Raw genomic sequence first — 112,603 nt, 5'->3', positions numbered from 1 at the left:
ATATGTACAACGTCTGTAAAAGACCTACGTACGTTTCGGAGTCTTTTGATGTGATTTTTTGCTGTTAGACCAGTCGTTGTCTACCATCGAGAAAGATAATTCGTCTGAAACGAGACACACACAATTGGAAACCAAAGTATTTCCAAGGAGAGAAGGATGCATGCATGACCCGTTCGCCCTTACACCGAGCCAACGGACGCCGTCTGTGCCGACTTCTTTACACGTGCCACCAAAATGTGCACCTAAAATATCTTGAAGATCTTCCTTAGGGAATAAAAACTAGGTTAACTGTTTGGTGATGCCTAAGTATCTCGAGTAATTGAGTTGGTGGATTAGATGGTCTTAACTGATGGAGTAAACATCAACTAGCAGGAGTATATACTGGAGTACAGTACTATACTTAGCCAGCACGATGATCTGCTTTAATAGCACGGAACAGTACTCCCACGCAAAAGCGCACGAGATTTCCTTCCAAAACGTCACGGTCGTCTCGATCGGCATTTTAGCTCCCTTCCTTCCCAAGGGTCAAAGAGTACTGCCTGCTAGCTAGCTTTGCTCATTTCAACGCATCTAAGCTAGCTCTATCCTTGTGTCCCCAGCAAGCTCTCCCACACTCGCATAGACCGCATGCACTCCATGTCCGGATCAGCAGCAGGAGGAGGATATCTTGGCGGGCAGCTCGTCTTCGGCCGGCTTAGTGGTGACCAGCCTGCCGCTGGCTTTGGCAGCTCCTTTGACGACACGGGCGGCATCTTTGTGTCGTCCCAGAGCTCGGCGCCCGGCGCCGGAGGGGATGGTGGTGGTCTCACGACGCAGCCGGCCTACGATTGCTCGAGCGTCACGGAGTACTATCTGCAGGGCTTCCTGGAGCACAACTACCCCTTGGACGCGGGCGATGCTGCTGCCGACGCCGTGAAGCAGCCAGGATCATCGGCGGCCGAAGAGGAGGATGAAGGGGATGTCGACGAGGCGGCGGCGTCGGCCGATCATCAGAAATGCAGGTACGTTTGCGATCCAAATCCAAGCAGTATGATCGATCCGCGTGTAGAATTTCTCGCCCCGACGGGTTATGCACGATTAGTTGGATCTTCTTCAAATGATTCGATCAAACGAGACAAGACAAGTGTTGCATATGCACGCGCGCATCCATCAGCTGCACCCTTGTTCTTGCTCTCTTGATCGGTGTTTGGCCCCTGCTTTCCGGACGGTCTGAACGCGTACGTGTACCGCGTGGAGTGTGAACATTCGGATTTGCCACTTGCCGCCTACCTTTTACCAACTCATCCAATATTCTATGCCCGATTTTCTACAGTAACAAAAAACAAGACAGACAGAAAGTGTCGGTTTCATTGCAGTGTAAAACTGCGGGGCACTCTTACTAGATCTTGTTTAGATTCGACCGACTTAGCTCCAATTGTCCATTTCTATTGGTACCCGGCTAAATTCGCGTCGGCACGCAGGGGCAACGGGTTGAAGAAGAAGCAGAAGAAAAAGGAGGAGGAGGAGAAGAAAGGTGCGAGGCGGGCTCGTGGGAGCCGGCTGGCGTTCGCGACCAAGAGCGAGGTGGACCACCTGGACGACGGCTACCGCTGGCGCAAGTACGGCCAGAAAGCCGTCAAGAACAGCTCCTATCCAAGGTATATATATATATATACACACACACACATTTAATCAGTGATCTCTCACACATTTCTCACTTGATCAATTGGGATTCAGCTGAAACACGCACGTGCCATATATGTACGAATGCAGGAGCTACTACCGGTGCACGGCGGCGCGGTGCGGGGTGAAGAAGCAGGTGGAGCGGTCGCAGCAGGACCCGGCAACGGTGATCACCACCTACGAGGGACAACACCAGCACCCCAGCCCCATCACCTGCCGCCTCCCGCCGCCGCTCGTCGGAGCCGGAGCAACCATGCTTGCCGCTTACCACTCCTCCCTCATCGCCGCCGCGGCGCATTCGCAGGGGCAGCTTCTTCACCATGACATCTACACGCCGAGCGACGTCCCTGCTGCCCCGCCACTCGCTCTGCTGCCTCAGGCGGCGGCCGAGTACTACGACGGTCCGCAAGCCCTTCTTCCCGGTTTCGTCGTGGACAACCGTCGGCACGGCCAGACATAGTTAAAATCCTTCAACCGGTTACTTTACATACTTGTATATGAGCAGTTTTCAGTTTAGACGTACTTACTGATCGATTGATATGGGTATATGGATGTGCAGCTATTGGTTTGAATTTGCCATAAATTTTGAAATTAGATTTGATGTTACAATTACAGCAAAGGACGGCTAGTGTTCTCCGGGTAAATTCTGCAATCGCACAGCTAAGATGCGTATGCTGCCACCTCCTTTTCTTGCACCCTGGAGTTTGCTCAGAACAATCTCCTCTGTCATCTTCAACAGTTACCGTTTGGATGCTAAAGACAATACTACTGTAGGACAGTACTCCCTCCATTTCTCGAGCTTGACGTGTAGGACAGTACTCCCTCCATTTCTCGAGCTTGACGTATTTTGTTTCATTAAATTAAACAAGGTTTTGATCAATGAAAATTCTATTGATACGTGTTTTTTCATACATGAAATTTATATCGATGGATTCATCTTTAAAAGTTCTTACTAATGATCATGGTTTGGTATCATATAACTTATATATTAATAGAGTAATTTTTGGTCAAAAGCTTGTCTTAACGAAACGAAATACGCCAAAGGGAGGGAGTAGTTACTAAATGCACTATACAGAAACTCAGAAACACTTTTCGTCCCAAGAATTTTGAGCAAGAAATTCCGTTCATTGTCAATAAACTTCATGAAACGGGGTATATAACGTGTACATGCCACAGATACAGGAACAAAACTTCAGCAAAACTTAAGGCCAAGTATTCTTGCTCTCTTGGATGCATGCAGCAAAGCTAAGGTAATCTAGTAACAAATCTTCTCCTGCTTCCAAGAAACATCAACCATCCAGCTTCCCTCCATTTCCCCCCATTGAAATTCAGCCCCACAGCCATCCACCCACCCACCAAGATCGCCTTTCTTTGGCCTCAAAGAGGGAGTACACCACCACCTAAGATTGTGCTTTTCTATTCATCATCAGAGAAGTTGTCCAAAGGGACCTCAGTTTGTTTAGCCACATCAGAATCCTGCCCGTTAAACAAAATACCAGTTAGTTCTACAGGCAGAGCAGGTAAGCAAATTTTCTGCTGTTGCATGGACACAAACAATGCTAAATCAGGAGAATTTTACCTGTACTTTGTCCCAGTCCTTCAGTTTGGATCCAAGCATGTATGTGTCACGTAGAGGTGCCCACCCTGGCTCATCTTCATCTTTGCCAATATGCTAAAAAGTTGGAAAAAAAACAGAGAATTAAGAGAAATTCCATGCTCAGATATCCAGGGGTTAAGTTTCAGTTATACTTATAGGCAAACTGTATAAAATACTCCCTCCGTTCCTAAATACTTGTCGCTGTTTTAGTGCAAACTTGGACTAAAACAGCGACAAGTATTTAGAAACGAAGGGAGTATATTGCAGAGTATCTAGAAACCGTCACTTCAGCTAGTTAACTACACCCACCAGTGAACTTAGCAACTTAGTTGGCTCAATCAACATTCCAGCTTTTAAGACTACAGTTAGGATCACCTGTTGATTCTCTGATCAGTAGGATACATATACTGGTATTATCAGTCACCTATGTCACATCACCTACAACTCTTACTGTCATATGGCTCATGACAAATCCTCATTGCCAAAAACGACAACTTCAACAAAGGAAAGACATAATGTGTCCAGTGTACTAAAGGCTCAGATTCATACACGAAAGAATATTTTGCACTATGGACTGCTTTATTTTTCTTGTAATATGCCAATTTATTCCAGCTATTAGCTTACATATGCCTGGAAGTTAACATCCAATTTTCACGTTCCTGTTTGCCATGAGCTACTGTCATGCGATTTTTACTTCTCCAGTTATTATGCAAACTAGCTTCAAAACTGAAGCCCATAAACTGATTTAAATAATGATACGCAGTGTTCACTAACTTGAATCAGAAGACACAAAATTAATACTTAGCAACAGCAGAAGCCCATAAACTGAAGAGAGGCTTTTAGTATAGAAAGAACTGAGAGTAACTACCTTAGAGAAACTGGAAGATGCCTGGCCCTTTTGTCCTTGGTTAGATGGTACAGACAATGTTTTTTCTCTTCCCAATGCTGCTAAAATGAATCGGAAACTGATCAGTCCATTTGGATCAGCAGAGAAATGGTTGTATGTGTCAAAGTGAGTGCACAGAATAAGCATGATGTGCACGATATGGTGGTACTGCGCTGCATTAAAATACGGTATCATGTGATATATCCAGCTGTTTTCGGTTCTGCTTGAGTTCCAAGTTCTTATGCAAAATATCAAATAAAATGTGCGTCTAATATTTATATATTCAATGAACATCAAGTTATCAAACACTCAAACCCTCCCAAGATGCTTATCAGTCTTTCCAATGATTTGTTCACTCAGGGGACAATCAAATGCTATGCTTTTAAGGGTAGCTAGCAGAGTCATATCCTGCTCCACTGCAACTCCAAGGAACGCCAAACTGAACTTAAGATCCAGACCGCACCAAATTAGCTTAAGCCTTGACAAACTCGGCAAATTCCAGTGTAGTCACATGTTAAGCTGAAATTTTTTCATCGAGATATTTAAAAATGAGATTTCGTATACGAATTTTCAAGCTTGAATAAAATAGCAACTATCATTACAAGATTTTAGAAACAATAAGACCCACATCGCGAGGTTATATATGTCATAATTGTCATGACAAGTGTGCATGCAGAAAGTAGAAAAAAAGGTTCCATGGGATTTACCTGTGAGTTACAAGTTGTTCTATTTACCTAACAAGCACAAGCATTTGTACAGGCAGCTCACATGTTCAGCATAAGGCTAAAAGAAATGTTTACTAACTGGCATTTCAGACAGTAAATGTATTTTAGGCTTACTGTTATGTCTTGCTTACTGTTATGTCTTACTTACTGTTCTGTCTCTAACGAATAACAAAAATGTATTATCATCCCGTCAACAAATTATTTTTTGTTGTCCAAAACCCATTAGTCTTATATTTTTGCAGATAAATAATAGAAAATTTATTATAAAAAGTTTAACCATCAACAAATTAGAAGTTCCAGAAAACAGACAAAAGAGCTAAGGGAATCTGAAAATATTAGAGGAAGTCTATAGCATGGAAAGCAAATAACACCTTTAGTTCTCGACGGGTTCAAACCTTTCCGAGTCTGTCGCTTGCTGACCTGGAAAGAAGAAAAGTTCAGAACTTATCAATTTGTTAAGTAACTTTGCAAAAGAATAGACATCATTTTCCATTGTTATTCAGTACACGTATATTTTTTTTTTCTAAATGCAAAACAACTAAGGGAACAATAAAGTTCCAGTAGAAAAGTGTCCATTGAAGCAGACAAGAATAAATAACCATAATGTGCAAAGCTAAATGTATGTCTAACAGACTAACAGTCAAGAAATTAAGTGTGGTTACCTCATTGAACAACCTCACCACTGAATCATCAACAGCCAGGAAGATCATGAAATGATATTGGATTGCAAGGCGTAAGTTAGTGACGTTTGATACCACACTATGCAAAATGACATCATAGCGTAAAACAGAACATTACCCCCCTGGGTTGCAACTTTGATGAGCATCTTCTCTTTGTTGTTTATATGATTTTCGGGTATGACATGGCCCTTCTCTGCAGCCTACATTTGCCATAAAACATGAACACAAAATACATTTTACAGCATGCCGAATTAGCGAGCAAGCGAAGGAGGTGTGGCATACTATGCGTTTTTCCTTGCGGGCCTCTCCCTTGGACTTGTGCTCATCCGCCTCCTCGGCCAGCTTGGCGGCAACCAATTTCTTGTGCGCTGACAGAATTGGACCCTGATAAGAACAAGGACGTGTTAGATTCCCCTTAATTTTGTGCTATACGTCGAGAGAAACGTATAAGAGCAGTCAATGTAAAATTGATAAGAATTTGGGGGAGGCACCAGTGGGTCGTCGGGGAGCTTCTTGGACATGATCTTGGTGAAGGCGACTCGGAAAGCCCTGCAGCCTTGCTCGAACCTCGTGACTGCCGCCTTTTCCTCCTCGCCGGACTCGTCGCCGGAGCTGGAGGCCTCCTCCTCCGACGAGGGAGCCTCCTGATCGTCGTTGTCGTCGCCATCGACAGCAGCGTCACCGCCCTCGGCATGCTGCCTCCGCGGTGGCGGATGGTCTACTTCTTCGTCGTCGTCCGAGTTATAGTCGCGGGCGCGCTTCTCGAGCAGCTTGATGAACTTGCTGCTGGGCTTGCGGCGGCGGCGGACGGCATCATCGGGGCCCTTGAGCTTCTTGTTCTTGCCGGTGTTGCCCCTTCCCTTCCCCTTGGGCTGCTTCTTGCGCTTGTGAGGGTTTCCGGGGGCGGCCGCCATGGCCGCGGGTGGAGGAGCTGCTACCGTGGCCGCCATGGACGATGGATGGGGATGGAGCTCGTTAGGGTTGGGGTTTTGGTTCGGTTTCCCTTGCTCTGCAAAGTAGCGACGCTGGGGAAACTGGAAAACCCCGTGATGGCCAGAAGTCCCGGCCCGATACTCACTTCAGCCCAGCCCAGCCCAACTTTACGTTGTCGTGTTTTTTTTTTTTGAGAAGTACGTTGTCGTATTTGATGGGCCATGTACTAGTAAAATTTACCAATTGCTAGCGAATTTACCCTCTGATCGGCTGTAAATCACAATTAACATATCTTTCCATGTGTTTTATGCGCTTTTATGTCTGTTTCTGTGTGGAAAAGTAAACGATATGTTCGGCCATAATTCAGTACAGTATAAATTTTAGATTGGATGGAGTATCCATGTTGCAGTTTGTACATAGACCAAGACATGAAATTAAATTAGTCGAATGATTCTCTCTGGTCACAAGTGAACGGCTCTTTGGATTCATTTCATACATTGTTCTGCGTACGAGCAAATTGCTGAGATCGAACTTTGAGTAAGATCAAATCAGAAGAACTTCTTTTCCTTTCTTTTTTTTGAGGGAAAGAACTTCTTTTCCTGGGAGATCAGATCGGACGAACCGATGGCTTCAGTTACTTTTTATAGTCTCCTCTGTGAACGATACGTTTAGAAACTTGCCAGGATTGAAGAGGCCAGCGTTTCCCTCCGTAAACAACAACAATCCTTTTCAAATCACACAGGACAAAAACTTCCCTTATTATTACAAGCAAACTTTCGGACACAGCAAAGGAACTCCGCAGGCTTTGCCAAATCGGCATCGGCACCGGCATTCAGGCCGCGCGCCGGACGCCGTTGCGGGTTCCGGCGAAGACCCCTTTCTGCATCACCCAGCCCTCGATCATCGCCCGCGCCGCGCGGCCGTTGTCCGCCGGCACGAGATGCCCCGCGCCGAACACCACCACGTGCGTCAGCTTGCCCGACCTCTGGACATACCCTCCCAGCTCGTCTTCCCCGTCTCCGGCGCCGGGAATCCGCCACACGGCCCTCTGGGCCTCCTGGAACGCGCGCAGCCCGGCCCAGTCGAGCTCCGCCAGCCACGCCTCCGTCGTCACCACGCCGTCCCTCAGGTCCCGGATCCCCTGGTACAGCAGCACGCGCATCGAGCTCTGAGTCTCCCTCAGCATCGTCTCCACCTCCGGCTTGACGCTCTTCATCACGTCGGCGTGCATCGCCTTCCCCACGGCGCCGTTGCACTCCTCCCAGACAACCCCCGCGCCCGCCCCCAGCACCGCCTTCGTCTCCGCGGCGTTCAGGAACGGCGCCACGGCTGCCGTCGCGTAGGGCTTCTGCTTCGACGCGTCGTACAGGGTCGCGAGCCCCGTGGCGTTCTGCAGCCACGAGAGCACCTTCCCTCTCGCGTCCGACGCCTCGCTCCATCTCCCGGCCACCGCGAGCTCCACCGCGGACTTCTGCAGCGCTTCCAGCTCCCGCCGCTGTTTCCCGTTGATGAGCCCGGAGAAGAAGGCCGAATCGGCGTGCGTGGCGACCTGGGCGACCGGGTGGGTCAGCCCGTTGCCGATGGCGGCGCCCTGGAGATTCACCCGCTGGAGCACCGGGAGGGCTCTGTTTTCCGCGAGGATGTGGGCGGCGGCGGACGGGATGTACTTCCCGGCGTAGCTCTCGCCGGTGAGGAAGAAGGGGCGGGCGCGAAACGAAGGCGGGCTGAGGGCGAAGAAGGACTGCAGCGCGGCGAGGAGTTGCGCGGCGATGGAGGACTGGTTGGTGGGGATGGCGGCGGGGGACGGCGCCGCGCTGAAGCCGGTGCCGAGCGGGTTGTCGATGAAGAGCAGCCCGAAGCGGCGGTTCCAGGCGAAGGGGTTGCGGGACAGGGACGAGGAATTGCCGGTACCGGAGTTGGGGGAGGAGGAGACGAGGAGGTATGGGCCGAGCTCGAAGAAGTTGCCGATGAGGCCCGAGCAGCCCGGCCCGCCTTGCAGCCAGAGGAGCAGCGGCGTGGAAGGGAGCGGGGTTACCGGAGCTGTGGCCTCGTAGTAGGCGTAGAAGAGCGACGCGTTGGTGCCCCCTGCCGCTGCGGTGATTGAGAGGTAGCCGGAGCTCGTCGGCAGCGCTTCCTTGGGGAACACCACGGATGCCGCGAGTGAGGCAGCGGCGCCGGCGAGGAGGAAGAGGGCGGCGGCTGCTAGTGCTAGGAGCTGCAGCGGCGGCGGAGCCGGAGCCATTGTTGGATGGATAGGATGCTTGTCAGTCAGTCGGTCAGCGCGAAGGTGTCAGTGTTTTGTACTGCTCCGTAGGGGCATTATGCCACTGCACTGAAACAGACAATGGCGCTGGGAGGGGAAATGGCGAGAATTTACGCAGTAAAAGGCTCCGATTTTGACGAATGCATAGAGTAAGAAGACTTGGATTGCTTGGTCACTTTGTCTTGTGGTGCTACGTGCGATGCAAGCGATGACTGTGTCGATGGAGACAGACAAAGGATGTCGACGTATGACTCAGCCGATTATGAAGCGTGTCAGGATCGATTGGGAAAGCTAGCTATAGGTAACCTTGACCGATCGTGGCTGGGGATGAATGAATGAAAGAATGAATAAGAAGAACTCGTGAGACGCATGTGCTTATGTTATGTCTCGCAGATCTCACTCTGGGATCTCTCTCAGGCCTAACTAACTAAGCAAGCAAAACTGCTTCCAATCGATCCCAATCCTAATTAACCGGCGCATGCATGGCTGTTATGTTAGGATGGCAGCACGTTACACGTATCCGGTGAGTTAATTCCGGGTCTTAGCGAACCAATTAACCCTGATCCCGTGCGACTGGCGCCTATGAATACTCTCATTCATCTTCTCTCCGGCCCGTTTTCACCTTCGAGATCCCACGCTCCTTCTGCCGCTTCAATTCCCTCTTGCGATCCGGCCAGATCGACCAGGTTCCACGTCGATCCCCATTATCTTTCTTCCTCTCTTTAATTTCCTCTCTTGTGAATCCAGATCGCCGTCTGTTCTCTGCTGGCTGGCGAGAGCGATTATGCATTTCTTCACCGAGTGCTAGCTAGCATAGATCTATCAAAGTTCATTACGACATTACGTGATCCTTCCGAATGATCCGAAAGGAAATTCGTTGTAAGCCGATGCCGGCCCCAAATTGTGTCCATACTAATTGCGGGACCCGTACGTATTGATTCCACCACGGTTATATCTCCAGGGGCGTTTACCTGTTCAACTAGATTATGATTTCAAGATACTACTGTATTACTGTTTTGGAGATCTCTGTCGTTCAATTAATCTGCTTGCGAGACAATATCTCCCTCACAAGGAAACATTATGAGTCTATCAAACTCCAAATTTCGCTTTAGTAAATTTCCCGTAAAGACAAAAAATAATTATATCATGTCTTAATCATGTTATGTACTTTCATTTTTATAAGATGCTCTAGGTTTATCCGAAGTTAAAATTTTCAAACTTTTGCTAAATCTATAGAAAATCTTTCTTCATCTGCGGCTTACTTATCGAAAAGAACCTTTTCTATATACTTTTCATCCCTTAACCATCAAAACGGGACACCACCAGTCTCTCACCCCGTCCAAAGCGGTAGTGATGCGGACATATCATGGCTTTAGCCCTAGAATTGCCATGTCATCCTACCAAGTCTGCATCTTTTTCCTTTTATTGTTCGAGTCAATTTGTTTCCGTAAAAAAAATTTGAGTCGGTGTGTTAACTTTGAGGCCAAAATCATGAAACGTTAGCACTAACACCGCTTCGCATGAGACGAGGAATCATATTGGCGATGAGTACGCGGAAAAGAGTTGTGTGACTGTTTGTGTACTTTTTGATAAATGAAGAGACGAATGATGTACTTTTCTTCTTTAGATACCCTGAAATGACATGATTTATAATGCAGGGAGCGTGACAATTAAGTCACGATGGGGGAGCCGGAGCCGGTTGCCCGTGTTACAAAGAAGATATCCCAACTCTCCGTGTCGTCGAAACCAAAGAAGATATATAGGGCCTGTTTGTTTGAGCCTCTAAAAAATTGGTCAAGGTTTTGCTAGCCCATGAATTGGCCAACTTTGGTAAAAAATGAACTAAATTGGTAAAGTAGTACCGGTAGCTCTCATCCTAAACACACACCAATTATTTGGTCATGACCAAAAATTTGGCTTGGCACACTTTTGAACCAATCCAAACACACCCATAGCAGTGTGTGCGCGTATATATATATTCCTATGTCAGACCACTTGGCTGCTAATCCATTTTAATTACCACTCTGTCTGATCTCTCTTTGGTTGGTGAATCAGGTTCATGGACAAAAGCGCGGCGGGAAGTCATCGGCGAGGCAGATATCAGACACGGAGATGTTCAAGTACCGCGGCTGCTCGTGGCCGGAGATGGTGGGGATGGAGGTGGACGAGGCGGAGCGGATCATCAAGCAAGGTAAGCCGGACCTCTATGTCAGCGTCGTCCCGGAGGGGCAGATGATGACCATGTGCTACTCTTGCTGCCGCGTCCAGCTCGTCATCAACAAGTGCAACCGCGTCCTCCAGGTTCCCCATGTCGGATAATTAAGTTAACCGGAGGAGTCATTAATGACGTACCAGGCTCTTTGTAATGGTACCGAGACTATGCTATGATATTTTTAGCTCTATTAACGTCGGCACACTGTTCGTCAGGATCTTTTCGATTGCGGCCATGGATTCAGGATACCCCATGGTGTATTGGGCAACTCTAGTCTTCGGTACCGCCACCTTTGGTGCACTACTTTGAGATTTTGTTCTTGTTGCACCCATCACCCTCATCGACGTACTGAACTATTTGCAGTGATGTTGGATCGTGTCCTGGATGTATGCATCAATTGATGCAGAGTCCAAAGAGTTTTCCTCCTCCTAAAAAATAAATGCTACACCATCCTGGCGGCAGTCTCTTTATAAGGTGCCGGCTAATTAATTGGGGAAAAAAATTAGAAACTCTACGATCTTGGGAAAACTCACATCCCAAATCACATGGGCCCAGAATTTTTCTAGGCCATACCGACCAATGACCACATTAACCCTGGCAAGAATTTTGAATTTCTTTTTAACCCTAGTAAGTCGGACCCGCTGATTTCTAAGTGCTATAGTAATTTACGAACGGAAATCACCGTTACGATATCCCGGAGATTTTCTTCTTCTTTTTCCCACAGATTTGTAGTCCACGGCAGAGGTAGAATCTGGAAAGAGAGAAAAATTAACTCCCAGGCAGTTAAAGCCGATTTTAGGCTGGTCATAGTGGGGAGTAACTTATAGTAGTAACATGCATATGTTACTAGTCTAAGTTACTATCTCCATCGTGGTTAGTAATTTATGTGTGGTGTCATGTATTGTGTCATTAATTGTATTGTAGACTCATCTTGTGTTGATTTGTGTGATGTTATGGTAACATATCTAGTAGTTACCACCTCTCTCTTTTTCTTCATTTATTGCCATGTCACCAAAATGTCTAGTTGACATTTATGTTACTACCCAAGTTACTTGCACTATGACCAGCCTTAGGGGAATCAGCCATACATACCCGGACGGGACGGAGGTTAAATGGCTAGGATAGATCAGCCCCGATGATAATTACAGTCCTAATGAATCCGTGATTTTGGAGACTATAAATCAACCATCGATCTCGATCTAGCCTTCTTTCGTGTTATCGCCCTTAATTGACTCCTTGAGACGATCGATCTGCCTGGCCACGCGCCTCCAATCAGCCTTTGTTTATCCATGTTCGTTCATAAGTTAATTACAAGCTCTTTCTTGTTCGTTTTGTCTTTGCCTTCTTGCGTGCCTTGGCAACTCGTGGTGCTGGCTGATGGTTCTTTTTATCTTTTGATGAGATCCTACGATCAGGCGCATAACGGCGATTAATTGGCCTAGGGTTTCATAACGGCCGAGCCAGTCGCCAAGGTTATACTAGCTACAAACGACAGACAAGACTTCCGATAAACAGAAATAAGAATGGTATGCATGGCTAATTTGTTTACCATTCTGTTATTTTTTTTGACAAAAACGGCAGCGCCGATTATTAATTAAGAGTTGGGAAATACAATACGCGAACGCACAAATAAAGAGAAAAGAAAGCAACTGAAAAGGCTTACACGACGATCATCGCCACAACAAGGAACACATGCATCGCAAGAGGAACATTCCTAATGCCATCGAAAGGCCACACAATACCGAGACATTGCAACACACACAAACATCCACGCCAACTTAGCTGTCATCCCGTGGCCAAGAGAGCAACAGGCCAACGAGTGTAACGGAAATGTCGAAGGACCTCACTCCGCCGAGACCACTGTCGAAGGGCATTGCAAAGTCGAGACTTCCCCGCACACGAACATTGACCACCGCAGGACAACCCTGAGGATTGCGGTCAGAAGCTGGCCATTCACGCCGTCGAAAAGCACCGAGCAGCCGAGGCAACACTAGGAACACGAAGCTCATCACAAAGCACGAAACATAAGATCGACGATGACCGAGGAGGGAGCCAAAAGAAGCCGCTGCCCGCCATCCACTGGAAGCCAACCGACCTGCAAGGGAAACACAGATCCAAGACAACGTCTCCAAGGAGCATGCGACACAGATGTGCCGCCGTTGTCCGGTCCAAAGGACCTAGGGTTTTCATCTGGATCTGAGCGAGGGGCCACAACAATGCCTCCAAGGAGGGCTACGACACCCACAGGCGTCGTCATTGTCAGAGCCGGCAACCGCCGGCCTGAGCTTTCACCCGTCCCCATCAGACCAGGGCAAGCGGAAGCAAACAGAGACGCCAAGAGAGAAGGCAGCCGAAGCCACACGACGAACACATGCGAGAGAAGAGCAACAAACCACCAGTGGGGGGCGCCGCCCCAGACCCCAAGCCGGCTAGCAAGACGCTTGCCGCCACTCGGGACGCAGCCAACCGCCGGATCCGGGCGCCAGGCCCTAGATCCAGACGACCACAGCCGCCCCGACCAACTGGAACTCCCGCCGAGCATAGGAACCAACGGCACGCCGGACAGCGCCGCTGCGCCACGAAGCTTCCCCGCCCGCCATGGAGGCCGCCACGCCGAACGCCGCACGCCGCGGAGGAGAGAGAAGCTCCCACCCCGACCACCACCTTCGGCAGCAGCAGGGAGGCCGCCGCCACCGCGGCCAGGTCAGCGGCAGCGGCGGCAAAGGGGATCGGGAGGGAAGGGATTTGGTGGCGGCTAGGGTTTGGTTCCCCCGGTCGCCTCGAGGGAGACGAACGGGGGTCGGGTTATTTACGAAATATAAAGATTACTGTTACTCTGGCTTCATTATGTAAATGATGTCTTAACTTTCAACCTGATGCCAAGTCTTACTCCTAATTAAATCGATCTGGTTAGGCAAGGAAGATGGCAAGGGCTTGTATCGTGGGTGGTCATGGCCAGAGGTTGTTGGTCTCAAGGTACAGAAGGCTAAGAGGATCATCAGCAAAGGCAAGCCGGAACTCCACTTCCAAGTTGCCCGGGAAAACCAATTGCTAACCATGTGCGGCGTCATAGGGCGTGTTAGGCTCATAGTGGACAGAAGCAACCGCGTTGTAAGAACTCCAAATGTTGGTTAATTATATTAATCAGCATATGGACTACTCAGTGTGTGCTTTGTGAAAGTTCTTTTTTTTAACCATGGAAGTAGAACTGATGAGCCATGATGCAAATAATTATTGTGATCGAGTTGTAAGAACTCCCCGTGTTGGTTATTTAATAGCATGTGGACTATGGACTCCAGTGCTTGATTAATTTAGGAGTAAAATACACCCACCGTCTTAATATTATTGACGGGTGTCAAGTTAGTCATAAAATTACTAAAACTGCATATTTAGATCTCAATTTTTTGCTAAGTGTGTCACGATAGGTCCTACGCTCGTCCAGGAGCGTTTGACCGGCCTACGTGACGCGTTGACCGAGTACACATCAGCCAAAGAGCCCGCTGGACATCACTGACATGAGGAAAAATGCATCCGCGGTCCTAATATTATTAACGAGATGTAAAGTTAGTCCTAAAATTATGAACTGCATATTTAGGTCCTGATTTTTTGTTAAGTGGGTTACGAGAGGTCCTAAGCTTGTTTAGGAGCGTTTGACCGTCCTACGTGACCGAATACACGTCCCCCAAGGGGCCTGTTGTCATAATTGGCACTATGAAATAGTGTGTTGTCTCACCCATCGCCGCGGTTTTTGCCAGCGAGTCACCGGAGTTGCGGCTAGGGAGAGTAGATAATTGGGGTGGCTTGCTAGGTTTTTGGGCAGCTACTGAGTTGTTGGGGGTGCTTGGCGGCGAACCGAAGGAGGGCTGGCAATGAGCTCGTGTAGCTATGGAGGGCGGTGCTAGACGGTGGAACGCTACACAACACGAGGATGGTTGAAAGTGTATAGCAACGAGGCGAAACTAGTAAGTAAGGAGTCACGGCTCGGGGAGGTCATTGGCCGAGGCGGCGTACAGCGACGGCGCGCAGTGTGCCCGGGACCGCATGCAACGGCGCAAATGTCGTTCATGTTCCTGACGATACAGGGCACAAGCACAGGACTGGCTTGTCGCTCTAACTTCGGTGGAGAAAGACGGTCAAGGCAACGTACTAGCTTAGAGACCGTGGGTGGCCGCGGGGTTGGTCGTAGGTGTCACAGAGACGAGGTTAGGACCTGTCGTGACCCATTTACCAAAAAAATTATGACTTAAATATGCAGTTTTAGTAATTTTAGGACTAACTTGACACTTTGTCAATAATATTAGGACCGAGGGTGCATTTAATTTAATTTTATAGCTTCAGTCATGTCCAGCGAACCCTTTAGCTGACGTGTATTCGGTCAACGCGCCACGCAGGCTGGTCAAACGTTGTTGGACGAGCTTAGGACCTGTCATGACACACTTCCTAAAAAAATAAGATCTAAATATGCAGTTTAGAAATTTTAGAACTAACTTGACACCTCGTCAATAATATTAGGACCGCGGTGTATTTTTAGTGAAAGACATTTTCTTTCTTTCTTTGCTGCCTGCGATGTATTGATGCGAATAATCATAGCACCAACAAAGAAGTTGTATAAGATGCATGCCTCTGTGTTGACCCTGTTGGTTAATTAATCCATCAGCATATATACGTGGAAGCCCCTTGAATCAAGCAATCGGCTGGAGCGCAGTCTTCAAGAACTTAGTACTAAATTGCAAGCGTGTGGACGTGAAGAGTAAACTGCACTTACAACTGGATTGTATTAATTCGTAAACCATTCCCTAATTAGCTTATAATGAAGGTAGAAATGAATAATATGATGATCAATTGACCATCACTTTTTTAGTTACTTGTGCAAGATAGTAGTACAAACTTCGTTTCAATTTGATCTGTTTCCTCCTCGTGCGCCTAAATAACTAAATTGAGCAAACCCTTTTCCTGTGCAGCCAAGAGCACCGCTTCTGTCTTAGTAAACTCTACGTGTTAAAAACACTGCCTGGGATCACCTGTTGCCCTCGTCCTGGTGATCATCATCCATTCATCCTCCACTTATTTCAGGCCAATTTCTCCATTTGGGACTAGTTGTGTATAGAGGGCAGCTTCAGGCAGGGAGCAAGAGGCGAGAGATACGCCTGTCATTTGAGCCGCTAGTACATCCCTGACATACCAAAGGGCACGGCACCAACCTTCCTGTGAGCACCCGTGCCCGCTGATGCCGCGGCAGCGACAATCCCGTTGAGGGATCTCGTGTATATGTCGCTCTCCGCTGCTAGTCTGTTCAACGGGTCATTCTTCGTCCCTGCTGAACGATGGTGATAGGGGGATGCTCTCATGTCCTGAGCAGCAGCAGGGGGAGGAGTGGTCCCTTTGGTGTATCCACAAGCATAGCCCCCCATGGCCTGTGAAGATTGCCCAGCACCAGGCGTTTGATGATGATGATGATAGCCATATGTTTGTGGGATCTTTTGCTGGGGAGGATACCCTGAACTCACCGCTGGCCTGCTTGTTGCATCATAAGGGTATTTGCCGCTTCCACTTTCATAAGGCGGTACTGACCCAACACCAACAGCTCTTCCTGCGCCCACAGGAAAATAGGAGATAATCTTAGAAACGGGCCGATATTCTTTGGTCAGTATCAACAAAACATGTCTAGTAGATGAATGCAAAAGCACCTGCTTGTGCCACGTGTGCTGTCTGAGAAGCACCGGGGACGTTACCAGGAGCCCACGGTTTACAAGGCTCATTGGCAATTGGTCTACCCCTCGATGAGGCTACAAGAGGTTGTTCCTTGGCAGGAATTGGAGTTGAGTGAACAGTAGTGGACCTGCAAAATTGAAATTGTAGGTTAGTAGCAACAAGCATTCCCTAAATAAAATCACAATAATACAGAAAGGCGGAAACACATGGAAGCACAGTGACTGGTCACGAAAATGTAAATAAATAATTAACTTCAAGTACAACCATTCTGAACACATAAATCAACTCTCATTTAGATTTCAGAACATAACCTAGAGTCCATGACTAACAAGTGGTGATGAAGTTCTGGACAGGACCTAACAATTCGACAAACTAAGTATCAATTTTAACCCCCAATCCTATTGAAAAACCCGTGCATTCCAGTTTTGTCTTTAAGTTCAATTGCAAAACGAGGTATGCATTTGGTGTGCAGAGGCTGGGGGTAATAAAGCTTCCGTTTTCTAAAAGAAAATGACTTTGAAATACTCCAGGATTACAATGAGTGTAGATCTTTTAAGATTTGAACTCTTATGGTCACCTAGATCCACTCTCAAGTTTATATAGCACAGTTTACCATCCAGAGAATCAGCTCTTGCCAATTTCAGAAAATGATTCTTCGATCATTTGACAGCCCGACTAGAGGGAAGCATCATCTTAATATGGAGCAAAGGTTTTTGCATCCATGCAGCTAATATGGAAGGGGGGAAATAGACACATGAGCAGAATATGATGCAATATTACCTAGGAAGGGATGCATGTTTTCTCTCTGTTGGAACTACAGGGCCGCTGCCATCGCTTTCTTCAAGATGAGAAAACTGCTTCTTAAATTGATCAACAGCACTGGTAAACATACCCACAAAATATTGCGGTCAGTAAGAGTTGACACGATTAACAGAAAGGAGTGAATAGAAACATAGTAAAACTAAAACCTTGGGTAGAGAAAGGTTGTCTTCTCTGTGCCGTCTATGTAGTTCTTCAGCAATTGCGGATGATATTCCAATATCTCCTGGAATATCAGCTCCCTTATATCATCCTTCGACATTCTTCTATGCTCAAAGTCAAACTCCACTTTTCTGATTGGCTGACAGGATGGTTCTCTATCGGGCTTGGAAAGGCTTTTAAAGTATGGATCAGTCAATGCCTGGCAAAAAAAAAGAAAAAGAAACCACTATTACAATTTACTTCATAGAAGTATAACCAACTAATGCTGCAAGTAGCATCGCAGGGATGATGCAATTGAGAAGAAACCAAGACATCAGAATGATAAATTCCAAAAGACTACCTCTTCTGCAGTTGGACGGTCCTTCGGATCAAAGGCTAATAGCTTTTCCAAGAGTTTCAGTCCCAGAGGATCTGCATTGGGAAACTTCTTAGAAAATGGAACAGGGTCTTTCTTTCTCATACTACTCAAGTACCTTCTTGCCTTCTCATTACGGACCTGGAAAGGAACAAAAACAATAAATTCAAATTTTGGGTTTACTGAAACATTCAACAGATAAAACTAAAAATATGGACTTCCCATGAATTTAGTACCATACCCGCGAAATTGTATCCATCGAAGGTGTGCCTAGAAGATCAGTCATTAAGTCTAACTGATGGACAACATTTTTACCAGGAAACAAAGGCTTTCCTGTCAGCACCTCAGCAAAAATGCAGCCGATGCTCCAAATGTCAATGGCAGGTGTATACTGCATCATTTGAAGAACAATAATCCAAAACAGATTAGTAACATACATACAAGCAATATCCTGGAAATGATTTAAGATGCATTTACTGTTCTTGGAAGTAACAGAAGTTCATGTGTTGTTGTCAAAGTTACTTTCAACAGGATAGTTATCAAGTATTCATGTGGAACAAGGAATGAACAAAATGTTAAGATCCATTTCATGAATGAAAATAGGTCACACAGCAAAAAGTGACACATAGAAATGAACAGATCCAATCTCTAACATAAGTGGAGAAACCATAATAATAAAGCACAGGCAATTTATGGCATTGACAATTTTTATATGGAACCACAATAAAAAGAAACAGTAAAAAGTGCAGTTAAATTTTCATCAGAGAACCCTATTGTCACAACTCAAGACTGAAGCAGATTCATGCTAGGACAATTATAATTTATGAAAATGGTTTTTACAACATTCTAAGACCATCAATAGATTAAGCAGCCTGTTCCTTTTCTTCTTCCTTTTAAATAAGTATGAAATCTAAAGCTCACCTTCGTGAAAAAGGATCCACAGAGCTCTGGAGCTCTATACCATCTTGTTGCGACATAATCCTGCAGAGCGTATGTATATTATGATACTTAATCCAATCTGTTATAAATACGTTAAATTGAGCTTTTACTAACATACCGTCCAGAAGACAGTTGTCGGGGTATCGTTGAATGCAACTCGTGCTAGTCCAAAATCACATATCTTCAGTTTGCAGTTAGAATTAGCTAAAATGTTCTTTGGTTTCAGGTCACGGTGATAAACACTAGCTGCAGTCATATAAACTCAGTATCAGTACCAAAGGAAAAACACTGTTGTGAACTTGACTATATGTATGGTTATTTATCTTCTCTTGGTTGATTACACTTGATGCAAGCCACCTTTTGGTAATTAAAAGTCTCAACTGAGAGTTTGTTGACTACACCGCAGTTTGCAATGCAAATTATCTAGCTCTGCTCAGTGAGTAAACCATAACTGACCCATCACTAGACTTATTTATATTCAAGAACAAGCCAGCCTGGGGAGAGTGTTTGAAAGGCAAGCGAAAAGATATAAGAGGGTGTCTGACCTACAACACATAAGTGTAAACTACAATACACATCATCTTCAGGGTGAAACATTGTTTTCCAAGCAACAATAGACTTGAAGGTAGTGATTTCCTACCAGTATGAATGTATTTGAGGGCTCGGAGTAGTTGGTAGAGAAAGAACTGGTAATGCTCTTTTGTCAAGTCATCATTAGCCTTTATAACTTGGTGGAGATCGGACTCCATAAGCTCAAAAACAACATAAATATCTTTGAAGTCCTTTCTCGAGGGGGGTAACATAATGTGCTTGATCTCGACAACGTCAGGATGTCTTAAGAGCCTCAGAAGCTTGATCTCACGGAGGATCCGTGCGGCATCGGAGACATGATCAAAGATATTGTGTATCTTCTTGATCGCCACTTTCTGCCTAGTCTGCATATCCATGGCAGAGCATACAACCCCATAGCTTCCCTTGCCAATGACTTCTTGGATCCTGTACCGATTCGCATCACCATACTCCGAGAAAAAGTCCACATCTGTACTCTGCAAAATGAAATACGCGCACTGAATCAGCAAGCTACTATTAAACAGATCGCCGACTACAGAGACCTTGAAACACTTAATGTGCGAAACTGAACTGGCATAATGATTGGTGGGGTTAGAAAAATCATTGCAGATCGACAGAGATTTAGAATGTGCACATTGCAACAGAACCAACCATCTGGAAGCTAAAGCACCAGGGCCGCAATAACCAACAGCTTTAACTTTTGCCAATGGAATCGGGTTGCTGGTGGGCACAGAGGAAGAGACCGCAACAAGAAAAGAAAAGAAAAAGAAACAACTTTGCGGCAACAACAGCTTGCGGTGTTGTTTAAGTTTTTCTGGCACGCACACGGTCAACTTTTGCGTGTGAAGCATGAGCTGTTGGTAACTCAGCAACACGGCATTTGACCTTTTCGTCACAGGAAGAGCCAGATCAAGCAGCTCGTCCACAAGAAGGACGCTAGCACTTAAATCTCATCGAAACCAGTCAAAAGATAAGTACCAAAAAAGTTTGAAAATGCAGCAGCGGTGATTCAAAGAAAACACTACCACTAATTTATACTAAAACTGAAATCAGCAGCAAACGGCGACACAATAACAGAACACAAAATCATGGCACAATCTCGAGACAGACGAGAAGGAGAGGGATGGATGGGTCGGAGCGGAGCGGAGCAGAGCCAAACCCACCTTGTTCCGCTGCCCTTGCTGCTGCGGCTGCTGCATTCCCGCTCCCCCGGACGGACGGATCGATCGATCTCCCAACCAACACCCTCTGCAGAAGAAACCCTCCGCCCCCGACCTCCTTCCCGCGGCACCTCGACCAGGTCCCGCGATCGATCACAGCACCGAAACCCTAGGCGCAACCGCACGGCATTCGCAGCAACGTCCCCCCCTCCGCCGCACCCCCAACTCAAAAACCAAATCTACACGCCCGCGGCACGGCAGTCGAGCCCGAAGCTGCTGCAGCAGGCCTGACGCCCCGGCGAGAGGTCGATTGGCCAATCCCTCTCCCTGCACCTGCCGATCTTGCGGCTCGCCGGAGGAGACGAGAGGACCGGGGGGGGGGAAGGAAAGGGGAGGGGAGGGGTAGATTTCTTTCTCTGTGGAGCGCTTTCCTTGCTCGCTGCCTGCCGACTTGCCGTTAGAAATTCACGATGCCTTTGCTTCTTCTTCTTCTTATGCGGTTTTTCCTGGGCCACATGGCATGGACAGCGGCAGGTGCAAGTGGTCTGGTAGGGCGGGTGGCGATGCTCGACGGATGGATGCGCGCCGTCCGATCCGCATCATCCCTACGTTAACCACCGCTCGTTTGATTCCCACCTCTTCTTTGTATACTCCAGCGAGTTACTTTGCGAATTCTTTTTCTTTCATGGTGTTAATTGTTAATCATCACTAGTGTAAGAAAAGGAATGCAAAAGTATCGAATGCAAACAGAAAACAAACGATATTTCTTTGAAGTACCTTTGTTTTTGGTTCGAACATTTTATTTTTCACAATGAGAACTGTACACACCTCTAGGGACCAGGAAAGAAGACTAATTTTCTACTCTAGTAGTTCATCAGACCCATATTACTTGTCTAAGGTTTGCCCAAATATGAATGTATATATGTTTAAAAAGTGTCTAAATATATGTAAAAAAAATATATATAATATTTAGACAAGTAATTCCTGCCGGAGTGAGTAATCAAATTTTGCTACCACTATTAAAAACAGATAGGAGTTTTTTTTTCAGATTACATTTAAAAACTGATCGTACAAGTACATAGTAGGTCGGGGTTGGTCTCGTGTAGCATACTGTAGGGTTTAATTAGGTGGCCGGCCATGTGACGGAATTGAAACGCCAACTAATAACTGGCCTCCCTTCAAGTCACAGCTTCTTATTGGACTCCCCTAAGCAGCTTTTTGCATTGTACAAAGAAGGTGTTAAAATGTTCTTCTTCAACAAGAGGATACGAATCTACCAAAGACCTAATTATGAACTCCCCTTTTCTAATTCATAAAAAATTGGAGTACGTACGATTCGACAGCTCCACGCCACATGTTAGGAGAAGAACTGCAATAATATAGGATTAGATATACTGGTAGATCAATGCAAGCATCTTTTTTATTTTTGGAGATATCTATGGATGCATCATCCAATTTACTGCCTCATGCAAGTATGCTGTTATATTGTTATGATAGGAGTATGATAGGAGTATGCACGCCATTTAGATCTCGCAATCAATCGTTCACAAGCCGTACCAGTAGCACGTACCATCGCTGCTCTTAAAAAATGGTGAATTAATTAATCAATTTTAACGCCACCGACGGAGTCGCATATATTTCCTCCTTATTACCAAAAGATGATCCTCTGGAAAAGTGTTTGTCAAACTTTTATTACTAGAAGCTTTAGCTACTGATTTATTTGAGATATGTAGATTGGGGTACGTACTCTTGGAGATCGTATATGATGATTTTGATTCAAAAGCAGTACTAATATAATAGTGGAGTATATTTTTTCTTGGATTTAAAAAATTATTATACGATGTCCAAAGGCTTTCTGATGAGAGGGAGTATCTTATTTCTTGGATGGAATGCTAAAGAGAGAAGAACATGTTGCCACCGACAAGAACTGATGCCATGTCTCTTCATTTCGGTTCAGTTGGATCCATCCCGGCAGGCTTCTACTTCAGTTCTGCCTAACTCCCCATCGGCATCACAGAAGTAAGTGCAGTAATAGAATAATCAGGAGACTAAACTCACTCAAAGTGAGTGGAGAAACATACATATCATAGCCTCATAGATATGTATCTCTCACCAAACCGGAATGGACAAACTGTTTTACAATGTGCTGGGCTATATAATTAAGCATGTCAATTCATATTCATAGTACTCCAATGGTAAATGAAATTACAAGATTTTCTTTCACCACTGTAAGAAAAGGAAAAAAGCTATATGTATTTACCTTGCAGTTACATGAGCTGCAAAAATAATAGAATGCAATTATACATGTAAGAACAAGGTGGCGGTGGATACACGGCTAAGTCTGTTGCTTGTTATGATGCTCACCGACCATCTCTGAAAATCTGCATGATACTGTCAAGATGGATTTCTATGGAAGCTGGTCTAGAGTAGACCCACATGCATGTGTGTGTCTGATCTGATCTTCAGAGACACCAGGTGTATGGATCCATCTAGTCAATCCTCTCAAGATTATACTTCACCATGTTCTCAAGGGCGCTTCTGAAGTCGCTCCTCGGGAGGCACTGCAGATTTTGGAGAGCCAAATCGCCTTTCTCCTTCGCAAGCTCTTGAGCCCTTCTTATCCCGCCGCTCCTATGGACTAACTCCATCGCCATCGACAAGGAACCGGTGTCAGTGAACTCGGAGTCGATTATCTCCCTTAGCCTTGGTTCAGCCTGGAGAGCAAAAATGACTGGAGCTGTCAGGTTTCCCTTTGCCAGGTCACTTCCTGCTGGCTTGCCAAGTTGCTCAGCTGATTGGGTGAAGTCAAGAATATCATCAACTACTTGGAACGAGAGCCCGAGATTCCTGCCGTATTCATACATTTGTTCACAGATAGCGGTGCTGACACCGCTAAATATGGCAGCAGACCTTGTGCTCGATGCCAGCAGTGAAGCTGTTTTATAATAGCTCTTGAGCAGATAATCGTCGAGGGTGACGTCACAGTCAAAAAGAGTCGATGCTTGTTTTATCTCCCCACTAGCAAAGTCTTTGATCACCTGTGACCACAGTAGCACACTAATTGTTTATAAACAAAATTGTGTATAGTTTTAAAGAAGAGAATGGAGTTTGCTTGAGTCCTTCATTACCTGACTAATGAGTTTTATAACTTCAATGTTTTCTAGGTTTGCAAGAAACCAAGATGACTGTGCAAACATAAAATCGCCAGCAAGCACGGCTATCCGTGTTCCATATAGCTGATGAATGGTTTCTTTCCCTGCAAAAAATCAGATCTAGTTTAGAACGGAATTTTCAATTCATTGATCCCCTCATTGAAACTATTCCATTATGATGAGTAAACAAGGAAAAAATAACGGTTTCTATTGAAAACTAAGTACTCATGACTTCTCTGTACATAGCATCATATGTACCTCTTCGCATCCCACTATCATCTATGACATCATCATGTATCAAACTTGCAGTGTGAATCATCTCTATGATCTCTGCCAAGCGTTGATGTTCTGTAGTTAGCTCCCTGGAATGCAAAACAAGAGGTCTGATCGCATAATTTAAATTTTTTTAAAATAGAAATGGTCAGGCTGAAACAAGAAGAGGAACTTACGACAAACCAGCTAATTCTGCAGTTGCTCTGGACACCAGAAAAACTAATGCTGGTCTTAATCTCTTTCCACCAGCACCAAAAATTTGTTCTGCGGCTGAAACTAAAACTGGATTTTCTGCACCAACAAGCTATCGAGTTATGTCAGCTAGTTAGTAGTTACTGTGGAAAGTAGGAACTTGGCTGTAAATAGTAAGAAGCTTCTGTATTCATGCTTTACATGCTGAAAACTGTTCCCTCCGTTCCATAATTCTTGTCGAAATATTACATGTATCTAGACGCTTTTTAGGAATAGATACATCCATTTTTGGGCAAATTTGAGACAAGAATTATGGAACGGAGGGAGTAGTGTATTTCTCTGCTTGATATGTGTTGCTCTGAAGTTTGTTTTCTTGAATATGCAAACCGGGATCACTGAACCAGAAAATGACATGTGCTCACTCGTGGTGCTGCTAAGCTCCAAGTCATAAAAATACGGGGCCAATACATGAAGAGAATCAGGACGTTTTGAAAAGCGTGCATCAGTAGGCAACTGTCATTGTCACTTCACCGTCCGGTGTATTTATACAGTCCACTTCTGAAGAACACGTCGGAGCACACTTGTGCCTATCAAGTGATGATGGATTATTTTATTTTAGAACTTTGGTACCAGTATATATTTCCCTTGAAATTTCATGAACAGGACAAACCTTGAACAATTCAATGTGATCTCGGAACGCCGTGGCTAATAAAATAGCATGCCAATACAACTCTTGTAGCATGCTTTGGAGGAAGTTACTATGCAAGTAAAACTTTATAACATGATCAATGTGATGTGAGCAATCCAATGTTGTACTTACTTCGAGTAACCATATGCTTCTATCAAGTGATGATGAATTATTTTATTTTAGAACTTTGGTATAAATATTTCCGTTGAAATTTCATGAACAGGACAAACTTTGCACAAGTCAATGCGATCTCGGAACACTGTGGGTCTGTGGCTAATAAATAAGCATGCCAATACAACTGTTGCAGCACGTTTTGGAGGAACTTCCTATGCAAGTGCAACTTTTCATGATCAATCAGTGTGAGTAATCCATAACTGGACTTACTCAGCGTAACCATATGTTTCTATCAAACAGTCATGGAAAGAGAAACTACCCATTCATGCATGAAAGTCTGCATGAATGCATCTTTTACAAAGCAACTTTTTACTGAACTTAACAAAGAAGACGTGGCGTTGAGAAGAAGCTCACCGATTTCAGATTGTTGTTAAGCTTCAGCAAGTCGTCAGACACAACCTCCAACAGTGAAGAGACAGAAACGCGCTCAGGGAGCATCGTTGTTGCCGCACTAGAATTCGTGCCTGGCGGCACATCGATTGCAGCATGTCCTGCACAATCACATTAACCCAGCCCAGCCAATCAAAGTCAAAACTTGCTGTTGGAGGCCGTCCAGCAGAATTTTCTTTCCGAGCAAAACACACCACTAGAAATTAATAAGAAGCGCACAGACCTGTCTGGCTGGGCGCGGCCACGAAGCAAACACATGGCGTGCGCCGCCTGGGCACCTGCCGCGCGCCAACCCGGCCGCCCCAGCTGCACCGGCAGGAGGCCAGCTGGCCCAAATCCAGCGTCTTCCTGCTCATGTACACTCTCGGGGAGCTCAAAGACAACATCTCCCGCGCGCCGGTCAATCCAAGAACCTAGAGACCAACGAAGAAGCAACGCGCTCGGAGCTCCCAAAGAAGCACGGGCGGCAAAGCGAAAATCTCTGGAGCTCTCCCACCCAAGAGCCTCTTCCCGATAGAAGTACTACAGCAGCACAGGCAGCAGCAATCAGCCAGAGGAGAATGGATGGCTCTGGCTCGTGATTGGTTCCGTGTGAGCTAGAATCTTGCTCGATTTGGCGGCGTGGCGATACTGCTTGCTTCCCCCCACTTGCTGCGCTTTGCCTGGAGAAGAAGGAAGGAGAGAGGGAATTGGAGGCTGCTGCTCCGGGCCGGGGAGGATTTAAATATGGAGCATGCGGAGGAGGAGAAAGGGGGATTTGTGGATCCATGAGGGCCGTAGAACGAAGGAAGCTGTTGCTTGCTCAGGAGCGAGACAAGACATATATACTGCTTTTTATCGCTTTGGACTCCACCTCCACTGGGCACTGTTCCAGCCTCTAATCAGAGATTCAGACCGTGGAAAATGTTGGAGCTGCCTTTTGCAGTTGGGTCCTCACAAGAGATGCAATTTCTTAACGAATGACCTTTGTATCAAACGTTTGAACGTCTTTTGCGCCTTTTCGATAGGATGAAAAAGCGGCGGGGAAGGAATAGGGGGAGAGAGGTCTCCCGACCTTGCCGGTGCAGCAACGACCGGCGACAGTGAAGGGACACGGTGTTGGACGCATGATGAACATGGTATCGTTCTTAGTGGAGCACTTAATTAGGACGCAACGATACCTTGACTTGAGGCTGACGCCCAGCAGCCACGATTGGTTGATTAATGAGAGGGACGAAGGAGAGAGAAGACTAAATGAAAAGGTAAGCGAAAGGAGTTAAGAGGGGCGACGACGAAGAAAAAGAGTGGAGGGAGAGGTGGGCAAAAGGAGGTAAGGGGAGCGGTTGCAAAGGAAACGTAGGAAATCGTATGGTAAGGATGGCCGCAGCCACAGAAGCGGATGGAAACATAGACATACACATACACCAAGAAATTAGAGAGGGAGCGTGGCATTTAAACACTAGGACTAGGGCATGATCATCACTGTATAGGTCCTGGGGACTCCTTTTCTAGGAAACAATATGCATCCATTTATCGTTAGTAACGATGGCTGCCAAGTTAAAATTATTGTTCTTCAGGGACCTTCATGCAAAGTACATGATTATGATTTCTGAATGCTGTTTTCACCATCACGTGCCACAACGGAACTAATGGGCTGTGTCCCACGTCTTCTGTACACAGTAACACAGAGATAGATCTTGGGCATCCAAAGAGCTAGCGACCCATAACTAACACCGGCTCCATCTAAAAAGAAAAGACTAACATCGACGGAAAAAGGAGTTCTCTGAAAAGGAGCTTAATTAGCGCACTATAAGCACGTACGTGGCCCGACATTGAGACGCACAGAGAGATCAGGCCAAGGCCGAGGAGAGCTACAGAGAAACCGACGGCGAAGAAGGAACGTGTGCTGTGAGAAGGACCGACGTACGTGGGCGAACGGCGATGACACGATCGACGACAGGAGGATATGCCGCCCAGATTAATTCATCCATCCCTGGCGACAGACTGCAGAGGGGACTTGTATTCCATTCCATTGAAAGTGGATGGCAACCACAAGGCTACCTGGTAGAATAAGTGGAGTAGATTGCAGTGTTCGATTGGAAGTCACACGCAATTCTCCATGGCTAGCTTAGCTAGGCACAATTTGTTCGATTGAAAGTACTTTCTTTTTCCACGGCTAGCCAGTACTGGCTGATCGACCAGCTTCTTCTGTTTGGGCGTTAGAACCGCTTGTCGGTGCATGCCCGTGGCACGGCACGGCTATACGGTGCCGGCCTGGCTGCCATGATTGATCGATGTATGGGCAGCAACGGCATGATTCAGGAAGGAATAATGTGGAGTAACTATTACGGGGCATTGCACATTAATAGTGTGGAGTATAGCTGTATGGGGCATTGCACGTGCACGCGACATTGGCCTTGTTCTCTGGCGGACCCGGAGATTAAAAAAAAAAACTTTAATAGTGTTGTTGTGGGCATCAGATCCGGCAGCGAGATAAATAAGCCGTGGAGATGGATCGATGCTGTCGATCGCACGCGCGCGCAGCACAATTGAGCCTTTTTTTTTAGCTCCGGCGATGCACGTACGCACGTCTGTGCACGGCAGCACGGGCCCGGAAGCTGGAAGAGGAAGCGATCGATGGCCACGTTCAAGTTCCAGGCCCTTAACGGGCTCTCGCGGGCCCAAAAAGGCCGACCGCTCCTAAATGCGCGGACTACCTGACCCACCTGGCCGGAAAAACGTGCAACCTTTAAAAAAAATCAACTGAAAAAACGTGACATTTTCTCTGTCTGCAACCTCACCGGTTAATATCTATCGATCCTCTCCTCGTTCCGGACCAACACCGCAACACGGCAGTACTTGTGTGGATACCAACCGCTATGAAATTAAAATTTGCAACTTTATACCAGAAAAAAAAAACATGCACCACCATGGGTATAGCCTGCCTTTTTTTTTGGCCTTTCGCACTCAAAAATTGAGAAATAAAATGCTCTCCTGGTCCAGAGAGTCAGTGAGTGGCTCGTGCAATCATTCCTCGTAGCAGCAGCACTAGTACTACACCACCAAACACCACGATCAGCAATAATCGAACGGTATCCCACACCTAAAAAAACTATAATTTCCTGCTTTTGGCGCACCGGCCGGCAGTTTAATTGGAGCTCGATTTCTTCCACCTGGCCCCGCCGACAATCCTTGCATCGACATGCATGGATCCAATCAAAGCGCACACGTACCACTACCGCGGGCCTACGCTAATGGCGTCACGACAATCAAAGGAGCTGTTTTCACGAGAATCCGTGTGCCCATGTAACGTATAGATTGACTTGAAATTCTATGCACGGCATTCCCCATCCTTCTCCTTCTCCTTTCTTCTTGTAGGATGCAGCAATGTGCCAACTCAGGCTGAGTGCCAACAGCCGCTCCATAAACTGTTAGAAAAAAAAACAATTATGTGCACTGTTCAACAAAGACCCACATACTAATCAGTTGGAAATACATGGATATATCGACGAAACAATATTGTTGGTTAGGCGCAAAAGTCCTCCCTCCGCGTGCCCACACTCCGTGGATGTATCTTTCACAGGTAAACCGGTTCGTTGGTGTAGTATCCACTGATGAGGCTATCCAATGACATCTTTGATTCCCACACCAAGTCGTACGGACAAGAATTGGTCGCGCAATTGTCCAAGAACATTCATCACTCTTGAATTTTTCTTTCCGAATTACGAAATCCAGCATTACCATTAGTAATCAACATCCCTCCATCATCATCATAAAAAAAAAACGTGCAGAGGAAAAAAATCAAATCAAAGAAGAAGAAGAAAAACGATTAAGCACGAGTAGGCGACAGGGCCCAAAACAAAAACCAAACTAAACGTCAAAGAAAGAAAAAAGGGTAGTATTGTTCAAAAAAAAAGAAAAAAAAGGGTAGTAGGAGGCACCACCAAACGCAAACCACCCACCGTCGACCAACCAACCAACGGCAGGCGGCAGCGCTTCTTCTTCTTCCTCCGTCATTTCCCTTCCCCGTCCGGCCCGACCGCGACCAGCCACCGCCCCCCGCGCTTGCTTCAGATCTCCTCCTCCACCTCCCTCCCTCCCGCCTTTCCTGAGATATATATATATAAATCCTCTCGACCGACCTATCCCCATCACGCTCCTCCCCACCCACCCACCCGTACGCACACACGCGCTTCCCCCTCTTCGTCCCTCCCATGGTCTGCTGATCCACGAGCGCGCGGCTCTTCTTCTGGTGGATCTGGTGCGCGTGGATCGGGATCTCGGCCGACCCGGGGAGATCGATGGAGGTCTTCGGCCCCGTCACGCCCGGCCAGGTTCGTCAGGATCCCCGCAGCTTCATTCGCTTGTCAAACCGCGCGCGCGCGAGGATCCCCCGCTGCTTAATTCGCTTCTCTGCTGCCTAGCTTGTCAAACTTCGTTTCGTTTGGGTTTGCTTGCTTGCCGAGGGTGAAATCAATCTACGAGTTCAGCTGGTTGGTTTTCTGAATTCCGGGTCGTGTAAGCACTAGGACCAGCTTGCGGTTTCCTGCTGAGCAAATTCGGTGAGGAATACTTAGCAGAGTTCGTGCGGTTCGGAAGAGTAGCGGAGTGGCTGTGGTGCTGATGCTGACCAACTCGGATTGCGAGTTTAATGCCATGGTTTAAGGCAGCAGAACTCCAGGGACTCGATGAAGAATTGAATTCTCCGTGCCTGTCACCACCAGCCCCCCCTACCTAACGAGTTTGGTGGGCATTTCTGCTCCCCCTTTGCCCCGGACGTGCAGTTTAGTCTCACGTGACATATGTGATCGAAGCAGAAACTGTCTTCTGGTGCAGTTAAGGTTTTCAGTGGGATCGATTTGATCTTTTCCTGAATTCCGCGTCTATATGTACAATCTCTGTTCATAACTACCACTAGTGTTTCAGCTTGATCACGTATGAATATGATGTAAGAAAATTTACCGAAATGTTTGGAAAACAAACTGTAGAATTGAGTTCTGATTTTGGAAAATGCAATCCATGATGCGTTTTCTGATGTTCTCTGGTGAAAACCATCAGAGCAAACAAGCCACCATGCCAAATCCATCGTGCTGGGATGTAGCAAGAATGTATAGACCAAAAGTTCTGAGGGGCTGGCTTCGAGCTTGAGTGCAACTTGCATCCTCAAAACCAAAATAACGCCGAGTTGTTTTTTCCTCGTTTTATGCTTTTGTTTGGGTGAAGTAATTGCTAGCCAAGGTAACTAGTTGATGCTGGCGTGGACTTATGTAACACGGTGCTTTCCTTTCTTGCAGGTCTCATTTCTGCTTGGCCTTTTCCCAGTCCTCATTGCATGGACCTATGCCGAGATCCTGGAATACCGGAAATCTTTGTCACACGGGAAAGTGTAAGATTTCTTTGTAGAATCTCTAGGTCTAGTACTCTAGTTGGCATTATGAACTTAGATCTGAGTAACTATTGTAAAATATGCAGTATATTCACTGCAAGCTGCATACTGCTTCTTGCCTGCTTTGAATAATTCAACCCTATTACATGAGTTTTCATGTCTACGTATGGCAGATTGCAGCAGCTTTTTTGTTAACAAGTTGAAACAACTAATAGCCTTACTTTTCCCTATTAATCCATTACTGTCATCTGCAGTCACTCAGATGCTACATTGGAGAATGAAACTACGAAGGAAGATGAGAAGGCTATATTAATTGAAGGAGGCCAGTTGAAATCACCATCTGTAAAGTTCCGGAATATGTCTACCAAAGCAAATTTAATACGGTACATTTGAGTAAACAATAACGATACTCAATTTAGGATTATAAGTTCATTACACATGCAAGTGACGATTATTTATGTCATGACGTGGTTCTGTTTTGCAGGTTTATAACAATGGACGAGTCCTTTCTGCTTGAAAACCGTGCTGTACTGAGAGCCATGTAAGACCCTGCCGGATCAATTGCATCACTCTAGATTTTGTGGCTAAGAGACTATCTGTTGACACTTACATGTCCACTAACCATCTTGCAGGGCCGAATTTGGCGTTGTTCTGGTGTACTTTTACATTTGTGACCGGACAAACATATTTCCAGAAAGCAAGAAGGTAATTATGTTGCTCCCATTTCTTACTGTAGGCATTTAGAATGATGTATCATACGTAGATATAAACTGTAGCAGGCATCGATTGGTAATACCAAGATTTTCCGCATCTCTGCTTACAGTCCTTGTTACTTCTGGTTTTGTGATCTACTACTATGACTTATTTCCTCATTGATCTCTCAGCAATTAATTCATGCAAGCTCATGTCCATGTTTCTCTGTTGCTTGTATGGTAATCTTTATCCTTTTTTTTTGTTGTTCACAGAACTACAACCGCGATTTGTTCCTGTTTCTGTACATTCTTCTCATCATAGCATCGGCTCTTACTTCACTTAAGAAGCACCAGGAAAAATCTGCATTTTCTGGAAAGTCCATACTCTATCTTAATCGCCACCAAACTGAGGAATGGAAAGGGTGGATGCAGGTTAGTGATTTCACTTCTCCTCTTCAGTTCTTTTTGTGAATGTGAATGTACTCAAATGTATGCTTGTAGATATCGATAGACTCTGGGTGTAATGTCATTTTCACTTCACTTATCTGCCATTGATCCTTTGAGTTTGCTACATGAAAACCCGTAAGCATGTCTTTTATGTTCATTCAGTGAAGTTTCTGCCATGCGTTATGTAAATAGCACACTCATTTTTGCCTTACTCTGTAGTCTATTTCTCTTACGTTGCAAGAGTACACGAAAAGCAAGCTAATGAGTAGTTTTTTAATTATGCATTAAATATGAAGAGTGTTTGGCCTCTATTATCCATGAGGTACCGTCTGCTACGCTATATCCAAACTGCTCTTGCAATAGCTTTTCTCCGTGCACGTTACAATAAATTTATACCACAGAAATATACAATTATTGCTGCACCATTCTTTTTGCTGTTGGTCTTTCAAGTTTTGTATAGTTGTATTCTGGTTGTAAGTATCTTCTAATTATTCAAGCTGCCTTTCCAGGTTTTGTTTCTGATGTACCACTATTTCGCTGCCTTTGAAATATACAATGCAATTCGTGTGTTCATTGCTTGCTATGTTTGGATGACTGGATTTGGGAACTTCTCGTACTACTATATCAAGAAAGATTTTAGCATTGCCAGATTTGCTCAGGTGCACAGTCTGTCTCAACCTTTATCTCTTCTGCGTATGATAAATTTGACTCTCCTTGATTTATTTTCATCATCTTTTGAACAGTAATGACCAACAAATATACTTTTAATGCAGATGATGTGGAGGCTAAATTTCTTTGTTGCCTTCTGTTGCATTGTCCTTGACAATGATTTTATGCTGTACTATATCTGCCCCATGCATACCCTATTTACGCTTATGGTGTACGGATCACTTGGTCTGTTTAACAAGTATAATGAGGTGCCATCAGTCATGGCTATTAAGATTGCTTGCTGCTTCTTGAGTGTCATTTTGATATGGGAGATTCCTGGGGTCTTTGAAATTTTGTGGGCCCCTTTTACGTTTCTGCTCGGTGAGTTATTCTTTTTCTTCTTCTGTGGAGTTGTTATTCTCATTCATGGATCTGGTCTTTATATCATTGTTTTTCTGTCCAATGTAGGCTATAAAGATCCAGAGCCTTCTAAGTCAAACTTGCCCTTATTGCATGAGTGGCATTTTCGATCTGGCCTTGATCGATACATATGGATTATCGGAATGATTTATGCTTACTTCCACCCTAACGTAAGCTTTTCAGATGTGGATATGCATTTCCCTCCTTTTTATTATGCATACATTACATGATTTGGAGATATTCAAAGTTCTTTCCGTACACTTCTCCCCTTGGGTCTCTCCTTATATGAATAGTAATCACGAGACATCATGATTTCCTGTATTTGTTCCTTTTGTTTACCTTATATTAATGCAGCATATAACCTTCAATACTAAACAGGTGGAAAGATGGATGGAGAAACTGGAAGAATCTGAGACCAAAGTTAGATTGTCGATCAAGGGTACCATTGTGACCCTTTCGGTCATGGTAAGTCTCATGACCATCTCATACAAATGCACTGATTTGCTATTTATTTCAGCTAGCTTGGTTGGTCTACCAACTAGCCAACAGCGATGTGCTAACTTGAAATGCTGTACTAACTAGGACTTCTGTTCTTGTAGGCTGCTTATCTATGGTATGAATATATCTACAAGCTAGACAAAATCACGTACAACAAGTACCACCCCTACACGTCATGGATTCCTATCACGTACGTATTAAAAAAACATGATATCATAATCAATATGGCATGTGGAAGAAATGTGTTTCATGCAATTGACACCTTATCTTGTTTCTTATGCACAGCGCATATATTTGCCTACGCAATTGCACCCAACAGTTGAGGGGCGCATCGTTAGCTCTTTTCGCGTAAGCATCTAAATTTGTAGAACCTCACATGACTGTTCAGGCATTTGCCTTCCTTTCATATTCTTTCCACATTACTAAGACCCTGATCTCCTTTTTTTTTGATATAGTTGGCTTGGCAAGGTCACACTCGAGACTTATATTTCTCAGATCCACATTTGGCTCAGGTATAACTGAGTTATTTCAGCATATGTTAGTTTTTTAATTACTTGGTGTACTTCCATTTCAGTTCAGTAGTCGAGCGACAAGTGTCCTATAACATGTAAAGAAAATACAGTCAGGACTGTAACGAAATGAGTAGTCCATCCAACTCTGTCTATGAGACTTGACCTTTTTTATGTAGCCATCCATTGGTATGCTTGAGTAGATGTCCAGCTGTTGCTATCCCAGCTTTATATCCAATCATTAGTTTATACTTATATTCTGTGGCTCTGGATGAGATTTCCACCAAATACTAGACATAATGGCAACTATCCCAGCTGAGTTTCTATCCCTACTTAATGTAACACGTAATGTCTGAGCTGCCAAAAGAAAGTTTCTTGCTTTCCCAAATACTATTCCACCATCCACATATTAAAACCATCTTCTCTAACTTTGAAGATATTAGAATTCATGAAGCTAGGGGGAGTGAAGATTTCTCGATTGGACTATGTTTATTGTGTCATGTGCTTGTTTCAATTCTTTTTCTTTGCTTCACATTGGAATTTTGTTTTATAGATGTTGAAGCCTGTTTCAATGCCTTTTCTTTTTTCTACAGGTCTAGCATACCAAACGGGCAGCCAAAATGGCTTCTCTCTTTCATACCAGATTATCCGATGCTCAACTTCATGCTTACTACAACAATCTATCTTTTTGTAAGTTTTCCAATCTCAGGTGCATTTCGTTTCACAGAATACTCAGTTATACTCATTTCTTCCTTAATACTGCAGCTATCATACCGGGTATTTGAGCTCACAAACGTGCTGAAGAATGCCTTTGTTCCCAGTAGAGACAACAATCGCCTGTATCAGAATTTTATTGCTGGGATTGCCATCTCTGTATGCCTGTATTGCTGCTCGCTTATTCTTCTGAAAATTCCTGTTGTATAGGTAAACAGCTGGAGACCTGGTGCACTACTCAATAGTTTTCACAAGGCATCTCTATTTTATCTATGTGCATTTGTAACCTACTTCATGTAATTCCAGGTAAACAGTTCCATTTTCGATGGATGTAGAATTGCCAAGTAAATGATGTTGGTGGAAGGCTGCTTCTTCAGAAACATTTGCCTGTAGGATGCTGTTCAGTTTTGGCATCAGTTCCGTTTATACCTGGAGGTAAAAGGCACTCCCTGAAGAAGACGCCTAACTGCATAAGCTGGGAACTGAATGGCCTGTACAATTTTTGATCTTTTTTTTGTTCCCTTCCTCTCAAAAGAACTGTACACAGTTAGCCAACCCATGCATTCTCTGGAAGTTTGTAGCAGCAGCCCCCGGAAGGCTGACACACGACCATGTAAGAGCTGGGAATTTCTCTACGAGCATTGCCAGTGTGATGTAACCATTCATAGAGATCCATTCATGCGAGGAAGGGATTTCCTCTTGTAGAAAAGAAAAGATATGAATGCAAACCCACGCTTTCTTCCAAGCTTTGCTTCTTGATCTCAATCAAAGTTTGAAGTTCGAATTTCGGCAAATACTTGCTTCTGAACCGCTGGTGGTCCAGCTCCTTCAAGTTGCGGGAGCCGCTTCAAACTGCGTCGCAAAGTGACGTGCGACCTGGCCATCTTTGTGCCCACTGGTAGGTTGAGGAACAGACAGATAGGAAGACAGGACCGGACGTGCACGACGGCGCTATCCTCTTGCGAGTACAGGCTGGGGTGCCTTGAATACGAAATACAGTAGTAAGGCAATCATGCTAACTGTATGATATGCAAACAAGCCTTGTTTGCGCCCGCATAAAGAAAAGAAAACTAATGTGCGCGGAACCTTTGTAATGACCGAAGCTTCGGTTGAGGATTGAATGACCAGCATTTGCCAGGAACTCCGTTGAGACGCTGAGGACCAGGCGAAGGTGGTCAGTGGTCACTGGTCAGACTAGTGGCTGAGTTTGTACATGATGCAATGGCCGGTAGTTTCTGTGGTGCTGGTGGTGTACACTACAGGCCCGCCTGTTACTTCAGCCCAGTTTACATTTATAACAAGACCTTTCTTCTTCTTTTCTGCCTTAAGTTTTTTCGCGAAATGAGAAAATTGACAGAACCTGAATTCTGGCATGGACTGGCAGTTGGAAGCACACCCACATAAACAATTCTTCTCCAGATTTTTAACACACCTGACCCCAGATCAAACTAACACAAAACGAACACAAAACAGATCCCAATCAATTATTATTCAAAGCCCATTTGCCTTTAAATAACGCGCGCGGCACTCGCATTATTGTCGCACAGGCCAATAATCCCAAGCTCCCCTTGCTTAAAAAACAAGCTCCACCAAGGCAAGCAACTAGCTGGCTTAGCTTGCTTGCCAGCCATCATCTGCCAAGCTTAGCTCTTGGGTCGATCTCCGGGCAGCAATGGAAGCCCCACTCCTCCTCCCCATCTCCACCGGTGCTTGCTCCTCCTCGAGCTCCATCGCCGTCTTCGATGACGATGACAACATCATCACCACCACCAGCTCCTCGTCGTCCTCCCCTTCCGCCGGGAGCATCGCCGCTCGCTACCTGGCCGTGCTCGCCATCGCGGCCGTGTCTCTGTTCGCGCAGCACGAGGCCTCCAAGGGCTTCCGCATCGACGTCCTCAGCGCCGGCGCCGGCGCTGCGGGCCGGCGCTTCGACCTGCTCTTCGTCTCCAACGGCCGCGCCGAGCGCCTGCTGCTCCGCGCCAGCCGCGCCGTCGAGCAGCAGCTCTTCCCCGACGCCTCGTTCCCGCGCCGCCGCCTCGCGCGCGTCACCGTGCGCCTCATGGCCGCCGCCGTCGGCGACCATAACCTCAGCGCCGCCGACGCCACGGTGGACGCCATTGCCGCCGCCCGCGGAGGAGGAGATCAGTTTGATTACGTAATTTCGCTGAACCCCGGCCTCTTCTCCGGTTACGGCGCCGGGGAAGAAGACGTCAGGGCGGCCGTGGCCAGGGCTTTGCGGCGTGCCGTGGCGCGGATGTGGCTGTGGGACGGCCGCGGCGCAGCCCCGGCGCATGTCACGGAATCCATGGTGGAGTACCTGGCCGCCATGGCCGACGGCGCCGCCATCGAGGTCCCTTGCCTGCCGTCGTCTTCTTCGTCTCCGTCTCCGGCGGAAGAGGAGCACGTGGCCGCTACGCGGCGCACGCATTGCGTGTTCTCGGCGCGGCTCGTGAAGCACCTGGAGGAGCAGCGGCGGGGCGGCGGGTTCGTGGCGCGGCTGAACCGGGCGATGCGGGACCGGTGGAGCGACGCCGCCGTGGACGCCGCGCTCGGGGCGCCAGCGCGGCCCATCTGCGAGGCCTTCCTCGCCGCCGCCGGCCAGCGACGACCGTCCGTTGACTCCACGGTGGCTGCGGCAGCGTGAGCACGACGAGGGCAGTTTGGGGCCAATAATATCTATCTGTCCGTGATGAGTGTGCATGCACGTGTTAGGTATACCACGGGCTCCTTGTGTAATTAATCAGCCATCATTATGGGTTGCTGTTAAGTATGGTTAAGGGCATAACCGCGTCCCCCTAATTGTGGCGCGAGACGAGTTTACAGGTCGCTCTCCGAGTTTAAGGAAGTTGTGAGAGTAGATCCAAATGGCAAATGATAGCAGCGTGTTGATGTCATTGCTAGAGGGAATGCTGCTCCACTGTAGATCTTTTTTCTTGCTTGCGTTGAAGAGTATATACATACATGGTGGTCTCAAATGATTCTTGTTCTACAGATCGTTTTCACCCACGTAGAAGATTCTCGGCCGGAGAGGAAACTATGATGGGATTGGTGAGTTGGGGATTGGTAAAGAATAGTCACATGGTCGTTTGTTAATTGAAATTGGTAAAGGTTCTCACAAAGAAAGATACTACTACTACTGCCAAGCTAGTGTGTTCGAGAAGTGATATGAATGCTTTGGTTAAGCACCAATGCTTAAGGGCTGCTTACACATTTAACTATCACAAATTGTGCTTAGCATACATGGGTTACTTTGGGTGAAGCTTATTGGAAATTTGATAAATAGCAGCCAACTAATTAAGTACTCCGTACTACGTATAATCTCGAGACAACACACAACACAAAACAAGAAAGCACAAAACCATCTCTGAATCCGACGGGCTGCTCTCTGGTGGAGCTCACACGCTTCCATTTGTTTCCCCTCGCTCCTTTGAGCGGCCTAGCACGCACCCAGCGGAGGCGACCAATGGCATACCACAGCTCTTAATTATCGACTCCACGTCACGCGTCGACGGATCCACGGTGGTAATGTAAGGCAGATAACACACCAAGGACAGTTCGGGTAATATCTACGTGTCAAGGTGTGTGACGTGGCTAGTGTATCAAATTCATGATAACGAATGATTAAGCAATGGGTGTGACATAATCTCATAAATCGTATTCACTCCGTTTCATAATTCTTGTCGAAATATTACATATATCTAGACGTTTTTTTAGTAATAGATACATCGATTTTTGAGCAATTAATCTGAGACAAGAATTATGGAACGGAGGAAGTACCTCTAATTAATCGTGATGGAAGTCGAGTTGGGAGTCGTTGTTGACACTTTTATTGTACGATGTGCCATTGTTGGTGCTTGGTACTCGCTCCGTTTTTAAATTATTGTCGAAATATTACATGTATCTATACGTTTTTTAAGAATAGATACGTCTATATTTGAACAAACTTGAGAAAAAAAAATACGTAGTTAAATGCTTGCTTATGTCTGCAAATTGAAATGGATCTTCTTGATGTTACTATTACTCCTTAATATGGATGGAGGATTAGCTAGGGTGGCCGATAACGATTGGGAGAAGAATAACTTCGCGAGGTCCATAATGTGCCACCAAACCAGGAAGAGGGCCCCGCCTGTAGGGGCCCCGTTAAATCGGTCATTTTTCATTCGATCACAGTCCAGTCCTACATTTTCCTTTCCACGAACTCCTGGAACTTTCTGGATCATGGACGAACAGGTTGTAGAGAGATATTTTTTGCAGCTAGCATTGTCTCTTGGGGGAAGAAATGGAGGGTGTACGTGTGATATCTGATAAGACAGTGTACTGAGGGTACTTACTGAGGAGGGTGACACATAATTAATTATTTCAACTGCACCCTTAATCGTGTAGTTTGAGACGGCTCAGCGATCGCTGTCCCGTACAATTTCAGATGCCTGCCACCATGGGTTTTGATTCACGGGGGTCGTCGTTGTTGTTAGTAAAACGACTTGATGCCATCATGACTTGGGAGTTGGGATTTTTCTTGGTCTTATTACGTGGGAGCGGATTTGGTGGAGGAAAACAAATGAGCCGGCCCGGGATCGATGCTTCGAGATGGCTCGTCAATCTGCGACGGAACAAAGAAGCGGCCCCACCTGTTCAGTGACCCGTTCTGTCTTCTGGGTCGCCATCAGGCGTCCACGTAGTACGATCCCTGCCCCCGCGGGCTGCCGGGCCGCCACGAGAATTCTCGTGGCCCGGGGCGTCCCGGGTTTGAAGCCCACCTACCTATCAACCATGGCCCAGACCGAGATCGGCCCGCCCGGACACTCGCTCGCTTCACTGGACGACGACGAGCCTCCATCGGTCGCCACGTCCACTGCTCCATGGACCACATTCGCTGACTGACTGACTGACTGACTGACGGATCATCCGAATGCGACCCGGTTGTTGCAGCCATGATGCATGTTACTTAGCTAAAATCCGACCCGGTTGGTTTTCGGATTCGGATGGCCCGTGATCGTGGCACACGCACGGCGGCCCAACTCTGATGGGCTAAAAGAGAAAGCATCATGAGTCTGTTGTAGTATCCTCAGAACTTTTTGAACAACACGGAGCCGTGGCACCTGAAAGTCCATGGAAGCATTCCACGATGGCCAGTGACTGCATAATCACAAAGTGGCAGCCTATATATTCCTGCCTTTACACAAGCCTAGCCGTGGCAGCACTACAGCCAGTTCCAGTCGTGCCTGCTTGACTGCTCGGGCGTCCAGCAGAAACCGGAGCGGCGAGCACGTTCTTCCAGTATGTAGGCGCCGGGCCTCTCCCATTATCTAATCTACTAACAAATAAAGTTGACAAAAAAGCTATTCTCCCTGGGCTTTTTCTTCGATCCATATATGTAGCTTAGCTGCTCGAGAAGAACCCAAAAGCAGATGCAAAGGTTTGATCATGATCTTGGATAGTTGGATGGATGGATGGAGCATCACGTCCAGGGAGTTTGCTACTTTGCTATCACAACTTTTCTGTTCTCGGTGACATGCAGGGCCTTTCCATTTCTATCAGACTTTGTTTTTCTGCTCCAATGATCGATCGTGAATGCAATTAGCCCGAGTGGGTACAGTGAAAAGAGGGGATGGATTCTGAACTGATCAACTTTACCACCTACTCGATGACCCGAGCAGTTAGAAAACCTCTGTATACGTGCAATCAGGGAAGGGTGTGATGGAATCATACTGCTTCTGTTCGTCTCGAATGACAAAAAAAGATGGAGGAAGAAGGCTGGATTACAAGAGTTTGTGCCATCTTCTGTGAACTGAACAGTTGAGCTCAGAGAGAATCAAATTGTGATCGCACCAGCTAAAGCTGATACTGCCGAAGTGCCGAGACGCGTACATGTTCTTCTAGCAATGCGGCTACTGTGTGTGCTATTATAACGAAGAATTGAAGAAAGAAAGAGAATAAAATACTATGGGACGAATCAAGAACCTGAGAACATATATTCGCTGCAATCCCGGTGTGCCTAACTGCACAAATAAACGAAGGCAAATCCAGGGCTCATCATAGTTGTAGGCCAAGCCATCATGATGAAGGCATCCTCATTCACCACACCAAGAATTCCCCCGGTTTCTTTACATTCTCTTTCACCTCCTTTTCCCACCATCTTTCCATTAATCTATTGCCCATTATCTCGATCGCGCGATGCTGCAAAGCTCTGTGTACTTCTCAGCCTCCCCGCTCAAGTTTCCTCCTATTCCTCGACCCAACGAACTAGGACCAGTCTTCACTCGAGTAAGCGAGGCAGCAGCAGCAGCAGCAGCAGCAGAGTACAGCTAAGCTAGCTAACTTCCCACTTGCTTAGCTGCTTCTCTTTCTCTCTCGAACTCGAAGTGCAAAGCTTGGTGGATCGCGATGGGTCTTGGGGCGATCCAGTGTTTGGCTTCTGTCCTCGCTCTGTTTCTCTTCTGCCACGGTGGTGAGTCTCTGAACTCGGCTGGTTTTTGTTGGTAGTTGAAGCTGACGAGCAGCAGAGTGTCAGTAGTTGGAGCTGACGAACAGACTACAGAGTGTCCTGTCGTGTCCAAGTCATAGCAACAGACAAACGGTTGCTTTTCCGTCAGAGAGATTTTAAACTCTCGAACAAAAGCTCGATTTTGTTTTCTTCCATTCATTCATGGCGTCTTAAAGATCAGACTTCAGAGCATGCCTGGCTCGATTTGGTTCGAGCAAGAACTGAATTTCGTCGATTCAAGTAGGTATAATCACTCTGATTTCAGTTCTGTTAATTCAAGCTGCAGGGAGAGGGATCGAGGTCAAGGACATGCCGGAGCGGGACGTGACGACGCCGCTGGTGACAGTCCCGGTGACGAACTACCCCACGGCGACGCCGGCGGGGACGCCGCTGCCGGCCGCCGTGCCGTCGCTGGCGCACCCGGCCGCGGCGGCCATGGCCGGGAGCTGGTGCGTGGCGAACCCGAGCGCGGGCGCGGCGGTGCTGCAGGTGGCGCTGGACTACGCGTGCGGGCCCCAGGGCGGCGCCGACTGCTCGGCGATCCAGCCCGGCGGCGGCTGCGCCATCCCCGACACCGTCCGCGACCACGCCTCTTACGCCTTCAACAGCTACTACCAGAAGAACCCCGTCCAGACCAGCTGCGACTTCGCCGGCTCCGCCATCCTCACCACCACCGACCCCAGTAAGCAATTTCATCTTCCTCAACAATGATTATCTTTAGTTTCTTCAATCCCGCCATTGCCGCTCGACGAGCTCAGCTTATTAATCCTGAATCTTTCCGATTGTTGCAACAGGCACTTCGTCGTGCAAGTACCCGGCGACGAGGTATATTTGAATCCTAAGCAACTCGATCAAATTAAAGCAAATTGATCTGCGCAAACCGATCGTGCTGACATTAGTTTCATTTCCTAATCAACTCTGGCTTGTAGCACGGGTGCTTCGATTCTCAACACGACGAATCCCTTGACCCCGACCTTCGGATCTCCTCCTGGACCTCCTGGCGGATACTACAACTCTCCCCCGGGCTACGGAAACTCCCCTCCGATCTACGGATCCATGTCGCCTCCGGATTACGGCGGCAGCATCAACGCCGCCGCCACGGCGATGCCGGGGCCGGGCGGCAAGAAGATGACAGCCCTGTTGCCGCTGGCGTGCTTCATCGTCGCCAGGGTGTGCCTCAATCTCAGCCTGTAAATTAAGTTGAGCTGAATTGGTTTTGTGATCCGCAAGGCGAGCGATGCGCTTCGAGGAATACGAAGCGAATCAAAGCGGATTCTGAAGAGTGAAAACAGAGGCGCCGTCGAGGCCAGGGGCAGAAGCAGAGTGGCAGTGGTGCCGGGCAGGGGCTGGTAGTTAATTAGCGTTGCAGGTGTTTATAGTTGTAAATTAGTGTTTGCAGGTTTTCGTGTATGTTTTAGGTGGAATGATTGTGCTTGGGTGACATGGTTGGCGCGTTCCTGACCGAAAAAGTATCATATGTAAAAACCAAAGTCCTGTGCATACTTGGTGTTGGTGTTAGATAGTTATTCATAGAATTTGCATAGATTTAGAGCCTCTTTTATTCCATTCAGAGGATTCGTACGCACGTGGTTTCTTCATGTAGTCCAAGTTGTCAAAGATTACATCCAATCCACCACGTCTCGCTGTGCAGTGTAAATCGAAACTACTTTGTATCCAAAGAGAGCCTAACCCTTTTTTCTAAAGTTCAGCAAAAAAAATCTTGGTATAAATTTTTAACCAAAAGTCTGACATTTTTTGCTTAACACCAATTTCAATACCGTTGAACGTGACTAGACTAACACCATATTGCTTGATGTAAAAAGAACTACTGTAGCAATTTCATGAGCAGTTGTCATTTTGGGGGTTCAACAGAAAAAGAGTGCATGCCTGAGGTCTGAGGGAAGAACAGCAAGTGCTCTGACCTTTCTTTCCTATAATCTGGCGGCTATGACAAAAAAGAAGAAGCAGATTTGCAGGATCTGGTCCTTTTGCACGTGACACGTTCCCGAGTTTAAGCAGTATAATAACTGTTCCTGAATCTAACAAACACCATAGAGTAAATGACACGGGAATTATGACAGTGACTGGTACATGTGTTCTGAACACGATTTAAGCATACATGGTAAAATAATCAGGCAAGATGGTCCTAAAACTTGCCGGTCAGAAACATCAGCAGCATCAGAACAAGCCACACCTACTCCCCCAAGCACAAACTGGTCTTGGGTAGCTGGGTCCAATGGCGCTGCAATGGCAAAGCGCTTGCTTGTGTACTCTACGATCCTCCCAGGAAGTTGCTGGGCTCTTGATCCCCGGAAGACTTTTAAGCACTCTTGACCATTACTCGCATGAATTAGCACTAACAAGTAACAAGTCAGGTCAATTACTCGGCTGGGCTTCATATCCAAAACATAAAGAATTGGCGATGGCTCAATAGCAGTGCCGCGTAGAGCTCAACTGTTCAAGCATAAAAGGCTCGGAGACAGACTGGGGCATGGACATTACCATCCAAACAGAAACTCTGATCAAGAGAGGAAGTTGAGGAACCTGCCGAAAAACTTCGTCAGCGCGTCAGGCGGCCATGGCCGGCGGGAGGAAGCGGGAGTGGATACGGAGGAAGATGGCGACGGTGGCCGGGAGCGGCGGCCGGAGCCGGAGCAGGCGATCGCCGCGGTGGGCGGCGCTCAGGGGAAACTCGTTCTCGACGGCGCTGTGGCAGCGGGCTGGGCTCCTCCGGCTGGTGTACCAGGAGGTGGTCTTCCAGTTGCTGTGGGTGCTCGAGTCGCTCGTCGTCCTCGCCAGGCTCTGCTTCTTCTTCCTGCGTTTCGGCTTCAGGCTGTAACAACGATCAAGCTGTCCTACTACTGTATATTGGTTTATTTGTTCAACGGGAAAAAAGAAAAAGGGGTCATCTTCAAATGATGTACAGTTCAGTGATTTAATCTTCTTCTGGAGTATTAAATCACGTTTTATTTTGCTTGTCTGCTATAGCTGCTTACTTGCTTTTTATTTTGCAGTTCGCAACTTGTGCTGCTTATCTGTCATTATTTCCGTACAAAAAAGTTTTGTACTCCGTAGTAGTTTTGTAGCAGTTGCATTGCCAAACAGAAGAAGGGAGAAACTACTATGAACAATCAATAATTACAAAAGAGAATAACCAAATCCATCTTCAAGAAAAATAGGAGCAACAAACATTGATGATATAATCAATATTTGGCTAACAATCGCTGTGTAAGATCTAGCTAGAAAGGGTAACTTGTACTACATGGTTTCATCCATCCGAGTTCCATAAAAGCATGCAAGCTCAACAGATGGGACGGGCTACATACATTTGCGCGCGCGATCGAACGGAACGGGGACAGAAACAGAAGAAAGAAACTCATCAGAAGGGTTGAATCTGCGGGTCGTCCCCGGCCGGCGTCCGCCGCTCCGCGAGGAACCGGAGGTCGTAGAGCTGGGGGAAGTAGCACCGGGACAGCCTGACGAGCGCCATGCGAGTGGGCGGTCCAGGAAGCAGTCGAGGAGGCTGCAGACGTCCTCGGCGCCATCGCAGGTGACCCAGGTGACGGCCGTGTCCTGGGCCGCGCCGCAGGCCAGGCGGGCCCGGTCGGCGCGGCGGCGGGCCGGGGACTCCAGGCCCAGCCCGGCCAGGAAGAGCTCTTCGTCTCCGGAGCGCGGCGCGGCCAGGTGGAACCGCCAGACGCGGCCCAGGGCGACGGCGCCGTCGCGGGTGAGGAGCGCCAGGACGAGCTGCAGGAAGCGCACGCCTTTGGTCCTGGCGAGGAGGCAATCGAACTTGTACTCCAGGTTGCTGCTGCTGGCTGGTGGCAGCCCGGCGACGTGGTAGACGCCGTCACGGACGGCGAGGTGACCGGGGTGGGAGAGGCGGCGGGCGGGGAGGTCTCTGTACGTGGCCACGACGGCGACCGGGAAGTCCTTGAAGAGGCCTGACAAGCGGGCCAGCTCCGCCTCCTCGTTGTCGGCCCAGACGTCGACGACCCGCGGCGGCATGTTTGTTCTTGTGCTGGGCTAGGCGATCTCTGATTTGGGTCAAAATTACTGGGTTCCCAAACCGGACTTTATAACATAGCAGCAGCGAATCCGACTCAGACTCGAGATCGACATCTAAACTGTGCTATCCGGATCCTGTAAACGTGATCCCAAAGGAAATACGAACGACAATTAATGCAGTTTATGAGAAGATGGTCGGCATCTTAACAGTCCAGATTGCAGAACTTGCACAGACAAGTTGTTCAGAACCTTCTCCAAATGACCAACCAGAAAAAGAACTTTGAGTGACAGTTAACTACGCCACGTAAACCATTTGAACGCACATCTTTTCCTTAAGTATCTCGTTCGCAGCCAGGGTACAGCCGTACTACAGGTTTATACTCTGTTTGGTCGTTTGGAAGGAAAAAAAAAAGAGCAATAGGATATGATCGATTTTCCCAAGTTCTCAGCATATAAGAAACGAGATATTCATTTGTTGTTTCGGCACTCGTGGCAGACGCAATTCTTGAAACTTCCTCCGTTCACAAATAAATGTACATCTAAGTTTTGTCCTAAGTCAAATTTTTCTAAGTTTCACCAACTTGATTGAAAAGGGTAGCAACGTATATGACATCAAATCGGTTTATTGCCGCCGCTCTTCTCGCTGACGTCGTGAGCTTTACAGAAACTAACTTCACGTCAAGGCCCTAATGGTCTGACTACTGGGCCTAGCTTAATGGAACTGGCTTTATGGATATACGGTACGGAAGTCTATCCCTCGTATAAGACGAGGGGTAAAAAGAACGGAAAATGCAAAGCGTCTAAATTCGAATGTTTGGGCTGTGTGCAACGTATTACATCCAAAGCGGTGATTTTGTGCAATAAAATTTCACAGTAGTGGGTTTTCCCAACCTTAGCCCCAGAAGAATAGGTGGTTTTATGCAATTTATTCTAATTTCTTCACCTTGATAACATTAGCATGGTACAAAATCTCGTCCAACACAAGGTGATTTTGCTTTCATGATATTATGAATGGCCTTAATGTTCGTCTTTCTTATGTGATCTAAATTTAGGAGTGTTGATAAATGAAATAATTGACGACGTATCCAGTAAAAACCTTTATTTAGTGCAAGCTTGCAAACCTCTTAGTTCATTGGATAAATTCCCGGTCATAAAACAGAAGATCATTTGATAAAAAAAATGCTCGGCTCAAATCAAAGGTGGAAATCCCATTCGCCACTTAACATATTTTTACACATAACCCTATCATTAAGTTTAAGTGGTTGGTGGGATTCCAACTTCCATCTGGGTGATGTGCTTTTGATCTAGTGGCCCACAATGATAGTTAATTTGCACCAAATAAGGATTTTCATTGGATACGTCCGCAGAATAGTTTTAGTTGATTTACTTGGGTGATTTCAATCTTGGAATGCTATTTGATTTACATCAGCTTCCTCTCCCCTCCGGACGTGCCGGAGCTTCATGCACGCACAAAGTAACGTCGTCACCCTTCAACATATACAAGCTAGTTGCATGAAGGACCGATATGTCGAGAGCGAGTTCTATGTACCTAGTGAGGAACTCGGTGATGGGCTTGCCGGACAGGATCGACGACATGTCGCCATTGGCTATGCGGAGGACTTCAGGGAGGATGTCATCGTACGTGATCAGCGGGGCGAGGTGGCAGACCGCCTGGTCGGCGCCAGCCGCGGCGCCGGAGACGCCCATGCGAAGCAGGTACTCTGCCCCGGCGTTCTGTTCTAGGATGTCGCTCAGAACATCGCGTTGAACCTCATCTGGTATCGATGTCACTCAATGTGCCAAAGTACTTGGCGGTGGGCTTCTGACATGGCGTGAGCTGTGATGGGTGTATGTCGCTTAGAACTCCGTCAGGTGGTTGCGATGGGTGTGAGCCTTCTGGAGTCCAGGGAGAGGGTTTTTATAGGCGGCGCACACATGTGCCAACCACAAGTATTTCGGGCCGGAGGGAGTATTTTTGATGAACAGGGCCTCAGCCTCAGGCATGGCTTAGTTAACTTGTGGCTGCACAAACTCCGTCAGGTGGTCGTCTTGAGCGATGGGTTCGAGCGTTCTGGAGTCCAAGTTTGATTTTTATAGGCGGCACGCACATGTGCCAACCATGAGTATTTTGGGTTGGAGAGAGTATTCTCGACGGTGAATATCTCCGTCTTAGCCAGTTGTCTGAGACCCTGTTTGGTTGGGCTTAAAAGTGCCTTTTGAATTTTGGTTTATAAGTTAGTTAATTGCATTAGTGGTGATATTGTGAAATTGAATGGTAATCAATTGTCCCCTTTGTTAGGTGATTTCATGATTGACATCGAAGGAATGTTTATTTGTGGTATCAGTTCTTGCCTCGTCTTATCAATAGGCGGAGCTATCTGTATGCCTGGGGGGCGCTGCCCTCCCAGTTCAATTTTGCCTAGGGGGTGCCCCCCCCCCCCACTCATTTCAATTTTCCTCGGTACCTTGGTACACTATAATTGATATGCTCAGGCCCATACGGCAACCATGTAACGTTATATGGTCAAATCACTAGACTCCTATGTTGCTTTTATATCTTCTAGACTTTGATTCTATGTTGCTCCTATATCTTTTAGATTTTGATTTCAGTTTGTACTTGTGGTTAGTCTAAGTTAGACATTTATTTTTAAATCATGAACACTACACAAAAGTGAGCACCATCGGCTGGCCTGCGCACGGCGAGATCATCCTCGAGCTCCTGGGAAGAGCACTATGCTAGATCACTATGCCAGATCAAGTTAGAAGCATGTACATAGCGTTCGTTTGATGTCACCATAGGGCAATGATTTGGTATTGGTAGTAAAATAACTTATATAGCGCGTCTTAAAATGGACACATGGCACCATTGTTACCATTGTTTCGGGGAGTGGAGTTGGTTGTGGCAGGTTGGACAATTGGGCTGGAAGTGTTCTGGGTTCTCCAAGTGTCACAATATCCTGAAATTCACTCTATTTTTAGGAATCGATCCCCACGGTGGAACTGCTCACTCTACTGTGCTTTGACATAGAGGTGGGCAGCGTGACACTTGGTTCTGGCCTGAACTTGCCTAGGCGCTGATCAGGCCCAAGCTCAAGTGCAATGCTTGGAGGCTCGACCGGACCACGGTCAATAAATCTTTCATTATTTAAAAACTACAGTGCATGAGTTATTGAAGTGAAACGACGTGGCATCTTCAGTTATTTTCTTCTTCTTTTGTTCCTGCATGCTGCCTCTAGGCATGATAGTACGGCATGATCTACACTTTGAGCTATCTCTTTTTGCCTCCTTTTCAAATCACTTGTGATTGTTTTTGCTGATTTTCCAAATCACGTAAACGTATTGTAAAGGGATATGGAAACATGGTCACAGACCAGGGAAAATAAGTTTGAAGCATGCAGTTATGGTGCTGCTCTTTGAGATTATTACAGATAATGAGGACTCTTTTTTCTACATGGATAAGTTAGTTGAGCTACAGGCCCTGGGAATGCCTACAGATAAATAAGTTGAGCTATGGGCCCTAGAAATGCTACAAGTAAATAAGGTGAGCAAATTATGATAGTGATGGTTGTTTCTACAGCATACTAGTGATAGTAGTAAACGGACATGAAAACATGAACAGACGGTAAGTCGAAGCATGCAAATTATGCACAGTTTATATAAAGCTAGCTCAACTATTGCTTCATGGAAAATCACTGGTGCCGCTTTGTTAGATATTACTGGTTTATTGTCTCATCATTGTAAACAGCAACGAAGAAAGAAGAAACAGAACTGTCTTTTTTTTCTATCTGGATATAATAAATAAGTTGAGCTACAGGCCCTAGAAATGCTACAGGTAGAACACATATACATCTCTCGGGCCTCTCAAAACGCAACTCTGTATCTATTAGGGTGCATTGCATGGCGTCGTCTCTGGCGCTTGCTTCATGATAAGAGTTGAGATGGGGCCGAATCAGTAGCTATTTGGCCACATTTGGTTAGCCTGACCAGCTGCACTTAGATTACTATCACTAGGATTCCGGTGTTCCTGGCCCAGGCCTTGCTGCGACTGCCCAAGTGCAGCACCAAACTGTGAAGGCAGCTGACCCTGCCGAAGGCCGCCCTGATGGCCCTGCTGACCTTGGTAGCCGTACAAGGTGTTGGCAGCAAGAGGCGGCATTCCTCGCGAACCAGCTCCATGCATCCACATTGCAGGGTTCTCGTTCTGTAGAAACAAACAAGTCAAATAAAATTATAATCTGTTATCATGTTTCCTAATTGAACTATCTAGTTTACCGCTTCTTGTGTGGAAAAGTCTTACCTGCTGAAGAGAAATGTAGTGATTTCCATCTTTGTACTGGGAGGGCATTGTTCCATCAAACCCAGGAGCTGCGTTTGCTGGCACACTGCTTTGGTTCAGCGCGTAATTTCCAGGCATGCCGTTTGCAGTCCCAAAACCTCCAACATAGTTTGAGAGCAATGAGGCTTGCTGTGGCATGCTCGCAAGAGGAACATTGCTCTTGTACTGTGGCATAGGATATTTCACATTGGAGTTGGGAGCTGCTGCCGCCGCCGCCGCCGCCGCTGCTTGGTGGAACAGGCCACTGTTCATGTATGGCTGCTGAAAAGCAGCTGGAGGGAGATAATAGCTTTGCGGCAAGGATGGGTAACCCATCATGCTTGTGTATCCGAGAGGAAGCGTGGCTTGAGCATAGGGGTGAAGGGCGAGATGGTGAGGGAGAGGAGCCATGCTGGTGCTAGCCTGGGAGTGGGTCAGCTGAGTATTGGATAACCCACCTGGATTAACATTCTACAAGAGAGAAACATGTCAGAAGAGTGTTATGAAAATAACTAAGAAAAATAAACAATTAACGGAAGCACATCTACCGCTAAGAGTTGACAGCAAATTGCAGCCTTTGGGTAAGAAATAACAACAGGCAAATGTAACTTTAATATGATTTGACCAAACATGATAAAAAATAAAGACGGCTGCACCAAAACCAGCAAGAGTTCATTCCTGGTTACAGGTTGCAACCACTTCCAGACATGCTTTTGATTATTCGAAGACAAAAATTGTATAACCAACCAAGTTCCTCTGCAAACAAATATACTTCACCCTTTTATCATAATAAGCACACCAGTTTACATAAAACATACATTGTAAAATTCATAACACATGGATACTCTAAACAAAAATCTAGTGCAGCTATTGAGTGAACTGTACTAATACCTCTTGTGGCTGTGTAGAAACAGTTGTGTTGCTCATGGACGATGGTGGTGTACCATGAATCATTGTAGCCAATGGAGGGTTAGTGAGCAGCAGCGAGAATGCTGGATCCAATTCACGGAAAGGTGGCATTGCTGGTGGCAGTAGGCCATTTGGGATATTTCCTTGCTGCAGAAACAGAGTAATAGAATCTAAATTAGTTCACAATATCTCATTGAAATGAAAAAGGGAAATCAGACCAGATTTTCCACTGCACTTGAGAATCATTTGCTATCAAGTGAAGACACTAATACAGTTTGTACCAGGGCACCTTATCCTTTAACAGGTCAATGAGTTTATTTATTCATTTAGGAAGTATGAACCAATGGAAAAAAAAAACAATGGTTGATATGATATTCCAAAACAGAAACCATCACTCTGAATTTTAATGTGGACAGTTATATATGTAAACCAACAACATATCAATGTCATTTTGAACAAACCAAGATAAGAAACGAGTACAGTATATACCATGAAGCTAGAGAGGGGAGAAATGTTTTGCATTTGACGATTTTCCTGAAGATAATTCTGCGGGGCAGAATCTGGTTGCACTGTACTTGATGTGGCATAATCTGTTGGTGACAAATTGTATTCAGCGCTATTTGTAACCCCCATTAAACCAGCTCTCCCCACTTCAGACTGCTGTACTGAATTAATACTAGTATTCTCCATGTTACTATTTGTTGCAGGAGCAATGTACTCATTAGCTGCAGGTATTACCGCCTCCTTATTTTCATACTCGTGGATTCTGAAAAACAAGAACTAAAAAGTTACGTCATGCAAAAGGGGAGAACATAATGAAGAAATATAAGTTGCATACCTGACATCGGACTGGTCACTAGAATGGTTTTCAGAAACTGAAGTGACCTCCCCATCACTATTGGCAGGTACTGTTGAGCATGATACATCAAGTGTTCCAGACACAAAGCTACCAAATGTCAGATCCGCAAAGTCGGCATTGGAAACCTGAAGGTGCCCAGGGATTATTACAGCTGGGTTATCTTCAGATGCTTTTGGTCTTTTCTCCTCATGTATAGTCAAATGTTCCAATAGATATGACGTGGTAGACATGTTATCATTTGAATCTGCATCAAGAAGGGTACAACTCATAAGAGAAGAGACTAGAAAAACAGGAAGTTCTTGTCAGTTATACGAGCAAAAAATATGAAAGAAGAAAAGAAACATGCTCTACAACCAAGGAGTCGATGCTAAGATAGAAGGAAGTACTGATGAGAACAGAGTTCTTCAAAGGATTGCAATTTCAGTTGAATGAAGTAAGAAAACAAAAATTAGGTAACCACGGATTATTTATTATATCTATCCAACTTGTGTTGATCCATGCACCAGAAAAATGGTCACATGGGCCAGGATCTTAAATATCAGGCAAGGACGTAACAATCAGGATTTGATGTACCAGATTTGCCCTCAGATTAAGCATGTTTGCTGGTGGTTCCAGTCTTCTCTAAATATACTTTTTTGGCTTTATATTTTGATGTTTCCTTCAATAGTTGGCTTTCATCTGATGACGTCAAATTTATACTTCATAGCAATCTTAGATAACAAGATTTTAATTCCAAGATTTGCAGTAGCAGTGACACCAGATGGTTTAGTGCCAGGAATGGAGCCCTGCTACTATCCATGTTACGCACAACAAAATAGATAGATCAAAGGGGTGTGACAATAGTACGAGAGAAACATGTATCTGCCAGAAATAATAGGCAACAAACTTAGTGTACCGGTGTAGGGTTTTCAGGATTATACATACGCTTATACATACAGGAGAAAGAACGGCATGCAAACTCCCTTATGTTCTAGCATTGCAAATCTCCCTATTTGGTCAAATAAAATAAGCACACATAGGAGGTGAAGGATATATTTGACTTACCTTGGCGGTGCTCAAGTGCGTCTTTGTCAGACTGACAGTTGTCACTTTTCTCAATCAAGTCATTGCTCGAGGGTACATCTTTATCAGACACAGAAAGTGGTCCTGAAGATGTTAGGCCACTGGCATTGCTTGCGCTCATCTCCTTTGTTTCCTCAAAATTGTCGTCATTTCCAAAGTCAACTTCATTGACTTCTGGAATTATTGATCCTGCTGGCTTTGCGTTTGTGGAAACAGCACCAAAAGATTCTGGCACATCTGACCCCTCTCCTGGAGGTAATATATCAACAAACGAGTCATCCGCAGGTACAGAGTGGACCTGAACAGTGCCATTTGGTAATTTATTAGCTGTGACATGGTCCCCTTCTGATGGCAAAACTGTGTTATGAGAGTCCTTGGGGATAGGATTTGATGCATTGGAAACGACTGAACCAGCAACAGTTGGCACACCAGCACTAATTCCAGCCGATCTGCTCCCAGATTTAGCTTGAGGTCTGCCCATCTTCACTATATCAGCCATAGAAGGGCGTCCTGGTACCCCACCCCAACCATGTTGCGCTTGTGATGGAGGCTGGAAAGTGCTAGGCTTCGCATCAGCTAGATTGCTGGAAAATGGAGCCACACAAAAAGTTAGAAATTCTGCCAAGGAGGTCGTCAAGCTAATGTACATGAGCTACCACCAGACAGTAAATATACCACAAACGAGAAGTTGCACATAATTTTTTTTTCCTGTTTGTAATGGTTGCGGTACATAGATAATTTTGCTAAAAAACATAAGAACTTGAAGAATGAAGAAAAAGAAATACAATATGTACAATTCAAAGATAAAGGAAACAAGAAGACAGGAGAAGTCGTAAGCACAAATGGCCAATCACCAACCATCAAACTAAGGTGCCTCAGGGTCCTGCTAAGGCATAAACAGTTCGCAGTTCCTCAAGTCGTATCATCTGATTCCTTTTATTCCTAGGCTGCAAGGTACTGAAACTAGGTAACCAGTCCTTGACAGGTTGCTCACCTTGGAGCGATTATACAGGGTAATCAGCCTTCTACACAGCCACATACATGGTCTCTCCGGTAACCAGTGAGGGTACCTAGTAGGCTAGTACTATACAACCTAATATAGTGTATAGTACACCTAGTTTTGATATGTTGCTAGACTGTATATGTATGCAAAAAATCCTAACTCATGTTCTGTAGCACCTCTTTCTGTTATTAGCCTTCAAGTAAGTGTTACAGCAAGCATCCAGGCATCATTGAATCACTAAGGCGTCATGAGTAGCTAAATAATTCATCCAGACTACTGCACACAATCAGCAAACAAATGCCATTGGCTGTTGGACAACAGCTACTGCTTCATACTAACACGGTAACATCACATAGGAAGAAGATGAGCCATAATTTTGTAGTTGTTGCACTGCCAAACAGAAGAACGGAGAAACTATGAACAATCAACAATTACAAAAGAAAATAACCAAATACATCTTCAAGAAAAATAGGAGCAACAAACATTGATAGTATAATCAATGTTTGGCAAACAATCGCTGTGCAAAATCAAGAACTATTTACATACCCAGCTGCCGACACTGTTTCTGTAGGATTGCTCGCCTTGACAGAATCAGAAGCTGACAAGTTTTCTGGAGGAATTAAGCCTGCCTCTTTCTTGCTAGTACCTTTAACACTACCAGTTGAGTCTGCTGATAAGTTTGTAACATAATCAAAATGAGTGTCAGTAAAAAAATGCAGAATCAAATTTCATCATCATATCATGATGAAAAATTTAGTATGTTACCTCCCAAACCAGAGTAAGACCTCCCACTTCGATCAGAAACTGCTTTAGATCCCCGATACGTAGATTTATAGAATGGCCGAGACCTTGCTTCCTGAGGAGCTTTGACCTGTAGGTGATAAGAGTATGTCAGCATAACAAGCAGGTGCAGTATTATCAGGCAGCATGTAGGGAGAGCAACCCATGTTTCCCTATCAGAACAAGATGGTCTAATCCTAGAGGCATAGACTCGCATGTCAAACGGAACACTCACACAGAATAAAGATGGGAACAAACTTCCTCTAAAATTGCATAGGAAATCCATGGTTCATGTACTAACCTCCTTTTTGTTGTTACGCTTCCTTCTCACTTCATGAAAAGGGTCTGAAACGAAAATGATAATAGAGTTAGATAAAGCAGTTAATTGTTTGTGATAAAAATAATACACATTAGACAGTGCATGAGCATAGGGCAATATGATCCTCAGTGGTACAAAACAGGCTGATTTCCTCAGCTAAAACAAAGAATTATGGCTTCATATACTAGTTTGAAACACACAAAAATAACCATTCAAATATACTAGTAGCTTTGAATAAAATAGATAATGCACCTCCAATGAATGCATAATTAACTCTCAGAATAATAAATGCCAAAATTAATTTCTATATCTAAAAAGGTAAAACAATACAAGCTTCCACGTTATTAAACAAGGTGCAACCTTTTATATATCAACACCATACTCAACCATGGAAAATGATATTAAATGTCAATATATGGAACAACTATCCCATTTCTGCAACATAAGACCTTCACGGTTCACACTAAACTGAACCTGCTGACACCACTTCTGTACCAAAACAAACATCCATAAATACAAAAGTGGTTGGCTTTTTTAACAAAACGCTATGAATTATACGCTGAATCAACCCAACCAATACAAGTCACGTACTCCTAGTTTACACCTTCCAGAATGAACCAGACGTGACTGGATTAAATAGCAACGGTAGTCCACATTTGCAGTCACGAACGCACGGGGACATGACAAAAAATCGCTAAAACAATGCACAGATTAGCAGCGCAGCGCGCAACTCTAGCTCCGAACCAATCGGGGCGCACGGAACCAAACCCTAGCGCGCTGACTTAAGCACAACGTACACTCGTGCGATTCGAATCGGGGACGGAGAGAAGGCAAAGGCGACGCCGGTGCGCGCGAACGCGACGGCATGTTATTACCTTGCGAGATGAGGCGCTCGACGGCGACGTCCGGGTCCATGCCGCAGTCCAGGAGCGTGGCGTAGATCTCGGCCTCGGTGCGGTCGGCCAGGATCCCCTTGAGGCCCTGCACCAGCTTCCTCGAGGCCGGCGGGATCTCCGCCCCCTCCCCCGCCGCGGCCGCCGCCGCGCGAGGCTGCTGCTGCCTCCCGCCCCCGCCGCCTCGGCCGCCGCCGCCGGCCCTCATGGCGCCCTCGCCCTCCCGATCCAACAGCGACGCGCTGCCGCGTCGTCGCCCGCCGCCGCGGGCTGCGCGCACCGCGGGAGAGCAAGCGTAAAAACCCTCGTCGCCGCCTCTGCCGCCGCCGCCTCTTCTCGTGTCGCGTATCGCCGCACCAAACCGCGAGAAGCTAACCCGCTGTTTGGGACGAGCTCAGGTATATATTACCGGAAGAATAATCGTGCGAAGAAATGCGAAGAGAAACTTGTGCCTGTGTCGGAGCAAGAAATAGGGTTTGAAATCTGCAGCCGGACCCGAACCCTCCTCGCTATGGGTCACTGACAAGTTGGTCCTATTCTCTCGCCAAGTCTCCGTTTTTTTTTGCCCTCAGACGTACAAAAGATGTTCTCTATGAAAATTTAGAAGCATATAAGCACCCAAACATTGACAATTTGTGTTTCATTTTGATTTTTTGGCACTTATAATTACAATTTATTTTTATATTTTATGTCGGGGAAAAGCATGTTTCTAGATGCCATTTCGCTGCTCTTCACATTAGAGTTTCCTTCTTTAGAACAAAATGATATGTCATTACCCGGCTGAAAATAAAAACTTATAGCTAAATATCGTGAATAATTATTCGGCATTGATTTGGGAAAATGTATATCCAAATGCCCCGGCGGAAAATGAAAACGTATAGCTAAATATCGTAAATGATTATCAGGCATTAATTCGGGGAATGTATATCCAAACGCAAGCATTACAAGGATTGTACATTGCGTGTTGCAATCCGGACGTCATATATGGATACGTCGTAACTCGCATTGCTTATATGCTAAGTTTTCTCTCCGGATATGTCCAACACGATATACATTTCTATTTTTTTATCTCGCACTTGTTCAAGTTGCTTCACGGGCCGATACTAAAGCACTAGGCCCACAAACGTTCACACGTCTAGTGTATGCCGCGAACCTTTGCACGCCCTTTTGGGCCAAACCAAGCCATACTGCTCAAGTCCCTAAAAAAAGGCCATACACAATGAACTACGCATGCCAGCCATAATCGACATGCTTTTGCCTCCATGCCAGCGGGAGACCTTTTCGGCCTTTGGACTAGCAGAACGTGGGCTTGGTAGCAACTAAGTTAGAGCTGTCTCATTTCGTCTTGCGTGCCTTTCTGCTATGTGATTGGTGTGTCACCAGCTTAGCGGGAAAAAAAAATGTGATGTGGCGTATCGAGGCCATTCTCCTATAAGGCTTTGAGTAAATATTGGTTATTATCTACTACCTCAGTCTGAGTGTGTAAGTCAGATCTCTAAAAAACACGAATTCGCAAATGTAAGCATGCAGAGTCTTTACAGACAAATGCGTCTCTAATCTCGAACTCACAACTTGCCTCTACTCTTATCACAAGGCATACCGTGCATAGAGACAAGTGATGCCTCGAAGACGGGTCCAAACACCAAGCATGATTTTAGTGTCTAGAGCCTGACAAATAGGGTGTGCAACTAGTTTACCTCTGAGAGACTGCCGGCACCTCTGAGTTTAGAGGCAACCCAAAATTGCTGCGGTGCTTGAGGCAATTTTCTCTAAAACCGTGGATGCCCTAAAAGGCCCATATCACATGTCTCTATCTTAACCACATGCATAGTTATCTTGTTTTGCATGGTACCAACATTAATGACTTTGCATGCATTAGGTCATTTTTGCTTTTACACTAGTAGTGTTTTCCAACATTTGAATCAACATTTATTTTATCCTTTTTTTACCAAGCACATTTATTTTCTCCTTGATTATACCATTTTCTTTCAAGAGAGGCTTTTTTTTTTTTTTTGAGGGGAACAAGAGAGGCTTTCTATATTTGGTCATCTCTTTTGTTAATAAATTTTAAATAAAATGGAAATCGGGCTGCTCTCCCACGGCCCATCCGGCTCTCACTCCCGGGGGAAATGGTTCCCTCTCGCGCCGCCGTCGCCTAGCCCATCCGCCACCGCGGCCCACGACGGCTTCTCTCATCGGCCTCAGCCCACCACGCCGTCCGTCGTCGTCGAGATCCATCCCTCCACCGTCGAGACCCGAGGCGCGAACCGCCGCGACGCCAACGTCGAGATCCGGCGGTCCACCGTCAAACGTCGCCCGGTCTGCGTCGCCACCGTCGAGATTCACGCCTCCCAGTATCCATCGCGAACGCCCTCGCCGCCCCGTCACCATCGCCAACCTTCCCCGCCGGCTCCGTCTGCAACTCCACGCCGACTCCCCCCAGCTACCGCGATCGCCGGCGACAAAGGTGAAGAGCTCACCCTCCCCCCCCCCCCCCCCCCCTCAATCCCTGCATAGGTTTATGCATCGTGGAGTAGATTTCTCGCTATACATGAGCAGGCAGCTGAGCACGGAGCTTCCTATGCAAATTTGTGGTCAATGACTACCTTACAAATTCATATCAATTGATGCACCTGTTAGATGTATATATCTGATGTATGTATAGACCTGAAATTCCTCTCAATTGATAGCACCTGTGATTTGTATCTATGGTTTGTGTATATGCATGGTTCTATCTCAATTGATAGATGTCCATTCCTGCTCAATTATTAGTTGCTGCATTATAATGCAAATTTGAGTTTCTGCTCAGTTGATAGGTGTTGTGACATCATGTCATTTTTCTAGCCTGTTTCTAAATTGCAATTTTCTGTGCTCGTTTAATTTGTTTCCTCTATCTTATTATGTAACTTACGCCTTAGCGGACATGGCATCAATTGCATATGCAGCCCTTGCGCTCTGTCAACTTTGGGTTTACAATTCTCGTGTTTATGAGAGAATTGAGAATTGTAAATTTGTTTATTTGATTTTGAGAAAATACTCCTGAATAAGTCCTTTGATGATATTAATAAAACAATTAATTAAGTTCGTGGTGAATCTGCAGGAGAATTATACCAGCGGTTATTAGCCACAGCTTTAGAAGATAACACATCCTTGTGGCCTATTCTTTCTCGACATGTTGCTGGAAAATTGTTGAATTGGAGAGATTTACTGGTTTGATGACATGTCACTCAGACTTCCAATTCCGCAAGGGCTGCCCTTTTTCAGAAGTGTTGGGTGGTTCGAAGACAGTAAGGTTAAGTCAGCTGCGAAGCAGCTGTTTTCCCCGAAATTGAAGCTCCAGACAGATAAGGAGGTGTACAGACCTGGTGATTCAGTTACTGCAACTATAGAAATCTGCAGCTCCACTAGTTTAAAGGATGATGCAGGAACTGGTTTGGATGAAGATGTCCCCTCTCTGTTGGTAGATGGGCTATCGTTTGAACTTAAAGGAATTGAGAAATTGGACAGTCAATGGTTCTCTGTCCCAAAAACCCTACCAGGGTCTAAGCAAAGGAAAGGTACACTACAGCTATCATGTAATTGATCAGTGCATCTTTTATTTTTTCTGTTAATTGTCTTATGTTCTTATTGATAACACAGGTGAGTATTTGTTTTTGGATTGTTTGGCACCCTCATTAGTCTCCAAAGTGATAATTGCTTCAGGACAAACAAAAACATGTAAGTTATCTCTCGTTTTGGAGGAGTGCTCTTGGTTATGCAATGTTCTATTTCTAGATTACTTGAAATATTAGATATTGTTGTTGTGTGTTCCTTCCCTATTATTGTATGACATGTGGTGTGATACTGTAATAGGAATAGCCTTCACTTCTAGTTTGGCTAACCACCCGTCCCACCTTCTATCTGATTCTGATCTTAAATACTCCCTCCGTTCCTAAATACTTGTCGCTGTTTTAGTGCAAATTTGAACTAAAACAGCGACAAGTATTTAGGAACGGAGGGAGTAGTATTTATTGACCTATTTGTGTCTTCATGTTTCACCTTACCTCAAAGTCAAGCATCGAGTAATGAGTATCCATGATTCTGCACGTGAAGTCAATGAGAACACAATACTGGCCATGGCTGTGTTACAGGATCTAGGGATATAAACATGCATGTTTCTCAAACTAAACTCTGCATCATGTGAAATATAATTATCTACACTAATTTAGGAGTTGTAACTCAGTTGAACTAAAAATCTTCTGCAGATATTGTACGTCTGAAGCTCCCGAAGATTTTACCACCATCATATAGGGGCATCAGTATTCGCTATATTTATTATGTTAGGAGTACATTGCTTGGGAGATTGATTGAATTGGGTAATGGAGAACAAAATAAAGGCCATGTAAATAGGGCTGTTCAGTTGGTGAGTTTCTGCTTTCAGTACACATAAAGTCGTACGCCTTAAGTTCCCATGACCTGTGCTAAAATATTGGAAGCTTTGATCTGGTAATCGTAATTTCATTGGTAATTTGTATTATTATTGAAACTGAGTGCTCAAGCCTCTGACTTGTGAAGTATTTCTTTTGGGCATGCTTAATTTTTGTGCTTATTGGATCATTTTGGATCTGAGATTCTAAGTTATAAAACTATTCTAGAAAGAAAATATATAAACAACTGAAGCACGTTTTTGAAATATTTATTACAAGACAGTTATGTTTAAATATTTAATACAGGACAAACAAAACTAAGTAAGTACCTTGCAAAGGGCATGAATATCATAGATGCATCTATACTAGTCTCTTTAAAAAAATCTACATAGGTCCGGGCATTAAACACTGCCAATCTACAAGCGTGGGTGTTGCTCTTAGCCATGCGCGAAGATTCAGATGGCTCCAAGTTTCTGGCATGAAAATGTACCATAACCCTGAACGATAGTTTGAATTGATTTGGTTTCTGTAGGAAGGTCGAGTTCCATTGCAGATATGTGTTTCCCAGAAAAGCAGCAACCTACTTAATGAAGAAGGTCAGTGATGTGAATATACTATGTAATGTTCTTGCACTTCTATCATTTTGTGTGCTAGTGTGTTTCCCCTTATTGGATTTCAGAAGTATGTTGTCATTAAAACTATTTGTCTGTTAAGTTGTAGATTGAAGTGTTCACTGAATGATGCCGAATTGCGGGCTTACATTGTTTGGTGTAATATCTAGTGGACATTCTTCAATTGCAATCAGTAGGAGCAATGTGTTAAAACTGCAAGGGGTCTATCAATATTGGAACTAACCAAATCATATACTCAATGATGTCATTTATTCTTTTGCATGTGCACTGTTTTCTCAATGCATGATCAAGCATACACTCTCCATTTTTCTACAGATCTACCCACTCCTCGCAGCTATTGCTGTGATTCTTAGACATATTGATCCTTCCAAAGTTTTCATGCATCCGTCCTTTAGAAAATATTTGTGTTTTTTGTATTTTTCATGAAGTCTTGTGGAGACTGACACCAGAGTCCGCTTTAAATCCGATGATGCTAAACAACAAAGAAATATTGCAGAGTTGTTAGTGAATGTGCAGTGGATACTTTTTGTAGCACTACTAAACTTTTGCTTATGTCAGGGAGTTTCCCACTCTTAGTCGAGCAACTGAGTATATTTTGGAGGGAAAATTATGAAGGTTCAGAATGGGTGAGTCCTTATTTAGCTTGATACCATCTCCCATACTTCATGACGCTCTATTATTGTTATCTGTTTCTTACACATTGTCTTGCATAAATCTTTCTACAGGAATATCTATGAGTTATCAATAGTTATTTGGATTACTTAAAATGAAGTACATGCCAGTTTCTCAAAAAATCTGCAATTTGTAGTTTTGTCTAGTAATGATCAGTACAAACTGAACTATTTACCAACATATGGTATTTTGCATTTATGTGTAGACGTTAGATTGAATCACGTAAATCAATGGCATCCATGTATTCCCTTGATTTCTCTTTAGACCCATGTTGATATATAATATTTGCAGACCAGAGCGAATGATAATACTGATCTAGAAGAAGGATATGATAGTTCAAAAGACGAAGTTTCGTCGGTTTCCTCATACAACCCTTCTAAATCAAATACAGAGTTTACCCGCAGGGACTCAGTATCAACACAGTCCATCTCATCACGTCTTTCCACAAGTGAGGCATTGCATTCTCAGGGAGAGCATCCCACTTTCCCGTCATATAGTGCAATTCCTCGATTGTCAGTGTCAGAGATTTCAGATGATCATGGTGGAGGTAAAGAGTGAGCCTTTATAGTTACTTTGGTGTTGTGTGAGAGCTGCAATACTCATAAAGAAATAGCTACTTGACAATACTGTTAAATTTTGTATAGAATTCTGTCTGCCTCTTGATGTTTAATGTTGTCTAAATTTTTCTTATTTTGTCATATTTCTTGTATGTGATATATGATACACCTGCTTGGGTGTATTCTAGAAAAGAAAAAAAAATCTTGTATGTGTAAGCTTATCCTTTTCTTTTAATGTACAAGGCAGGACTTCACATATTTGTTTATTGAGTTCTCAGTTTCAAATTGAACTTATTTGTGGCATATCTCCTTAGTACTCGAGTTAAACACAAGTGAATTTATGTTTCATTTGTTATCCTTCCATGAGAATACCACCTATTTGGCTTTTTCTCAGAAGAGTCAGAGTTCTGTATGAACATGCGTAAATGCTTAATGCTAAATGTTCATTTATATCAGATAGCCTTAATACTTCCACGGTGGGTGTTTATAATGTAGTAAATGGCACAAACAGGAATGGTGTCACCTCAAAGGAAGCTAAACCATTTGCTTTCAGATCATAATCCATCAAATGGTCAAAGATTTTCTCTAGATTCTGATCGCCTAAAAGATGATGTTGGACTTCCTCTCACGCCAAAACATGCCGAACCGTCTGGATGTAAGCCATCATGTGTCAGTTATGGAGTTAAATTTCAGCATTGCACCTTGTGTTCTAAATTTACTCCTGATCAAAATTGATTTTCTATGCTTAGTTTCTTTCACTTTTTTTTTGCAGCAGAAGGCTTTATGAGAGGAAGATCATACAATATACGAATAGATGATCAAGTCTTGCTTCGTTTCTCACCAAAGAATTCTGACTCAACTTATTACTTTGGTGATATGGTATTATAATAAGCCTTATTTCAGTTGTTACTTGCTTACTGCTTTATCATTGTTAGAGCCGGTTATCTCAGTTCACCAATTGCAGATTGGTGGAACACTCACTTTTTTTCATGGAACTGGAACACGGAGATGCCTAGAGGTAAAAGACCGAGTTGAGTAAATTATGTACTCTCTCCGTCCAACAAAAGATGTCTCAAGTTTGTCAAAATTTAGATGTATCTAGACATGACTCAGTGTATAGATGCATTCAAATTTAGTCAAAGTTGAGACATCCTTTGTTGGACGGAGGGATATTGAATTTCGATTTTAGCATACAAATGAATAAATCTGTTTGGTATTGCACAGGTGTCTATAACCTTGGAAACATCAGAAACAATTAATCCTCGTGTAATACATCCTTCAAGAAGGGTCTCGCCCACAATAACCAAGGTATCATTTTTGCAGTTAGTGTCATGAACCATTAAGATATTTCTTTTATTTTTATAGGAAAAGGTTGGCGCTCTGCCAGTCGTATAGAAAAAGAGCAGTCAAGAGTGCCCCCAACGAAAACCATCTCCTGGTTCTTGCAAGAAGGAGTAGGTCTGCTTCTTGATCTCCTCCTGTATGAGCATGGCAACCTCAGACTGCAAGACCTTGTCCTGGAAAACGCGTCGCATGCTACTGAAAAATCTCTCCTCAAGTTAATTGCGCAGAACCACTAGTTTTGTGGTTGTGATAACGCACGAGCAGCATTAGACATTTGCACGTTCAATCCCTGAAACTCGTGCGCACGTAAAGGATTGCGCCGGGGCCTATGCCTGCCTGCCCGGTGGCACGGAGGAACGCCATGGCGGCGATGATGAGCTCCCATCACTCAGGAAGTGTTGCCATCATTAGTTAAACTTGTAGTCTGATGACACCTTTCCGACTTTGTTGAGTTTGCAGTGGCATTTCTTATAGCCGTCACTTTGCAGCTGCATATAACTAAATCACCCCATTTACGCAGTTTGAGGAAAGGAAATGGGCTGATGCCCTCAAACATTCACATGATGTCATGAGTTAATGTAATTAGAACTCTATGTATGTTTTACCTTAGTGATGCCAATAATCATATTCCAGCAATACCAGGTGTCACGAGTCATCTCTAGACTTTTATTCAAAATAACTGGGTTTATTTGATTACCAAATTCTATTCTGTACAACCTGTGATTTTTCTATTATTCACCCATTTCGTTTCTGTACTTTGTGAGCAGGTACACAGTGAACATCATGAAGTTGTTGCAGATCTTCATCAGACAAGCTTTCTCTTTTCAATTCCTATTGACGGACCAATGTCATTTGCTACCTCAAAGGTCTCTGTACAGTGGTCCCTTAGATTTGAGTTCTTCACAACTCCTCCAGGAATGGACCCATCAAGGTATGTATGTGATGGTTCTATTGGAGTCATTTTTTGCTTATTGTTATTACTCTAACATGTGCATGTGCTTAATTAAAGTTAGTTAAGGACATACCCCTGAACATGTCAATGGCATTATCGTAACTAGTTCCTTGAAAGTTAGTGTTACTTTCTTCATGTTTAGCGATTTAATGAAAGAGTTATCCCATACTGATACTGGTGAGTGTGAATCCTTCTAATCTGCTGCTGCTATCTTTGAATCGGCAATTCTGGTCTCTCTTTGGCAGGTATGAGCACCCACTTCTTGTTGAGAAAAGAGAGAAGGGGGACTGGGTCCTCCCGATAACAGTTTATGCACCTCCATTGCGTAGACGAGCTACTCATGGAAGAAACGATAAATCTGTGTTAGTTGGAAATCTTTTCAGCTCTTAAAGGTATGCAGTCTTCTTGCTATCTAAACTAAAATTTCAGCTATCCTTCATTTGTTTTACCATAGGCGTTACTTCCCGAAGCTGGAAAAAGAATTGCAGAACTAGTTTTATTACTGCAATAAACTCAAAAGTAGTTGCTCACCGTGAGTTCATAAATGATCTGTAAAATTGTAATACCAACTGAAGTGGTCATTATTACTGGGTCGCAGACTACTACCCTCTGCTTGGTGTGTAGCTCTAGTTTGATTGAACAATTCTTGTTTATTCCGTATGGTTTACTTTGCATATTTTCATCTCTTATCTTCTCAACCATATTCAATGCACCGCTTTATAGTTGTTGTTGCTGTTGTACGTATATTGAATATCTAACACTCCTGTATCACACCACACATCAGATGCACGAGTTGCTGCTGTTCTTCGAAGACCTTCAAAGCTTCAGTGAGTACTATCTGTGTAGATCAGCATCCACAATCTGGCATTTCTGGCCCAGGTCACACACGTAATACGTTCAGTGTTAAAAGAACACACTGAGCGAGGAGAAACTTGTGTTACATTCCCAAACACTCTGCTTCTGTCATCACCAGAGAACACCACATGAGTGTAGCTGCATTGGCACTTGATTTGGGTGCAATACAACATGACGCAGCGCAAAGATACTACACCGACTCTAATGTATTCGTTTTCGAAAGTGCTGTGCGTATGACTTTCTCTGTCCAATTTGCATCCGATGCTTAGATTGTGGGTCTGGGATTCATGCAGCAGCTAGATCAAAGGGCCATGTGCTAGTGTCGTACGAGTGTAGGATGAAAATGTGTTGATTCGTTTTTAATCGATGAGACTGAATTCTTTGGGATGCCTGATTAGCTGTTATCACCCCATTTTGGTTGGTTACATATACTTGAGTACAGTATATTCATTGTAATTCCATTTGTTTTGTGGAAACCGTACATACTTGATTGTGCACTGACTGTCAAGACGAGCCATGTCTTGTTCTTTGAGGCTGTTGTTAATGCAGAGTTGTAGTGAAGCAACGCGTGTTTAGTGCATGCTAGGGCTAAAATGTGCCTTTGTGCCGTATCAAGCCACACAGAGTGACAGAGTGAGCTCCCTGTAAAAAGGGACATACAGAGATTTTGGAACATCTTTCTTTTTTTCAGCCCAACCGTCCTGTTGTCAATCTGCAACACTTTCTTTCTTCATGATTCACGAAAGTTTGGAAGTTGAAAGGCCGGGCCCAAGATAGTGCATTACTCTGTTCCAAGTGTCTTTTTCTGTTCTATTTTGTTCAAGCTGAATGGTGTCATTATTAATTACTTTGCTTTGAAATGCTTAATTTATTCTGTTGCAATCTCATGGCTATTGAATTTCCATTTGTCTGATGCAACACTACAATCTACAGTTTGACAGTCTTTTATGCAAGGCTGGGTCAGGAGAAAATGATACAGGACATGACGCCAAGGGCCATCTCCGAAGGAGCTTTGAGCTCAGTCATACCATGGCTTGCTTGACCCACCCAAGAGCCAACATTTTTTCACACGTGCAAGGACGCCAGATTTGCCTCTTCTGATGAGAAGAACAAAACACATTCTGCACATCAACTGCCACCTGTACATGCATACTCCAGTTGTTGACTAGTCATGGGAGGACATGTAGGGCCAGGTTGGTGCCATGCTCAACAGCCAAAGCATCCAGCACAATGGCCATGGCAAAGTGGCAGATTCCAAAAGCCATTTTCTGTTGTTAGCATCCACTATCCACTGGAGGAATCCAAGGACACTGGTGCATAAACAGCTTCTGCATTTGCTCTTTTGGGGTCCATACCTTGATTATAAAAGAAACAAAGCAGAGAAGAACAAGAACTAAATTATGTGTCGGAATATGGGCGTGGAAGGATGTTGACCCTGCTTTTTTGTCTCTGCCACGCAAGGAGAATCATTCCATGGATAATGGATTTGGAGAGAACCAGTGGGTAATGTAATGTAATGTAATCAAAAGGGGGGCAGAAGACGTTAGTGGATAATATTCCTGGTAGTGGAGATGAAAGAACAAAATAATTTTGTGAGGAACAAAGGAATGTGCAAAGTGTAAAGAAACCTGTGGAGGATAGCGGCGGTCGGCGGAGCTTCAATAAAAACCAGGAGGGGCCAAGAAGCTAAGATCCGGCGGAAATATAAGGAGAAAAAAAAAACTAAGTGAGACTAGGTAAAGTTGATGGGCTTATTGAATTGCTCAAATAGTTATGTGGTTTATAAGTAAATATTCGAATACAATAAACTTTTGGGAGGGGAAAGTTGGAGCGGCACACTCTTTAGCCTCAACTACTTTTTTTAGCGGAGGAACAATTTATCTATATTGTTTTGGTGAAGGATAAAGGTATCCTTAGAGGGTGGGCTACTAAAATAATAATAAAAAACTTAAAAAAAAGGACCATGGCCACAATAAATACGATTTTGCTATATCTAATTTGTCTGATTTTTAGCTTGACATAAGTCGATTGCTCATCGGTCGGATCTTATGTGCTTTAAGATTCGCAACGAACGATGGAAAGAAAACAGTGGTATGGTGGCCAAATACTAATCCAAGGTTTATACATTTCTTAAAAATGATCTGGCCACACGCCCACACCCTCATAAATAAGGGTGCAACTTCAGATTGTAGGCTAGTTTGCTTTTGTGATGGCATGTAAAATATCTACCGAGGCATTTCGTTGTCAAGCTGTAATTGGTGGTTGATGGAAATCAAAGATCTCGCCCTGCTCCTTGGAGGGGGCATTGTACTGTGCTTGTTTCATCTTTGCACTTCACCGATTCGTATCGATCAACTTCTCGCTCTCGACAGTGCTAGCACGCACGCACGCACGCGCACGGGTGCTCGTTTTGATCTCTGTTGGATCTGACAGTAACCCAAGCGAAATAGCGAACGAGTTTATCCTCTTCTTACTTTGGCATCTGATTCCATGATCTCCGTCGTGTCATCATGTCATGGTGTGTCGTGCGGTGTGGCTGCTCTGTTCCAATTATCCTGTCCTATGCGTTCTGATTATCCTGTCCGGTGACATGGAACCTCTTTCTTTTGCCACATCGAATTTGCTCGACGGAAAAGGGTTTCTTGAAACAGGGATGCAGAAATGGTATTAACGCGTTACTTTTCGAACCAGGGATTGGTTTCGTTCGCCACAGTAAACTAAACTGAGCGTAGCATCACGAGCGATCCAGGCCGTCGGGTTCCATGATCCGAGGGCCGTGCTATACCATTCATAATAGCTGTACAGTGCGGCGTGCGCCAGTAAAGATGGCGTAGCGTATATGCATCCGAGGAAGAAGAAGAAGAAGTGTAGGATGAGTATAGCTTAGCTAGGACAGTTCGGCAGCGAGAGCTCTGTTCCTTAATCCTTATGTACTTTGCACATACTAGTCATTTCTTTTTCTTTTTTTGGTTTTTCAGCGGCCGAACGCACGCACGGAATTATTCGACAGCAACAAGAGCTCCCGCGCCAGTGGCGAGGGCCATGTCCCGGCGGCCGCCGCCGCCGGGGAAGACGACGGCCATGGACTGCTCCTCCTCGAGGCGGAACCGGGTCTGCCTGGCGATGAACGCCTCCACCGTCCGCCGGAACTCATCCGCGTCCTCCTTGCCCCATCCGTCCCGCGACGTCACGCACGACCGCCGCCGCCGCCCGTTGTCCGAATCCGACCGCCGCATCATCATCATCGTCTCCGGCGACGCCGCGCGGCCCATCTTCTCCGACCTGCTCCGCCGCGGCGCCCGCGCCTTGCCGTTGTTGCCCACGACGACGCGCGCCGCCGAAGCCGGCGGCGGCTTCACGATCTCCTCCTCGAACACCGTCGCCATGGCGGGTGCCGGGAGCTCCACCACAACCACGGGCTCAGCGGCTACCGCCGCCGGTGATTCTCTCGCCATCGGCGCCGGCGCTGGAGACGAAGGGAAGCTTGCGGCGGCCGTGGGGGTCTGGCCGGCGGCGCTGGAAGAGGAGAGGGATGCGTCCTGCCGCTTGGAGAGTGCTAATAGGAGGAGGACGATGGCGTTGCCGAGGAGGAAGACGAAGCGCGGGGAGAAGATGAGAGACCCGGCGGCGCGGGCGGCGGCGGCGGCGGCGGAGGGAGCGCGGGAGGACCACCAGGAGAGGAGCACGGCCAGGGCGAGGAGCTCCCCCACACGAAGAATCCGGAAAAGGAGCCGCAGACGCAGAGCTGCTCCGGTCGACGCGGCCATGGCTGGTCTGGTGATTGGTTCTGGGTTTGGGCTTTGCTCTGCTTTCGGTTTTTGGAAGCCAAGGGGCGGATGGAGACTGGAGTGTGTGGCACTAGGTGGACGAGGGGTTTATATAGGCAAATAATAGTATTAGGCTTGCCTACTGTGTTTAGTAGTGGTGTTAGTCTTAGTCAATAATACTCTGTGGCCTTTTGAGTTGAGTGATCCTACTACTTAATGGTGGATTTCTCTAAGGGAAGAGTTCTTTTACGGTACCCCGAAATTAATATGGGACATCCATTCGTTCGGATCGGAAGGCTAATATTTTCCGGTATTCCATTGCAAATCTAGTGGAGTACTGTCTAAAAAATGAGTGGAGTGCCTCCAAAAAAGTGCAAAATTGTAATTTTACCACCATATATTTTTAGTAAGCTTTTTTTTCTCAAGTAAATCTTCCGGACTCGATAAGAAAAAGATTAAAAACATTCTACTAATAACCATTTGCCGTGATCATTTTTTCTTAGGAAACACAATACAGACGCAAGCACTCACACACACGCACATGCACTCACCGTATCCCTATGAGCACCTCCGAGAGACTGCGACACCGGCCGATCATCTTGAGATTGACGAAGTCACCACAGGCGCCTCGTAGTTGACGGGTACGTCACTCCCACTGAAAGAACAATGCCGGTCAAAGCCTGAAATAAATCCAGGAAATGCAAACACCCATGCCAAGTTTGGCACTCGAACCTGGGTGGGCTGGTTCCACCACAAGGAACCAACCACCTGAGTTAGGCTCAGTTCGCAGTGATCATTTTAGTCTTGAGATGAACTCCAAATCTGAGGCGTGCAGTGTAACCGGGTTTGATCCACCACAGGCGCGAGTGAACGCGGTCGCGGGTCATCGAGCAGAACGGGTGTACGGAGGTAGGGCCGTAGGGGCATGCATGCTAATCCAGGGAAGGCGGGCGCAGGGAGGCATGCCGGCGACCGGCAGTCGATCCGCACGTCCCCTGATCACAAGAGAGCGGAACCTACCACCTCGGCTCCCCGTAGGATGTTGATTTGATATGAAGCGGTTGCATTTGGCATGTCCAGAACATAGTAGGAATTACTAGGAACGACTGTAAGTGCGAGGAAGAGGCGGTGGTCAGCACTGGACAGGAAGGATTTGCCACGCCGGCGCGATGGCCTTCGCTCGATTGGGATGAAGAATTGGAGAGGCGGTTTCCTTTTATTTCACCGCGTCGCCCAATCGAAGATTGAGACGGTTCCTTTTTGGATAATCAACTATCGAGAATTTGGTAAACAATTATAATCCGGGATTATCCCGCCGCCAGCACAGGTCAAAGTCTAAACTACCCTTCAAAATAGACGGTTAGGTTTAATCGGTACTCCCGATCCAATCTTTTTTTAAGTACCAGGTACCGTAAAAAATCTCGTAAAAAATCTCCAAGAGAATGTTGTTGCATGGGCATACTCGGGAGGAAAGATTGAGCTTTAGTACGATGAGCGAGGTGTTGAGCGACGATAGGATCATAGGATGATGGCAATGATTGGTGTGGTTGGTTGGTGTCAACATTGTCGACAGAAGTTATTGAGGACGAATCCTTTCTGGGTCTCGCACTCGCACAAGGCACGACTGTTTGAACTGAGCCGGCCGGGTTTTAGTTCAAATCATCAATTAAGCAGATAAGGTAAACTTGACAAACACGATCGAGGCACGTAGCGGTGTTGCTCGACCGACCGACCGGTGCCCAGGCCCGACAGGCACCAACCCTGCATGCATTCCGTTGGCTTGGCTCGGGCCTGGAGATTGGTGTCGTGCGCGCGCGAGGCCGAGCACCGAAGATGCGGGCCTCGATAAGTTCAAACTATATTTGGGACAGACGAGAAGATCCATTTGAATGGACGTATTATACGCAGATGCATACAGGAGCCGGTACGTGCTCGACAGTGAACCGTCGTTGGATCACGTGGCTCGTGCATGGCAACGAACAACTCTGCCCGCCGCCCGGCGTCAGTCCTCCGCACGAACACTCAGCTCAGACCCTGACACACAGCCACAGGACAGGGCAACAACCTACAGATTTTTTTTTTCTTTTTTCTTTTTTGCGGGTAAACAATCTACCGATCTGATCGACGAGACAAGCTAGCGAGCACGCGCCGTGTCGAGTAGGTAGCGCAAATCGTTAGATCGACCGTTCTTTTGCCCCAACGTAGTCTCCTTCTTTCTCTCGAGCCTTTCTTTTCGCCCGCCCATGGTTTGGTACCTGTACTTTTGGTTGGTTTACTTACACTCCGCTCTCCACTTGCTTGCTTTATTCCCTCCATCGATCCATCGGCGCCGTGCCGCTCGGCGGGATGATATATATCGTCGACGGGACATGACGACCGGCCGGAGTTACGTACTACGAGCTAGGTGCAGACGGCGGAGCGACGCACACGTGTGCTGCATGCATGCATGCATGGCTCCTTTAATTTTGTCCCGGTGCTATCGAGTATGCATGCAGGATCGAGCGGCCGGACGGCGACGATCGACCGATGAGACGCGTCCAGACGCACTCGAGACAACAGCCTGCACGGGTCTTTTTGGCTAGCCAAAAAGTTAGCTGTTCGTAGTGCCGACGTGTAGCCACGAGCCGATGCGAGCTTCGCGCCTGATAACAAATCAAGAGCTTTGAGCTTGGTAGCTAGCTAGACGTGCGGGCTAGAGTGCATGCCACTTACTAAAACTAAGCTCGAGTAAAATCCCATCCGGCCATCTGATCCATCACCACGTCCGAAAGAAAACACTCAGCTCAACAAACGCCCTGATTGATCTCACCGCACATGCCCGTCATTGCCATCGCACGAAAAAGAGAAGCACCCCTTGAGATTTCACAGGAGCTCTGATTTCTCTTTTCACAAGCACACGCACGCACGGCCCGGGTCGAACCGTCCAAGAATTTGATTGCGCATAAAGGCTAAAGCAAAGGCTAGCTTGGCTTAAAGCTAGTGCTACTTCACTAGGGAGACTGTTAATTATGCGCCCGGTCGTCTTCGTCTACGATCTCACCCATGTGCACGGGAGGTTGCATGCCGGAACTCGATTGATGCACGGTAACCAATGTATATAGCGAGTTTATTAGTGCAGTCAGGTGCAAAGCTAGTGGCCGGTAACTTTTGGCTCCTTCTCTCTCACTCGCACACGGACGGACTGCGAGCTTTACTCTACACATGTTGACAAAAAGAGGGGATTTGGTGGTGGGGGGCCAACACGTGCATGGTGGCGCCGCTTCGCCGTTCACCGCAGCAGAGTACTCCTAATTGTTAAGTTTGGTATCCTGCTAAAACACAAACTACACCCACAAACTGTACCATCCAAGGGGCCATCGGTTGATTGGTTCGTGCCAAGGATTCGAGTTCGAAGGAGAAGGGGAAAAGCGGCGCGGCGGCGGCGCATGGCCGGCCAGACTCGGGGGAAGAATGTCGCCGTGTTGTCCATTACGCCGCCGCTATTCGCCGATTCCCGTAAGTAAAAGAAATGAGCCGGCCGAGGCGAACCTCGAGGGCAAGGTAAGGTCTCATGGCGACGCCAGCTGAGTCACCATCGTCATCCAAACATCCGCTCGCCATCACGAGAGAAGATGAGAGGATCTTCGGGGTGTGTTTGGTTTGTGTCCCACAAAACCCTACCAAAATCAAGGTAGCCAATTTTTTGGCAAAGGATTTCTCAACCCACGCTATGCCAACTATTTGGCAAGATTATGTGAGAGAGATGAGTGAGGGCATGTTGGCAACCAAATTTTTGGCCACAAACCAAACAAGTGCCAAAATAATATTGGTTGTCAATATTTTGGCTTGGTTAGTGTTGGCATCAAACCAAACAAGCCCTTAAATCCGAGCCAGACTTCGCCACGACGTGTCCGGTTTCTGTGCGTTGACAAGTGAATCAACTCTAAATGTGTTTATTTCTCAGTCGTCTAACAAATAATTATTTCTCAGTCGACAATGCTAACCATCAAATAAAAATTTTCTTACCATCAGATCTACATTAATCTTACACGAATTTCGATGGTTGATTCAAAAAATTGTTATCATCGACTAAAAAATAGTTATTTTTCAATAATAACAAAAAACGGAAGAAACAATCCAACATACCTGAATCGTCCCGAAAAGTGGTGGTTCCGAGCAATGACCGCCACGGATGCAGTGGTTCTCTCCGTTTAATCGAGTACAAATTGAATGCCAGCCATCGTATTACTTTGAAGAAGAAGAAGAAGAAGAAGAAGAAAAACTTTGCGAGGATCAGTCGCAAATGAACAGTGTTGAGGCAAGTGTGTCGCGCGCTCCACACGCAAGAGCCGTGTGTCCACGGATGGATGGGCGACGCCACGACGGGTCACTTCACATCCCAAGGTTAAAAAGGGAGCGGGACCGAAACAACCAAGGGAGCGGGACAAATGGAGCAATGGAACGCTTTGCCGATTTGTGCCGCGCCCCGTGCGTGACCCGTCAGATCAACACCCGTCAGCTCATATGTCCGGGAAACCTCTGTCCAAGATGAACTTTCTGCACGGCCATTTGTACTACTACTGCTGCTGCCTCTGCATGCACGTTCCTGTTAATTGGCGTGTTGCTGTCAATAGAACAACCCAACACGCAGTGATAGTTTGTTTACTCTCATGTCGTTCTTGTGCTCATGATGCAGTAATAATATCGTGGTGAGTGAGAGGCAATGATAAAATAATCCATTATTAGGGCAGGGTTCGAGTTTATCTTTATTCCTGGCATCTGATTCTGGTGGATGGAGAAATTTTGTTTGTTTATCCTGTCCCGTGACTTGGAATTGATTTTTCGGGACATCCAAATCAATTGCTCGACGATGTCTTCTTGCTGTCGAAAAAGACTCGTCGAATATAGCACTGTCGTGGTTTTGAATTGAACCATGGGATGCAGAGAAGACAGAGGAATGGTGTTTCGTTCGCTACAGTAGATTCAGTATAAGCATCACGAGCGATCCAGTCCGTCGGGTTACAACGATCCAACGGCTGGAATAGAACCACGAGCTTAGCTCTCGTCAAAAAAAGGAAGAAGAGGAAAGAAGAAGCTTAATTAGCTAGGCAACGAGAACTTGTTCCTTAATCCCTTTATGTACTTTGCACATAGTAGTTTTTTTTTCTTTTCTTCTTCCCGCAGGACGCATCATCGGCTTATCATTACTCGACGACAACAAGAGCGGTGTCTCGGCGGCCGGCGGCGCCGGGGAAGACGACGGCCATGGACGACTCCTCCTCGCGGTGGAACCGCGTCTGCCTGGCGATGAACGCCTCAACCGTCCGCCGGAACTCGTCCGCGTCCTCCTTCCCCCACCCACGCCCGTCCGCGCCCACGACGTCCCGCGCAGTGGCCGACGACCGCCGCCGTGGCCGCCGCCCGTTGTCCGACTCCGAGCGCCGCATCATCGCCGCCGGCATCATCGTCATCATCGTCTCCGGCGACGACGCGCGGCCCATCTTCTCCGACCTGCTCCGCCTCGGCGCGCGCGCCTTGCCGTTGTTCCCCACGACGCGCCGCGCGTCCGCCTCCGGCGAAGAAACCGCGGCCGGCGGCTTCGCGACCTCCTCCTCCTCGAACACCGTCTCCATGGCCGCCTTCGCCGCGGGGGCAGCGGGGGCCATCGGGACCACGGGGACCACGGGCTCCGCCGCAATCGGCGCCGGCGCTGGGAACGAAGGGAAGCTGGCGGCGGCCGTGGGGATCTGGCTGCTGGAGGAGGATGAGGAGGAGAAGGACGGATCCTGGGCCTGGCGCTTGGAGAGGGCAAGGAGGAGGAGGACGATGGCGTTGCCGAGGACGAAGACGAAGCGCGGTGAGAAGAGGAGAGACCCGGCGGCGCGGGCGGCGGCGGCGGCGGCGGAGGGCGCGCGGGTGGAGGACCAGGAGAGGAGCACGGCCAGGGCCAGGAGCTCCCCCACCCGAAGCATCCGGAAGAGGAGGCGAAGGCGCAGCGCTGCTCCCGCCGGCGCGGCCATGGCTCGTGGGCTTTGGGTTTTTGGAATCTCGGAAGGAGGAAGGAAGGTGGAGAGTGTTTGCGAGAGAGCACTTGGCAGAGGCGAGGCGGAGGACGGGTTTATATAGCCAATTCTCGGTGCGCTTTTTTTTCTTAGATGTGGCCTTTTGTGTTTTATTAGATGCTCATAGTAGTAACATATTCGTACAATACTTTTCTCCTCCTAGTCTTATAGATAATGGATAGTGGATGGATTTGTGTATGAAATTATGGTATGGGCATACTGATTTTTATTTTTGAAGATGGTCATGCATATTTTTCTAGTTGCTAGGAGAATTTTCTCCTTTTTTTTGTTTTTTTTGTTTGGTTATGGAAATGTATAACAAAGCTTTGTACCACCCACCAGTCATGATGAAATGGAGCTAGCTATAGGTGGTTAGTACTACTATCGGATGATATAGATTGGTGGTTTCAATACTCAACAAAACATTTAGAAAACCCACTTCATTCTCACAGAACTCCTAGCTTTTTCCTTGCTCGCCCACTCCTGCAGTGTGTATTTTACTTCGAACTAAGCCAAAGCTTGGATTCAAATCAAAACAGATAACACAACAAACAAACGAACAAAAACACCAGGAGCAAGTAGGGCAGGGAGCTTTGTGGATGGATTCACGAGGCGGCGTCGAACGGCGCCCGAGAGCTGCATGCCATTGGCTTGGCTTGGCATGGCATGCATGGAGATTCGTGTTGCGGGGCCGACGATGCCGACCTCGATCAGTTCAAAACTACTATTTGGGACAGCTGCATTTGGATCATGGACGTGTGCTACTGTAGTGTAGTGCACGGTGGTCTCTCGGTCGTCTACTCATCTGGACTCGTTGCAAATGCGCCCAGCCGGGGCTGAGAAAACGACCCGAGGCCTTTTGTTTTCATGGACTCTTTCTTGTCCGGTTAAGTTGGCATTATTTCCAATTTAGTCACTAGTCAAGCTTTTAAATGAAGCATTGGGTCTTGGTCCAAGCGATCGGGAGAAAACATACTCCACTTTGATCTTCACTTTATCGTTTTCTAACCTCTTTCTCCTCCTCCGCCGTCCGTCACCCCGTGGCACATCTTTTTTTTTACGTGCTTTAATTTCCCTTTACCCACTAGTGAAGCATGACGCTTACAGCTTGTTTGCCACCCATCATTTGAAACTAAAATTGTGAAATTTATTTTGAATTCTAGAAACTAACTTGTTTTGGTTGGCACGAAATTGACTACATGAATTCAATTTTGAATTTCATAGAATCACAATACCACTAAGCTCAATTCCTCTTTACAAGCCATCATTTCTCTGTAATTGTCTCTAACTCTACAAATCTATCCGGTAAACAAACATGATTTTTGAATCCGAAATTCAAATTCAACCAAATGAAACCATACCAAAAATTAGATTTCATTTCATTTGGACCAAATGAAATGAAATGAGGGGTGCCAAACGAGCTGTTAGTGCAATTGGCGTCATTTTCTCCCCCGCCCCGGCCGTGGGGCCTTCAAGTGACGGTTCGCGTGGCAACGGTTTAAGTTGGAGTTAAAATCGGGAGAAATGCATGGTAATTAACTCGTGATTATATTGGACGGACACCAGACAATCCAGGGGGATGCATGCAGGGGATCAGTGGCATGCATGGCCCTGAGCATCAAGCCATCAACACGCACGCACGTATATATGCCACTCTTATTATAAGGAACCCTGATCAGGCCGACCGGGATGCGTCCATGTTGTCCCCTGCAGGCTCGATCGGCGGCGTCAGTCATCCATCGACCCGGCCAACACGGGTTAATTTTTTTAACTTTCCAGGCGCCACGGCCGGACCAGGAACCGGAGCCTGCAGCCAGCCAGAGCCAGACCCAGATTCCCCCCGACCAATGTCGATTTGTGCTCCCCGGAGCTCATTTCGCGGTCGTGTCTACGCAGCCCAAGAGCCAAAGCGCGCGGTGCAATGGCCGGGTCCCTGACCGACTTGTCTGTTATCTATCCAAACTTTTGCACGGACGGGCCAGGGCCAGTGGCACACGGCCGGTCACTTTTACTTGCTTTCTTCCCGGCGCCGCGCGGCGAGAAGATAGATGCATGCATGGCCGTGGCCGGACGATCGACGGGATGCATGCCGGGACGGGACGAGACGACGACGGATCGAGCTGCCGCACACGTGTACACATGCATGGCGCCTTTAATCGCGTATATACGCTCTAGCGCCTTTGATCGAGTACAACAGCTAGTATCTGCACGACTCATCGTCGTTGTAGCTAGACTATTATAGCTATATAGAGTGCCAACGTGTAGCCACGGCCGCGCGCGCGAGGTTTTCCCTTAATAGCAAACTCGAAGCCGAAGCAATAATTCAATTAATCATCACCCTCTTAGTCTTAGCTACTCCAGCTTGGTAGAGCAGCTAGAGTGGCACTAAACTAAGCTGGAGTAAAATCACATCCATCCATCAGACAATAATCACCAAATCGATCGAAAAGAAGACACTCAACTCATCAATAACAAACGCCTCGATCATCTCACACATGCATTGGCACGCACATGCCTGTCATTACCATCCGCACGAAAAAGAAAACCATCATTTTCCTTTTCAGCGCCACAACAAAAAGCACACGGCCCGGCCGGTCGAACAATTTTGATTGTGCCTAAAGGCTAAAAGCAAAGGGCAGTAGTACAAGTGTGGCTTACAAAGCTAGTTCGCATAGGGGAGCTGTTAATTTATGCGCCCGGGGGTCGTCTTCATATACTACCTCACCCATGTGCTTGCATTATATTGCCGGTTTGTGGGGATCAATCGATCGATCCACGATAACTAATATACACACCCAGTTTATTAATCAGATGTGCAAAGTACTCAGCCGGTAATTAACTTTAATTTAGGCGCTCCTCTCTCACTCACTCACTCGCAAACGCACTAGCTCTACACTCTACATATGTTAACAAAAAGAAGGGGGATTGATTTGGTGGGTGGGGGGACAACAACACATGCGTGGTGGCGCCGCGCTTCGCCGTTCACCGCAGCCACACGGCCACACGGCAGCCCTGCAATATTCAGTTTGGTGTCCATCATAAACTTTAAACTATATAGACTATCGTCTCTATATATGGGGCCGTCTGGTGATTGGCTCGTGGCGCCAACCGTGGCCCGGTAGACATCTTTTCGTCAAGCCACAGTTTTGTGGACTTTGACCTTTTGCAAGGAGAAGAGAGCTCTTGGTCACGCACGTAGTTCAAATTTTAAGTACCCCCAAAAAAGTGACTTTGCAGTTAATGATTGACTTGACTAATGTTGCGATTTCGTTTTGGGGCATGCTATATGCTATACTAGATGATTAGTAGTCGTACATGTTTGACAAGATGACTAATGAGGGCCGGGGATCGATATGATACATATGTAGAGTATAGCTATGAGATGTGTCAAGCTTTTGATCGAGGAGCATCTCCTGTGGATATATATGCATGCTCCAATTGAGTTTCAGATTCTTATCAGGTAGTACCTACGTCTCGTTTAATTGGGTTGGGGTTAGAAAAAGGCAGTGTAAGTTTTGCTCAACATTTCACAGTTTTGACGTTGTATGACTATTGGTCTCATTAATAAAATGGGCCGGGAAAATCCCTATTTTTCTAAAAAAACAAAAAAGCAGAAAAAGTACGGAGTAATTAAAAGTAAATCGAGAGGATTATTACTAAAAAAAGAGTTAATTGTGAACAACAAAATTAGAAATGGAGGACGCGCCAGGTAGGGGTCGAACCTACGACTTTCTGCTTAGGAAACAGACGCTCTATCCACTGAGCTACAGGCGCTTTGCAATGCAATTTCGAAAATAATAGTATCCAAATCCAACCCATTTGTTTCTATTAATTTCACCACCTTTCTGGAGTTCTAGGAGATGCAAATGGTGGAAAACATACAGATAAATGTACTTTAAGAACATTCCACATCTTCCTTTTAAGCACAGCAATTGATTCCCCTTAGCTTAGCTTCCGTCTAAGCTACAGGCTAGTACGTGGTGCCCCATTAACATGTACACTTGCAACTCAAATCGAATTATTGTTATCTGCCCAACAAATTCAACCACGAAACCGTGTTAAGAAACGGATATGTACCAGGCAGCGAATCGAATCGAATCGAACCCGATGCTTGCAACTAAAAGCATTCCATCGACCCGCTAATTCTTTCCACCTCGCTCTCTTATTTGCTGCGCTTTACTGAACCACTTGCACGGTTGCACCTCCCCCCAAAGGCCCAAAGCACCTTTCCAAATAATACATACCAGATCTTATCACCCTAATTCCTGAAATTCCTTCTTTCTCTGTTCTTGAGAATTCTTCGTCCAGGATTCGTGATCCCCGGCTGCTTTCATTTGCGTGTTCGATCCCGGTTGCAGAAGAGTGTGGCGTGTGATTAAGACCCTGTTTGGAACGCAGGAATTTTTTCCGATTCGTGTAGTAGATGAACTGATTCCTGTAAAAAATTTAGGTGACAAGCATATCACAGACGGTTCGATTATTAGGTACTGGAGTAATTCAGAGAGAGACAGAGCTTTATGCTTCGTTTATTCGAGCTGCCTTTTTTTTCCTTTAGGGATGTTCATCCTGGTGTCAACACGTCACTAGTACGGCCTTATCAGTAGCATTGTAGCTTAGGACTATAATCTACTCCTACAGACTTGTCCTGGTAGCAGAAGAAATCGAAAGGCGTTTTTTCTCTCTCTAGAAGGTAGGAAGGTTTTAGGGGGAGGAGAGCTATTTACTACTAAACCTTTGCTTTAGTCTTGATCATCCATTTGATTAATCAGTGATTTTCTTTGTACACAAGTAGTGCATCTTGGAGGAGTTGATCCATCACCACCTCCCCTAACACACATCATTACGGAGATTAGGGTGATGATGATGGTTTCTGGCTCTTTTTAGACATGGCCAAGACACATTTTCCCCCCAGGTAGGGCCCTGCTGGTTTGGTGCCTCGAAGTCATAACCGGATAAAGCTACGGCGAGAGAGAGCAAATGGGCTAGCCAGCCATGGAGAAAATGGGCAGCATGATGATGACTGAGTTGGTTAAAGCCTAAGCTCCATCACCAAAGGAGCATCATTGCTTCAACCTCCTCACTGTCACAGGTAATGTTTGTTTATTTGTATCAGCAGGATTTGTGCTGAGATCCTACCTAGTCAGGGCTTTTCCATGGACATGGTTAATGGCTAAATGTTAGCTTGTCCAAGTCATGGGACCTCACCTGCTTCCAGCAAGCTGAAAAGAGACAGTGATCAGATCTGAAATGAGACTTCAATTGCACTTTGATCATCGAGATCGATTCACATCCGGCTCCATTCGATGATTTAGCAATCATTGATGTGCGCTTGGACACATGGTCTCGAAGCATCTCCATGATGAAACAAGTGCACAGAATCATCACCAGGCAATTGCCCAGTTGTTCCAAAAGGCAGTAAGTATTCAGTGCAGACAAAACAAAAAGGTCAAAAGTATGCACATAGACTTGATTCACCATTACATTCTGGCTGTAGTCAAGAATGAGAATATCCTACAGGTAGTAGGTGGAAGACTAAGGTGATAATAACTCTATTATGGTACAAAAAATAACATAACCAGACTTTACAAGAATCATCACCAATCTATTGACATCTCGGTCAAGAATCGAGATTCTAGCAAATTAGCACGATATAAAAATCGATGCAACTTTAGATGCCACCAATATGAAATGCACTGTTGATTTCTCTACTGAGATCCAGTTCCCTTCAAAAGAAGGGCCAGGGCACTAGGGCAGCGCTTCTTTCTTCAGGAAAAAAAGCATCACACTGCCCGTCACATTCACATTTGCTGTGAGACAGTGCAAACTTGCATTAGCTGATAGAGCAATGAATGATCTTTGGTGAAATCTGATGAAGATATCAACTTCACAGAATTTAGCCTTCAGGATATGCAAACTGCCTTGGGTGATTTGATTGGATTGATGTTCATTGCTCTTGTATGTGGTAAACACGTATCTGCTACTTTTGGCACCTACCTGAAGGCTGAAGCTTTAAAGAGAAAACTTGTGCCTCATACAGTTTCGCCTCGCAGCAATGAGCATCTTATCAAGAGCTGTACCCAGATCAAAGCTGCACTAGTGTACTGAAGAACTATTAAACTAGTACTTGAGCACAGCAGCAGAACTATTAAGCCGCATCAGTGCTCATCCTGCCAAGGAAAATAATTTTCTCCTTTAAAGCCAATGCTTCTTTACTCGGTTAACTGATAACCATCATCACTACCTCAGATTCTAAATTCGTCTGATCAGGTACATAGCGGGCCATTCCAACTGCCCTATCCTCCTCCCCCCCCCAACTGTGATTGATGACCACCCTACTCCTTTCACAACCCCTTTCTGCTTCATCATATGCCTTTCTTGCTGCCTCACACCATTGTCCCTTGCTGGAGTATAGATTTGCCATTGCCACATGTGCTCCTGCACCCCATGGCTCTGCCTCCATTGCCCTCTCTGCAGCTTTCTTTCCGGTCTCCTCTTCCCCTCGAGCTGCACACGCCCTAAGCAAAGATGTCCAAACAACACCATCTCTTTCATCCTTCCAATCAACTCTTCAGCCTCGTTTATTCTACCAGCTCTGCCCAACAAATCCACGACACAGCCATAGAGCTCCTTTGCAGGCTCCAGTCCATAAATTTTGCTCATTGCACTGAGATATCTCAATCCAAGCTCGACTTCCCCAGCATGACAGCAAGCACTGAGCACGGCAATGAACGCAACATGGTCCGGCTTTAGCCCAACAAGACACATTTCTTCAAACAGTTCAAGTGCCCTTTTGCTCTGGCCATGCTCGGCATGCCCAACGATCATTGCAGTCCATGAGACCACATCATCTTTTGTGCGATTGGAAAAAACAACATCAGCATCTGACATGCTGCCACTCTTGCCATACATGTCAACAAGAGCACTCCTGATCATTGCATGGTGTTCAAGTCCAGCTGCCATAACAAGCGCATGTAGTTGGCGTCCAGCATCCAATGTTGCAGCAGTTGCGCACACACTCAGGAGACTGGCAAGAGTAAACTCATTTGGACGAGGACAATGATGCCGTCGCATTTCAGTAAACAGGGCGAAAGCCTCTCCAGCAAGCCCTTCCTGCGCATACCCTGATATAATTGCACTCCAGGAGACCACATCCTTGGCAGCACTTTCCTGAAACACGGCATCGGCTGCTGAGAGACGACCAGCGACGTGTGCATAGAGTGTGACAAGAGAATTGGCCACCGAGCGGGCATTTGCAAACCCTCTCTGTGCAACCTGCCCATGCAACTGCTCCCCAAGACAGACACATGAAGTATCCGCACACGCAGCGATGACTGCAGCGTATGTGTATTCATTGGGTGATGCCGCATTCGCCGCCTCGTTACGAACCATGGCGACAAACGCCTCGATGGCCTCCTTCGCACGACCCGTCTGGACGTAGGAAGATATCACAGTGGTCCACGCGGCGACGTCGCGCGACCCCATGCGGCCGACGGCAGCGCGCGCCCAGCGTGGCGAGCGTGTTGGCGACGTAGGGCGTGGCGTCGAGGCCGAGCTTGGCGCAGAGCGCGTGCCCCTCGCCCGGCGTCAGCGCACGCGTTGAGCGCGGCCGCGTAGGCGTGCGAGTCGCAGGCCACGCCGGCGGAGGCGCGCATCTCGGCGAAGGCGCGGAGCGCGTCGCGGCGGCGGCCGGCACGGGACAGCGCGGCGACGAGCGTGGTCCAGGAGACGACGTTCCTGCGCGCCGACGGCATTTCGTCGAACACCCTGAGCGCGAGCTCGAGGCGGCCTGCCATGGCGTAGGCGTCGGCGAGCGCCGTGGCGACGAAGACGGAGGAGAGCGCCGAGGACCTGACGGCGAAGGCGTGCAGGGACGCCGCGTGGGGGAGGAGGAGCCCCGGGTCGGAGGCGGAGGCCTTGAAGACGAGGCTGAGGACGAAAGGGTCGGCGGCGTCCAGCGGCGGCGAGGAGGTGCGCCGGAGGCGGGCGAAGAGCGCCATCGCGCCGGCGAAGTCCCCCGCCGCGGCATGGCCCGCGAGGAGCGCGGAGTAGGAGGCCTCGTCGCGGTGCGGCGCCCCGTCTTGACCAGCCGCTTCAGCCGGGCGTTGAGGTCTTGCAGCAGCAGGGGGAATGGCGGCGGGTCGGGCTGGGCTGAACGGCGTTGGTCCAGATGGAGCGGCGGCCGCGGAGACGGATGGGTTTTAGGCGGGGAGAGAAGCGCGCCACCATTTGGCTTCGTATTGGGGAGAGCCAGTAGCTTCGACTCGCTTTGAAGCGACACGTTTTGGAGATAACAGTTCTATGTTATCTTTCCCTTTCTCTTTCTTTTTTCCAAATTGAATTCTTCTCTGTTCTATTCCATGGGATGAAATCTGTTGGAAGTGCTGGACAATTCGTCGTATAATAATCAACTTTACACTAAAATCACGATAAGTGTTTAAAAACGGAGAGAGTAGTTGTGTTTTTAAAAACGACAAAGAAGAAGAAGCAGAAACAGCTCAAGATCATATTTCAATCAAGTGATGTAAAAAAGGGACGAAGTATGCACTATCTTTGCAAGAGTAGTGGTCATCAAAATTTGATCAAATCATTGCTTCAGTACATAGTCTTGTAAAAAGTGACGGAAAGTAGTCAAGTCATTTCAGCTGAAACTTACGGATCCAACAAAGCTTCACTAGAATAGATCCCCTGAGCATACCACCACTATCAGCTTAACGCAGCACCACCACCACTTGCTTCTCATCAGCAGACATAAGTACTTCCGTTTCATGATTCTTGTCTCAGATTTGTCTAAAAATGAATGTATCTATTACTTAAAAAATGTCTAGATACATGTAATATTTCGACAAGATTTTTAAACACTATAGATAGGGTGTGGTCATATCTCAGATGCCTGATTTTTAAGAAAAATGTTTAGATCTTAGTTGAGGCATCACAATCGTTGTATTAAGTTCCAGCAACCAAACACGTCGATCTATCTCTAACTAAAAAACAAACAACTTCTTAATATGAAAACCGTATTAAAAAAGCGTAACAACATAGAATCAAGGACATTAGGTACAATCAAATATGGCTAGAAGTGACTGAAACAAGGATTTGGCTCTATACTCCATAATTATCATCAGTGTGGACGTGGTAGTCAATTTGGTAGAAAAGTTCCAGCATAAGCCACACGATGGTTGTCAACTCGCTGCCACTGCTGAGCTTCTTTGCATGTGACTCCCTGCTGCATTTGTTCCCTGCATAGACGAGCATGTCCGCCCACACTTCAAGCAACAGTTTCAACGACTCACTAGGACCATGGTCCTTCTGATATACCAGCAGTTGTTCGGCAACTGAAGCTGAATAGGTGAGTCGAACAGTCTCACAGATGAACTCTTGACCCTTATGCCTATGGTATAACTTTTCGGCAAGCATCTTACTGTCGTTGGCCCTGGAATTATAGCCAGCTGGGTCATCGTGGTAGTGGAACGAACTCCTGAGCAACGCACAAATACTTCTTGGGCGATGGCTCACGTCCTTCGTGAGAGCGTCACAGATCCGTTCGTACAACTCGCTTTGGTGGATGCCTGGCAGCATGTAGGGGCGTTCTACAAGAAGGAACATCATGTAATTTGACAGCGCCTTGATCTCCTTCACAAGATGATCCCCGTCGGGGCTGGCACTCTCGCACTCGGCCAGGAAAAATTCCGTGGCGATGTGTAATATGATGACGCCCTCCTGAAACTCCTCGCCAAGGATACCTTTGAATTTCTCTTCCAGGTTATGACGTGACAGTGCTGTCATGGCCCAGGGACGTACGACCATTCCCAGTGTGTTTAATCCCCCGGCCTTCATGTTCAGCCGCTGAGCGTGTTGACCGATACACACTTTGATGGAGACATGGTCCGATAAATTAACGGTCCCGGAGAAATGCTTCCTGTTCCAGAACTCTTCGAGTCCCACCAGCCCGGCCAGCGTGCCGAGCAGAGGACGGCCGGTGAGGAGAGTGTCAGGGCGAGTGCAAAAGTGCAGCATGTTGTACTGTCCCATGTTGCCAGACCACCTCCTTGCTTGGTACCTGCTTCGTCCACAAGTGACAAGACGGCTGAGAGAAACTACCTGATTCCGAAGCAAGTGCCATGAGAATCTTGTGGAAGTCAGGTATGCAAACATCCATGAGGACCCCAGCGTGTTCAGCAGGGAAATCGACTCCATGGACAAGGCAGCGACAAACAAAACGTATGTGACAGCAGTGTCAAATAGTCCTCCGTGTCAGTCTGCTTCTCCACTGGACTGGTACAGCAGCAGTGATGCTAAAATGGCGAGTGGCGACAAGACACGGATGGAGTAACCGTGCCACGTGTGAATCACAGCCGCCTTGGTGTACAAGATCTCATACATGATGGAGAGTTGCATCTCTGCAAGTGTCCAATACTCGACGTAGAACATCATTTTTGTCATGTGTCGGTCTTTTTTTTCCCTTTCTGAAGAACCAACTATCGCACGCTTGCAAACGTCGATCAACGAGTGAGCTCGTCGCAGATGGGATTCCTCGTCCAACCTGTCCAAACCATTTACCTTCTTCAACACTATGTCTTGTGGGTGAACATGACGATGCATAGGAGTAGATTTGTACTTTTTTACCGAGTCGCGGATGCTGCCGAGGTTGCCTTTCTGCAGTGCCCACCACCTTTCTCCGTACTTAGCAGCACCCACAGCAAACATCAGACAGGAGGCAAGCAGAACGAAATTCCCGCTATCATCTCCATTCGCGTAAAGGAAATACGCTCCTACGATGACCCGGGTCAAAACTATTGGCAGGCTGCGAAGTGAGAGTTGTTTGTCTTGCAATGCGTAGGCTACAATGTTGTCTGGACCGCCAAGGTGCAGCAAGAGGAATGGTGCCCATAGCGTGGCAAGTGAGTGGTTACTATTGCTAATGAACCACAATCGGGTCATGGTAAATGCGGAAACGGAATCGGCGGAATTGTATGCCAGCCAGAGGAGTGCCCCCCGCAACCCGCCGCCGGAGTTATCAATCCGACGTACCCCGGCGCAGAGGAAGAGGGTGATTTGAAGCACAAGGCTAACGAGCAGCAGAAACTGCACTGGCAAGAGTTTTTCGATCTGCAGCCGCCCTCCAGCCATCGATCCTGCTTGCAGTGCCTACGATACGATGATTCAATTAAGCTCAGGCCTCGTTCTGTACTCCATCCGTTTCATAATTCTTGTCTCAATTTTTTTCAAAAATGGATGTATCCATTCCTAAAATGCCTAAATACATGTAATATTTCGACAAGAATTATGAAACGGATGGAGTACGATTTTGTAGCATTACTACCCTAATTCTTCCCGAAACAATTAACACTAAGGATGTATGAGTAAAAGAACAAAATTACATAAGTGATAGACATAAGATTTTGGTGCGACAAATTAGTTTATGCAATATGGTCAATTCAGAAAGAAGTTGAGTCCTCCCAGAAATAAAATAGAACATGCATATTTTCTCCTATTTTGTACTCCGTCCTTTCCTAAAATTAGGATGTATTTTGTTTCTTTTAACCAAACCTTTGACCAAGAAACAGTCTTATTAATATATATTTTATGTGAAATAAAATTAATATCATTGCATTCGTATTCAAAAGTATTTGTTTATGGTTATGATTTGGATCACATAAATCACATGTAACTCTTGACTAAAGACTCGGTCAAAGAAAATAAAATACATAATTTTCCCCCCGAAAAGGAGGTTGACACCCCGCCCCCCTCTCCCCTTCTGCATCAAAATGATGCACACAATCAAATACACCATAATTTAAGGAACTGAGGGAGTATCACACTTAGAGATTCTTTTTTGTTACATGCAGGTTGAGATTTTCTTTGAGAACATTGCCTGAATGGTGGCTTCTACTCATTTATAAGATAGAAAGGTAAAATGAAGTTTCAGTAGCCATTACAATCGAAGTTTCGAAACTGCTTAATTGAAGAGGCATACGCCTCACAAAGTGTATACAACCAACCTTAAAAACAAACAGTATGCATACAAGACTACTACCGCTGAACACATAAATGACTGCACATACATACCGGACAGCTTGCCGTGAGCGCAGACCCAAAATGTCTCCGATCTGAAAGATGTGGGGTCGGGGGTCTGGATCTGGAGAAGATGGTCGTTGCTATATAGTGTACGAAGACTTAAGGAAGTTCTCTGTACAAAAGTCGGGGCGTACTTATGCCAATATAATATGGTTCGTCTTCATCAATTATTGGCAGTGCCCATCTTAGGTCACAATTTTTGTCCTACATAATGGCAGGATGTTCGGTGGAGGATTTTGTCCATCCAATTGGCATGTAGTGTACGAAGTAGGTTGGAGTCTGGAGGGACGGCATCATGCACAGTAGGGGGCTGGCTGTGGGCCCTGTGGCCCGGTGGCATCATACACTCAAATAGGCTACCAAGAAATACTGACTTCTTGCATATCAAATAACAGCATCCAGAACTGCTATCAAGGAACTAGAAACTATATGATATTACAGTAGACAGGCAATTATTCATGATGGGAACTGGATGATATTTGCCTGTCAGATTCAAACAACGTGCCAGTCTGGGAGCATCACATGGTTGTTTCTAAATGGATAATGTATGTGTTTCTCGGAAGCATCTTTCAGGTTCTGAGTGCTTATTGCTCAGCAAAAAAGAATGGCCCACTGTGCCCATTTCAATCAACCCTGTGCATCAAATAAATTATGCCAAAATCTTAACAGATCATGATTAGTGAATTCTCTGTGTAATACTCCTGGTGCTCTTAGGCAACTAACATCTGAAGATTCATAATTTCTTGATGACTCTCTAACATATATAAAACCAATGTCGAACAACATAATTTTGAGCCTTTTTTCCTAGTTCAGTGTTTTGTTGGGAAAACATATTACATCAAGAAATAGTAAATGAAGATACAAGAAAGAAATATTCCCATGCTGCCAAGGCAAACTGCTCAATATGCAAAAATTGACATAAGATCTGAAGCAAACCTCATAACATAAATCCTAACAAAGTCTGTATTATGTGTTACGGGCAAATACAAGCTACATGGGGAACTAAAATGTGGAAGGCCAAGAAAGCTGATGAGGCCATTTTATAGAAAGATAGTGGTATGAGTTTTTCTCCTATCATTTCACCGCGACTCGAAGAATGTCCAGATGGACCCAGTGGATCAACAATTCGTTGGAAGCAGCATTTGTTTTAGCAATTGTCATATATCCAGTGGATCAGCGATGTCAAGAACCAGTATCACCCAAGAAACAAATATATGCATTGTTGTATCAGTCTAGCTAGCCTACTGAGCAAATTTAACTAGTATTAGTTGCCATCGAGAAGCTAATTTCCATAATCACAACAATAAGGTTGCCAATCAATGGAGAAGCTAAATTTGATAGATACTGTACAATGTTGCGTATTCAGTGTGTGAATGAGCAGCAGAGCAGGTAACGTCACACACACTAAGATTGGATTGATGTTCATCGCTCTGGTATGTGATAAACGCATGCCAGCTACTTTTGGCACGTACCTGCAGGCTGAAGCTTTGACGAGAAAACTAGTGCCTCACAAAGATTTGTTGCTGGCAATCCGCATCTTATCAAGAGCTGTACCCAGACCAAAGTTGCATTAGTGTACTCAAGACTATTAAATCAGTAGTACTTCAACACAACAGCAGAAATATTAAGCCGCATTAGTGCTCACCCTGCCAAGGAGGACTTCAGTGATTTTCTCCTTTGAAACCAATGCTGCTTCTGAAATTACCAGTTAACTGTTAACCAGCAGCTCTACCTCAGATGCTAAATTCATCTGAGCAGGTACATAGCGGGCCATTCCAACTCCATAGTAAATCAACTCAAGCATCTCATAGATCACATTGTCTTGGGGATGCGTGCGGTCACCTGCAACAAACACCCCGACTGCCCTGTCCTCCCCCCCAACTGTGATTGATGACCACCCTACTCCTTTCACAACCCCTTTCTGCTTCATCATATGCCTTTCTTGCGCTGCCTCACACCATTGTCCCTTGCTGGCGTATAGATTTGCCATTGCCACATGTGCTCCTGCACCCCACGGCTCTGCCTCCATTGCCCTCGCTGCAGCTTTCTTTCCGGTTTCCTCTTCCCCTCGAGCTGCACACGCCCTAAGCAAAGATGTCCAAACAACTCCATCTCTTTCATTAGCTGCCATCCTTCCAATCAACTCTTCAGCCTCGTTTATTCTACCAGCTCTGCCCAACAAATCCACGACACAGCCGTAGTGCTCCTTTGCAGGCTCCAGTCCATAGATTTTGCTCATTGCACTGAGGTATCTCAATCCAAGCTCGACTTCCCCAGCATGACAGCAAGCACTGAGCACGCCAATGAACGCAACATGGTCCGGCTTTAGCCCAACAAGACACATTTCTTCAAACAGTTCAAGTGCCCTTTTGCTCTGGCCATGCTCGGCATGCCCAACGATCATTGCAGTCCATGAGACCACATCATCTTTTGTGCGATTGGAGAAAACAACATCAGCATCTGACATGCTGCCACTCTTGCCATACATGTCAACTAGAGCACTCCTGATCATTGCATGGTGTTCAAGTCCAGCTGCCATAACAAGCGCATGTAGTTGGCGTCCAGCATCCAATGTTGCAGCAGTTGCACACACACTCAGGAGACTGGCAAGAGTAAACTCATTTGGACGAGGACAATGATGCCGTCGCATTTCAGTAAACAGGGCGAAAGCCTCTCCAGCGAGCCCTTCCTGCGCATACCCTGATATAATTGCACTCCAGGAGACCACATCCTTGGCAGCACTTTCCTGAAACACGGCATCGGCTGCCGAGAGACGACCAGCGACGCGTGCATAGAGTGTGACAAGAGAATTGGCCACCGAGCGGGCACTTGCAAACCCTCTCTGTGCAACCTGCCCATGCAACTGCTCCCCAAGACAGACACATGAAGTATCCGCACACGCAGCGATGACTGCAGCGTAGGTGTATTCATTGGGTGATGCCGCATTCACCGCCTCGTTACGAACCATGGCGACAAACGCCTCGATGGCCTCCTTCGCACGACCCGTCTGGACGTAGGAAGATATCACAGTGGTCCACGCGGCGACGTCACGCGACCCCATGCGGCCGACGGCAGCGAGCGCGCGGCCGACGTCGCCCCAGCGCGCGTACAGTGTGGCGAGAGTGTTGGCGACGTAGGGCGTGGCGTCGAGGCCGAGCTTGGCGCAGAGCGCGTGCACCTCGCGCCCACGGGACAGCATCCCGGCGTCGGCGCACGCGGTGAGCGCGGCCGCGTAGGCGTGCGAGTCGCAGGCCACGCCGGCGGAGGCGCGCATCTCGGCGAAGGCGCGGAGCGCGTCGTGGCGGCGGCCGGCGCGGGACAGCGCGGCGACGAGCGTGGTCCAGGAGACGACGTTCCTGCGCGCCGCCGGCATTTCGTCGAACACCCTGAGCGCGAGCGCGAGGCGGCCGGCCTTGGCGTAGGCGTCGGCGAGCGCCGTGGCGACGAAGACGGAGGAGAGCGCCGAGGACCTGACGGCGAAGGCGTGGAGGGAGGCCGCGTGGGGGAGGAGGAGCCCCGGGTCGGCGGCGGAGGCCTTGAAGACAAGGCTGAGGACGAAAGGGTCGGCGGCGTCCAGCGGCCGCGAGGAGGAGGAGGTGCGGCGGAGGCGGACGAAGAGCGCCATCGCGCCGGCGAAGTCCCCCGCCGCGGCATGGCCCGCGAGCAGCGCGGAGTAGGAGGCCTCGTCGCGGTGCGGCGCCCCGTCGAAGAGGGAATGCGCGTCCGCGAGCCGGCCCGACTGGACCAGCCGCTTCAGCCGGGCGTTGAGGTCTTGCAGCAGCAGCAGGGGGGATTGCGGCGGGTCGGGGTGGGCAGGAACGGGAACGGCGTCGGTCCAGATGGAGCGGCGGCGGAGACGGATGGGTTTTAGGCGGGGAGAGAAGCGCGCCACCATTTGGCTTCGTATGGGGGAGAGCCACACAGAACAGAATCTCAACGTTGTCTGTTGTCTTTCCTTTTCTACTGTATTTCCATATTGAGTTCTGCTTTGCTTCAGTACAATAGGGTTTTGTAAAAAGGGGCGGAGAGTTGTCAAGTCATTTCAGCTGAAATTTACGGATCCAACAAAGCTTCAGTACAATAGATCCCCTGAGCATAGCTTACATTTTTTTCCAGAACTCGCTGAAAACTAGTACTGTACCAGCTTAACACAGCACCACCACCACTTGCTTCTCATCAGCAGACATAAGTAATGGCCTACAATACTTCCGGGTGTGCAACACGAGATGTGCAAAAGGCTCTAATGCTTCCGGGTGTTAACATTAGGGGGATTACAGATTTGGCCTTCCCGAGATCAGGATGGCTCCGTACGGTTCGACCTGCGTAACCTTGATGCGGTCTGACCTAAAAACAAAAACTTGATGCGGTCCCGAGTTGGGCTGCCGTGCCAAGTTGGACTGAGGGAGTGGGGGGTGCTAATGAAATCGCTCGGACGAAACTCCACCGCACCCACGATGCAGCCCAACATCCAGGAGATCGACGCCGGGAGCCCGGGACTGGCGATGATGGAGGAGCTCGCCATCATAGGAGATGGGCTGCGCAAGGATCGTGCGCGAGTACGAAGGGGCTGTTTGGTTTGGTTTGGTTTAGTACCTTCCCACGCCTTGCTAATTTTGGTGCGCCCAGTACTCCACCTGAAAATTCGCCCGCGACAGTTTATTTATGGGCGAGTTGCTGGCGGCTAAATTGCTTGCCAAATCCTGAGCGAGCCAATTTTTGACGTGATGCGCTGGGCATAAAGCAAACAAGCCCGAAACCTCCGGGCGAGTCTTCGCGGGGAGGGAGAGCTCTCGAACATTATTTTTTCCTGTTGAGCTGGTTCAGTACAGCACGGCTGTACAAAAACCAAAACGGAGCACGACACTTGCATCTCTCCCCATTGCCTCCCTCACAATCAGTTTTGCACGAGAACGCAATATTCCATTCCTCCAGGGACGGATTCAAGGGTTGTACGAACGTTCAAAACTACTACCTCCGTCCAACAATAAGGGATGCATTAGCTTTTTTTCGACCATTAAAAAACAGCTTTTCTTCGACCAATACTTTGACCATAAATTACTCTATTAATATAAATTATATGACATAAATTCATATCCATTATATTCGTATTCAAGGATATTTGTCTATGGTCATGATTTTGATCACATTTGTTACATATTCACGAAGTAATTTGTGGTCAAAAGTTTGGTCAACCGAACGTCTCTTCTTGTTGTTGGACGGAGGGAGTAGCGATCAGTGCGTGCGGTTGTGTCTGGGCTCCTGATTCCCAAAGCCCAGAATCAATAGAAGGCAGCCCATATGGCCCATACGGTGTTGGCAGTTGCCTGTTGGCCCACTCGCCCAGGAAGCCCAATCAGGTAGATCAACCAGAACGCAGCCCAATCGGCCAACCGACCACGTCGCGGTTCCAATTCCCAATCGGCAATCAGCGTCAGGTCGGCAAGTTTCCCCTTCCCGGTTTCCCCGATCGTCTTTTCTTCTCTCGCCAGCGGCGACGGCAACGAGCGCTACGCGCCGCAGCAGGAAGCCAGGAAAGCAGCCGCCTCCGTACCTTCATTTAGGCGTGACGGTGAGTCCTACATCCCTATAATTGGTCTGGTTAAGCTCACATCAGTCGCCTGAACGTGATGCCAATGCGGATGCGAATAGAGTGCAAAACAACTTTAAGCCAGTTGTAGATGATGACAATATGCATATTTCATTATTTAGACCTTACGATACTATATTATGTACTCCTTTCGTTTCATAATTGTTGTCGAAATTTTACATGTATCTAGACATTTTTTTAGAAATATATACATTCTTTTTTGGTTAAATTTAAGACAAAAATTATGAAACGGAAGGAGCACGCGTTTTAAAATTTTGATGCTCGTCCGGCTGCCTCCTGCCTCCGTCCCAGCTGGTCCGGCTTGGCATCTTTGAAGCGACTTATTATCCTGTGCCGGATGTACAGGGGAGAGTTACCCACTTTTATTTTCTCTTTTATAAAAAAAGGTTATTTACAAATAGCACAACTGAAAAAAAAAAACAAAGTTGCAAATGCAAGTTGTCATTAATCCATTCTTCCAAGCGACCATATAGCTCTCCCTCTTTGCCGACGTGTATCTTGCGGCTGTTTCAGTTCTGCTGCCTTGGAATACAGATAGACGACTGGTTAGTATATATGGTCTTGCACCGATCACCCGGGGACCAAAATAAGTTTGTTGTCGGATTGGCTGTCTACGATGCAGCACCGACTGCCGCGCGAATGAACAATAATAAAATTGACTTGCCCGTGGGTGCTCATCCAAGTGATTGAACACGGCCCCTTGCATGGTTCATTGCTGCATATTATTGCATGCATCCGCAGTGTAGCCGAAAAAGTCCCGTGGCTCAATGGAGCCACTGCATCAGTGGTCGGCCGCCGTCCGATCTCCACGAGAAGATCCGCGCTAACCAGCAGCTGCGAGAGCCAGATTCCATCAGCGCTAATCAGGGTACAGAAAGTTGGGAGAATTAAATGCAGAGAGGTTGGTAGGTTGGTGGAAGCAGGTGGAGCAATTTAATATTCGTGCACTGCTTCAGGTTAGTACGTGCAGATGCAGGTCTGCTTAAAGATTTCTGAAATGCTGCAATTTTTGGTTCTCAGATTTTTTATCTCGACAACATAGATCTCGGGACCTTGAACGTATCGCCCGAGATAATCCCAAGGATCAGAGATTTCAACGGTGACAAAATTCGAGCCATGATATAGATGTGCTCGGAGGGAGGAACGTGCAGAGCCAACAGCTCCCAAAGAAATCGTAGGTGCACAGGTGCCGTCCCAAGCCCGTTAATCCAAAAATTCGTGACTCCCTCCGGTGCGAATTTTTTGTCGAAATATTACAGATATCTCGACGCTTTTTAGGCATAAATACATCTATATTTGGACAAATTTGAGACCATTAATATGGATCAAAGGGGTATATTTTTTGTTTTCTGCAATAAATAATTTATGTTGTACTACCTCCATCCAACAATAGGGACGTATTAGCTTTCTTTTAACCAATGCTTTGACCTTAAATTACTGTATTAATATATAATTATATGACATAGATTCATATCTATTATATTTCTACTCAAGGATATTTGCTCATGAATATGATTTTGATCACATTAGTCACGTATTCATGAAATAATTTGTGGTCAAAGGCTTTGTCAACTGAACCCTCATATTTTTTCTCGAACACGCCGAGCGGCATGTCTTTTCCGTTAAGAAGAAAGCGCAAGAAGCGCGAGTACAAGCAGGCAACAAAAGAGCCCCAAAAGGCTCAAAAAGAAAAGAAAAGAAAGAAAAAAGGAAAGAAAGAAGAAGAAAAGAAAGAGAAAAAAGAAAACCCATATTGTCGGACGGAGGGAATACAGTCCAACGCAGAATAACCAACATCCTGATGCCATTTTACACGACTTCATTTCCATGGATTTGACGAACAAGCTGCTGGGTTTTACTCGACATGAAAGAGGAAGATAAGGTTCATGTGGGGTGGGGAGATGAATAATTGTTTTTCGTAAAAGCCGTTTCAATTAAGGTGCCGGCAGATGGGCTGCATTTAAGATCGACACTAGTACAAAACAGGCTATCAGTGTCGTGCAAAATTGGCTATCAGTGACGTGCGGACCGCACGCCACTGACTTCTGGCCACTGATAGCTCAGCTATCTGTGGCAGGTCCAACACACGCCACTAATAGGGGCACCTATCAGTGTCGGTTCCAGGTGACTGACACTGATCGGCCCCATGGCCCGACAGAGATAGGTTCTGGCGAGCCGCGACAGGCCCAGATAGTCTATCAGTGGCGGTTGCAGTTGGGTATCAGTGGCGGTCGGCGCCCGACACTGATAGGTTCCCGGCGAGCCGCGCGACAGGCCCAGGCAGTCTATCAGTGGCGGTTGCAGTTGGGTATCTATGGCGGTCGGTGCCCGACACTGATAGGCTTACGGCACTTAAGTTTTTTTGTTTAATTTGTTTAATTCCCACGTTAATATACCACAATTATACACAGAAATATACACATAAATCACACAGTTCATTCCAGAGCATATATATATATATATATATATATATCAGAACATCATCTATATGCATAATAAAAACCTTCATGTAGCACTACATTGTTAAGTTATAGAGACAACAAATGCAAATCATCATATTACATGAATGGATTACAAAGTTTAAGCTCCTATGACCGAGCAACTGGTCCTGCTTAGAAATCGCCCGTGTCATCAATCACCTCCTTGTTGATTATCTTGGCCATGTTCCTTTGGATGTTGTAGACAAGCCAACCGGAATCGTGTATATCCCGCATCTCCTCATTCCATTTCTTGTGCAGCTCCTTCAATGACGTCCTCCATGCGGGCTTGAAGTTGGTGATCCAATTCTCGATGTGGTGGGCGCAGTAGTAGCCGCAGTACACGGTGCCTCGAGGCTGTTGCAGGCAGGGGAACCTATAATTGTGTTGGAGCCTATGTTTGCCATAGGTAGAAAACCCGTCCTTCTTTGCTGAATCCCAAGCCGAATCGATCAGATTTCGGATGGGTCCCCAATGGCGTTGTGGTTCATCTTTGCCTTTTCGGAGTGAATCGAAGTATGTGACCGTGCCCCACGGTACACAAATGATTATTACGACCCAATGTTCCCTGTTTTGAAAAGAAACAAATAGTTATAGGCAAGGATAACAATGTAGTGGATCAACAAATAGATATATGTTATTAAATAAACTTACTCCAAATGGTAGGTTAAAAGGATGAAGTCGCGGTCTCGGTATTTGAGCATTGCTTGCTGAAGGTACAATTGCGACATATCTCTTGAAACATCTTTATGCTCTCCAGGACCGATCATTTTGTAGGAAAATGGTAATGGGTCTAGTACGACCACATCGTTCTTCTTTATCCGCATGGCCTCCCTTATGTAGTACACACACCACAGCCTTAGCAAGCTGTCGTCAAGCTTCTGGCGGTTGAAAAGGTGAAACATATCCACGAAATCCAGTGCGAAGGTGAAGGAACCTTTCTGCATGCCCCCCTCTACTGGGTTAAAGAAGCCATAGTCCTCTGGCACTAGAATGTTTAGTTGCTGGGCATGTTGTGCAGAACCCCTCAATTGGCTCATATAAAACTCGTGAAGTTGTTGCATCTCTCGGGGCAAGCCACGAAGGTTATTGGGCCCTACCATCGGTCGTCCAGGGTAGTAAATGAGATATTTGTCCCCCATTCTACTCACGAGATAGGACCCATCATCCAATCTGGACCCATATTGAGGCAAGCGGTCCAAGTTTGAAATATCTGGCCTTGTTTCCCAATTCTCATCGACTTCTGGCACATGAAATGGATCCTTGCCCTTCTCCTCGGTGTCCTTTCTGCAGCCCTTTCCCCTACTCCCTCTCTTTGTGTTGCCTCGCCTGCTTTTGAAAACTTTCATCTCCTCATCTTTGTAGACCTGGGGGATCTTGCAGCCAAACACTGACTCTGCGGCCCCCAACAGTGATTCCATCTGAGGTGGAGGGAGGCTTGGTTGCCTAGTGGGTAGGCATGCTCTCTCATATGGCGGCGACACTTGGGTGTTTTTTGTGCCATCGACGTCAGCAGGGCACGAGTTTAATTCAGGGTCTTGGGAATCCGAGGGGTCAACAGGGGATGGCATGCCTGGGGAGTAGCCAAGAGGCGATGAAGAAGGAGTTCGCTTGTTTGAAAGAGCTGGAGACACACCTTTTCTCGCTACCAACCTCCTAGGCCATGCAATGAAGTTGCTCTCGCATGCGCCTAGAGTATCCATGTCTTCCTCTGGAGGATAAGGGACTATGTACTGAACATGTTGCTCGATGACGGAGTTTACCTGCACCTTCACATGGTCATCAGGCATGACTATTCCATGCAAAAGCGCCGGTGTTTGTCTGGGCATCAAGATGCCGTGTGCGGCCACCTCAATCGTGCCATCCTTGTCCACAAGAATTCGGCAAGGGATGCCATCTTGCGCGTAACAATGTAACATTCTGTGAAATACTGTTGAGCAATGAAAGGAGTGAAGTAGGTAAGGCAAAGATGCTTACCGTGATGTTGTCGCTTGGACTCGGATTGGGTATTGGAACATCGGTAGTGGTAGACCCGGAAGCAACGCTACCGCTCCTAGGCGGACGTTGCAGACCCCGACTGCGCGTGGGGAGACCTTGAAGGAATAGTCCTTGAATGCCTTGCGCACCGGACTTTCGCAGCACCGCATTAACGTCGATGCCACTTTCGTGTAAGCTATTGACTATTGAGTAGCACGGAGAGAGCTTTCGCTGCGCCAACTGCTCCGGCCTCCTCCGCCCTTTCGAGTATATCATCGTTGTCGCAACACTTCCTTTTTCGGCACTTGGAATCATCCTTGCCGAAAAATTTCTTCCATGGTGCACCTTCTCCCTCCCCAAGTATATGGCCTGTATGCTTGGGCCTGTTTAAGCCATAGGTCAGAGTCGAGTCCCACCTCTTGCTATGGACCGAGTCGTTGGAGCCTTCTGACATCTCCTTCGCCTTCCTCTGCTCGTGATCAATAGCTCGGTCCTGTAATAGTAAGACAAAGGTAAAGTGAGTATTGACGGTGTTATAGGAAGCTACACTATAACATGAGCACTTGTAATCATTGCCTTACCCAAACTTCTTGGATGTCCTCTTGCAAATCCTCTTGCCCCGCCCACTGTTCCTTTCTCATATGCATTCGCATGAAATCTTCGGTGCATTGATGCTTAAGCTTCCCTTTCAAAGGAGTAACTATGCCAAGCTTGGCCAGCTGGGCGTCCTCCTTGTCCCAAACCTTCTTCTTGCCCTCTTTCCCACGACTTCCGAGATGGTGGTTGTGCTTCTTCTTCTTGCGCATCTCAATATATTTCTCTTGCCTCGCAATGAAGTCGGGGTTCTATGATTCCTTCTTGAAAGATGCCTAATCTTTTGGGGTAATGAAGGCCATTTTTCCTTAACCTTCTCAATGGGAACATCGAGCCAATGCTTTCTAGCAGTGGATTGCCAGTTACTTATGCCCCTACGCATTACTTGGTTGGCGGCTCTATGAACATCTTTGACATGCTCGGGCTTAACCTTGAACCTGGCCCAGACATCGTTGAAGCAAAGTTCTTTTGTCGTCTTAGGAACCTGGGTCCACTTGTGAACTATACGGCAATTTCGCCAGACAATGGCCCCTAGGGTGTTGCTGAACGTATCAGCTGCCTTCTCAGGACTCAAAGGCCGGCCTTGAATGAGCATACACAGGTGGATGTACTTCTTCTTCATGATTAATCATGGAGGAAGGTTGTACACAAATATGATCACTGGCCATGTGCTGTGCGTGCTGCTCATGTTGCTGAATGGATTGATTCCGTCAATGCTCAGCCCTAGCCTTAGGTTCCTGGGATCACTGACGAAATCTAGGAATTCCGCATCCAAGGTCCTCCATTGAGCCGCATCGGCTGGGTGTTTGAGGATCCCAGCTTCAGTATTGTCTGTACGGTACTCTCCATTTGGATCGTACATCTTCTCACTCGGATCGTGATAGACCAGTCTCACCGCATCCTTCAAGTTCTGAAACCAATGCTCAAACCGACTACCCATTGGAAGATACCAGACGATCTTCGCCCGCCGACCTTTCCTCACTTCTTCCTCATCGACTTCGTCGTGATTGCCATCTTTCTTCTTGTACCGTGAAGTACCACATATTGGGCATTTGTCCTTGTTTTTGTGCGGTCCCGTGTATACAATGCAGTCCAGTGGATATGCATGATATTTCACAACGTCTAATCCAAGCGGGCAGGTAATCTTCTTCGCCTCGTATGTGCTCTTAGGCAATTTGTTTCCCTCTGGAAAGACTGTAGCAAGGTAACTCAACATCTCCGTGAAGCCCTTGTCATAAAGGCCAGATTTTGCCTTTATCCTAAGAAGTTCAAGTGTCACTTCTAGGACATTATTGTTGATGCCGGCATTGTCATACACTGGTGTGTTTGCGTCCTCGACTAGCTTCTGGAACTTCTTCTCATCTGTGGCATTGTCGGGGTCCTTCAGTTGATTCTGTAAGTGCACGTCATCTAGCATTTCCCCCATACGACCACGCGGAGTTTCATCGACCGGTGTTTCTTCATCCATGGCATCGTCACCACGATATTCTTCACCACTTTGGTCGAACTCTATGTGTTCTTCTTCAAAGCCACTATCCACTTCTACCGCAACCTCCCCGTGCGAAGTCCAGCAAAAATAACCTTCTAGGCAGGTGCATCACTGTGTTACGATATCTATCACATGGACAACACATCTTCACATTGCTCTTACTCTTCATATCAGCTACCGCGAAATCATAAAATGTGGCCCATTTTTCTACCCAAGAAGCCGACATTCTCTCCTCATACATCCAACCACGAAGAGACGAGCTACAAAAGCATAGAAGAAATTGAAGCAATCAGTCGCAAATTACATCACCGGCCAGGAGGCAGACGGTGGGCAGTGGGAGTTGGGGCGTGGGGGGGGGGGCAAATTAATGGGGATCGGGCAAATTAATGGGGATCGAGACCCTGTACCGCCGGCGGCTGCTGCGGGAGAGAGCCAGAGGGGAGAGGAAGTAGATGGGGCAGAGAGAAGTGGGCGGGGGCCGGCCGGCCGACGCCGCGCCTGCCGCGTGCGCAGGGGAGAGAATGGGCCAGGGGCAGAGACTAGAGGAAGAAGAAGGGGAGGAAGGAGAAGTAGGATGGCCGGGGAGAGGAAGGAGAAGAGGATGGGGCAGAGAGAAGGACGGGGCCAGCGGCCGGCCGGCCGGTGGCGCTGGCCGCCTGGGGGCCGCGCGCGAGAGTAGATCCGGGGGAGAGGGGGCTGGGCCGGGCAGAGGAAGAAGAAGGGGAGGAAGGAGAAGAGAGGAGGGCCGGGGGGAGGAAGAGAGGAGATTTACCTGGTGGCCGGCGGCGCCATTCCGCGGCGCGGCAGAGCTCCGCCGTGAGGAGGAGTATGGAGGCCGTAGCTGGTCCGGGAAGACGCGCAGTGCGCGACCAGCAGCGGCCGTTGGGCCCATTTATATGGCAAACCTATCAGTGTCGGTCAAATTGCAGAACCCACCACTGACAATATCGAACCATCAGTGTCGATTCTCAATTAGAAACACGCCATTGATAGACCACCTATCAGTGTCGGTTCATACCAAGAAACCGCTACTAATAACCACCGCCACTGATACCTGGCCTATCAGTGTCGTGTGCATCGATGGGGGTCGCGTATAACCTGTTTTGTACTAGTGCGAGTAAAGGGAGATTCCGGACAGGAATTCAAACTAGATTCTGTACCGCGCTGCAGACGAGTAATTAACGAGGCTTAATTAGCGTTGGATTAGTGCCAGCCCAGGCATTGAAGGCTGGTCAGAAAGTTTGCTCTGATCCACATCCGACGGTGGCTGACCCCTGGTGCAGTGGCTCCACTGAGCCAAAAAACCACCCTCCAGTGTAGCGCGAATAATCTCTAGTCTCCAACCCCTGCGCGTTCATCGTTGTTTTAGCCTCTCCTAGCCATATTTCTTGCGCGTTCATCGTTGTTTTAGCCTCTCCTAGCCATATTTCTTGCGCGTTCATCGTTGTTTTAGCCTCTCCTAGCCATATTTCTTGATACCTCGCCTCTTCCATGCATGTCGCGGTGCCAATTCGCCCAAATTTGACAAAAATAGATAAATAGATATATTCTTTAAAAGTGTTTAGACACACATGTAATATGTCGATAAGGATTATGAGTACTGTTATTGTATGCTAATTGATCAGTACGGAAAATTATTGTGATATATAAAAGCTGCATCCGTAACCACCAGATAAAACAAAGGGGTGCTATTTTTGAAGTACACTACTTGTCTCACATCGCGCATATAACTCCAAAGTTTACGTAAGACAAAACTCTATATGCAAACTAAATAGTTTCTACAAGTTGCCAAAAGAAACGACAGACTAGACAAGTAAATACAAAGAGCCGAGGTGAGGAATCATGCATGCATGTGCTTATAATGCGTACTAGGCTAGCTTGGAAGCAGGCAATTATAGTTTTCATGTGCGGATTTCTGACGATTGATCGATCGAGTTATTTCTTTCTGGGAACAAAACAAACTGAGGAACAAACGAATATGGAACAAATAATGGTTTTGCCGCATATCGGTTCCCGTGTCCCGTTTACGACGCGCTGGAGTCCTTTTTTTTTCCGGTGTTGCTATCATTTAATAACCTGTCATTTTATCTTGCCAACGACCAGATTTTTTGGCGCAAACAAAAAAGTTTCATGTTCATTGTAAAAAATGTTTCATCTTTATTGTCAAAAATGTTTCCTGTTCATATAAAATGTTTCATTTTACAAAAAACATGTATCATCTTCATAGGAAATGTTTCATGTTCAAAAACAAATGTTTCATCTTCGTTATAAAAGTGCGGCTATTTCTCAGTCGAATGCATGATTTCTAAGCAAAAAGATATTAAATCTCTGTTGCCGTATCACAACAGCTGGATTATGATCTGACGGTTATCCTCATTCTTCTCTCTCCCACGTGCTATCGTTGGTTTAAAATCCGACAGCCAAACACTTTAACTGATCTCTAACTAAAAAACATGGGACCATCAATGAAACGCGCCAAACTTATATTAGTAACAACATACAATCCAATATGGCTAGAAGTAATCAAAACAAGGATTTGGCTCTGTACTCTAATCATCATCAGCGGAACCTATATGTGGCCGTCGTACTCGCGTCCAACTTGGTGGAACTGTTCCAGGAATAGCCACGCGATGGTTGTCAACTCGCCGCCACTGCCGAGCTGTTTTGCATGTGACTCCCTGCTGCATTTGTTCCCTGCATAGACGAGCATGTCCGCCCACACTTCAAGCAACAGATCCAACGACTTAATAGGACCATGTTCCTTCTGATATTTCAGCAGTTCTTCGGCAACTCTAACTGAATAGGTAAGTTGATCAGTCTCGAAGATGAACTCTTGACCTTTATTTGTAAGGTATAACTTTTCGGCAAGCATCTTACTGTCGTCGGCCCTGGAATTAGAGCCAGCTGGGTCATCGTGGTAGCGGAACAAACTCCTGAGCAACGCACAAATACTTCTTGGGCGATTGCTCACGTCCTTCGTGAGAGCGTCACAGATCCGTTCGTACAACTTTCTTTGGGCGATGCCTGGCAGCATGTCAGGGAGTTCTACAAGAAGGTACATCATGTAATTGGACAGCGCCTTGATCTCCTTCGCAAGATGATCCCCCTTGCGGTTGGCACTCTTGCACTCGGCCAGGAAAATATCCGTGGCGATGTGCAATATGATGACGCCCTCCTGAAACTCAACGCCAAGGTACCCTTTGAAATTCACTTCCAGGTTATGACGTGACAGTGCTGTCATGGCCCAGGGACGTATGACCATTCCCAGTGTGTTTAATCCCTCTTCCGTGTACAGCAGCTGAGCGTGTCGACCGATACACCATTGGATTGAGCCATGGTGCAAAGAATTAATGGTCCCGGAGAAATGCTTCCTGTTCCACAACTCTTCGAGTCCCACCAGCTCGAACAGCGTGCCGAGCAGAGGACGGCCGATGAGGAGAGTGTCAGGGCGAGTGCAAAAGTGCAGCATGTTGTACTGTCCCATGTTGCCAGACCACCTCCTTGCTTGGTACCTGCTTCGTCCACAAGTGACAAGACGGCTGATAGAAACAATCTGATTCCGAAGCAAGTGCCATTTCCTATTACGCAGGACTTTGTATCTAAGCCATGAGAATTCAGTGGAAGTCAGGTATGCAAACATCCATGAGGACCCCAGCGTGTTCAGCAGGGAAATTGACTCCATGGACAAGGCAGCGACAAACAAAACGTATGTGACAGCAGTGTCAAGTAGTCCTCTGTGCCAGTCTGCTTCTCCACTGAACTGATACAGCAGCAGCGAGGTTAAAATGGCGAGTGGCGACAAGACACGGATGGAGTAACCGTGCCACGTGTGAATCACAGCCGCCTTGGTGTACAAGATCTCATACATTATGGAGAGCTCCATCTCTACAAGTGTCCAGTATTCGACTTTCCTCAACATTATATCCATGTCTTGGTTCTTTTCTGAAGAACCAACTATCGCACGTTTGCAAACGTCGATCAACAAGTGAGCTCGTCGCAGATGGGATTCCTCGTCCAAATATCCCTTGTTGTTCAACTCTATGTCTTGTGGGTGAGCATGACGATGCATAGTGAATTGGTCCTTTTTAACCGAGTCTCGGATGCTGTCGAGGTTGCCTCGCTGCAGTGCCAACCACCTCTCTAAGTACTTAACAGCACCCACACCAAACATCATCCAGGAGGCAGGCAGAACAAAATTCCCGCTGCCATCTCCATTTACGTAAAGGAAATAGGCTCCTCCGATGACCCGGGAGATAGATGTTAGCAGGCTGCGAAGCCAGAGTTGGTTGTCTTGCAATGCATAGGCCGCGATGTTGTCTGGACCGGCAAGGTGCAGCAAAAGGAATGGTGCCCATAGCAGGACAAGTGGGTGGTTACTTTTGGCGAACCCCAATCGGGACATGGTAAATGTGGAAAAGGTATCGGCGGAATTGTACGCCAGCCAGAGGAGTAGCCACCGCAGCCAGCTGTCGGAGGTATCAATCCGACGTACCCTGGCGCAGAGGAAGAGGATGACTTGAAGCACAAGGCTAACGAGCAGCAGTAACTGCACTGGCGGCAAGAATTTTTCGATCAGCATCGGCACTCCAGCCATCGCTCCTGCTTGCAGTGCCTACGATGATGATGATTCAATTAAGCTCAGGCCTACGTACTACACAATCTTATACGATTTTGTAGCATTACTCCTCGATTATTTCCGAAATAATTAACACAAGGTTATATGAGTAAAAGAACAAAATTACATAAGTGATAGACATCAGATTTTGGTGCGACAAAGTGTAAATTTTAGAGAACCACGGTTTTTGGGAGTACTCATATCGCTGAAACACACTTGTCGCAAAACTATCCGCAGGACCACACATTTTGAGGCAGTTTGTCTACGCACATGTCAGATCCCACGTAATTCCTTTACAAGTGGGGAAAATTGCAACTGCAGGAAGGAGAAGGGGCTCGGGGGGTTTAATTGCCGGTTAACGGGTCCTGTCGGGTCGGGTTGATGTCAACGAGGCATCTGACATGTGGGACCCACCTATGAGGAAACACATGAAACCGCCAAACCATCCAGTTTTGGGCTACTTGAGACAAATTGGCTCAAAATGTGTGGTTCTACGCACAGTTTTGCGACCAGTGTGGTTTTGGACTCCCTAAAAACTGTGGTTTTGTGAAATTTACTTGTGACAAATTAGGTCAATTCAGAAAGAAGTTGAGTCCTCACAGAAATAAAATAGAACAAGAATTACCTTAGAGACAAGCAGCTCCTGTATTTTCTTTGTTTGTGGAGATGACATAAAAAATCGGTCTATATTTTCTAGTGAGTCGTTACCATAATTCCTCGTATCTTTTAGCACCATTCGACTTATTTTCAATGCTATGAATGCCGCAAGCAAAAAGTAGGAGAGGTTCAATCTTTCTTGCTTACTGAAAATGGCTGACCTTCTACCTTCCCCTAAAAAGAAAGGGGGCGTTGCAATGGTACTTCCTTCGTCCTACTCCCTCGGATCCAAAATAAATCTCGGTTTTGAACTAAGCCTAGTGCAAAACTGCAACACTTATTTTAAACCGGAGGTAGTGTATTAAGTGTCGCAAATTTGTCTACATACTTATGCATCTAGACGTGTTTTTGTGACATTTAATATGAGATGGAGGGAGTATGAATTATTCTTAATAGATTGTTAATCACGATGAGGGTTTTCCTTTTTAGGCACGCACCACCAGTTGTGCTGTTCGCCACAAGATACCCTTCAGTTTCCAGGTGTATCGTTTCATTTCACTTGCTATGACATATTAGTATTTTCTTGCATAGTTTTAGGGCTTTCTCTTCTCCTTAGGTTATATCGAGCAGTGCTACCATATGTGTAGAATCCAGGCCTGGAATCTGGTTTTAGTCAAGCCAAAGAATTATTTTCGTTAGTCGTAGGGGGTTTCTATTTTCATGTTGTTCTTTTGAATGAAGCACGTATGAAGGTCTTTATTCTTTTCGGTGTGAGGCTGTTTTTAGGTGGTAGAGGTTTTTTTTTCTTTCAAACATGTACATTTTCTCCTATTTTGTATTACAGATAGAGATTCTTTTTTGTTACATGCAGGTTGAGATTTTCTTTGAGAATATTCCCTGAATTGTATAAGCGAAATATACCGAGCTAAACCATTAAATTTAAATGTAATGATGATGATTTCTTAAATTTTAATAGTGTGGATTAATATGGTGGCTTCTACTCATTTATAAAGATAGTAAAGTAATTAAAATGAAGTTTTAGTAGCTATTATACAATCGAAGTTTCGTAACTGCTACATGTACACATGCTTAGAGGACACATACGCCTCACGTACAAAGTATACAACCAACCTTAACAAAAAAAATAAATTTCACAGAACCACAGGTTTTAAGGCAGGCTTTTCAACGCGCCCCTAGTTTTGCTAATTTGTCCGTAAAACCACATGTTTTGTGTCAAATTGTCTCACATCACCCAAAACAACGGTTTAAACGCATTTGACGGTATTTCTTACATGTGAGTCCCGCATGGCAGGCATCACGTCTTTTTCATTAGACCCCTTGTCTTTTTTCTTTTTTTATCCCCTCATCTTCTTCTACAGTGAGCGTCTTCTTGTACTGGCAATGAGAATTGACCTGATGCAGCCACCGCAAGCCAACAGACGCACAAACACGGACCTCTTTTCTCTCTCGATCGATTCATCGGGCTAGTACGATGTAGAGTTTGTCGGTAAAGGCATGTGCCGGCGGCGCGGGCGGCGGTGTGGACGCGCGGCGAGGCAGCATGCGGACCGTCCCCTGACGGAGCATGAGCCATGCTCAATTCGACGGCGGACCATGGTGAAGTACGAGGCCATGGCACGAGCCATGGCAGGTGGACTTCGGCTTCGGGCGCCTGCGGTGGCCTCAATTCCGCCGGGAATCGGGTCGGTATAGGCACGTGCCGGCGACGAGGCAGCGGGCGGCGAGGCAGCACATGCGGCGGGCGAAGCAGGTGTCTGTCGGCTTCGTAGAAGACGATGAGGGGATAAGGAAAAAAAAAGAAAACCACAAGGGGTCCAATGAAAAAGACGTGATGCCTGACATGCGGAACTCACATGTAAGAAATACCGTCAAATACGTTTGAACCGTTGTTTTGGATGATTGAGACAATTGGACACAAAACATGTGATTCTGCGGACAAATTAGCAAAAGTGAGGCTCGTTGAGAAACGTGTAACAAAAACTGTGGTTCTGTGAAATTTAATACGCATACAGATACAAGACTACTGACTGTCAACACATAAATGACTGCACATACATACCGGCGCAGACCCCAAAATGTGTCCGATCTGGGGGAAGGGGGGAGGGGTGGGGTGTGTGTGTGGATGCTCCTTGCTTCACTCTCTGCTAGGAGTATATCTGTATATGTATATATACACCGTGTGCTCCGTGCATGGGGACTTGCAAGCTTTACGATCCACCAACCGATGTGATGGAGGACGACCGGAGTCCGTAACCGGCTGGATCACATGCAGAATTATCTGAAGGCATAATCTAACGGTTTATATCGCTATATATGGATGCAACTATACTTATTGCAAAGATGTAAAGACACTGACCGTGTATCTAGAACTGATGCTCTGGTGTGATTAGTATACGACATTAGATAGGACAGATCGGGATTGTATTTTATTAAGTATGGCTTTGCCCTTATTATTTAACTAAGTTATTTTGCCTTGATATCCGTATCAATTTTATTGATTACGACAAAGACCTAAGAAAGTTCTCTGTACAAAGAAGTGTCGATCGGGGCGTACTTATGCCAATAATATGTGGTTAGTCTTCATCAATTATTGGCGGTTGCGAGCTGGAGCACAAAATTTTGTCCTACATAATGGCAGGGACGCAGGGTGTTCGATGGAGGATTTTGTCCATCCAATTGGCATGTAGTGTACTACAGGTTGGAGCCTGGAGGGGCGGCATCATGCACACAGTAGGGTGTCGGTGCTGATAGGATTTTCAGGAATGCTGATATATAGGCTTTTGTAATTCTAGGTCTTAATTTACAATAACTTTGAGGAAACGGCCGGCTTTTGTCGTGTTTGTTTCCGTTCACATTCATTAACCACTTGGCTTATGCAGCAGAGCGGAAATACCTTCACCCTAATCCACATTTCACCATATTGGTTAATTATCACTTATGTTAATTAGCATCTATTATCTATAATTAGTACGGAGTACCAATTACGGACTTTCTTTAAGCCTCCATATTCACCCACATGGTTAAAATCATCTTAACCATCAGAAAGTCTTATCTTAGCCTTTAATTTACGTAACTGTTGTGAAAAATAAAAACGGTTCTTGCTTACAGGTGAACTATTTCTTGCCTATGTTTGGCTTCGATTTTTTTCCTCAATAGTATACTGTGAAGTCTACGTATGAACAGCTTGCTAGGAGAGGGAGAGATCGATCTTTTAAACACCTCTGGAAAACTAAAGTTCCACTTAAAATCAAAATTTGGTTATGGGTCATTTGGCACAATGCTATTGCTACTAAAGATAATATGGTTCGCGGGAACTCGAAAGGGGACACTAGATGTCGTTTCTGTGAAGACTTTGAGACTATTCATCACTTGTTCTTTGCCTGTGCCGCTGCTAAATATGTTTGGGGGTTAGTTAGTTTAACTATTGGTGCTGATACAAGACCTGGCATGTTTACTCAATATTTCTGGTGGATTTCCAGATACCTACCCATCAATAGAAATCTTCAGGTGGTGGGGGTAGCTGCTATTTGTTGGGCCTTATGGAAATTACGTAACAGGGCATGTTTTGAAAAGAAACTTATACGATCTCCTGATGAGATTGTTTGCTATGCTTGTGCCTTCTTACGTCACTGGGCAGGGTTGCACGCCATCACGAGGCTCAAGCAAGAGAAGACAAGAAGAAGAGGGTGGGGAGCGCAAAGGACCAAGCTGCTAAGGACACTCTACAGGCGAGGATGAAGAGGCGTAAGGAAGATACGCATGCTTGAATGGCCGCAGATGGTTGACTGCAAGGAGAGAAGACAAGAAGAAGAGGGTGGGGAGCGCAAAGGACCGAGCTGCTAAGGACACTCTACAGGCGAGGATGAAGAGGCGGAAGGAAGATACGCATGATTGAATGGCCGCAGATGGTTGACTGCAAGGACTGGATCTAGAAACTTTATATTTTGTTGCCAGCCCTTTGTGTTGTGGTTATGTGTAATCCCTAAAAAACTTCTTTCGTGGGGAACCATTTAGGTCCCTGTGTGTGTTCTTGTTAGCCTGAGAGCCGACAAGTGCGTGATACTGTGTGTGTGTGTGGGGGGGGGGGGGTGAACAAATGTTCCGTTATCTGTTGATAATGGAATACGATCATCTTGAAGTTCCTGATGAGTAGCAGCGTCTCAAATTTCCTGCCGCTTGGCGAGGAAAGCAGCAAAAGTAGCCGACACCTGGTGATTAACATTGGCTAGATGACCCATCCGTTCATACGGTTCAGGGTCATACACCGGACATTCCCGCTCGCTCTCTGTAACATCCCAAAAAATCAAAACCTTTCATATGCATTGCATCCATAAGCATCATGCCACAATTGCATGTTTGAATTCAAATTTGAATCACAAAAGACTTTAAAAGATTTTGTTTACAACCATTTAAGCTTTGGATTTTCAAACCAATAGGGTTTATGTATAAAAGGGGTTTATTGCACATACGAGCTATCCCATAATTTTTGGGTAATTATTTGGAGTTGAAAAGGTATTTTATTTAAATGGATATATAACCCTAAAAGCATTTATAGGGCAAATGTATTTTTATATATTTTATTTTGAGGGGAAAATACTCCCAAAAGTTGTATCATGGTGGAACATGATTTTACAAATTTTCTGGAATTTGTTTGGACCAATTTCGAGTTCAAAATCAAAAGATATCAAAGAAATAAGAAAAACAGAAAAAGAAAAGGGCTAAAGGAAAAAAAGAAGAAGAGAAAACCGGACCGGCCCGGCCAAATGGGCCGAACCGGCCCGGTCCGACTGCGCCCGACCGGCCCCGCCAGCCCGGCCGCCCGCGCGCGCGCGCGGAGACGCTGACAGGTGGGGCCCACCTGTCAGGCTCCGTTTGGAAGGCGCCCGCACCGCCCGCGCCGGACTCCTCGCGCCGCCGCAATCACCGGAATCCGGAGATTCCGGCCTTCCCGAAACCCACTGGCCGCGTCGCTTTAAAGCCCGGGCACCCCGCTTCTTTTCCCCCCCGTTTGCCCTCGCTCGCACGCCCCAGGCCGCCGGAATCGCTCGCCGGAGAAGCTCCAAGCCCGCCGCCGTTTCGCGTCGCGCCGACGTGCTCGGACGCCGTCGCCGTTCGACCGAAGCTCACCGCCGGCCGCCGCCTCTTCGCCGTCCTAGGCGAGCACCCCGCCGTCCCCGAGCGCCTCCGACCCCGCCCCCGAGTCCGCCGTGCCGCGCCGCCCTCGCCCGTCGCTTCCCCGTCGCGCCCACGTCGCCGGAGCACCCCCGCGCCGCCGTCCCCTCCGTCTCCGGTGACCACCGCCGCCGCCCGGTAGGGAAAATACTCCCAAAAGTTGTATCATGGTGGAACATGATTTTACAAATTTTCTGGAATTTGTTTGGACCAATTTCGAGTTCAAAATCAAAAGATATCAAAGAAATAAGAAAAACAGAAAAAGAAAAGGGCTAAAGGAAAAAAAGAAGAAGAGAAAACCGGACCGGCCCGGCCAAATGGGCCGAACCGGCCCCGCCAGCCCGGCCGCCCGCGCGCGCGGGCGGAGACGCTGACAGGTGGGGCCCACCTGTCAGGCTCCGTTTGGAAGGCGCCCGCACCGCCCGCGCCGGACTCCCCGCGCCGCCGCAATCACCGGAATCCGGAGATTCCGGCCTTCCCGAAACCCACTGGCCGCGTCGCTTTAAAGCCCGGGCACCCCGCTTCTTTTCCCCCCCGTTTGCCCTCGCTCGCACGCCCCAGGCCGCCGGAATCGCTCGCCGGAGAAGCTCCAAGCCCGCCGCCGTTTCGCGTCGCGCCGACGAGCTCGGACGCCGTCGCCGTTCGACCGAAGCTCACCGCCGGCCGCCGCCTCTTCGCCGTCCTAGGCGAGCACCCCGCCGTCCCCGAGCGCCTCCGACCCCGCCCCCGAGTCCGCCGTGCCGCGCCGCCCTCGCCCGTCGCTTCCCCGTCGCGCCCACGTCGCCGGAGCACCCCCGCGCCGCCGTCCCCTCCGTCTCCGGTGACCACCGCCGCCGCCCGGTAAAAACCCTCGCCCCTCGTCCGTCCGATCGTTGATCAACGGTGTAGATTAGATCGTCCTTATTCACTTAAACCGAACCGGTACCGACGGACAGGAACGCGCCACGTGGCATCTATTTTTATAAAATAAAAAATCTAATTTTAATCCCCCGGATTAATTAAAAGGCACTTTTGCAGATAGGCCCCTGTAACTTCAAATGATCATAACTTTAAATCTGTTTGGCCAAATTTAGTGATCCACACCTTTTTGGAATCCTTAGGAAGTGTAGAATCTTTTGGCACTGTCCAATTTCAAATTTGAATATTTGAAGCTGAATCTTTTGGAACTGTCCAATCTCAGTCAAGACAGAAGAGCTATGCGGATTCAAAACGTAGGGAGGTTACGTATGAAGCTGAAGACAGGGCGTATCTCAGAGTTTCGCCGATACGCGGAGTGAAGAGATTTGGTATAAAAGGAAAGTTAGCACCCCGCTTCATTGGACCTTTCAAGATATTGTCGCGACAAGGAGAGGTAGCTTACAAGTTGGATTTACCGGAAGCACTGTCCAATGTCCACAACGTCTTCCACGTATCACAATTGAAGAAGTGTCACCCAGAGATGGCCGAAACACCCCTGAGGGATACAATTCCACTTGAGGAAGTCCAGATACAGAGTGACCTCACCTATGAGGAGAAACCGATCAGGACCTTGGATACAGCCGAGAGACAGACCCGATCCAAGACCATCAAGTTTTGCAAAGTCCAGTGGGACCATCATACAGAAGAAGAAGCCACTTGGGAACGCGAAGATGATCTTCGAGAAGACCACCCACACCTCTTTGCTAGCCACACCGAATCTCGAGGACGAGATTCATCTTAAGGGGGTTAGGTCTGTAACATCCCAAAAATTCAAAACCTTTCATATGCATTGCATCCATAAGCATCATGCCACAATTGCATGTTTGAATTCAAATTTGAATCACAAAAGACTTTAAAAGATTTTGTTCACACCCATTTAAGCATTGGATTTTCAAACCAATAGGGTTTATGTATAAAAGGGGTTTATTGCACATATGAGCTATCCCATAATTTTTGGGTAATTATTTGGAGTTGAAAAGGTATTTTATTTAAAAGGATATATAACCCTAAAAGCATTTATAGGGCAAATGTATTTTTATATATTTTATTTTGAGGGGAAAATACTCCCAAAAGTTGTATCATGGTGGAACATGATTTTACAAATTTTCTGGAATTTGTTTGGACCAATTTCGAGTTCAAAATCAAAAGATATCAAAGAAATAAGAAAAACAGAAAAAGAAAAGGGCTAAAGGAAAAAAAGAAGAAGAGAAAACCGGACCGGCCCGGCCAAATGGGCCGAACCGGCCCAGTCCGACCGCGCCCGACCGGCCCCGCCAGCCCGGCCGCCCGCGCGCTCGTGCGGAGACGCTGACAGGTGGGGCCCACCTGTCAGGCTCCGTTTGGAAGGCGCCCGCACCGCCCGCGCCGGACTCCCCGCGCCGCCGCAATCACCGGAATCCGGAGATTCCGGCCTTCCCGAAACCCACTGGCCGCGTCGCTTTAAAGCCCGGGCACCCCGCTTCTTTTCCCCCCCGTTTGCCCTCGCTCGCACGCCCCAGGCCGCCGGAATCGCTCGCCGGAGAAGCTCCAAGCCCGCCGCCGTTTCGCGTCGCGCCGACGAGCTCGGACGCCGTCGCCGTTCGACCGAAGCTCACCGCCGGCCGCCGCCTCTTTGCCGTCCTAGGCGAGCACCCCGCCGTCCCCGAGCGCCTCCGACCCCGCCCCCGAGTCCGCCGTGCCGCGCCGCCCTCGCCCGTCGCTTCCCCGTCGCGCCCACGTCGCCGGAGCACCCCCGCGCCGCCGTTCCCTCCGTCTCCGGTGACCACCGCCGCCGCCCGGTAAAAACCCTCGCCCCTCGTCCGTCCGATCGTTGATCAACGGTGTAGATTAGATCGTCCTTATTCACTTAAACCGAACCGGTACCGACGGACAGGAACGCGCCACGTGGCATCTATTTTTATAAAATAAAAAATCTAATTTTAATCCCCCGGATTAATTAAAAGGCACTTTTGCAGATAGGCCCCTGTAACTTCAAATGATCATAACTTTAAATCTGTTTGGCCAAATTTAGTGATCCACACCTTTTTGGAATCCTTAGGAAGTGTAGAATCTTTTGGCACTGTCCAAATTCAAATTTGAATATTTGAATCACATTCAAATTACAGAATAGGGTTTTATGCCATTTAAATGATAACTAATTATTTAGAAGTCCTCTTTGAATGAAACCAGTGCCCAAAATTTTGTTTTATTGTCCTGTGTCCAATGGGATAGATAAATAAATATTTTGAATTAAATTGTTTTGCTGTTGCAAATAAAACCTCATTTTAGGGTTTAAACCCTCACCTTTGTTTTTGCTTAAAAACCCTAATTACATGTGTTTAATTAG

General features: G+C 46.6%; 15 protein-coding genes, 1 long non-coding RNA gene and 2 other non-coding genes across 23 annotated transcripts; 6 read left to right on the top strand and 12 right to left on the bottom strand.

Annotated features, from left to right (window-relative positions):
• The first annotated feature begins 463 nt into the window (after positions 1–463).
• On the top strand, positions 464–2,281 carry LOC100836015 (probable WRKY transcription factor 48). Its single transcript, XM_014898846.2, has 3 exons — positions 464–1,001; positions 1,461–1,637; positions 1,753–2,281. The coding sequence occupies exons 1-3, from the start codon at positions 628–630 to the stop codon at positions 2,120–2,122; spliced, it is 921 nt and encodes a 306-aa protein (XP_014754332.1). The 5' UTR covers positions 464–627; the 3' UTR covers positions 2,123–2,281.
• A 444-nt stretch (positions 2,282–2,725) lies between these two features.
• LOC100835705 (RRP15-like protein) lies at positions 2,726–6,587 on the bottom strand. 2 transcript variants are annotated; one of them, XM_010232683.3, is made up of 8 exons: positions 6,042–6,587; positions 5,833–5,934; positions 5,669–5,750; positions 5,533–5,552; positions 5,242–5,290; positions 4,128–4,207; positions 3,242–3,334; positions 2,726–3,138 (listed from the first exon to the last, which is right to left on the bottom strand). In XM_010232683.3, exons 1-8 carry the CDS (start codon positions 6,498–6,500, stop codon positions 3,079–3,081), a joined length of 945 nt encoding a protein of 314 aa, XP_010230985.1. In that variant the 5' UTR covers positions 6,501–6,587; the 3' UTR covers positions 2,726–3,078. The 2 variants fall into 2 exon arrangements, with proteins under 2 accessions (XP_010230985.1, XP_010230986.1); XM_010232684.3 differs by having other exon boundaries at positions 4,128–4,204; positions 6,042–6,585.
• A 530-nt stretch (positions 6,588–7,117) lies between these two features.
• Positions 7,118–8,875, bottom strand: LOC100826536 (serine carboxypeptidase-like 50). The gene has a single exon (XM_003567777.4). The coding sequence runs from the start codon at positions 8,723–8,725 to the stop codon at positions 7,316–7,318; it is 1,410 nt and encodes a 469-aa protein (XP_003567825.1). The 5' UTR covers positions 8,726–8,875; the 3' UTR covers positions 7,118–7,315.
• A 444-nt stretch (positions 8,876–9,319) lies between these two features.
• On the top strand, positions 9,320–11,175 carry LOC112271033. Its single transcript, XR_002963815.1, has 2 exons — positions 9,320–9,432; positions 10,802–11,175. It is a non-coding gene; the product is annotated as an uncharacterized LOC112271033 (long non-coding RNA).
• Positions 11,176–15,709: 4,534 nt separating this feature from the next.
• On the bottom strand, positions 15,710–21,129 carry LOC100835396 (mitogen-activated protein kinase 9). The gene is made up of 10 exons (XM_010232682.2): positions 20,679–21,129; positions 19,586–19,991; positions 19,064–19,191; positions 18,928–18,987; positions 18,248–18,397; positions 17,992–18,147; positions 17,639–17,850; positions 17,451–17,549; positions 16,646–16,797; positions 15,710–16,548 (listed from the first exon to the last, which is right to left on the bottom strand). Exons 1-10 carry the CDS (start codon positions 20,712–20,714, stop codon positions 16,121–16,123), a joined length of 1,827 nt encoding a protein of 608 aa, XP_010230984.1. The 5' UTR covers positions 20,715–21,129; the 3' UTR covers positions 15,710–16,120.
• Positions 21,130–22,809: 1,680 nt separating this feature from the next.
• LOC100826224 (solanesyl-diphosphate synthase 2, chloroplastic) lies at positions 22,810–26,341 on the bottom strand. The gene is made up of 6 exons (XM_003567776.4): positions 25,768–26,341; positions 25,509–25,645; positions 24,277–24,404; positions 24,086–24,189; positions 23,804–23,931; positions 22,810–23,713 (listed from the first exon to the last, which is right to left on the bottom strand). The coding sequence occupies exons 1-6, from the start codon at positions 25,928–25,930 to the stop codon at positions 23,165–23,167; spliced, it is 1,209 nt and encodes a 402-aa protein (XP_003567824.1). The 5' UTR covers positions 25,931–26,341; the 3' UTR covers positions 22,810–23,164.
• Positions 26,342–29,555: 3,214 nt separating this feature from the next.
• LOC100825910 (protein REDUCED WALL ACETYLATION 4) lies at positions 29,556–35,582 on the top strand. Its single transcript, XM_003567775.4, has 16 exons — positions 29,556–29,857; positions 30,818–30,909; positions 31,164–31,292; positions 31,394–31,450; positions 31,542–31,614; positions 31,875–32,033; positions 32,558–32,707; positions 32,822–33,077; positions 33,165–33,286; positions 33,495–33,581; positions 33,716–33,804; positions 33,900–33,962; positions 34,070–34,126; positions 34,717–34,813; positions 34,889–35,047; positions 35,144–35,582. Exons 1-15 carry the CDS (start codon positions 29,825–29,827, stop codon positions 35,045–35,047), a joined length of 1,623 nt encoding a protein of 540 aa, XP_003567823.1. The 5' UTR covers positions 29,556–29,824; the 3' UTR covers positions 35,144–35,582.
• A 157-nt stretch (positions 35,583–35,739) lies between these two features.
• On the top strand, positions 35,740–37,824 carry LOC100835090. Its single transcript, XM_003565800.4, has one exon. The coding sequence runs from the start codon at positions 36,510–36,512 to the stop codon at positions 37,479–37,481; it is 972 nt and encodes a 323-aa protein (XP_003565848.1). The 5' UTR covers positions 35,740–36,509; the 3' UTR covers positions 37,482–37,824.
• A 2,941-nt stretch (positions 37,825–40,765) lies between these two features.
• LOC100834785 (PLASMODESMATA CALLOSE-BINDING PROTEIN 2) lies at positions 40,766–43,000 on the top strand. 2 transcript variants are annotated; one of them, XM_014898785.2, is made up of 4 exons: positions 40,766–41,285; positions 41,608–42,003; positions 42,116–42,146; positions 42,251–43,000. In XM_014898785.2, the coding sequence occupies exons 1-4, from the start codon at positions 41,222–41,224 to the stop codon at positions 42,513–42,515; spliced, it is 756 nt and encodes a 251-aa protein (XP_014754271.1). In that variant the 5' UTR covers positions 40,766–41,221; the 3' UTR covers positions 42,516–43,000. The 2 variants fall into 2 exon arrangements, with proteins under 2 accessions (XP_014754271.1, XP_010230983.1); XM_010232681.3 differs by having other exon boundaries at positions 40,773–41,285; positions 41,602–42,003.
• A 5,992-nt stretch (positions 43,001–48,992) lies between these two features.
• On the bottom strand, positions 48,993–55,886 carry LOC100825596. Of its 2 annotated transcripts, none has more exons than XM_010232679.3 (10): positions 55,452–55,886; positions 54,559–54,602; positions 54,243–54,348; positions 54,024–54,147; positions 52,457–53,058; positions 51,392–51,656; positions 51,043–51,319; positions 50,536–50,700; positions 49,627–50,115; positions 48,993–49,530 (listed from the first exon to the last, which is right to left on the bottom strand). In XM_010232679.3, the coding sequence occupies exons 1-10, from the start codon at positions 55,675–55,677 to the stop codon at positions 49,279–49,281; spliced, it is 2,550 nt and encodes an 849-aa protein (XP_010230981.2). In that variant the 5' UTR covers positions 55,678–55,886; the 3' UTR covers positions 48,993–49,278. The 2 variants fall into 2 exon arrangements, with proteins under 2 accessions (XP_010230981.2, XP_003567822.2); XM_003567774.4 differs by having other exon boundaries at positions 54,024–54,144.
• Positions 55,887–57,675: 1,789 nt separating this feature from the next.
• On the top strand, positions 57,676–65,419 carry LOC100825290. 2 transcript variants are annotated; one of them, XM_010232678.3, is made up of 14 exons: positions 57,676–57,936; positions 58,570–59,026; positions 59,109–59,186; positions 59,714–59,871; positions 60,408–60,471; positions 61,066–61,133; positions 61,471–61,726; positions 62,290–62,391; positions 62,509–62,615; positions 62,701–62,754; positions 62,961–63,044; positions 63,848–64,011; positions 64,278–64,424; positions 64,817–65,419. In XM_010232678.3, exons 2-13 carry the CDS (start codon positions 58,690–58,692, stop codon positions 64,420–64,422), a joined length of 1,617 nt encoding a protein of 538 aa, XP_010230980.1. In that variant the 5' UTR covers positions 57,676–57,936; positions 58,570–58,689; the 3' UTR covers positions 64,423–64,424; positions 64,817–65,419. The 2 variants fall into 2 exon arrangements, with proteins under 2 accessions (XP_010230980.1, XP_003567821.1); XM_003567773.4 differs by having other exon boundaries at positions 57,679–57,936; positions 62,248–62,391.
• A 2,110-nt stretch (positions 65,420–67,529) lies between these two features.
• Positions 67,530–68,944, bottom strand: LOC100834485. The gene has a single exon (XM_003565798.4). The coding sequence runs from the start codon at positions 68,652–68,654 to the stop codon at positions 67,887–67,889; it is 768 nt and encodes a 255-aa protein (XP_003565846.1). The 5' UTR covers positions 68,655–68,944; the 3' UTR covers positions 67,530–67,886.
• A 4,592-nt stretch (positions 68,945–73,536) lies between these two features.
• Positions 73,537–74,739, bottom strand: LOC100834184 (MAP7 domain-containing protein 1-like). The gene has a single exon (XM_010232677.3). The coding sequence runs from the start codon at positions 74,651–74,653 to the stop codon at positions 73,838–73,840; it is 816 nt and encodes a 271-aa protein (XP_010230979.1). The 5' UTR covers positions 74,654–74,739; the 3' UTR covers positions 73,537–73,837.
• Positions 74,740–78,396: 3,657 nt separating this feature from the next.
• TRNAR-CCU lies at positions 78,397–78,469 on the bottom strand. Its single transcript has one exon. It is a non-coding gene; the product is annotated as a tRNA-Arg (tRNA).
• A 2,475-nt stretch (positions 78,470–80,944) lies between these two features.
• Positions 80,945–82,692, bottom strand: LOC100833873 (putative pentatricopeptide repeat-containing protein At3g47840). The gene is made up of 2 exons (XM_024458743.1): positions 82,291–82,692; positions 80,945–81,967 (listed from the first exon to the last, which is right to left on the bottom strand). Exons 1-2 carry the CDS (start codon positions 82,690–82,692, stop codon positions 80,945–80,947), a joined length of 1,425 nt encoding a protein of 474 aa, XP_024314511.1.
• Positions 82,693–83,677: 985 nt separating this feature from the next.
• LOC100833255 lies at positions 83,678–87,561 on the bottom strand. Its single transcript, XR_002964144.1, has 2 exons — positions 86,762–87,561; positions 83,678–85,840 (listed from the first exon to the last, which is right to left on the bottom strand). It is a non-coding gene; the product is annotated as an uncharacterized LOC100833255 (transcript).
• A 454-nt stretch (positions 87,562–88,015) lies between these two features.
• LOC100832943 (putative pentatricopeptide repeat-containing protein At3g47840) lies at positions 88,016–90,741 on the bottom strand. The gene is made up of 2 exons (XM_003565795.4): positions 88,416–90,741; positions 88,016–88,318 (listed from the first exon to the last, which is right to left on the bottom strand). Exon 1 carries the CDS (start codon positions 90,663–90,665, stop codon positions 88,479–88,481), a length of 2,187 nt encoding a protein of 728 aa, XP_003565843.1. The 5' UTR covers positions 90,666–90,741; the 3' UTR covers positions 88,016–88,318; positions 88,416–88,478.
• A 10,636-nt stretch (positions 90,742–101,377) lies between these two features.
• LOC100832634 lies at positions 101,378–106,386 on the bottom strand. Of its 2 annotated transcripts, none has more exons than XM_010234800.2 (2): positions 106,208–106,375; positions 101,378–103,527 (listed from the first exon to the last, which is right to left on the bottom strand). In XM_010234800.2, exon 2 carries the CDS (start codon positions 103,507–103,509, stop codon positions 101,485–101,487), a length of 2,025 nt encoding a protein of 674 aa, XP_010233102.1. In that variant the 5' UTR covers positions 103,510–103,527; positions 106,208–106,375; the 3' UTR covers positions 101,378–101,484. The 2 variants fall into 2 exon arrangements, 1 of the variants encoding a protein (XP_010233102.1); XR_002962918.1 differs by lacking the exon at positions 101,378–103,527 and adding an exon at positions 105,153–106,077 and having other exon boundaries at positions 106,208–106,386.
• Between the last annotated feature and the right edge of the window lie 6,217 nt (positions 106,387–112,603).

The sequence above is a fragment of the Brachypodium distachyon genome, chromosome 2 (assembly GCF_000005505.3).
Source record: "Brachypodium distachyon strain Bd21 chromosome 2, Brachypodium_distachyon_v3.0, whole genome shotgun sequence".
NCBI lineage: Eukaryota > Viridiplantae > Streptophyta > Magnoliopsida > Poales > Poaceae > Brachypodium > Brachypodium distachyon.
Note: the sequence above shows the minus strand (reverse complement) of the source record. Positions and strands in the feature narration are given on the sequence as shown.

Excerpts from the sequence above, each read along its gene's own strand:
- LOC100836015 (XM_014898846.2), top strand. The coding sequence starts at position 628 with ATGCACTCCATGTCCGGATCAGCAGCAGGAGGAGGATATCTTGGCGGG. Across the intron at positions 1,002-1,460 it reads GCCGATCATCAGAAATGCAG|GGGCAACGGGTTGAAGAAGA; the intron begins GTACGTTTGCGA and ends GTCGGCACGCAG. Across the intron at positions 1,638-1,752 it reads AAGAACAGCTCCTATCCAAG|GAGCTACTACCGGTGCACGG; the intron begins GTATATATATAT and ends GTACGAATGCAG.
- LOC100835705 (XM_010232683.3), bottom strand. The coding sequence starts at position 6,500 with ATGGCGGCCACGGTAGCAGCTCCTCCACCCGCGGCCATGGCGGCCGCC. Across the intron at positions 5,935-6,041 it reads AGCTCCCCGACGACCCACTG|GGTCCAATTCTGTCAGCGCA; the intron begins GTGCCTCCCCCA and ends TGTTCTTATCAG. Across the intron at positions 3,335-4,127 it reads CATCTTCCAGTTTCTCTAAG|CATATTGGCAAAGATGAAGA; the intron begins GTAGTTACTCTC and ends CCAACTTTTTAG.
- LOC100826536 (XM_003567777.4), bottom strand. The coding sequence starts at position 8,725 with ATGGCTCCGGCTCCGCCGCCGCTGCAGCTCCTAGCACTAGCAGCCGCC.
- LOC100835396 (XM_010232682.2), bottom strand. The coding sequence starts at position 20,714 with ATGCAGCAGCCGCAGCAGCAAGGGCAGCGGAACAAG. Across the intron at positions 19,192-19,585 it reads CCTCAAATACATTCATACTG|CTAGTGTTTATCACCGTGAC; the intron begins GTAGGAAATCAC and ends ATATGACTGCAG. Across the intron at positions 17,851-17,991 it reads ACCGTCCAACTGCAGAAGAG|GCATTGACTGATCCATACTT; the intron begins GTAGTCTTTTGG and ends TTTTTTTGCCAG.
- LOC100826224 (XM_003567776.4), bottom strand. The coding sequence starts at position 25,930 with ATGTTGTCTTTGAGCTCCCCGAGAGTGTACATGAGCAGGAAGACGCTG. Across the intron at positions 25,646-25,767 it reads GGCCGCGCCCAGCCAGACAG|GACATGCTGCAATCGATGTG; the intron begins GTCTGTGCGCTT and ends GTGATTGTGCAG. Across the intron at positions 24,190-24,276 it reads GCAGAATTAGCTGGTTTGTC|GGAGCTAACTACAGAACATC; the intron begins GTAAGTTCCTCT and ends TTTGCATTCCAG.
- LOC100825910 (XM_003567775.4), top strand. The coding sequence starts at position 29,825 with ATGGAGGTCTTCGGCCCCGTCACGCCCGGCCAG. Across the intron at positions 29,858-30,817 it reads GCCCCGTCACGCCCGGCCAG|GTCTCATTTCTGCTTGGCCT; the intron begins GTTCGTCAGGAT and ends CCTTTCTTGCAG. Across the intron at positions 33,963-34,069 it reads GCATCGTTAGCTCTTTTCGC|TTGGCTTGGCAAGGTCACAC; the intron begins GTAAGCATCTAA and ends TTTTTGATATAG.
- LOC100835090 (XM_003565800.4), top strand. The coding sequence starts at position 36,510 with ATGGAAGCCCCACTCCTCCTCCCCATCTCCACCGGTGCTTGCTCCTCC.
- LOC100834785 (XM_010232681.3), top strand. The coding sequence starts at position 41,222 with ATGGGTCTTGGGGCGATCCAGTGTTTGGCTTCTGTCCTCGCTCTGTTT. Across the intron at positions 41,286-41,601 it reads GTTTCTCTTCTGCCACGGTG|CTGCAGGGAGAGGGATCGAG; the intron begins GTGAGTCTCTGA and ends TGTTAATTCAAG. Across the intron at positions 42,147-42,250 it reads TGCAAGTACCCGGCGACGAG|CACGGGTGCTTCGATTCTCA; the intron begins GTATATTTGAAT and ends TCTGGCTTGTAG.
- LOC100825596 (XM_010232679.3), bottom strand. The coding sequence starts at position 55,677 with ATGAGGGCCGGCGGCGGCGGCCGAGGCGGCGGGGGCGGGAGGCAGCAG. Across the intron at positions 51,657-52,456 it reads CGCACTTGAGCACCGCCAAG|ATTCAAATGATAACATGTCT; the intron begins GTAAGTCAAATA and ends TTCTTGATGCAG. Across the intron at positions 50,701-51,042 it reads CTCCCCTCTCTAGCTTCATG|CAAGGAAATATCCCAAATGG; the intron begins GTATATACTGTA and ends CTGTTTCTGCAG.
- LOC100825290 (XM_003567773.4), top strand. The coding sequence starts at position 58,690 with ATGTCACTCAGACTTCCAATTCCGCAAGGGCTGCCCTTTTTCAGAAGT. Across the intron at positions 61,727-62,247 it reads TTCAGATGATCATGGTGGAG|GAATGGTGTCACCTCAAAGG; the intron begins GTAAAGAGTGAG and ends TGGCACAAACAG. Across the intron at positions 63,045-63,847 it reads TCTCGCCCACAATAACCAAG|GTACACAGTGAACATCATGA; the intron begins GTATCATTTTTG and ends CTTTGTGAGCAG.
- LOC100834485 (XM_003565798.4), bottom strand. The coding sequence starts at position 68,654 with ATGGCCGCGTCGACCGGAGCAGCTCTGCGTCTGCGGCTCCTTTTCCGG.
- LOC100834184 (XM_010232677.3), bottom strand. The coding sequence starts at position 74,653 with ATGGCCGCGCCGGCGGGAGCAGCGCTGCGCCTTCGCCTCCTCTTCCGG.
- LOC100833873 (XM_024458743.1), bottom strand. The coding sequence starts at position 82,692 with ATGGCGCTCTTCGCCCGCCTCCGGCGCACCTCCTCGCCGCCGCTGGAC. Across the intron at positions 81,968-82,290 it reads CCTACGCGGCCGCGCTCAAC|GTTGCACAGAGAGGGTTTGC; the intron begins GCGTGCGCTGAC and ends TTGCATGGGCAG.
- LOC100832943 (XM_003565795.4), bottom strand. The coding sequence starts at position 90,665 with ATGGTGGCGCGCTTCTCTCCCCGCCTAAAACCCATCCGTCTCCGCCGC.
- LOC100832634 (XM_010234800.2), bottom strand. The coding sequence starts at position 103,509 with ATGGCTGGAGTGCCGATGCTGATCGAAAAATTCTTGCCGCCAGTGCAG.